The 122500-nt window shown below is 44.6% G+C and overlaps 8 protein-coding genes across 16 annotated transcripts in view; 2 read left to right on the forward strand and 6 right to left on the reverse strand.

Moving 5' to 3' along the window:
* The window catches only part of LOC134066373 (contactin-associated protein-like 2), a 42453-nt gene extending 29897 nt beyond the window's left edge, over positions 1–12556 (forward strand). The window contains exons 1-4 of one of the 2 annotated variants that reach the window (XM_062521696.1): positions 1528–1678; positions 10368–10601; positions 11790–11861; positions 12282–12556. In XM_062521696.1, the coding sequence (XP_062377680.1) occupies positions 10565–10601; positions 11790–11861; positions 12282–12481 (309 nt within the window). In that variant the 5' untranslated portion in view covers positions 1528–1678; positions 10368–10564 and the 3' untranslated portion in view covers positions 12482–12556. Of the gene's footprint in view, positions 1–1527; positions 1679–10367; positions 10602–11789; positions 11862–12281 lie in introns of those variants that run through there. The other variant, XM_062521697.1, reaches the window with a different exon arrangement.
* Positions 12557–20971: 8415 nt separating this feature from the next.
* cul1b (cullin 1b) lies at positions 20972–41523 on the forward strand. The gene is made up of 22 exons (XM_062522011.1): positions 20972–21130; positions 24555–24958; positions 28547–28724; positions 29298–29465; positions 29835–29885; positions 30067–30157; positions 30639–30802; positions 31474–31636; positions 32019–32149; positions 33225–33332; positions 33752–33858; positions 35866–35914; positions 36104–36235; positions 36617–36734; positions 37374–37450; positions 37585–37716; positions 38049–38141; positions 38558–38605; positions 38724–38806; positions 39545–39650; positions 40393–40506; positions 40747–41523. The coding sequence occupies exons 2-22, from the start codon at positions 24819–24821 to the stop codon at positions 40825–40827; spliced, it is 2334 nt and encodes a 777-aa protein (XP_062377995.1). The 5' UTR covers positions 20972–21130; positions 24555–24818; the 3' UTR covers positions 40828–41523.
* A 1-nt stretch (position 41524) lies between these two features.
* Positions 41525–58899, reverse strand: ezh2 (enhancer of zeste 2 polycomb repressive complex 2 subunit). Of its 7 annotated transcripts, XM_062522003.1 has the most exons (21): positions 58870–58888; positions 58557–58704; positions 56324–56501; positions 55649–55777; positions 54695–54814; positions 54436–54556; positions 53810–53992; positions 53575–53674; positions 53018–53187; positions 52723–52820; positions 51857–52094; positions 48163–48329; positions 46317–46408; positions 45857–45900; positions 45269–45394; positions 44730–44908; positions 44334–44429; positions 43594–43675; positions 43417–43497; positions 43244–43328; positions 41525–43119 (listed from the first exon to the last, which is right to left on the reverse strand). In XM_062522003.1, the coding sequence occupies exons 3-21, from the start codon at positions 56492–56494 to the stop codon at positions 43059–43061; spliced, it is 2343 nt and encodes a 780-aa protein (XP_062377987.1). In that variant the 5' UTR covers positions 56495–56501; positions 58557–58704; positions 58870–58888; the 3' UTR covers positions 41525–43058. The 7 variants fall into 7 exon arrangements, with proteins under 7 accessions (XP_062377987.1, XP_062377994.1, XP_062377993.1 ...); XM_062522010.1 differs by having other exon boundaries at positions 45857–45897; positions 53024–53187; positions 56378–56501; positions 58557–58899; XM_062522009.1 differs by having other exon boundaries at positions 53024–53187; positions 56378–56501; positions 58557–58899.
* Positions 58900–59959: 1060 nt separating this feature from the next.
* Positions 59960–65645, reverse strand: pdia4 (protein disulfide isomerase family A, member 4). Its single transcript, XM_062521315.1, has 11 exons — positions 65558–65645; positions 65343–65458; positions 64647–64818; positions 64347–64552; positions 64031–64169; positions 62473–62678; positions 62207–62365; positions 61883–62034; positions 61644–61800; positions 61219–61452; positions 59960–60551 (listed from the first exon to the last, which is right to left on the reverse strand). The coding sequence occupies exons 2-11, from the start codon at positions 65422–65424 to the stop codon at positions 60139–60141; spliced, it is 1920 nt and encodes a 639-aa protein (XP_062377299.1). The 5' UTR covers positions 65425–65458; positions 65558–65645; the 3' UTR covers positions 59960–60138.
* Positions 65646–66444: 799 nt separating this feature from the next.
* Positions 66445–88220, reverse strand: LOC134066490 (polycystin-1-like protein 1). Its single transcript, XM_062521850.1, has 39 exons — positions 88157–88220; positions 87589–87757; positions 87244–87483; positions 86965–87097; positions 86539–86745; positions 86063–86244; positions 85302–85505; positions 85052–85215; positions 84058–84504; positions 83370–83582; positions 82282–82458; positions 81764–81841; positions 81397–81539; positions 81110–81230; positions 80891–81014; positions 80596–80788; positions 79804–80025; positions 78479–78630; positions 78167–78267; positions 77761–77956; positions 77326–77409; positions 76919–77126; positions 76049–76155; positions 75336–75618; positions 74570–74674; positions 73416–73570; positions 73240–73327; positions 71669–71837; positions 71464–71488; positions 71243–71327; positions 70228–70346; positions 68848–69082; positions 68442–68546; positions 68198–68338; positions 67965–68099; positions 67391–67618; positions 67084–67254; positions 66812–66970; positions 66445–66585 (listed from the first exon to the last, which is right to left on the reverse strand). The coding sequence occupies exons 1-39, from the start codon at positions 88218–88220 to the stop codon at positions 66445–66447; spliced, it is 6273 nt and encodes a 2090-aa protein (XP_062377834.1).
* Positions 88221–91762: 3542 nt separating this feature from the next.
* On the reverse strand, positions 91763–100528 carry spag6 (sperm associated antigen 6). The gene is made up of 11 exons (XM_062521109.1): positions 100374–100528; positions 100037–100132; positions 99458–99624; positions 98341–98524; positions 97394–97599; positions 96936–97109; positions 96371–96523; positions 94715–94906; positions 93429–93545; positions 92523–92668; positions 91763–92260 (listed from the first exon to the last, which is right to left on the reverse strand). Exons 1-11 carry the CDS (start codon positions 100396–100398, stop codon positions 92197–92199), a joined length of 1524 nt encoding a protein of 507 aa, XP_062377093.1. The 5' UTR covers positions 100399–100528; the 3' UTR covers positions 91763–92196.
* A 2323-nt stretch (positions 100529–102851) lies between these two features.
* bmi1a (bmi1 polycomb ring finger oncogene 1a) lies at positions 102852–110047 on the reverse strand. Of its 2 annotated transcripts, none has more exons than XM_062521002.1 (10): positions 109694–110047; positions 106724–106859; positions 106531–106627; positions 106126–106181; positions 105905–105955; positions 105608–105713; positions 105327–105372; positions 104995–105093; positions 104715–104795; positions 102852–104239 (listed from the first exon to the last, which is right to left on the reverse strand). In XM_062521002.1, the coding sequence occupies exons 2-10, from the start codon at positions 106833–106835 to the stop codon at positions 103844–103846; spliced, it is 1044 nt and encodes a 347-aa protein (XP_062376986.1). In that variant the 5' UTR covers positions 106836–106859; positions 109694–110047; the 3' UTR covers positions 102852–103843. The 2 variants fall into 2 exon arrangements, with proteins under 2 accessions (XP_062376986.1, XP_062376985.1); XM_062521001.1 differs by having other exon boundaries at positions 106724–106863; positions 109694–110046.
* A 752-nt stretch (positions 110048–110799) lies between these two features.
* On the reverse strand, positions 110800–113848 carry commd3 (COMM domain containing 3). Its single transcript, XM_062521003.1, has 8 exons — positions 113679–113848; positions 112979–113090; positions 112813–112876; positions 112672–112706; positions 112193–112253; positions 112045–112101; positions 111881–111943; positions 110800–111056 (listed from the first exon to the last, which is right to left on the reverse strand). Exons 1-8 carry the CDS (start codon positions 113809–113811, stop codon positions 110997–110999), a joined length of 585 nt encoding a protein of 194 aa, XP_062376987.1. The 5' UTR covers positions 113812–113848; the 3' UTR covers positions 110800–110996.
* Between the last annotated feature and the right edge of the window lie 8652 nt (positions 113849–122500).

Raw genomic sequence — 122500 nt, forward strand, 5'->3', positions numbered from 1 at the left:
TTGTAGTTGTATGCAGTGGTGTTATGGGTAAAATGGTATTGTAGTTGTATGCAGTGGCATGGTGTTATGGGTAAAATGGTATTGTAGTTGTATGCAGTGGTGTTATGGGTAAAATGGTATTGTAGTTGTATGCAGTGGCATGGTGTTATGGGTAAAATGGTATTGTAGTTGTATGCAGTGGTGTTATGGGTAAAATGGTATTGTAGTTGTATGCAGTGGTGTTATGGGTAAGCGCTGGCTTGGCTCTGTGGGTGTGTGCACAGTTCACATGGTCCATCAGAGCGTTCCCTGCTATGCCAGGACATGCCCTCCTCATCCATCTTCTAACGGCCTCCTACTCAGCTGTCATCTCACCGCGCCAGCCTCGTTGGCACCTCATGGTGATGCCCTGACGTGTTTGGTCTTGTTGGGCGGCAACAGCTCAGGACGCTTTGTGTCTCTCATCTCAACGAGCTCCGTGTGGCCCAGACGCTGCAGCGCATCAGGTGGGGCAGGTCTGTGTCAGCGTGTGCAGACTGGGGAAGTCTATATATGGACAAGGAAATGGGTAGGAGAAGGGAGAAGAGTGTCTTAATATGGACGAGGAAATGGGTAGGGAGAAGGGAGAAGGCAGATGGAAATGTTTAAACTTGTATGTGTGCCACTGTGTGCTTTTTTAGTATGCAGACCTCGTGCCTCGTCTGTTTGCAGTGCAGTGCAGACCTCTTTGTGTCCTGACCATGAGGTGCTTATCAGTGGATACATTTGGGCAATCTCTGCTCTCTATCATACACACACTCACTCTCTCTCTCTCTCTCCCACACACACACACACACACACACACACAATGTCTCTCTCCCTCTCTCTCTCTCTCTCTCTCTCTCACACACACACACACACACACACACACACACACATTCTCTCTCGCTCACTCTCTGTCTATCTCTCTCTCTCTCTCTCTCTCTCTCACACACACACACACACACACACACATTCTCTCTCTCGCTCACTCTTTATCTATCTCTCTATCTGTCCCTGGCCCAATGATGTCATTCACTATGTGCTGGTGATTACAGCAGCTGTGTATCATAGCCCTGCCCTGGTCCCTGGTCCCTGGTCCTGTCCCCCTGCCCTGCTCTCCTCTCCTCTGCTCTGCTCTTGGTCCTCTTGCTCTGCTCTGCTCTGCTCTGCTCTGCTCTGCTCTTGGTCCTCTTGCTCTGCTCTGCTCTGGTGTGGTCTGGTGTGGTCTGGTGTGGTCTGACTGAGTGCCAGACGTGGCCCAGTGCAGCCGCTGACATCATCCCCCTGTAGAGCACACAGCTCCTGCTCACTGGCTCCTGATCCAGATCCACTCCAGACTCCAGGCTCCAGGCTCCAGGCTCCAGGCTCCAGGCTCCAGGCTCCGGGTCTTACCGAGAGCCGAGCAGGAAGAGGGGAGCAGGGCAGCGGCAGCGGCAGAGTGGGCTACATTCAGAACACACCCGCTACTGCTGCAGGACGGAGAGAGAGAGAGAAGAGAGAGAGAGAGAGAGAGAGAGAGAGAGAAGAGAGAGAAGAGAGAGAGAGAGAGAAGAGAGTGGGGGGTATAGCGCCGTTTGGGCTCACATCCACACAGAGAGGATTGAGGAGTGCAGAGAGAGGCAGAAGCACGTTGTCTATCAGGAGACTGGCCATCAGTGACAGCCAAACAGCAGAGCAGGTAACAATGTCCTTATGTGATGTAGCAATAACCATGCCCTTATGTGATAGGCATGTACTGATTTAAGACTGTTATTATAATATATATATATTCTAATAGATTATATTCATGCGTGGACTGGGGATTTCAGTGTGTGCTGCTGCAAGTGTCGTTATGGTGGTGTTGAAGGAATACTTTCACTTAAATCTCATCTTAAATTTCTATCATCAACACCTGCATCTGCAAGTCATCTCTGTATGCAAACACTCTGATCTGGTGTGTGAGGGCACAGGGGGCGTTGAGGTGTTTAGCTCTGGTGTGTGTGTGTGTGTGTGTGTGTGTGTGTGTGTGTGTGTGTGATGTGTTGTCTTTAGTTAGCTTGGCTGTCGGCAGGGTCGCCATTAAAGTCACTAATGTGCTGCAGGGAGGCTGTTCTGCTGTTCTGCTGTTCTGCTGTTGAGCTGCTGAGCTGTTGCACACTGGAGTGTTTATAGAGGGAAGCAGAGAAGCAGCTACTCCGCAATGCTTTGGCTGGGTGCTGTGCACATGTGAGAGTGAGAGCGTGTGTGTGTGTGTGTGTGTGTGTGTGTGTGTGTGTGTGTGTGTGTGTGTGTGTGTGTGTGTGTGTGTGTGTGTGTGTGTGTGTGTGTGTGTGTGTGTGTGTGTGTGTGTGTGTGTGTGTGTGTGTGTGTGTGTGGAGTCCATCTGCAGCGCTACAGCACAGAGGGAGAGGTAGCAGTGTTGTGAAGAGACAGAGACGTCTTCTCTCTCCGTCACCACCTCTTTCCAGCCCTTTTCATCTGTCACTACTACTCTTCCTCTCTCTCTCGGTCTCTCTCTCTCTCCCTCTTTCTCCTTTTCTCTCTCTCTCTCTCCCTCTCTCTCTCTCTCTCCCTCTCTCTCTCTCTCTCTCCCTCTCTCTCTCTCTCCACCTGGTGCTGTTGTCAGGCACTGGGGCTGTCTCACCGTACTGCATGCGCTTCTTTAGCAGGGCTTTCTCAGCTGCCACCGTATCAGCACATCAGCCCTTCCCCCCTGTTCTCACACACACACACACACACACACACACACACACACACACACACACACATATATATATATATACATGCATGAACCTGGCCATATGCACAGACAAGCACATGCTTGTACACAAGCAAGCAAATCCATTCTTTGCACATACACTTATTTGATTACACACAAGAACAAACACACATTGTTCTTACACAATATACAATACATACAAATACATTTCTCTCTCGCACATATGTAGACATTAGCATACTGTATTCATCTTTCTAGCTGTCTCTGCCTCTCAGACACATAAATGTACACACACACACACACACACACACACACAAATACACACACACTCTCACACCACAAATGAGGCAAAATATTAAAATATTCCCGCAGAGGCCCAACTGAATCTTTGTGAAATCTTAGGAGTGCAGATGTAGGACAGTGCTGCATTGTCCCACCCACATCGCTGAGAGGGGTGATCTTAATATCTCATCACCACCTCCCCTCCAGTCTAGAAAAGGCTCACACACACACACACATGCACACACACTCATCACCACCTCCCCTCCAGTCTGGAAAAGGGTCATTTCAATTCCTCATCACCACCTCCCCTCCAGTCTGGAAAAGGGTCATTTCAATTCCTCATCAGCACCTCCCCTCCAGTCTAGTGCCTCTTGCCTCTCCTCCTCTCCTTCTCTTCTGGAGCAGCATCCATTTGTTGCCATGGGAACCCGTTTGATCGCACCCATTCCCTGCTTTTCTCACCCCAGCAGTAAAGCACATCCCTCACCCCCACCCCCCCTCCCCACCTCCTCCTCTTTCCAATAATGGGTGTCCCCCAACGCACACGCGTGTTTACATTATTGAGCTTGAATTATTCATCCAGTTGTCCTTTGGGCCACATGTGGCGTGATAGAGCAAGTGGAAGTGGATTTGGTTGCTGTTTTTGCCACCTGGTTTCCTTGGTGGTTTAACTGTGTGCTATGTGCTAGCGTGTAGCAGGCGCTAGCGGCCATGTATGAGGGGGAAAGGAGCTGCTAGCGTTGTAATGGTGAGTGAGGATCCCTGTGTGATGTTTCTCATCTCCTCGCTTGAGCTGTTGCATTCTGGGTGCGTCTCTTACAAGGGTTACTGCCCCCCACCTCCCCCCATATGGAGCAGTGTTCACAGGTCAGATCACATTTAAAGCCCCCTGCTGCCTGTTTCTGCCTCCAATCTAATTACCCCCGTGTCCTAATGCCCCAGGGCTACTGAAAGCACCTCAGGCTCCTGGAACGATGAGCAAGCCTGAGACGGCTTTAAATGCAATCGTCACGAGTTCATCCGCAGATCACGCTGGGAGCTCCAGAGCGCCAGGCGTCCACTCAGAGAGCCCTGTGGCCGTCTGCCCTCACCAGAGCTGGACGTGGACACACAGAGCTGTGATTGCTGCTCGTGCCACACTGCCACAGCCAGCACACTGAGCCAGCAGTCTTTGTGCTGCTCTGGCAGAACGGGCGTCTGTCACGTCCCCTCCCTGACCATAACTTCCTGTGGAGCCCTGCCTGGTCTGCACCCATGTGGAGGGGAACAGGCTCTCCTCTCCTCTCCTCTCCTCTCCTCTCCTCTCTTCTCCTCTCCTCTCCTCTCCTCTCCTCTCCTCCTCTCCTCTCCTCTCCTCTCCTCTCCTCCCCTCCTCTGCTCTCCTCTCCTCTCCTCTCCTCTCCTCTCCTCTCCTCTCCTCTCCTCTCCTCTCCTCTCCTCTCCTCCTCTCTACTCTCCTCTCCTCTCGTCTCCTCTCCTCTCCTCTCCTCTCCTCTCCTCTCCTCCTCTCTACTCTCCTCTCCTCTCGTCTCCTCTCCTCTCCTCTCCTCTCCTCTCTACTCTCCTCTCCTCTCCTCTCCTCTCCTCTCCTCTCCACTCCTCTCCTCTCTTCTCCTCTCCTCTCCTCTCCTCTCCTCTCCTCTCCTCTCTCCTCTCCTCTCCTCTCCTCTCCTCTCCTCTCCTCTCCTCTCCTCCTCTCCCCTCCTCTCCTCTCCTCTCCTCTCCTCCACACTGCTTGCCGTGCCCAGAGTGTTTTGTATGTAGCGCATGTCGCCGCACTCGCGGGTAATTGTCCCTCGCAGACTCGTGAGCATCTGTCTGGCATATCGAGGCTCCATCGGGGGGAAAGGCAGTAATTTATGGGCGAGGTCCTGAATGCGCGCAGCATCCCCGGAGCAGTGCGTGGGGCTGGCGTTAATGCACAGTGATTTTAATCATAGCAGCCTAATGGAAAAGGGTGGGGTGGGGTGGGGTGGGGTGGGGTGGGGTGGTGGTCAAACACTGTGTGTGTGTGTGTGTGTGTGTTGAGATTGCCTTGATGCAGAGGGAACCTGAATAACAGCAGGCCCTGCGTACATTAGGCATAAGTTGAATCTACATGTTTATTTAGATGCACACTCTCTGTCCATGTCTGCCTCCTCCCTGGTTCTCTCTCTGTGTTTCCTCCTGTGCCAGATAGTGTCTGCGAGCCGTGTGCATTTGCACCACGCATATTAATTACAGTCCTCTTTGTGAACACACAAGGACATTAATATTTATCACGCGATTGATATCTAAATGGAATAATTAGCCCTTGGTGGCGATTGTCTTTGTAGCTCGGCGGAGCTGGAGAAGTAGGCTGCCTGTTCGTTTGATCTGCTCGCCAACAGAAGAAAATAGGCCAAACGCCCCTTTAAAAATACATCTGTTTCCCTCCTCTTGCTCCTGCAGCGCTGGGGAGAGGCAGAGTGGACACAGGCAGGGGAGAGGGAGAGTGGACACGGGCAGGATGTGAGAGGCTACTTGAGATGCTCTGAGACAGCAGAGGGGAGATGGAGTCAGCTCTCGCGCGCGGCCTATTTTGGCTTCCGTCCTGCGGGATATGTCCGCTTCACAACCCGGTCACCCCGCTGTGACCCGTCATCTGTGTTCCGACTCGCTCCCCTAGGGGGCGCTCACTCATTAGGCCGTGTGCTGGACTCAGGAGATTACTAGTGACTTGGTTGAGAGCGCACATACTGCGCAGACTGCCCTGATCCAGCCCTCTTATACACCTGAGATATGCTGAGATACCTGTAGGGTATATACTGTAGTATCTAAGTAGTTATGAGACCTATATAGATCTATAAAGTAGGTAGTTATGACAGCTATATATTTGTATAGAGTAGGTAGTTATGACAGCTATATATTTGTATAGAGTAGGTAGTTATGAGACCTATATAGATCTATAAAGTAGGTAGTTATGACAGCTATATATTTGTATAGAGTAGGTAGTTATGAGACCTATATAGATCTATAAAGTAGGTAGTTATGACAGCTATATATTTGTATAGAGTAGGTAGTTATGAGACCTATATAGATCTATAAAGTAGGTAGTTATGACAGCTATATATTTGTATAGAGTAGGTAGTTATGACAGCTATATATTCGTATAGAGTAGGTAGTTATGACAGCTATGTATTTGTATAGAGGAGGTAGTTATGAGGACTGAATAGATCTATAGAGGAGGTAGTTAGGAGGACTATATAGATCTATAGAGGAGGTAGTTAGGAGGACTATATAGATCTATAGAGGAGGTAGTTAGGAGGACTATATAGATCTATAGAGGAGGTAGTTAGGAGGACTATATAGATCTATAGAGGAGGTAGTTAGGAGGACTATATAGATCTATAGAGGAGGTAGTTAGGAGGACTGAATAGATCTATAGAGGAGGTAGTTATGAGGACTGAATAGATCTATAGAGGAGGTAGTTAGGAGGACTATATAGATCTATAGAGTAGGTAGTTAGGAGGACTATATAGATCTATAGAGTAGGTAATTAGGAGGACTATATAGATCTATAGAGTAGGTAGTTAGGAGGACTATATAGATCTATAGAGTAGGTAGTTATGACAGCTATATATTTGTATAGAGTAGGTAGTTATGAGACCTATATAGATCTATAAAGTAGGTAGTTATGACAGCTATATATTTGTATAGAGTAGGTAGTTATGAGACCTATATAGATCTATAAAGTAGGTAGTTATGACAGCTATATATTCGTATAGAGTAGGTAGTTATGACAGCTATGTATTTGTATAGAGGAGGTAGTTATGAGGACTGAATAGATCTATAGAGGAGGTAGTTAGGAGGACTATATAGATCTATAGAGGAGGTAGTTAGGAGGACTATATAGATCTATAGAGGAGGTAGTTAGGAGGACTATATAGATCTATAGAGTAGGTAGTTAGGAGGACTGAATAGATCTATAGAGGAGGTAGTTAGGAGGACTATATAGATCTATAGAGTAGGTAGTTAGGAGGACTATATAGATCTATAGAGGAGGTAGTTAGGAGGACTGAATAGATCTATAGAGGAGGTAGTTAGGAGGACTATATAGATCTATAGGTAGTTAGGAGGACTATATAGATCTATAGGTAGTTAGGAGGACTACTGTAAGTAGATCCCGTGTCCGAGTGGTTGGTTGGTGGTGGTAGCAGAGCTACAGAATAGAACTGTGTTGTGTGAGATTTGTGTGTGTTTTCTCTCCTCTCTGTGGACTACAGAGGAGCACTGAGTTCAGCTCTGAGTCACCATTACCTACTCTACTGCTGGGCCTGTGTGTCCCAGCAGCACTCCCACTGGTCATACATATGGACACTCCCACTGGCTCACTGGGGCAGCCGTGGTGTACTGGTTAGGGTTTCGGGCTTGTGACCGGAGGGTTGCCGGTTTGATCCCCGACCAGTCCACGGCTGAAGTGCCCTTGAGCAAGGCCCTTAACCCCTCACTGCTCCCCGAGCGCCGCTGGTTGGGCAGGCAGCTCGCTGCTCCGGGTTTATGTGTGATTCACCTCACTGTGTGTTCACTGTGTGCTGTGTGTGTTCACTAATTCGGTTAAATAGGGTTAAATGCAGAGAAACAAATTTCCCTCACGGGATCAAAAAAGTATATATTCTATTCTATTCTATTCTCATACATATGGACACACTCCCACTGGTCATACATATGGACACACTCCCACTGCTCATACATGTGCTGTGTGTTTACGGACACTCCCCTCTGAATATTCCCCACTGTGCAGCTTTAAAGGGCTGTGTGTTCAAATGGGGTGTTTGTTGAGGAGAACCAGACACAGAGGTCCTGCTATTCATTTCTCATCTGAATTGCTCATGTGATTTATGTATTAATGGACCTGGACGCCTGGTGCTCGTTAGACAGAGGTCATTTGTCTTCAGAGCCCCTGCCCACCACACCGCACCGCGTCCAGATGGAGTCGTGAGAGGAACAAGCGTTCTGAACAACAGACGAGGAAATTGTTTGGCGCTGCGCGGGTGGTCTGTGACTCTCCCACGACGCAGATGAATTTGAGCGATGACACTGAAAGGCCGAGGACAGAGAGAGGTCCCGTCAGACCACAACAAGGCAAACGGACGAGAGCAGCCATCAGACGCAGACATCCTGAGTGGGGGAAGGAAAGGAGAACAACTGCCATTTTGTGTCTCACTTTGAGAGAGGAAGAAAGGAGCCACTCACGGCACTTCAGCTCAACAGCCATCTCCCAGACTGCCCCTGTTGCCCCTGGTACTTCTGAGATACCTGATTGGCAGAGGGAATAGGAGAGGGAGCTGGACAGAGAGAGTGGGGGGGGGTGAGAGAAGGGAAGAGTTCCACAGAGAGATACACTGTGGCCTTGACGCACATTTCTCTACCAATCGAATCTGGGAGGCTGGAAATGCGTTTGCTGTGAGGCCCACGGCGGGTAGTCTGGTAGCCCGTCAGTGTCTGTCAGTCGTAATCACAGAGTGGGGCTGCAGGACAGGGCTGTGTCTGTCAGTCGTAATCACTTGAGTCTGTCAGTCGTAATCACAGAGTGGGGCTGCAGGACAGGGCTGTGTCTGTCAGTCGTAATCACTTGAGTCTGTCAGTCGTAATCACAGAGTGGGGCTGCAGGACAGGGCTGTGTCTGTCAGTCGTAATCACTTGAGTCTGTCAGTCGTAATCACAGAGTGGGGCTGCAGGACAGGGCTGTGTCTGTCAGTCGTAATCACAGAGTGGGGCTGCAGGACAGGGCTGTGTCTGTCAGTCGTAATCCCAGAGTGGGGCAGCAGGACAGGGCTGAGGGCCGTCCCCTGCTCAGTGGCCGTCACATGGAACTCGTCCCCTGGAGTCCAACATGTAAGACAAGCGGGCAATATCAAGGACAGCGGCTCAGTTTCAATAAGCAATAATAGCAGCAATGTCCTCTCCGTCTGGGGATAAGTGGTTGGGAATAAAAATAGGCCACTATCTGTGTCTGTGACACGTGTTATTGGTTCCAGTAATGCTCCAGTAAGTTGGAATAACATTCAGTAAACCAATATGGACGCTGCGGTGCTGGGGGGGTTATGGTGGGATTAATGTCTGCAGTGTTCTGTCTTCCTCCTCTTTCTGATGGGCTCTGTTCCGCTGTTGAGTACAGTTCCATCCATCACCTGCTACATGAATTATTCTTTAGTCGTTGAGCTCTCTAAAAATGCCAGTGGGCCAACCGGATTTTTATTCTTTTTTCATGCGTTTTATTCAGCTTGGATCCCTGGAGACCGTTCTTTCTTTCTTTGTTTTCTTTTTTTGTAGTTTTGTGCAATGCGGTTTGTTGTTGTTGCATTCTCTGTACACAAAGCTGTTTGTTTTTGAGAGTGAAGTGTTGGGTGTTGCCCCGCGGCGTCCAAGAGGGCATCTTCTCCTCCGTCTCCTCCGCCTCCTCCGTCTGCTCCGCCTGTGCGTGGAGCGCTGGAGCGAGAGCGCTGAGGAGCGCGTTTGATGCTGCCGCATCGGGCCGACTCCCCTGCAGCACACCGCACCACACCGCACCGCACCACACCGCACCACACCGCACCGCACCGCACCGCACCGCACCACACCGCACCGCACCGCACCACACCGCACCGCACCGCACCGCACCACACCGCACCGCACCACACCGCACTGTCTCAGCAGCGCAGCCTTTTGTGTTGCCGTCTGCTGGGACTGACTTGTGTTTCAGCTCCAACATCCCTTTGAAGCTGCGCTCTGATGTCAGGAGAGTTTACAGTGTGTGATGTGTGTGTGTGCGTGTGTAGTGTGTCTGTGTGTTTGGCGGGGGGGCATGTAAGGAGAGAAGAGGGGAGAGGGATAAAAAGGTATGTGTGATAAAAGGCAGGTGTAGTAAAAGGAAGGTGTGATAAAATGCTGATGAAGAGGATTTGATTTGATTCTATGGATGGCAGGTGTCCATTCGTAGGAGGTACTGTAGTATATTCCTGTCCCATTGTTCATCGCTACGTACATATGTATTTTTAGGTTTGCTCTATTTCAGAACTTTCCCATTTTGTATTTGTGCTGTTTATATAATGATGAACAATTGGGTCAGAATTCACATTAGATTTTGTTCCACTTTCAGTGAACAGAATCATAATATTTTATCAGATTCATCACCGTGGGCTTATTTTCACGCATGCAACTTTTGGTCGTCTGAGACTTACGCTAAGAAGATTTTGATGTGTTGATTTGCTGACTCTTAATCCTCTCCATTGTCTTTCTCTCTCCCTCTTTATCCCTCCCTCTCTCTCTCTCCCTCTCTCTTCTCTCCCTCCCTCTCTTTCTCTCTCCCTCTTTATCCCTCCCTCTCTCTCTCTTTCCCTCTCTCTCCTCTCCCGCTCTATCCCTCTCTCTCTCTCTCCCTCTGTAGAGACTGGTGATATCGACCCGGTCCTGATCCAGAAGTACAACACTCCAGGCTTCGTGGGCTGTCTGTCGCGAGTGCAGTTCAACGGCGTGGCTCCGCTGAAGGCAGCGCTGAGGTCTCGCACTCCTGCGTCCGCCGTCTCCCACTCGGGCAAGCTCGTCGAGTCCAACTGCGGCGCGTCTCCGCTCACCATCCCGCCGATGTCCGCCGCAACCGACCCCTGGCACGTGGACGGAGGTAAGAGCATCACGAGCGAAGGGCTTCACAAAAGTATCTATTATACTGTAGATAGAATGCTGCTGAGAATACAGCACTGTAGGTGTGACCTCAACAAGCCCTCGGCTTGGGAGATCAGAATTATTTACAGGCTATGACATACAGAAGTAGAGGTACTTAAAAATTCAATGTTATTCAGATGTTATAAGTAGATTTAGAATTCTAGAATATAAATTTGCTATACTTATGTCATAATTGTATTTTTTTTTTTTAAACGAAGATTCAGAAATGCAGAGACTGCTCATTACCAAACTAATATTTCCCTTGTGGGCAATAACACAAGCCACTAATTCCTGCTGAAACTGCGTCTGCAGTGGGAACCAGACCTGACTGTTGAGCAGGGCAGCTCCCTCACTGTGCAGCCTTTTAGCATTAGAGTTGGAACTGAGGAGCATTATCAATAGATGATCTACAGTCATTGGCTCAGAATTAGCTTCTTGCTCAAAATATAATACATTTACTAACTGTTGTAATTTATGCTTTGTCATGCTCTTTGTGCGGCTCCAGAACCAGTCAGCATGCGCACGCACGCACGTGTGTGTGTGTGTGTGTGTGTGTGTGTGTGTGTGTGTGTGTTTGTGTGTCACGTCACACTCATACTGGGGGACAAATGAGCTGTCAAAGAGATAAAACAAGAAAAGAAGATCTCAGCGTTTTCCCCTCTTTCCATGAACTGCAGCTTATGCCACTGCACTGTTAGTGACTGTTAGTGACGGATCACTGCATCACATCAGATTACTGGCAGCCAGCTGGTGTGTGTGTGTGTGCGTGCGTGTGTGTGTGTGCGTGCGTGTGTGCGTGCGTGCGTGTGTGCCTGCGTGCATAAAAAAATGTACTGCCGTAGCTTGAAGCTCCATGCATATTAAGGTGACAGAGTAGGAAGCACTAGACACACACACACACACACACACACACACACACACACACGTAGCTTGAGGCCCCGTATTGAAGTGACAGAGTAAGAGGTGCGACCCTGTCTGATCTCTAACAGTTATTATAGCCCACAACCCTGTCAGAATATGAATAAGGTACCTTCAGCCCCTTCACCATGATAGGGAGGCTCTCATTCCTCATCTGTTTAAAGACACATGTGTCTGTGATGATAAAACTGTTCAAGCCCTTCATGTCATTTGCAACATTTCTCAACAGGTCCTGGCTTCCCGTTTAACGAGGAGAGAGTCATCCCAGATGCAGTCAACAGAAACTCCGCAATAATCGGAGGTTAGTAAGCAAACAATGAACTATTAAAAATAAAACAGAAACTCAGCAATAATACAAGGATACAAGGATACAAGGAGGATACAAGGATTTGTATTTGTCACATGCATATGATTACTAATGTAAAGAATGCAGTGAAATTGTCAGTTCCTTCGCCTATTGTGCATATGGGGGGGGGGGGGGGGGTAGTAGGGAGGGGCAGGATACTGTAAGTGCAAATCAGAGGTTAGTAACAAAGGAAGAACTATAAAAAAAAGAATTTTAAAAAAATCTTTAAAATCTGCTACTAATTAATTTCATATATTAAATCTATGATGTTTTATCTTATACTGTATTATACAGTATTGTAGCATTTGTGTTGTGAATTGTGTTTGGGAACAGCTGCAAACATGTGATGATTTATACCCCATACACCTTGTGCAGGTATCATCGCCGTGGTGATATTCACCGTCCTCTGCACGCTGGTGTTCCTGATTCGCTACATGTTCCGCCACAAGGGGACCTACCACACCAATGAGGCGAAGGGGGCGGAGTCGTCCGAGTCTGCGGACGCCGCCATCATCGGAACCGAGCCTCCGTTTACAGAGACCATCGAGGAGAGCAAGAAGGAGTGGTTCATCTGAGAGAGCGCCTCCTACAGGCCTGCCTGCGCATAGCACCGCACAGCGCCACTGGTCCCGCATCGCTCTGAGTGTCCACACGAGACCACGGGGGAGGGAGGGGAGGGGGGGGGGGGTCTCACGCTCACCTGCTCAGAGATTCTGTACATAGTGACTGGCTTGTCTCCGATTTCTATTGTGTTTGGGAGTTGGGGGCATCTTTGAATATTTACTCTCTGGATCAATCATGCCACTTTTGTTCTGTACACTGATCGGCCAAATCCCGTCTTGCCGTGAGCGAGACCCATACGCGTGCTTTTGTTTATTTGTTTTGGTTCGTTTTCATCACCCATCCACTTTTACATGTCTCCTGTAAGCATCCAATGATTTGTTTTTATTTTTGAAAACTCAAGTCCTGGAAAGATAACGCCAAATTGCCAGTGCAACAGTCTTATTTTGGTTTATATTATATTAGGTACCGAGTGGATGTTTCCTTTTGCGAACTGACATTGAATTGTATTTCCACCATCATTTCAATCTGTGCTGAGAGGAACAAAACACCGGCATGCAGAGAACATCTCAGAGACCGTAGAGTGACGTGACGTCTCGTCTGCGTCTCGTCTGCTGCCCAGAGCAGGTCAGATGTTACACATGTCCCCACCATGCTGCTGCTTAGAGCAGGTCAGATGTTACACACGTCCCCACCATGCCACCTACACTTGCGTTGCCAAACACCCCAGTCTTACGTACTTCCCTTCTGTCCAACCTTAGATTGTGAAGCTCGTATGAGTTTTGAAAAACCCTGAACTTAATACATTCAGAATTGATCATGAACATGTACTGTATATGTTTGGCACTGAATGCAGCTTAAGGAGACTCTGAAATTGTCCAAAACATCAGAGTTTTATGGAGTAATAGTGTGTTAAATGGCTTAATCCATTGTGCCTTGCGGATTTAGCCACTTAGCCTTGTAGTTAAGCAGCATTACACTATACAGAAGTCAGAGCAAAGGGAGAATTTCATGAGTCTAAAGCAGTATAAGGACATTTTGGGTTGTTTTGGGGTTTTTTTAGTCAGTTGTGCTTCACGAGGCCCAGTACACTCATGGACATGGCTCCAACTAGATCTTAGTTCAGGTTTGAGGTTTTAGGAGTTTGTTTGTGTTAATCACATCGTCACATTATCATTTCTGGCATTATAACACGGTGATTTCATCTGATCATAGCAAATGTCATTTTTGTTTTCTCATTTCTGTGATCTCATTGTCACAGGGTTTTTTTGTGTGTATTATGGCAAATCCATGTGTTCTGTGAAAGAAACCCAGTAAGTTTTGTGTTCTCCTTCCCCAAGTGGTTGCAAACGAAACGCCACACGTAAACAAGAGCACCACACGTCAACAGGAGCCTGCTCAAGAGCCTGCTGTCTAGACGAGTGAGCACTCCACTCTCCTGGACGTCTTCACACGATTAACAGCCTGCTGTCTGGACAAGCACGCCATCCTCCTGGAGGTGTTTACACATTAGAAAGCCACTTCTGTGCCTGCAATGTGCAAAGTGTCACCAGGAGCATCAGACTGGCAGCAAAAAAAAAAAAAAAAAGACTTGAAAAAGTCACGATTGTCTGAAGCAAAGTAAGAATGTGTTACAATTTTATTGCATTTATTTGAATTATGAACAATTGTGTTTTAATCATGACTTTTTTAGTTTTGTTGTTGTTGATGTCAGAGGCATTTCTGAGAAGACGTTGGCTAAAGAAAAGCATCAGCATGGATTGAGTTTTAAGGTGAAGCATCGGGTGAGACTTCGAAATGGTGGAATGGATTGTGCAAAAGTAACAAACCTCACTGGCCTCGTGGCTTCTGTCTGAAAGGCAGAGTGGGTGAGAGCCCAGAATAAGAATGCGTCTCTTTTGCACAGTGATGACGTGTGTGGTGAGGTCTTGTGTGTTTAGTCCTGTGTATAAAAGGCTCGACTGGGGTTGACATGTGCCTCGCTTTAGTATTTGTATGCGTTTTCTTTTGTACTCTTCCTGATGGACACTGATGGTTGTCTTCTGACTCAATCATATTTATTCTCACAATATTCTCTACAAATCATCCCCAAAATTAATGAATAATAATCCACAAAAATAGCTGCACACAAACTTGAAGTGATTCTCAAAAGACCTTGATAGAGGTGCACCATGTGAAATATAGTCAACTTGCCAATGTGGAACTAGCTGTTACATTGATTTTTGCTGTAAGCAATCTCATTTGCTTAGATCAGTGGATCGTTCATAGGCTATGTTAAAGTGCTAAAAGTATCAGTATGATTTACCATTCATTGTCATGAAGGAATTTTGCTGTGGAGCTGAAGATTTTGGGGGGAATGTAGCAAATGTATTTGCATGTCACAACTAGCCATTCGGTTTTATCGGACATTCCACAATAAACTTTGTGATATCCTTGCCATCCCTCTACAACATGCCCTCACAATCACAAAACATAAGCATACTGTATACAGCTACAATGATATTGTTTTGTACAGTGATACTGTAGGTAAACCATGCGTTTTGTTTCACAATAAATATAATATATATATTTTTATGAAGATATTTTATAGATGACCTAGCCATTGTCTGTGTTCCATCTGTTTGTGATTCAGGAGTGTGTTGGATGTCGGCGAAGCTTTTTTTCCCCAGTTAGTACTGATGGATGCCGTATTACGTGTGTGTTTTGGTGGAGAAACATAACGCTTTGAGAACTGTGCTGTTGTAACATTTTCCTTTTTTTTAATTGCCCGGTTTTCTATTGATTGCTACTAGTATTATATTTTAGAAATCAAACTCTTTAAAAAGAGCACTTTCTGGGCCTTCATGTGACTGAGAACAAGCCCAGAGAGTCGGAGACAGTGTTCCCTTTTCACCTGCACTTCTAGAACGGAAAACATTTATTTGTTATGTTTGTTTGTCTGTCTGTTTGTTTATAATAGTTGTCATTCCATACCCCCAGAGCATATGAGTAATGGCCAGGTGACGTGAGAGTCTGCCGTCCCAATACGATCTTCAGTGCTACATAGTGATAAACTTCACATAAAGGTTTTATTGAATATACAGAATATAAAGCTTCTATTCTTTTTACATTTTACTCATACATTTTTATGATGAAATGTGGCACATTGCTCTCTTTGAGTTGAAGCAGCAGCATGGCCCGTTGTATGTGAATTGTATATAATGGTAATGTAAACAACTGTGGAATATCATATCTGTATTTATTATTGGGGATGTATTTTTTAAATATTTGCTATTATGACAAGTTGGGAAATAACAGTTGAACACTTTTTTATATTTAGTGCAATTCCGTTATTGACTGGCTATGTTTGAGTTTACCCTTCCATGATGTGAGGGACCTGATTTACGAAACAAGGGAATTTAATATGCGTATGTGCTTCTTTTTATGAGATGGGCTTAAAATGTACTTAAAATGAACCTGTCACTGACATTATATGACATTGTTTGTGAGCCACTCTGGGCTCAGATGTGAGGTCTAATAGATCAAAAGGAATCACTGTCTCCTGAGGTGAGATGCAAGGGTTGTGTCTGTATCATTCCACTTACAATTCCTTTTTGATAACATGTCATCTGTCAAGCCTTATTTGCAGTATGTTTTGTGATATGGTATAAAGTTACAACATTAAAGAGCCTTGCCATGATTTACTCTGTCTGCTATATTTATTTACTTGTTCATCAAACTTCAGTCAAATTCTTTTGTTTGTGTGTGTGTGTGTGTGTGTGTGTGTGTGTGTGTGTGTGTGTGCGTGCGTGCGTGCGTGCGTGCGTGCGTGCGTGCGTGCGTGCGTGCGTGCGTGCGTGCGTGCGTGCGTGCGTGTGTGTGTCTTCATCACTTTAGATGCAAAGCAGAAATGTGTCTGTAGACAACCACAGTTGGTTACACAGTTGATTAGTTCAGTTTTGCCTGTTGTCATATGCTGCCACCGTGTGCTACCAATTGGTACTGCATTTAGGGCTGCATCACCATGAATAGCTGAGCCAAGAGGTTGCGACCACACCTAGGGTCCACAGAAGCAACTGGAGGACCGAAATACGAATAATACTGATTCCGACAGTGATGCCTTTACAGACCACCAGTGGGCCACCTCTGGATGAAAACCCCTTACATCAATATATTCATATGGTTCTAATTTAAGCAGTTCTGCAGTTCACTTGCTCACCTTAGTGTAGTATGCAAGTGTTTTCATGCCTGGCATAAGGCACAGGACCTGCATGGGGCCTACTTGGATGTGGATGCCATTGGCCGTTATAGAATTATGCTTAAAGTTAGCATCTTTAACATGCTCACAAAAAGCTATAATGTATGCAATCATTAATGATAATGAGATCATTTATTTGTCATACCACTGCTCGAGCACAGGGCACAGAGTGCTTAATTTGACAATACCGCAATCTAACCTGCATGATTACACATGTGGGATGCAGACTGTTTTGGTCTAGCTTTGTTTAAATACATCTGAATTACTTCACCTCTCACAGAATCAAGAGAGCTCAACAACAGCTGTGCTTCCTTAGGCAACTGAACTGAAGAAGTCTCATGTGAGTATGTTGGTGCATTTCTACAAAGCCATCATAGAGAGGATCACCCCATTCATCACTGTCTGGTATGGGGTTCAGACAGTCACATCAAAAGGAAATGATGAGAGTTGTCACCAAAGCCTCTGAGTCTGACATAATTGGCCGTCACCTCCTGCTGGCCCTGCTCTGTGCTTTGAGTGCACCTTAAACCACGCTTCCAGAATAATCTAAGATTCCTCTCATCCAAACCATAATCTGTTCCAGCTTCTCCCTTCTGGAACACAATAGGCCTACAGGTCCATACAACTGAAACCACACATTAAAAAAAAAACAGCTTCTTCCCTTCATCAGTTAGGTTCCTGAACATTAAACTGATCTCAACTATCTATCTATCTATCTATCTATATATATATATATATATATATACAGTATATATACATATATATATATTAGACAGGTCATTTGCTCAACTTTTTGGGCCTAGTTTTCTGTCAAAGTTTTCTCAATGGATTCCTGGTCAGAACCCTTATTGAAACAGATTAAGACTTGGGGCATGTTAAATTTTGTCCAAAAATTCAAGATGGCCGCCGTATGGGCAATTCCATATCAGTTGGAACAGGTCCGACACCATGGTCCTCAGTTTTTCCTGATTTTTGGTCAAAATGTTCCTCCATGTCTCATTAGAGGAAAACCACAATTTTAGCTTGGTATCTTGTTTAGTTTCTGAGATATGGCTCTTCAAATGTGGATAGACGTGTCCTAAAAAAAGGCTGAAAATGCCTGTATTTAATGAGCACCACTTTTTTTTAAACCCCTCTCCTGTCTTAAGCCTACCATATCATTTTCTACAAATTTGAACACTGGGGCAGTACCCTGTTTAGTTGTCCAATATCACAAAGGAATTATAGTCCTTCCCACCATTGAAGACTTATTCATCGAAACAAACCCATATTTTTTTTAAAGCAATGCAAAACAAAAAACCTGTTTTTGTTCTCTTATGGTCATGAATGGATAGCACTCACATTTTTAAAACTTGACATATATATAGTCCATGAGTAAGAGAACATGTTGAAAAAAAATTGAGATGGTAAGTTTTCGTATTTCGAGGCTATGGGCCTTCAAAGATGGCCAAAATGGTGTTTTTTCCTAAAAATGCCAATTTCATTGCCTTTTTTCAAGGACAAGATGAAATGCAAATCCAACATTTCTTTTTTCTTGCAATAGTATGCCACTTTGTAGACCATGTGGATGTGGTAGATCCGACCGCTCCATTTTAATATCCCCTCAGTACATGTCTGAAGTTAGAAAAAATGAAAAAATGTCTTGGCTGAAGGAGGTGTTGGTTTGATTATGGGGTTTAACCCCATTTTTTATGTTTGAGGGATCAGATTGCCATCCTGTAAACAGGATACAAATGTTATATCCCATTTTTACTCTTTATTGATCCCTTAGAATATGTCCAAAAGTTGTCAAAAATGAAAAAGGTGACTAAATTGAGGGGCCAAGTGGATCAAGTCACACAAGGCTAAAAATGTAATATAAAACAGATGAGATACTGAGGGAGAACACTGTGAAATGTATAACCCCTGTTACGATGGCCTTTGAACCCACTGTGTCCCTAACTGAGGTTAAGGGCTAAAAACCACCAACCACCGATCCGGTGGTCTCCAACTTTTTCATATCTCTTGATAGAACATTTATAGAGACTTAAAACTCATATATGTTGTTCATCTCTTCAAAGTGTTTTTTTTTAGACCATCCATGACTTCCTGTGATAACTGGAAGTTGGTTTAAAACAGGAAGTAAACTTTAAAAAGGCTGTATCTCTGGGGGAAAAAAAAAAGCTGTTGAGGCCAAAATCATGGTTTGAGGGATTGTGTAGGAGTATGTTTCAGACCATTTGGAGTTGAGTGGTACCCACTTTGTATGACATAAAGAAATTGCCCTTAGGGTTTAACTTGACCAAAAAGTAGGCCTCAACAGCTTTTTTGTTTTTCCCCCCCCAGAGATACAGCCTTTTTAAAGTGTACTTCCTGTTTTAAACCAACTTCCGGTTATCACAGGAAGTCATGGATGGTCTCAAAAAGCCGCTTTGAAGAGATGAACAACATGTATGAGTTTCAAGTCTCAAATTTTCTATCAAGAGATATGAAAAAGTTGGAGACCACGGGATCGGTGGTTGGTGATTTTTAGCCCTTAACCTCAGTTAACACAGTGGGTTCAAAGGCCATCGTAACAGGGGTTATACATTTCACAGTGTTCTCCCTCAGTATCTCATCTGTCTTATATTACATGTTTAGCCTTGTGTGACTTGATCCACTTGGCCATTTTAAGCCCCTCAATTTAGTCGCCTTTTTCATTTTTGACAACTTTTGGACATATTCTAAGGGGTCAATAAAGAGTAAAAATGGGATATAACATTTTTATCCTGTTTATAGGATGGCATTCCGATCCCTCAAACAGAAAAAAATGGGTTTAAACCCCATATTGTCCTTCTAAGAGGTTCATAAAAATCGAACCAACACCTCCTTCAGCCAAGACATTTTTTCATTTTTTCTAACTTCAGACATGTACTGAGGGGATATTAAAATGGACAGGTCGGATCTACCACATTCACATGGTCTACAAAGTGGCATACTATTGCAGGAGAAAAGAACTGTTGGATTTGCATTTCATCTTGTCCTTGAAAAAAGGCAATGAAATTGGCATTTTTAGGAAAAAACACCATTTTGGCCATCTTTGAAGGCCCATAGCCTCGAACTACGAAAACTTACCATCTCAATTTTTTTTCAACATGTCCTCTTACTCATGGACTATATATATGTAAAGTTTTAAAAATGTGAGTGCTATCCATTCATGACCATAAGAGAACAAAAACAGTTTTTTTGTTTTGCATTGCTTTAAAAAAAATATGGGTTTGTTTCGATGAATAAGTCTTCAATGGTGGGAAGGACTATAATTCCTTTGTGATATTGGACAACTAAACAGGGTACTGCCCCAGTGTTCAAATTTGTAGAAAATAATATGGTAGGCTTAAGACAGGAGAGGGGTTTAAAAAAAAGTGGTGCTCATTAAATACAGGCATTTTCAGCCTTTTTTTAGGACACGTCTATCCACATTTGAAGAGCCATATCTCAGAAACTAAACAAGATACCAAGCTAAAATTTTGGTTTTCCTCCAATGAAACATGGAGGAACATTTTGACCAAAAATCAGGAAAAACTGAGGACCATGGTGTCTGACCTGTTCCAACTGATACGGAATTGCCCATACGGCGGCCATCTTGAATTTTTGGACAAAATTTAACATGCCCCAAGTCTTAATCTGTTTCAATAGGGGTGCTGACCAGGAATCCATTGAGAAAACTTTGACAGAAAACTAGGCCCAAAAAGTTGAGCAAATGACCTGTCTATATATATAGCTACATACTGTGTGTGTGTGTGTGTGTGTGTATATGTATATATATATATATATATATATATATATATATATATATATATATATATATATATGTCTGTCTGTCTGTCTATCTATCTAAATAGTTGCTTTCATATATGACCTATATGACAAGAAGTTCTGAGTGTAGGCTTAAACTGGATTGGACTCATTTGATAGGCTGGCTCTACCCAAGGTTGGGGCTATTTTGTTAGACACACAAAATAGGCAGCATAGATTTACGAGCAGCATAGATCATTTGACACAAACCTTTTAGTTGTGTTTATTATGATGATGATTATTATTATTTATTCATTATCATATCATTTTAGTGATATTGCAGGCCTTCAAAATTAGTAATAGAACTAAACTATTGCTAACATATTAAGTCTCTCTCTCTCTCTCTCTCTCTCTTTCTCTTTCTCTTTCTCTCTCTCGAATAAAATTCTAACTTACATGAAAGTTAGTTTAGGTGTCGGGCCTAGTAATAGCCTAATTCGCAGCACGGAAAGCGTGGGGACTCAGACCGGGGGCTTGTTTCCAGCAGGTGACGACAGAGGGGTTGTATGAGGAGTGTGATTCCCAAACTAAACAGAGAGGGAGAAGGCACTCTATCACTTGGATGTGTATGGTTTGAACTGCGTGAGCAGGCAAGACAAACAGATCAAGGATGGTAAGAGGACATTTTAAGATTGTTAGCTTATAACTACCCAAGTTGTTTACTTGTACATTCTTACATTATACACGTTTGCGTCAAAGGGTTAGCTTATCAAGCGTTTGATGGGAATAATCCTGACTCATTGAACAGGGGGCCATTTTGCATCAGTGAAGCAAGCTAGCATGAGAGCTAATTTACCTAGCTTGCTTACTACCTTAAATTTGGAAATACCGCTTATTCCCATCTCTTCTAATGTTTAGAAATTCGACCAAATGCTACCAATGCCTTTGTTTTGCCCCATGACTTGTTTATAAGACGTACGTTATAATTACGCGAGCTAGCTACGTAACTGGTGTTAGCTTATTAGCTAATGTTAGCCAACTTCGCTTTCTATCTCAAATCAGTTAGCTTAGCTAGCTAAGTAGCTAACAAGGTTAACTAGTTGATAGCTACGGTACGTTTTGGTCAGACAGATGTAGCCTACGCGAGCTGTGTTAAAATCAGATATCTGATAGGTTTAAACCTAAATGCCTGTTTGGTGACAATTGCTTGTTTTCATTTATCTGTGTGAAGGTACCTTTGTATAATAAAAAACCGGCTTGTTGTCAAAAGGAAAGTATTCCTACACCGTCAGGCCATAACACGGTCATTCAGCTAGGTATTTCTACGACAGCTAACGTTAGCATATTTAGCAAGAAATAACTAGGTTATCACATGAGGCTGTTTGGTTCTTCGGAATTGTAAACAAACAGTAGACACGATTTAACAGATTAAAATCTATATTGTGATTATGATTCTCAGGGCACATAACAGGGTCGCTAGCTCTGTTTCAGGCTCAGGAGAAGAGTTAGTTCACTACGCAGGTTGTACAGCCACATTAGCTAGTAGCCTTATGATTAATGGGGCAGGTTATGCAAAAATCCATCCCGTCAGTTGACCTGTGCTTGTCACCGCCAGCGCACAATACCGGTCATTTCTTTGTTTCGGATACTTATGTGTGACCTGGGCGGCTATTCATGGGGAATATTTGTTCAGGGGGCATCCGTTTTATGATGACCTGGTGACTACATGTATAGTTTTGGCCTAGATCTGGTAAGTGATATATGTCGACAGACTCTGTGACTTTTGTGTGAGGCAAAGTTTTTTTTCTCACACATTTTCTAAATGCCAATCATGCCCTAAACGTTGTGGAGGGTGAGATATCTTTAGTATCTAGATATTTCAGGCCCACATGGTACACTGATGCTCTGTTTTACCATACTGCATCCTCATGACACTCTTTGCATCGTGTTTTAATGTTCAGACGCAATGGTCAGGTAGACTTACAAGTTAGGTCATTACAACTGGAATGTAAACATTACATTAGGACCATGTTGAAAATGATATCCTTTGCACATTTGTTGAGGATTGCTGCTTTGTTTTGTTCGTGTCTTGTTTTTCTTTTTTTTGTTTGTGTTTTTTTGGCTCTCCTTCCTCTTTGACAGACCACCCTTAATCTTTTGTTGATAATGCCTTGATGTGTTTTGGATACCACTAGCAGAAAGCGAGGAGACAGATGGCTGAATTTGCAAAGCTCAGGATATAATAACGCGATTACCTTCACCTATTCTGAGGTCAAGGCTAGCCATGCTATGCATCTTATACAGCCATGTAAAATGCTACCAGAGCCCTAATTCCACAACATTTGATGAAAACCAGGCTCGTGAACTTACTACCCTACATCCTGTGGGTCTATCTGGACTATTAGGTCACAGAGTCTGGCCAAGACTACTTGATCTTAATCAGATTAAATCTAGACTACTTGCAATGAAATACAGGAAACTTTTCCGTATAGGATTTAAGCAGATGCAGACAATTCCATCAGTAAAAGAACATACGATTAGGAACCATCATCACTAGTATGATGGCCATCCACTTTAATAATAACACTTGTTTCCTTGAAAGGGAAACAAGCTCTGGCTATCTTTTGCACAGTAGCCTGCAGGAAGCCAGTGTTGATCTGGCTATGGCAAACTTCATAGGAATCCCCCCTATGAATGAATCCTGTAGCTTACATATGGGGACGGGGCCGACTGCATCAATGTACAGCTGGCTCCAAGCAGAGGTGAGAGACCTCAGGGATTAAACCTCCAGGTAAAAGGCTAAGGGCGAGATCCAGTCAGGCCCCATCTGCCTTACACACACACCCACACAAGCGCACACGCACGCACCCACACACACACACACACACACACACACACACACACACACACACACACACACACACACACACAAGCACACACCCATCCGACGCAGGCTACATCACCTGTGTTGAGATTAACAGTCAGCATCCTGTGGCTAAAGCTCCTGAGTAAACACTGCTGAGTTGCGTCACTCACGCGCGGCCTGGATGGGTGACCTGGTTGCTCAAGCTTTGTTTTTGTTTGTTTGTTTACTTGATTGTCAGTCTGTTTTCTGCAATGGTTGTTGTGGTGCAGTCATTGTTTGCCATTACAGTCTTTGTTTGCGTGGTGCCATAGGGATACATTTGGAAATCGTGTTTCGTTGTTAATTATTCAGTGACATTTAAATTAAGTCAAAGCAGTCCAACCAAATGTCAAGATGGAAAAGTAACTGTAAATATCCTGATGATTTTCACAGGCATACCGTCACTCCTTTACAGTTTGTCTTAAGTGGTAGTGGCCTGGTCCGGGCGGCTGTATGGCGTTCTATAAATAACAGTTGCAAAACCCAGTCCTGTGGGTCACGTGATCGTGTATCGGCTCCTGCCGCTCTCGCTCGCTCTATTTGAGACGCGGAGTCTCGTCACGGGCCAAAACAACACAGCAGCATGTACACAATGAAGGTCAAGGCTGCTGAGCCATCACTAGACTGCAGTTTAGGAGCCAGACACTGTGAATCTACATGGACATCTAAGCCAGTGGTTCTCAAAGTGGGGTCCGTGACCCATAGCCAAGGGGTCCGCGAAATAATTTGCTTGAAATTATAAAGTTAACATTTTAAAAAGATGATGCTCTTTTCACCCATAAAACAAGCAAATTGTGTCTATTTGGTCCTACTTGGACCTAACTTGGGATAGTGGACCCAACCACAACTTCAGAGAATACGAATGGTTAACTGTTACGGTTACAAGGGGGTCCTCGGAAAATGTTTTCCCCTAAAAGGGGTCCTTGGAACCAAAAACATTGAGAACCCCTGATCTAAGCCATGCGCTTCAGCTTCTTCTGCCCCCAAAGACAGCTGGAGAGACTGGTTGCTACTGGCCAGTGAGAGATGGTCTCATTGGTCAGTTAGCCATGCTTGGGTCATTAGGATTTGATCAATACCTTTTGTACCGTCTGTCCATGCTCAAATTATGCATGCATGCAGCAAGTATTGACCTTTTGCCTACTGTTTGTAGAAAAAAAAAGCTCAGTAATGTCTCTGCTGTGTCTTACAGATTACCTGGTGAATCCAGCATTGCTAACGTTCGCACTCGGAAGTCTTTCAGCTGCCTGAGCCTCTCATTGGACCGTGACTGGAAGAGCCGGGCAGGACAGTTTGATTCTCTTCAGAGGTTCCCTGGAAAACCTGATCCGGATGGGGGAGAGCACCTGAGACGCCGTCTTTGTCCCGAGGAACCGACAGCAGCGGGTGGAGAAGGAGAAGGAGAAGGAGGAAGAGGAAGAGGAAGAGGAGGAGGACGAGGACAGCGAGAGGAAGCATGACGTCCAACCGGGGCCAGAACCCCCACGGGCTGAAGCAGATCGGACTGGACCAGATCTGGGACGACCTGCGGGCCGGCATCCAGCAGGTGTACACCCGCCAGAGCATGGCCAAGTCGCGCTACATGGAACTCTACACGTATCCTAGCAGCGCACAGCGCACGGGCCCGAGAGAGAGAGAGAGAGAGAGAGAGAGAGAGAGAGAGAGAGAGAGAGAGAGAGAGAGAGAGAGAGAGAGAGAGAGAGAGAGAGAGAGAGAGAGAGAGAGAGAGAGAGAGAGAGAGAGAGAGAGAGAGAGAGAGAGAGAGAGAGAGAGAGAGAGAGAGAGAGAGAGAGAGAGAGAGAGAGAGAGAGAGAGAGAGAGAGAGAGAGAGAGAGAGAGAGAGAGAGAGAGAGAGAGAGAGAGAGAGAGAGAGAGAATGATGGGGTGGGGATTTGTCATCACATGTGTGTGTTTTGTTTGTATCATGTATCCATGTTTGTGCTGGTAAGCCGTGTTTGTATAATTTATCCATGTTTGTGCTGGTAGGTCCTGTTGTGGTGGAGAGTTTTGCCACAGCATGAGCAGTTTTGGATTCTACTACTAACACCAAATTCAGGGGATTTCTGGGTAGTGTATGCTTCTATGCAGAATCCTTTGCCCTCACTGCAGGGCATTCAGTGCAGTCACTGGGTGTTACAGCAGCGTTATAGAGAGAGCCCAGTTCTGCACACTCTGCAGTGTTATATAGAGAGCCCAGTTCTACAGGCTCTGCAGTGTTCTAAAGAGAGCCCACTTCTACAGGGACTGCAGTGTTCTAGAGAGAGACCCCTTCTACAGGGACTACAGTGTTCTAGAGAGAGACCCCTTCTACAGGGACTACAGTGTTCTAGAGAGAGCCCAGTTCTACAGGGACTGCAGTGTTCTAGACTAGAGAGAGCCCAGTTCTACAGGGACTGCAGTGTTCTAGACTAGAGAGAGCCCACTTCTACAGGGACTGCAGTGTTCTAGAGAGAGACCACTTCTACAGGGACTGCAGTGTTCTAGACTAGACAGAGACCACTTCTACAGGGACTGCAGTGTTCCCTCAGTGCAAGGTAAGCATCAGCACTCTGCCACCCACGCCTTGAGATGGGAAGAGCGAGGGAGAGGAGGATGGAGAAGAAAAGGACGAGGAAGGGAGGGAGAAGTGAAAGAGAGAGAGAGAGAGAGAGAGAGAGGGAGAGGGAGAGGGAGAGCTGATTCATTCAGACAGCAAAGGTTAGCTGTCAGACAGTTGTGACAGAAGGCCAAGCACCCGTCTCCATGCCTGTCTCTCCCCCAGTGCCCTTGTAGGGCTGTTGACGGCAGGGCCACGGCGTGGTCAGATGGCGCATCCCTGTCTAGCCTCTATTCAAACTCTGGCCCCTCATTTAAATGCCGGTGAGAGTTTAAAGTCTAACTAAAGCTAATTTGATAATGAGGCCAGATCTATATCCTAATTTAGTGCCATAGGTTGAAAAAACAAAGTATAATCATGCACATCCGCAAGTTTCATCGGGTGCAAGATCCAAAAGATAGAGCCCCCAATACAGTTCCTTTTTGTTATTTAGTAACGTTTCAGGCTTTACAGCCCTCCCTCAGGCTTATTAGACTCATTTATGCCGTGACTAAGATCCAGAGTGCAAACACTGCTTGGTCAGCTCAGTCCTCCTAGACTCATATGGACTAAAAGCTTTAGTTCACGTAGAGACACTTAGCTCGTTGAGTGACTTGGCACTTTCCCGGTCATTCAGAGCCTTGTGTATTTACTCACCCACATGGCTTACTACTGTGCAGGACGAGGTCATTACTGCAGGCCGTAGATACATTACATTACATTACATTACATTACATTACAGGCCATAGGGACTTACATGGTAAAGGTCAACATCATTTCTAAATGTTTGTAATTGTTTTCAAACGTTTTTATCATTTCCATAGTTGATAATATGTTGTTCAGCTGTCTAGGGTCAGTAAATGTGGGAACTTTAGTCAGAGAGTGAGGGCAGTTTTTGCACAGAGATATCTGTATGTGATGCAGTTCCCCTCTGCTCCAAAAGAGAGGTGTATCTATCATAGAGAGCCCCTCTCTTCTCCTCTCCTCTCCTCTCATCTCATATCCTCTCCAGCACTTCCCCTCTCTCCCACAGCGGCAGCACGGCGGCTAGGATTTCACCCACTCATCCCACCACAGACCCAGGGCGTAATTAAACACTTTTGGGGGTGAAGGGAGAGAGGGGGGAGAGAGAGATTCAGAGATATGACGAGAGAGAGAGAGATGGAGATCTAGAGGGTCTCGGGACAGTTGGTTCAGGCACGAGTTCAGCATTTGAGCTCAAAAATGAAACATTTTATCAGCGAGGGACATTTTTTCTGCTGATGCACCTTTCTTGTGGGCAACTCGGGCAGAGGGATGGAAACCTCATCTCCTCTGCTCTCAGCACGGTGGGCTAGATACAGCAGTGATACGGGACACCAGGAACAACAACTGCAAAGAGATTTTCCAGGAACTGTTGTGTTGTGCAAGTCAGAGAGGGTGATTTCACACCACAGTGACTTGCACATAAACAACAACACTATAGTTGAATTTAGCTCAACACTTGGTAAACACTCAGTCTAACATGAGTCCTGATGGTCCATCCACACGGATACACTACTATATTACAGTATACCTTGTTCCACACCTGTCCATGTAGGTCCTGTTGCTAGTTATAGTGTGAGGGCATAAGATGGCAGTGCGGAGGCTGAGGCAGCGGCCCGGTAGGTACAGTAGGCAGCTAGTGTGAGGAGATGAGATGGCAGTGCGGAGGCTGGGGCAGTAGGTACAGTAGGCAGCTAGTGTGAGGAGATGAGATGGCAGTGCGGAGGCTGGGGCAGTAGGTACAGTAGGCAGCACATTGGGAGGGCATAAGCGGAGGCTGGGGCAGTGGCTCAGTAGGTACAGTAGGCAGCACAGTATGAGGGCATAAGATGGCTCAGTAGGTACAGTAGGCAGCAGTATGAGGGCATAAGCGGAGGCTGGCGCAGTAGGTACAGTAGGCAGCAGTATGAGGGCATAAGCGGAGGCTGGCGCAGTAGGTACAGTAGGCAGCACATTGGGAGTGCATAAGCGGAGGCTGGCGCAGTAGGTACAGTAGGCAGCAGTGTGAGGGCATGAGATGGCGCAGTAGGTACAGTAGGTACAGTAGGCAGCACAGGAGTACGCGAGGAGGCACTCGGGCACTGCAGCTCTGGACGAGGGCCAGGCCTGGCAGCAGGCCAGCTCAGCATCTCACTCACTCGGACCCAGCCAGGCACAACTGCAACAATTCTGTTGTGTCACCGTCACAGGACGCTCACGCAAGCGCTGTGTGTGTGTGTGTGTCTGTGTGCCCTGTCCGTTTTTGGTTCTGTGGCGTACCTACTTTGCAGAGCCAGAGGAAGGGGTTTGATGTGGAGTGAATCGGGATAGAAGTGTTGAGCATGTCTCATAAACACGGAAATGCCCAGACTGGAGGAACTTTATCATTTACAGTCTCTTTGAGGTGGTTTGTCCTTTGAATCCTTGTATAGCAATTGTGTTCTATTTTTGTGATCCTTGTAAACTGATGTTTGGGGACATCTGGACGGCTACATTTTATTCCAAGTGTTTGTTTTGGTAGGCTGTCAGGTGGTGCTCCGTGTTCAAGCCCTTTTTGTCTTTTTTTGCCACCGTCATTCACCTTTTGCCTTAACCGCGCCCACCAGACATGTTTATAATTACTGTACAAGTGTCCACCAGTCCAACCAGGCCCGTGGCGCCGGCGTCCCGGCCTCCAAGCCCTCCAAGAAGACGCCGACGCCGGGGGGAGCCCAGTTCGTGGGCCTGGAGCTCTACAAGAGGCTGAAGGAGTTCCTGAAGAACTATCTGACCAACCTGCTCAAGGTGCTGCTCAGTGCTGTATATGAAACAGATCCACAGATCCAGTTCTCTCCACTGCAACCAATCCCCCCAATTCAATAACTCCCACCCCCCAAACTAGTATTTAATCTCTGCTTTCAGTTAAAAGGGAAATTATAGGACAAGTTTCCATGGATTAAGCCTATTGCTTGAAAAAGGCCTTTGATCTAGAACAAGGTTTAGTCCATGTATTGGATACTGGTCAGTCCTGTTTTGAAAATGTAAAAGTACTGTTGCTTAGCGGGCCATTGCATTAAAGATGGAGATCCTTGAGCTGCTCCCAAGTTGTCCCATGCCAAACACAGTCCCCTCTCTCCTCTTCTCTCTCTTCTCTCCTCCTCTCACCTCCCTTCCTCTTACCTCCCTCTCCTCTCCTCCTCTCTCCTCCTCTCTCCTCCCCTCCTCTCACCTCCCTCTCCTCTCCTCCTCTCCTCTCCTCTCACCCCTCTCCTCTCACCTCCCTCTCCTTTCCTCCTCTCCTCTCACCCCCCTCCTCTCTCCTCTCCTCCTCTCCTCCTCTCACCTCCTCCTCCTCCTCTCTCCTCCCCCCTCCCTCAGGATGGTGAGGACCTGATGGATGAGAGTGTGCTGAAGTTCTACACGCAGCAGTGGGAGGACTACCGCTTCTCCAGCAAGGTGCTCAACGGCATCTGTGCCTACCTCAACAGACACTGGGTGCGCCGCGAGTGTGACGAGGGACGCAAGGGCATCTACGAGATCTACTCGGTGAGTCGGACGCAAGCCCTGCACGATGCCCATGCTTTGCACCTCTGTGCTTTTGTTTTGGTCACTTCTATTCTTCATCTACTGTTGTTGAACTTCTTGGGTGAAATGATATGAATCTTGAATTTCCCCTTGGGGATCAATAAAGTATCTATCTATCTATCTATCTATCTATCTATATGGCCTGAAATGAGTGCTATGAAATCTGTTTGATGGAGCGACGGTGTGTTGTTCATGTGTGTAACTTGCCCGCCATTTAAATTCGGGTCCTGAATGCGTATATAAGGTGTTAATATGAGTGCTGTACATAGGAGATCCTGTCCTCCTGATCAGCCATGTTCTCATCTCCTCTCTATTCTTCTGTCTTTCTAGCTTGCGTTGGTGACATGGAGAGACTGTTTATTCAGACCCTTGAACAAGCAGGTAGGTGTTCGTCTTCAACAATATGCCTTTTATTGTATTATTCTGTTATGTCCCCTTATCACATGTGGGTATGGATTTCACCAGCACTGCTATGGGTGGAGTGCCAGAGTATTTGAATTCCACCTGTACTATAATGATTTGTGTACCAGTTTAAGAGCTTATTGTTGATTGTCATCCACAGGTGACCAACGCCGTGTTGAAGCTGATTGAGAAAGAGCGTAATGGCGAGACCATCAACACTCGACTCATCAGCGGAGTCGTCCAGTCTTACGGTATGTGTGTGTGTGTGTGTGTGTACAGGCTTTTTAGAGGCCTGCTGTGGTCTTGCTGTGTGTGTGTGTGTGTACAGGCTTTTTAGAGGCCTGCTGTGGTCTTGCTGTGTGTGTGTGTGTGTACAGGCTTTTCAGAGGCCTGCGGTCTTGCTGTGTGTGTGTGTGTGTACAGGCTTTTCAGAGGCCTGCTGTGGTCTTGCTGTGTGTGTGTGTGTGTGTGTGTACAGGCTTTTCAGAGGCCTGCTGTGGTCTTGCTGTGTGTGTGTGTGTGTGTGTGTGTACAGGCTTTTCAGAGGCCTGCTGTGGTCTTGCTGCGGCCGCATTGATTTGGGAGAGAGGGGGCACACACACAGGGCACTGAATGGGCCGTAATCGCTGTTGTTTCTGAGCAGGCGATGCCTCCTTCAGCAGCACAGAACCGTGGTGCTGGAATCTGTGCCAGTTGAGCTGTCCTGTAACAGTGTGCCTTGCTCTCTTGCAGTGGAGCTGGGGCTGAATGAAGACGACGCCTTTGCGAAGGGGCCCACATTATCCGTGTACAAAGAGTACTTTGAGAGCCAGTTCCTGGCAGACACAGAGCGCTTCTACACAAGGGAAAGCACAGAGTTCCTGCAACAAAACCCTGTCACCGAATACATGAAAAAGGTTAGTGTGATGCAGGCCGCGCAGGCCTAATGGCCCGGCCTTATCTGGGAGGCCCAGCCGCGCTGGTTTTGTGTGCGAGGGGAGGCTGTTGAATGTGATCCAGCTCCATTACATCAACCCTCATTTAACAAGAAATAGTGGACTGGGTCAAAGATGGCTAGTTTGTTTATATTTTGAGTTGGTTGATGGAAATGAATAGAGTTTGAATCACACAAACACAGCACTTCATTGTTGGTGCCTAAAGCATGACGTGACCCAACGCTGACCCACACGCCGCTTCTCTGAGTGCACTCCCTTTAACTGAGGAGACACATGACGACGTGTTCCTCAACATTACTGTATTGGGCCTGCACGCCAGTTACCTTAGTTACGCACAGTAACAGTAGTTCTGTAGTAACCATGACAGAATTGAAAGAATTATTTTACTGATATAATTAGTACCAGTATTGCAACATTTTCCGAATGTTGAATTGACGTGTGTGTGTGTGTGTGTGTGTGTGTGTGTGTGTGTGTGTGTGTGTGTGTGTGTGTGTGTGTGTGTGTGCGTGTGCGTGTGCGTGTGCGTGTGCGTGTGCGTGTGCGTGTGCGTGTGCGTGTGCGTGTGCGTGTGCGTGTGCGTGTGCGTGTGCGTGTGCGTGTGCGTGTGCGCGTGCGCGTGCGTGTGTGTGCAGGCTGAGACACGGCTGCTGGATGAGCAGCGGCGTGTGCAGGTGTACCTCCATGAGAGCACACAGGATGAACTGGCACGCAAATGTGAGCAGGTGCTCATTGAGAAACACCTGGAGATCTTCCACACGGAGTTCCAGAACCTTCTGGATGCCGACAAGAACGAAGGTGAGGAGGACAGTTCTCCACAGCACCTGTTTCATTGCGCTCGAGTTTTGAGGTTAAAGGAACATTTATGTGGGAGCCCTCAAAAAACTTTCACCGATGTTTTGGTTTCGCTAACCCATCGCTATGCCCCTCATAATCGAAATGTTCGTTGCTTTGTCTTTTTGTCTTTTAGATGTATACTGCCTGTATCTGAAGTAAATTGTGACTTCTTAATATTCAGCACTAACATGAACACATCCAAATTATTTTATTATTATTATTGTCAATAGGTATTACATTACAATTGTGGTCATGAGTCAGTGGTCAGTTATAGTTTTGTGACGCTTGCTCTGGGTGTCTGAAGAGGTTCACTTAGTGTTTCCTCCTGTTTGCCCTGCTTCAGATCTGGGGCGCATGTACAACCTTGTCTCTCGCATCACGGACGGCCTGGGAGAGCTGAAGAAGCTTCTGGAAACGCACATCCACAACCAGGGCCTCGCCGCCATCGAGAAGTGTGGGGACGCTGCCCTCAACGTGAGTAGCGGCCGTCCACGACGAGGCCTTTCAGCCTCCCAGTGTCTCCCACTGGACCCACTGTGATCCCTTTGCTGGTCGTACCTGACCATGGGTTTAAAAAATGATGTACTTTAGTTTCACTGTGGGAATTACCTCTTGAATGGTGGTCTCTTGGTCACATCATGTTGAAAACCCCTGATGGATGGCCAGATAGGCAGTTCTTATGTGGCCATTGGGGACTATGAGTTTGCCATTGTGCATGAAGCCAACAACAGGGCTCTACGTTAACCTTTCTTGCTCACAGCACAACAGGGCAAAATGCGTTCACTGAAGGTTATATGATATCGCTACACTTGTCTTGACCAGCATGGCTGGTGCATGTTCGACCTTTGACCCTGCAGTATAGCCAGTGCAGAAGTGCAGCCAAGTGAGCGCTGCAGGCCACCGGCGGCTCTGTTGTGCCGTGGAGACGGAATGTGATGGTAGCGCACGGCGACAACAGGAAGACGCCCAGATTAGCAGTCTCAGATCCAGCTGATGTAATTACACAGAGCACAGACAAGCACTGGCTCCTAGCAGCCCCAGAAGAAAGCCAGCCCTGGAATGAGCTTTAGTCATTCAGCCAGCCCTGGAATGAGCTTTAGTCATTCAGCCAGCCCTGGAATGAGCTTTAGTCATTCATCCAGCCTTAGAATTAACTTTAGTCATTCATTCAGTCTAGCTACATGGTACAGAATACTACAGTTTATAATCTCATCTGTAGATATTTCATTCATGTCTTTAATCTGGCTACATGGTACAGAATACTGCCGTTCATAATCTCATTTGTAGATGTTTCATTCATGTCTTTAATCTGGCTACATGGTACAGAATAGTACAGTTTATAATCTCATGTGTACATGTGAAGTTCAGTGTGCGACGCCTGTCATTATGTTCTATACCACACAAAAGCGGGCACGTTGTGTGTTGGTGTAACTAATCTCTTGGGACTTTCCTACAGTAGAGCTATACATTGTGGCAGGGCAGCTGCTCTATGGTGATGTGAAATGAGATCTGCGTGAGCTTAATCTGTCTTTTGTCCTTCGCCACACAGGATCCCAAAATGTATGTGCAAACAATATTGGACGTGCACAAGAAATACAACGCCCTGGTGATGTCAGCGTTTAACAACGACGCAGGCTTTGTGGCGGCACTGGACAAGGTAAGATGTGCACATGGCTGCCCTCTACGCCATAACCAGTTAGTCCAACTATATATATATCAGCATCAGTGCTGTAACCTCTTTCTGTCATTGCTGTCTCTCCTTCTATCTCTCTCTCTCCTTCTCTCCCTCTCTCCTCTCCCTCTCTACCTCTATCTCTCTCTCCTTCTTTCTCTCTCTTTCCTTCTCTCCCTCTCTACCTCCTTCTCCCTTTCTTTCTCTCTCCCTCTATCTCTCTCTCCCTCTATCTCTCCCTCCTCCCTCTCTACCTCCTTCTCCCTCTCTTCCTCTATCTCTCTCCCTCCTTCTCTCCCTCTCTTCCGGTGTCTCCCTCTCTCTCCCTCATGCTCTCCCTCTCTCTCCCTCTTCCTCTATCTTTCTCTCTCTGCCTCTTTCTCTCTCTCTCCCTCTATCTCTAGGCATGTGGGAGGTTCATTAATAACAACGCTGTTACCAGGATGGCTCAGTCCTCCAGTAAATCTCCAGAGCTGCTGGCCAGATACTGTGACTCTCTGCTCAAGAAGAGGTGGGTCCCCATTTCCTCATTAAAACAGCACTCTAAATATGGCCAGATACTGTGACTCCCTGCTCAAGAAGAGGTTGGTCTTCAGCACATTAAAACGGCACACAATGCTGCTCACTCTAAATATGGGCATGGGAAATGGGAAAAGTGGAGTGGCCAGGGAATATAGGATGCTAGCTACACTAGCTGTCCCAAATCCCACATTATCACCTCAGACTATTCTGAGGGAGCTGCTGTGTGAGTACTGTCATTCACTGCAGATGCAGCAAGAGAGGGCTGATGTGTCCAACGCCCCGCAATGCACCTGAACAAGAGCCTGATTAGCAGGTGTCACTCTTAGTACTCCATAGTCCAGAACTCCACCTCAAGTGCTCACTCCTCAGTTCAAATGCTGTTCTTGGTCTTCTTGAGCTCTCTCCTCAGTTAAAATGGTGCTCTTGGTCTTCAAAGCAGAGCGGCACTCGACACATTTATTCATGAATTGAGACAGTCCTTCAGTGGTGGAGTTTGATGTAATGTTTGTTTTGCAACGTTTCATAACTTCACAAAATGCCATTGTCTCTGTGAGACAATATAAGCTTATATAAGCATGATTGCAGTCTTCTCATAGTGAGTCGTAGTGCACGTGTTTGCACTGAGAACCAGACACACCACTCTCAAGATCCACGTGTGCACGTGGCCGAACCAAACCATCCTTCAAAGATCTGGAGCGGCCACCAGCGCCCGCTCTCTAGTTCTGAATGTACAGGCTGCTGTAAGGTCAGCAGCACACTGTCTTGGATGAGGGATGGAGGGGTCCCTGCTCTCCCCCCCCTGGGGGTCTTGGATGAGGGATGGAGGTGTCCCTGCTCTCCTCCCCTGGGGGGTCTTGGATGAGGGATGGAGGGGTCTCTCTTCTCCTCCCCTGGGGGGTCTTGGATGAGGGATGGAGGGGTCTCTCTTCTCCTCCCCCGGGGGGTCTTGGATGAGGGATGGAGGGGTCTCTCTTCTCCTCCCCCTGGGGGTCTTGGATGAGGGATGGAGGGGTCTCTCTTCTCCTCCCCCTGGGGGGCTTGGATGAGGGATGGAGGTGTCCCTGCTCTCCTCCCCTGGGGGGTCTTGGATGAGGGATGGAGGGGTCTCTCTTCTCCTCCCCCTGGGGGTCTTGGATGAGGGATGGAGGGGTCTCTCTTCTCCTCCCCCGGGGGGTCTTGGATGAGGGATGGAGGGGTCTCTCTTCTCCTCCCCCTGGGGGGTCTTGGATGAGGGATGGAGGGGTCTCTCTTCTCCTCCCCCGGGGGGTCTTGGATGAGGGATGGAGGGGTCTCTCTTCTCCTCCCCCTGGGGGTCTTGGATGAGGGATGGAGGGGTCTCTCTTCTCCTCCCCCTGGGGGTCTTCTATCCTGCTGTTGAATTAGAGAGCTGATGTAATGCATCTCTTTTTCCATATGGTAATCTGACCATCACAGGGGAGGCTGTGAGGGGACCCATAGAGTGCGTCCTTCCCAGGCCATGATTTGCGGCCGAGTCGTGGTAAACCCTGGCCAACCTCCAGATTGAGATTAAACTCTGACCTCGACCGAATCCCTCTCCGAGTGGCTGTTCTGTGTGGTCACTAAGCATTAAGGTCATGATGAGTTGTGGGCCAGCAGGGCTTTTGCTCAAGGGCCTCGCAAGCAGCTCTTAGGAGCTCCAGAGATCCAGTACATAGAGTAGAGCCCTGCCTTTAAGCCCAGTACATAGTCCCAGAGGAGGTAGGAGACCTTTAAGCCCAGTACATAGTCCCAGAGGAGGTAGGAGCCCTTTAAGCCCAGTACATAGTCCCAGAGGAGGTAGGAGCCATTTAAGCCCAGTACATAGTTAAACCCAGTACATAGTCCCAGAGGAGGTGGGAACGCTGCATTTCTCCACTAGTTGAATCCCCTAATGACGATATGAACAGATCAGGGAGCTGGAACTAGAGGAACTCAAAGCTGTTGTGGTAACAACAGGATGGATCATACTAACAGGAAATTATTTGTACTCCTGCAGCTCCAAGAATCCTGAAGAGGCTGAACTGGAGGACACACTGAACCAAGTGGTGAGTGAGGACTGTCCTGATTGATTGATTGATTGATTGATTGATTGACTGTCTTTATTTGGAGTTCTGTGACAGACATCATGTGGAGGTGTGTTTCACCTGCATATTCTTTCAGACTTCTCAGTCTGTTCACCCAGTCAGCCCTGTCAGTCATTCCCACTAACCAAGACTGGGCCCTTGTGCTCCCAGATGGTGGTGTTCAAGTACATCGAGGACAAAGATGTGTTCCAGAAGTTCTACGCCAAGATGCTGGCCAAGCGCCTCGTGCACCAGAACAGCGCCAGCGACGACGCCGAGGCCAGCATGATCTCCAAGCTCAAGGTGCGGCCCGCTCGGACACGACGCCGCTCTGGGAACCATAGACTATGGCATCTACTGTGACTTCCTTTAGTACTGAGAAATATGTGTCTGCTTGTTTTTTAATGATGCATCATTAAATTATACTGTCGGCTGTTGCCAGCTGACTGAATTAAATCCTGTCCTAGACAAACCGTTTATTTCAATGGATATTGTCATCAAATTTTTGTTATAGTCTTTGTAGGTGTTAATCTATGTACCAGGGAACCATAGTGTACCGCTGGATTGGCCTCTAATGCCATTGTTTGTGGATGTTTGTTTGTGTTTTTATTGATATTTTTATGATTATTGCGCTGTGCTGGATCTGGGATAGTGCTTTGACTTTGGCCTTTGGTCTGTTTACAGCAAGCGTGTGGCTTTGAGTACACCTCCAAGCTGCAGCGCATGTTCCAGGACATCGGGGTCAGCAAGGACCTCAATGAGCAGTTTAAGAAGCATCTGACAAACTCGGAGCCGCTAGACTGTGAGCACCTCGCAAACATCATCACAAACACAAAACAAAACACCTCCCTCCGGTCGTCTGTCTGGAGACATTTAATCACACCCTGTTTAGGACTGAAACGAGTCTCGAGGCGTCTTGCATGCTAGAAAATGTCAACCACTGGGAAAAAAAACACAAGCATTCCTACCATTTTGAAAATCCACAAACAGATATGGCAGCATATCGTAGCAGTTCCTCATTCCAGAACAGTTTTCCTTTTCCTAAGCTAAAAAGAAGAGTATCTCCTCCATCTTTTGAGTGACCCCTGGTCTGGATGATCATGTGACTCCCTCTTGTATTGCATACTCTCTATATTGCCAATGTCCATCCTACGAGAGTGATGCCATCAGCCAGAACCAAATTCCTTCTGTGTTATCCAGAGGTGGGAAAAGTCCTATCACATATCTGTGCCAAGTGCCTAAACCAGCTGACTCTAGTTATACTCCTCAGACAGGTAGAGCAGCTAACTGGTGAGATCAGCTGTGTTATGTGCACAGGTAGAACCAATACAAGGTTGGACTTTTACTCTCTGAAGCTGGACTTTTCCACATCTAGTGTTAACTGACTTGGCCAAATGAACCTGACCGTGTGATTGAACCTGAATCTGTTGTTGTGTTGCAGTGGACTTCAGCATCCAGGTGCTCAGCTCTGGCTCCTGGCCTTTCCAGCAGTCCTGCACTTTCGCTTTACCGTCCGAGGTGAGCTCGACCGCCAACTGACCACCACCCGTCCGTCACAGCGGTCATCGTGTACCCTGGCGTTACAGACGCGTCTCCGCTCTCTTCTGTGGTTTCATCTGTGCTGTTGTTTTTTTTTTTGCTCTCGCTTGTAGCTGGAACGAAGTTACCAAAGATTCACAGCCTTCTACGCCAGTAGACACAGCGGGCGCAAGTTGACGTGGCTCTACCACCTGTCGAAGGGAGAGCTCGTCACCAACTGCTTCAAGAACAGATACACCCTGCAGGTGAGCTCGCGCACTTCTCCGTCCTTGCAGACCACTTGGCAAACATGGCTTCTCTGAACAGCTCCATTTGAACAATTTATTGTAAACATACCGTGCCGCACTTCTGTACGTTTACAGAGAACTATCTCCTCAAACTCTTTGCTATAAGTTCTCTGCCAACGTTTGTGGGCACTCAAAAATACTCGCCGGTGTTGGCGAATTTGAATGCACCTCTGATGTGGCTACTTCCATAAGGGCCTGTGTGGTGTTTTTTGTGCTCGTTGGTGTTGGTAAATTTGAATGCACCTCTGATGTGGCTAGTCCTTTAACGCTACTCTCCTGTTCCTCCACAGGCCTCCACATTCCAAATGGCCCTCCTCCTGCAGTTCAACACCGAGGACACCTACACCGTCCAGCAGCTCACCGACAGCACACAGATCAAAACGGTCAGTTCCCCTCTAGCTCACCGACACAGACATTTACAGGCCAGAAAACATGTCAAGACGGACAGCGTTTTTGACCCATTGACATTTACCCATTTGGCCGATACTCCTATTCAAATGTACAGTAGAAGTGAGGAATACCAGTCAATCTTCAGTATAGCTGGAGACCAGGATACATATCCTCACTGTCGATATCTTTGTCTAATTTTCTTCCTAGTTGCTGTAAACAACAATTATCTACATAAAATATCAATAAGGTTTTAAATAATACAGTATAAGATATTAATACTGTAACTTTTGCCTGTGAACGTAAAGGTTATCATGTCTAGTCGTAATGCTAGTACTTGTTCTTTACCAATCCTGTAATCTAGTAAACAGTGACCCCGGAATCACAGCTGTTCTGTTCTTTTACCCCACAGGACATTTTGGTGCAAGTTTTGCAAATCCTCCTCAAGTCCAAATTGCTGGTGAGTCTATGGCATGGAGCTTGCAGTGTGGAGTTTGTCCACTAGAGGGTTTCTTGGATTCTATTTGGCTTTTCTGGCCTGTTTAACCCTGATGAAACAATTTGCTTTGCTTTCCCAGGTCCTAGAGGACGAGGGTGCCAACGTGGACGAGGTGGACTTCAAGCCTGACACTGTGATTAAACTGTTCCTGGGATACAAGAAGTAAGTCAAATGCTGTGCTTAAAGAGCAACTTGCAGGTTGGAAATTACTATGAAGCATAGTGTAGAGAAATCATGAAGGAACTAGATAACATATTGTGAGAAAATAATGAGAAAAATAACTTCCGCATTTTTAAACCACTAACTGGAAGTGAGGTGAGGTAACCGAGGGCAAACAGGTCAAGTGTAATGAATAGTGTAATGGATCCTGACACGGACTCCGATCATAAACAACAAAAACGCCTGATCACGGGGCACAGCCCTGCCATTATAAGACACCTAGGCCAGATAGAGGAAGGAATGACGGGCGGAGGAAAGAGGGGGAGTTTTGTTGAGGGACTCTGTGATAGATAGATAGATAGATAGATAGATAGATAGATACTTTATTGATCCCCAAGGGGAAATTCAAGATAACGGTGATAACGGTGGCTAACGCTGTGTCAAAGTGACGGCCATACAGGAGCTTTTTTTTTCTGGAGCTTTTTGTTTTTTTTTAGAGAAGAATTATTTAAGAGCCTGCTTAAAATGGGTACACTTTCTTCTGAATTACTGTCAGAAAGGTTTTGTAAAACGTTTGATTTTCAGGCAAGATGAAGTATAAATTCTTTTGAAATCAACCTGTAAATTGCTCTTTAAATGCTGTCCTGTCGATAATGCTACAACAAACCTTTTCCATTGTGTTATAACGTAGTTTGATAACTAATGAAACGCGAGTACTGAACGGCTAATCTTTGTCTGTAGCAAAAAGCTGCGCGTGAACATCAACGTGCCCATGAAGACCGAGCAGAAGCAGGAACAGGAGACCACTCACAAGAACATCGAGGAGGACCGCAAGCTCCTCATCCAGGTAGAGCGCTGCTCACACACACACACACACACACACACACACACACACACACACACACACCTCACACAAGAACATCGAGGAGGACCGCAAGCTCCTCATCCAGGTAGAGCACTGCGCACACACACACACACACACACACACACCTCACACAAGAACATAGAGGAGGACCGCAAGCTCCTCATCCAGGTAGAGCGCTACACACACACACACACACACACACACACACACACACTCTCTGACAACTCACAAGAACATTGAGGAGGGCCACAAGCTCCTCATCCAGTTAGATCACTGCTCCCACTCACATACTGATCAAGCTCCTCATCCAGGTAGAGCACACACACACTGCCGTGGCCTACTGGTTAGGGCTTCGAGCCCAACAGAGCAGCCTTGGAGAGCATTTCACAGGGCTTATCGAGCTGGCACCTACTTCATCGGGCCCACACCACCTCCAGAAGGCTCAACAGGTGTCTGGTGAATGAGTAGAATATGTACATTGGTCTGTTCTTGAATGTATTTGCCTGTGGGTGTTAAAAGGATACTGTGGGCCTTCTGTAGGCTATCTATTGTTTGTTTTCAACACGTTAGGTTGAAAAGCTTTCATTTCCTGCCTGTTCTTTTTGCCATAAATATCTAGGCTTAGACATTTCTGAGAAGTGCTTCCTCTTTCTGAAAGATATTGGAGTTTTCAGAGGTCTCCCATTTTCTATTTTGTGTGTGTGTGTGTGTGTGTGTGTGATAGGCTGCTATCGTCCGAATCATGAAGATGAGAAAGCTTCTGAAGCATCAGCAGCTGCTGGCGGAGGTGCTGAATCAACTGTCCTCACGCTTCAAGCCCCGTGTCCCCGTCATCAAAGTAAGCGCCCCTCACCCACCCTCACGTGCCTCCAACACTGTACAGGAAACTACTCTGAGAATCATTGATAGAAATCGGCCCTCTCTCCACACTGACAAGCTCGCAGTTACTAATATTGGTGTTAGGCTACTCTGAGACCCAGTGTTCTGCATCTGTTTTGAACACTTGTTCAAATTGTTCATTGATGATTCTGATGTTGCAGTACAGTAACGCATGCTTGTTTGTGAACCCCTCTCCCAGAAATGCATCGATATCTTGATCGAGAAGGAGTACCTGGAGCGCGTTGACGGAGAAAAGGACACCTACAGCTACTTGGCCTAAAGTTCTCTCGTTTTTCAGTTAAGTTTTCAAAGGAAAACAAATTATTCCTGGTGACTTTTTTTTTTTTTTGTTCGATGTTGCAAGGAATGTGTGCACAGGTGAGGGAGCTCTGATCTCTGGAGGATTTGCGTGTGGAAATCCTAACCGCTGCTGTTGATGTCCACAGAGCAGCAGCAAAGCTGGACCTCCCTTTAAGGTAAAGAGGTTTGGGGCCGGGGGTGAATCCTGCCAGCCTAACCCCCCTGCAGCCCTCTCCCCAACCCTCCCTCCCTCACCAACTGCTCAGGACTACCACACACACACCAGTCGCTCTTCTGTACATATGAACGTGGACCCGTGTAACCTCCCACACACACACACGCACCCCTCAAACACACACCTTTACAATCTGAAACCCGTGTGCTGGGTTGCATGCTACTGCCTATCAGTGAAAGGAAATTAAAAAGAAAAAAGTGAACTCAATTGGGAAGCGGCCGCCGTGTTCTAGAACTCTTCACGACCGTCGAGTTGGCCGCAGCCACCGCAGAAGAGGAGAAAAAAAAAACGTTGTGAATTGACAGTTTTTGCAGCACTTCTGAGTCTGATTTAGGCTGTTAGAAAACCGTAACCTGAATTTGTTAACTGCTCCAAGGAAACCCCATTTGTATAGTGTGGTTCATTTTTTATGTGTTAAATAATAAAGAAAAACTTTCTGTAGTTTCAGTTGTAATTCTGGTTTAATAATGATGTCAAAACATTTAAGACCGTCTCAACGTGGTCTCTTATTCCCAAACTGCTGACGTCAGCGGAACACATATGTCCATGGTTGTTACGAGTCACTTGTCACCAATAGTCCCTGTAAACATGTAAGAAATCAGCACCTTTAGATACTCAAGAGGCAGAAATAGGAGGAGTGGTCTCAAACCCTCGGGGGAGAAGGAAGAACTAGAGGAGAAATCAGTTTGTATCAATGTAAATACGTGTTTAAAAAGGGCTTAACCGCACATGGGATACCAATTTACATGAATAATTTAAAAACAATCCCGTTTGACTGCATCCCAGCTAACAAAGAAAAGGGGAAACAAAACAACCTTCACTATCTGGTTAAGTCGTCACAGCAAATTAGGAAAGCTTTCAATAAATTACAAAAATGTATAACTGGTGTACACAGTCCAATACAAATAAATACAGACATCTTCACTCCAGCTCAAAGGTCTTATGAACATGATTCAAGCCAGTATTATTGCTTGCAGCCAAATACATCCTTCCTTATACACTGATTAAGTGATTGCATTTTGTTTGCTTGTTTTTTCTTTTTTCTTTAAACAAACCCCATTCAGCTGCTTTTCAGCTCTCTAGTCGTCTAGCTGCACTGTTGCTTGGTTGACAGTTGACACAAAAAAATGCTGTTAAGATGAAGAGTTCCCTGATTTCTGGTCTATTTGAACCCTCTTTTGTTCATGCATCTAACAAAACTCAGTGTTGTGTTTCCAGTCAGAGGAGATGGATGACGATAAAACTAGACAGTGTTGTATAAGCGAGTGAAGGCACTGCAAAGGTTGACACTGTTCCGCCTCATGACCTTGCGTCTGTAGCGACCTTGTGTACGAGCACATCAGGAAATGCATGCCTCTGTGCTATGGGCTCTTGCAAGGTGGCATGCAAGAGTTTAAAAAGTGACTTTGGTTTCTTGTCTTTTCATTCTTTTTTTTTTTTTCCTTTTTTTTTTTAAAGAACAGAAACAAAAAAAAAACCTTAACTGTGTGGTGTTGAACTGTAAGTGCACAGTGGGTTTTTTTTACTTGAGAAAGCAACGCGTTGAGAACTGTAAAATTTGGTCCAAAGTAAAGAAAGGAAAGCAAAAATACAAAAAAAAAAAATAGGAATAGTCCATCAGTAGCGGTATGAAATGGTCACGATGAAAGAGTGTAGAAGATGGATTGTGAGGCCCAAAAGAAGCATCCTTTGGAACCCCATCTGCTGTAAACGCCAGAGTGAATGTTCAAGTTCTTATGGTACATGAATCCCAGAGAAGGCCTGTCCATAGGAGGAAAGCTCAGAGTGGAAAGACAAACGAAAGACAGAAAAAAGGGCTTTAAAAAAAAAACTCAACGATTCTGAAGACCCCGCTTCACCGTCCCTATTGCAAAAACAAAAGAAAAGCACCTCAGAAAACAGCTGGAAATGCATGTAGGTGGGCGAGAGTTCCTGAAAGGCTTAAGGCATTTTGTTTAAGAGGTAGGTAGATGGCTTCACAGAATTTCCGATTCGCGTTCAATGCCCACATACTTGAGGGCATCAGCTTGGCTATATCTGGAGAGGGGGGGAGGAAAGAGAGAGAGGGTTTCAATGCTTTAACATCATGAAAACACAAAAGAATCACAAAGCCCCTTCCTTTAGTTTGGGATAAACACATAACGTCACATGTTCCTCTTACCTGTAGTCAAAGAAAAGCTCTTCACCAGTTTGTATCGCTCTCTTGGCAAATATGCCAATTCTGTGATCCCCATTTACCATCATCACTGCAAAAGGGAAAAACATGTTACAACAGGATCATGCAGACTGTAATGTAAGACTGAAGGAGAAAAAAAACACAAGTGGACAACTTGCCTTTTGCATAGCAATTGGGGTTAACCGAATGATTTGCAAATCTAATCTTGTTTCCCTTCCTGGTAGCGTCCACAACAAAATCTAAGTAGAGAGAGCAGAAGAGGAACACAATGGTGAGAGTCCCACACAAGACGTCAGGTTGCGCCGTGTGTATCCGCGGCCGGAGGCGCTGCTCACCATTATTCAGATTGAACAGGAAGCTGCACATGTACTTGTCGTAGACTTTTCCTCGACGATCCGCCTCGTCTTGGGAGATGATCTGGACACACAGAACAGGTTACTAAGTGATAAGCACGCGGTCATACACATCCTATGGACCATTCCAACAGGTTACTACGTGATAAGCACGCGGTCATACACATCCTATGGACCATTCCTCCTTCTTTTTATTGGTATCCAGAGCATTATAGAAAAACGTTCACCATTTAAAAGACACCTTGCATTCTTCCCAACAACTGCACACTCAAAAGCAAGGCAGACCAATAACACAAGTCAGGGATCATGGATAAACAATCCAGACCATTCCAACTGCAGAGATAAACATGCATTCCTGGGGCATTTCCGGGGGCACAAACAGAACACAACACTGAGCTAATGGCAACTTGGGGACCGTTTATTTCTTCTTTTCTGAAGTTGACATTTTGTAGAGCATTATGCTAGTCCGATTCATCTTCATTTCAAAGAATCTGTGTTGGTTTTGAATGTTTCAACCGGAAATCCTCCAAGAACAGATTGAAATGGTCTATAATCCACCACACTGACCACACTAGGTTACTGGGCCATGAGCACACACACACACACACATATACACACACACACTATAACCTACCTCACTGATCAAGCACACCATCACACACACACACCCCATATAACCCACCACGCTGACCAAACGTGGCTGATAAAGGACAGTCACTCACCTCTCCACAGTACTCGGAGATGAACTCGTTCTTCTGCACGGGCTCCTTAATGAAGATGCCCCAGCCAGCCACATCAGACGGAGCCAACAGCAGGTGCTGCAGAGAGAACACGCCGCTTAACCCAGGACGCTTCTGATGGAGTGTGTGTGTGTGTGTGGACCCACCTTCTTGGCCCCTCTCGATGCTGTAGTGTGTGTGTGTGTGTGTGTGTGTGTGTGTGTGTGGACCCACCTTCTTGGCCCCTCTCTGGATGGTGTGTGTGTGTGTGTGTGTGTGGACCCACCTTCTTAGCCCCTCTGGATGCTGTAGTGTGTGTGTGTGTGTGTGTGTGTGTGTCCACCTTCTTGGCCCCTCTCTGGATGGTGTGTGTGTGTGTGTGTGTGTGTGTGGACCCACCTTCTTGGCCCCTCTCTGGATGCTGCAGTTCTTGCAGGACACGTTCTTGCTGTCCCAGTGCTCGGCGGCTCCGCAGGTGAGGCAGAGGTCGGGGTCACACTCCCGCACGGCCAGGTAGCACGGACACTGCTTGGTGTTGCACTGGGCCTTACAGCGGCACCCGGGGAAACGGTTCTGACCTACACACACGGACACGCACACACGGACACACACACACACACACACACACACACACACACACCTTTAGAGAAAACCACATTCCTAGCTCTCTACCACATCTCAAGACTGGAAATGGCAGTGAAGTCCCTTCTAAAAAGATGGCGTTCAGCCCGTCCACAGATGTAACAGATGTGTTCAAATTCTGACTAGAACCCGTTTGGATGGCTACTGTTGCTTCATCAGCTTTCATCAGCTTTCTGAGAGGAAGACAAGATATGACGAGCGACGTGGTCGTCGGTTGCCACCACGGACACCTCTACACCAAATCACATCCACACCACACTCACGCCACACTCACGCCACATGCATGCCACACTCACACTCGGAGCTGCACTGGCAGAATTTCTCGCAGAAGTTCTGTGCGGTGACGCAGGGGCAGGAGGCGTCGCAGGGCTGGCGGGGGTGGTCACATGGCTGGTAGTTGTACACGTGATTGGACGAGCCATCTGCGGAGGAGCGGACCAAACAAACAAACAAAGCACACTTAATACACAAACAACAAACATTTAATGCCACAATACTCCACAATGGAAATAAAACAATAACAAACATCACTCTATTTTGGGCTGAGAAGGGGCGTAAGTGACATTTCACCAACTTTACAGGAGAGCCAAAACAAATCTAACTGCTTCTATATGTTCAGTTAAAGACCTTTGGTTTTTGTTCAATAACTATATATTTATAAATATTTTTACTTCTATACTTTTGTCAGCTAAGAGAGCTCATCAAGAGCTTTCAGGTGATATATATAACTCAATTTTGACCAAAATGTCACTTACGCCCCTTTGGTTCTCAGCCCTCAAAATATGTATGCACCAATGTTAGTATGAATCTATATTAAAACCGTTTGAACGCGTTCAGACAGAGACCAAGTTTACAAAGCGCAAGTGATAATCATCCGGACTCACCTTTCTTCAGCTGGATCTTTCGACAGTGCGTGGCCCACAACCTACAGCAGGGACACAAACAAGAGTGGTGATTAAGAGCCAGCTAGCCTGTTTACATTGCTGACCCCTCCCCTCCACTACCCAGAAGGCCCCGTCCACTACACACACACACACACACACACACACACACACACACACACACACACTACCCTGTCCCTTCCACTACGCACACACACTACCCTGTCCACTCCACTTCACACACACACACACACACACACAGCCCTGTCCACTCCACTACACACACACACTACCCTGTCCACTCCACTTCACACACACACACACACACTACCCTGTCCACACACACACACACACACACTACCCTGTCCACTCCACTTCACACACACACACACACTACCCTGTCCACACACACACACACACACACACACACACACACACCCCTGTCTACTGTCCACTGCAGTACCTGTGCTTCCTCTTCTTCTTCCTGGGCGGGGTGTCCTCGTCCTCTGCAGGTGCCGGGATGATGCTCGACTCCTTCACACGGAACTCGTACACCTGCGACACACATGGACAACACCATGAGCACCCTCCACAGGTGATGCAATGCGCAGAAATAAGCGCGTAGCTGCCAGCCTGCACACACACACACACACACACACACACACACGCGGGCGCTCTGTCTGTCTCTCAGCCTCCACACGGCTGCACACACACACACACACACACACACACACACACACACACACGCGGGCGCTCTGTCTGTCTCTCAGCCTCCACACGGCTGCACACACACACGCGGCCGCTCAATAAGCGCGTAGCTGCCAGCCTCCACACACACACACACACACACGCGGCCGCTCTGTCTGTCTCTCAGCCCCGCTTTACGCACGGGTTGCATCATTTCTGCCCTACATTTCACCCTGGGTTTTTGACGACACTGATCAAAGTTCTCAGCGGTATCTTAAATTAATAACAAATACAGTAAATCTAATCTAAATACACTGAGCTACTGAAAGACACCAGGGCTATATTGTTTATTCTAATGGGATCTGGTTTTAAAATGTCAGAAATCCCCTCCATCATATCTTTTTATCCACTTTCATAAGGAAACACAGGGCATATGGGCTAATGTCAGGGCATATAGGCTAATGTCAGGGCATATGGGCATAGGCTAATGTCAGGGCATATGGGCTAATGTCAGGACATATGGGCATATGGGCTAATGTCAGGACATATGGGCATAGGCTAATGTCAGACCCTCAGTCTCTCATAGTATCTCCATAGGTCTCCTGAACATGATGGCTGACCTCTGATGACACCTTGAGCCTTGAAGCAGCTGCTCTCTTATGCGCACTGCTGATACGAGCAGGTTACCTAGTTTAGTAACGAATCAATCTCCACCTTATCGCTCCTAATGCACTGCTGATACGAGCAGGTTACTTAGTTTAGTAACGAATCAATCTCCACCTTATCGCTCCTAATGCACTGCTGATACGAGCAGGTTACTTAGTTTAGTAACGAATCAATCTCCACCTTATCGCTCCTAATGCACTGCTGATACGAGCAGGTTACCTAGTTTAGTAACGAATCAATCTCCACCTTATCGCTCCTAATGCACTGCTGATACGAGCAGGTTACTTAGTTTAGCAACGAATCAATCTCCACCTTATCGCTCCTAATGCACTGCTGATACGAGCAGGTTACTTAGTTTAGTAACGAATCAATCTCCACCTTATCGCTCCTAATGCACTGCTGATACGAGCAGGTTACCTAGTTTAGTAACGAATCAATCTCCACCTTATCGCTCCTAATGCACTGCTGATACGAGCAGGTTACTTAGTTTAGTAACGAATCAATCTCCACCTTATCGCTCCTAATGCACTGCTGATACGAGCAGGTTACCTAGTTTAGTAACGAATCAATCTCCACCTTGTCGTTTTTAATGCATTGCTGATACGAACAGGCTACCTAGTTTAACAACGGATTCTTTTTCTTTCAGCATCTACTGACATCTAAAAACCCACGTCCATTCATACAGACTAACACACGAAACTCACGACTATCTCATTGATATAACAACTTTAGTTAACAGTTTAGAAACGTGTTACTCATTGACACACCCTCCCCAGAGCAGCTGCATTTCTAAAACGCTATGAGTAGTGCCATGGTGGAGTCTGCTGCTCTATTCAGATCTCTCCCGTGTTCTTTAGTGGTGTGTGTGTGTGTGTGTGTGTGTGTGTGTGTGTGTGTGTGTGTGTGTGTGTGTGTGTGTAGCAGAGCAGGAGCGTGAGGTTGCGAGGTCAGCTCACCTGTCTGCAGGTCTTGGTGCCGATGAGGCGGGCGATGGCGCAGTAGTTGTCGTAGTAGGTGCCGATGAGAACCCTGAAGAGTGAAGCCTCGGCGCCGCTCCAGTCCACGTCCTCCGGCTCCGCACTCAGCTTCAGCTTCACCGGCGTCTGGCACCGCGAGTTCGCCTCTGGAGGGACAACACACGTCAACAACAACAGCAACAACAACAACAACAACAACAACAACAACAACAACAACAGGATAATACATCTCCAGTTCATCTCTGGGTGAACAACACACGTCAACACGACAACAGCAACAACAACAACAACAACAACAACATGATAATACATCTCCAGTTCATCTCTGGGTGAACAACACACGTCAACATGACAACAGCAAAAACAAGACAATACATCTCCAGTTCACATCTGGGGGAACAACACACATCAACAGCAGCAGCAACAACAACAACAACAACAAGATGATACAACTCCGATTTGCCTCGGGGGGGCATTCATTTTCCAGTGCAACAAGATGCGTAGACCTACACGACGGGCCAAATTTGAGCGACTCACTTCTGCCCAGGCATGAGTAGTGATAGCGGACGCTGGGAAGGCTTTAAATAGCCCTGGGAATATTTGGAAATGACCTTGGGAATATTTAGAGGTTATGAGAAGCGGGTCAGTTGTCAGGTTACCACCAGCCTCATCCTGGGGAGCCAATATTCCTCTGCTGGGAGAGGGAGCTAAATCAATAATCACTAGTCCAATATTCCTCTGCTGGGAGAGGGAGCTAAATCAATAATCACTAGTCCAATACTCCTAAATCAATAGTCACTAGTCCAATACTCCTCTACTGGGAGAAGGAGATAAATCAATAATCACTAGTCCAATACTCCTCTACTGGGAGAAGGAGATAAATCAATAATCACTAGTCCAATACTCCTCTACTGGGAGAAGGAGATAAATCAATAATCACTAGTCCAATACTCCTCTACTGGGAGAAGGAGCTAAATCAATAATCACTAGTCCAATACTCCTCTACTGGGAGAAGGAGATAAATCAATAATCACAAGTCCAATACTCCTCTACTGGGGGAAGGAGATAAATCAATAATCACTAGTCCAATACTCCTCTACTGGGGGAAGGAGCTAAATCAATAATCACTAGTCCAATACTCCTCTACTGGGGGAAGGAGCTAAATCAATAATCACTAGTCCAATACTCCTAAATCAATAATCACTAGTCCAATACTCCTCTACTGGGAGAAGGAGATAAATCAATAATCACTAGTCCAATACTCCTAAATCAATAGTCACTAGTCCAATATTCCTCTACTGGGAGAGGGAGCTTTTTGATAGTCACTAGTCCAATACTCCTCTACTGGGAGAAGGAGCTAAATCAATAATCACTAGTCCAATACTCCTCTGCTGGGAGAGGAAGCTAAATCAATAGTCACTAGTCCAATACTCCTAAATCAATAGTCACTACTAGTCCAATAATCAATAGTCACTAGTCCCCCTGCTGTGTGCAACCAAGCGCAGTAAACTCCCAACGGAGCTCGAAATGGTCTGATAACAACAGTCACATTTTGACACATCCAACTACAGCAGTCCTGTCAGTAGTGTAGACATCCAACTAGAGCAGTCCTGTCAGTAGTGTAGACATCCAACTAGAGCAGTCCTGTCAGTAGTCTCTCAGTAGATATCCAACTAGAGCAGCGTTTCTCAAACTGTGGGGCGCGCCCCACTAGTGGGGCGCAGAGACATGCCAGGTGGGGCGCGAGCTGACGTGAAAAACCGGAGATTTCTTTTTAAAGCCTGTGCCTTCCTTTATTGATAATGACGAGAATGCACCTCCATCTCACAAAACAAACACAAACAAGGTAATCTAGACTCTTGTAGGCCTATCATTGACCAGATGAAAATGTTAGTCTGTCCTGGAATCATAGTCCGAAAAAAATGATTGATGTCGGAATTTTAATTGCCGCGGAAACAAAAAAAACCCGTCTAAGTTCGAGACGAGCGCAGTAAAATTGAAGGATATCTTGGCTATCTGTCCGACGATCTGTCTGCCAAAAGTAGGCCCACTGCAGATGAACTATTCAACATTGATCTCAACAATTAGTCTACCTGGCAGAACATGACATCAAATGGGAAAACTGTGAGGGACTTTGCTCGGTTGGCGCACAGACGATAGCAGGTAAAAGAAATGCTATCGTCGTGATAAAGAGGGTAGCGCCTGATGCGCAACGGACGGACTGTTTCATTCAGGGAAGCGCTCATGTCAAGGCCTGACCTGAATAAGATTTTGAACGAGGTTGTGAGATTGGTGAACCTTCATTTATAACACAATGGTAGCATATTGTTGCCCCTTTTTCTTTATTTTTGGAAATCAGCTTTTTTTTTAAGCAAGGATGGACACCTTGTCAATAACTGACATTATTGGTCATTGATTTAGATTTTTATTTTCTCTATTTTTGAAGTGATAATCTGTCGTCAAATGTTATTTGTTAGGCCTATGTAGCCTATATTTAGCAACTGACATTATGTCAATACATTTTAAATTTTTGAGCTTGACCTACTACTTTTTTAGAGTGATGATGACAGGTGGGGCTCGAGAAAGCCCCCTTGATCAAAGTGGGGAATGAAAGAAAAAGTTTGAGAACCACTGAACTAGAGCAACCCTGTCAGTACTCAGTAGTCTCTCAGTAGATATCCAACTAAAGCAACCCTGTCAGTACTCAGTAGTCTCTCAGTAGATATCCAACTAAAGCAACCCTGTCAGTACTCAGTAGTCTCTCAGTAGATATCCAACTAAAGCAACCCTGTCAGTACTCAGTAGTCTCTCAGTAGATATCCAACTAGAGCAACCCTGTCAGTACTCGGTAGTCTCTCAGTAGATATCCAACTAAAGCAACCCTGTCAGTACTCAGTAGTCTCTCAGTAGATATCCAACTAGAGCAACCCTGTCAGTACTCGGTAGTCTCTCAGTAGATATCCAACTAAAGCAACCCTGTCAGTACTCGGTAGTCTCTCAGTAGATATCCAACTAAAGCAACCCTGTCAGTACTCAGTAGTCTCTCAGTAGATATCCAACTAGAGCAGTCCTGTCAGTATGGCCTCGGTAGTCTCTCAGTAGATATCCAACTAGAGCAACCCTGTCAGTACTCGGTAGCCTCTCAGTAGATGGCCAGGCCAGGAGGCCATTCATTCAGTCCATCTCATCAAACAAAGATATTGTGTGAACACTACTTAAAGTGAAGTGCAGTGAACTGCCTCAATTCCAACACATATTGTTTTTTGAACATATTTTTTTTCACATTACACACACACCAAAGGTTGACTTTGCCATCAAGGTATTAAAAACAACTTTTTGAAGAGCCCTTATTGAAATATTGACCAAACCTCAACAGAGAGACACGTCACAAGCACAGTGATGGTATTGTCTGGTGGGCCTACAGGAAGCCTCATCTCCTCCTAGAGTAGAGTAGTCAAGGGGTGCCTCTCATTTGGTCTTTTATACACCCTCCCTTCCTTCCTCTATCCTCGTCCTCACTGATCAAGATAAAGAATGATGGGGCAGCAACAATGGGGTAGTCTATCCAGTGTTAGTTATAGATCAGTGGGAACGCCCCTTGAGGACGGAGCATCGAGGATCGAGGAGAGCGTTTGAGGGGCACCCCTGGCACCTGGTCTCTCGCGCTGCCTACCTGAGGAGCTGGTGGTCTCGTCCTTCTTGTCATCGTCGTCTTTGTCGTTGGAGTCGGGTCCGTCGGGGCCGCCCTCGCGGTCGCTGTCCGTGTCCTTGGTGTCGGTGCTGACGGTGGGGGTGCTGGGCCGGCTGCTGCTGTTAGGCTGTCGCCCCCGGCGACGGCCAACCGGCCGCTTAGACGGCGTCTTGGCCCGCTCCGGCACGGGGCCAACAGGGTACTCGCGCACCACGCCATCCTGACGAGGGAGGACAGCACAGGTTAACACTAACAGGGTACTAGTGCACCACGCCATCCTGACGAGGGAGGACAGCACAGGTTAACATTAACAGGGTACTCGCGCACCACGCCATCCTGACGAGGGAGGACAGCACAGGTTAACATTAACAGGGTACTAGTGCACTACACCATCCTGACGAGGGAGGACAGCACAGGTTAACATTAAGAGCTACAATGTGCAATCGTTAGGTGTTAAGATTGAATAGAGCATTCATAACCACAGGTTGGTTAGTGTCTTGACCAACAAAAGCTAATAGCATGAGTCCTTTATATCTACAAAGAAGAGTTCCCTATGTTGTGACGTTATGCTATATTGATACAGTGGCGGAAAAATAACATACTCCACATTTTTAAATCACAATGAAGTGTCAGCGTGGCCAAAAGTGAAACTTTATTCAAAGCTACGCCGAAGTTGCCCGCTTTCTGCAGGACCTGTTACTCATCCTACAGTCAGAATTCAAGTTATGCTTTAAACATATTAGAGGTTGCTACACAAGAACTAAATGCTGGGCTACCTCTAAGCTAACCGTCTGAGCTTGAAATCTACTACATTCAAAAGAGGCATCGCAGGTGAGCAGCTTCTTTACCTGAACCAGGTACATGTAGCATTCCACCCCGCAGGGCTTGCTGTCCACCATATTCTCCATATTCTTGCGCTTGTACGTGTTTGGGGTGGCATGGAAAGCTGCGGGATCACGAAGCAAAAAGACACAAAGTCAAAACCCTCATCTTAAGCTTATCAATAAACACATAAAACAATCACACTATGAATGAACATCACACTATGGCAAACAACCATTGACTCATGGCTATGAACGTTTTAACACCAAACTAATATTTTTGACAATATGGGTAAGGAAATGGATGAGAAGGGTCACACACACTCACGGTGGAGGAAACAGTCGTATTTGAAGCAGCGGCGGCAGAAGAGCGTGTGGAAGGAGTGCAGGCTCTGCTCGCGCTGAACAGACTTGGCGTTCGGGCCGTCGATGTTGGGGGTGCACTCGGGCGGCAGAGCTCCAGGAAGCTGCTGTTCCGTCAGCTCTTTATACCTGCAGCACAGAGCAGAGCAGAGCACAGCAGAGGGGGGATGAGACGCCAACCACAACACACTTTCACTTCATACATACATACACAAACAAACAAACACACACACACACACACGCTCTGACAGAATCACCAACACTGCTTTTCTACAGACATGATTACAAAAGACTTTCTGGAAGGTCTGTGTTTGCATTTGTGATATTTATATTAATATTGTGTGTGTGTGTGTGTGTGTGTGTGTGTGTAGAACTTGCCCTCTGTGTTTGCATTTGTGATATTTATATTAATGTGTGTGTGTGTGTGTGGGGGGGGGGGGGGGGGGGGGTAGATCAGTGCAAAAGGAAGTGGTGATCAGCGGTCAGCAGCTGCGCAGAGGGCACAGCGACTCTTACTTCTCTTTCAGCTCCTCGGTGGAGCCTTTGTCGGGGAACATGGAGGAGATCGCCTCAAAAATCTTATCTGAGGGGAACTTCTTAGAGTCGTTGGCTCTACCTGTGACACAAACAACAAACAATTCAGCATGGCAGCATTTAAAAACAAACAAACAAAAAGCAATTGACCAAAGTCAAAGCCAGGGTGTGATGCAGTGCTGCTGAGATTTCCACAGGTCGGTCTAATCCAACTCACTCTCGGAGTTGCCCTGCTGGTCCTTGTGGGAGTCTTCGGTCTCATACTTTCCATCACAGTTCTCCACCTTCTCCAGCTTAAAGTCCTGCTGGTCATCTTCCTCATCGTCATCCTCATAGTCGCTGTACTGATTGAGTGCGCCGACCAGCTCAACAAAGATCTCGTCGTTTATGAAGCCACACTCTAAAAGAAAAAAAATCAAAGATCTCATTGTTTATGAAGTCACACTTTAAAAGAAGAGAAGCAAAGCTAATGTCCTAGGGCCATGGCAACGGGGCCCAGCCTGGTCTTAACTCAGCGTTCCGAAGAAGGCTGTGGTTGCCATACCAGACGACAAAGAATCTTTGCAACAGGCCAATTAATGCTTGCAGTCATTGTTCTATAGGCATTCACATGAATGCAAAGACCGGGCGGAGTTAACTCTAGGCATCAGTTGGTGCAACTGACATAAATTCAACTCAAGCTAACACTGGTCAGACCAACTTAGCAGTTAGGACCAGGCGAAGCAAAGGCCAGTTGGTGGAACCGGCCCCTGGCCTGTGAAATCAACCCATCTCACAATGGATATGCAAGCTAGACACAAATGAATAAAGCAAAGTAAACACGTTTAGTTAACCTACACGTACCTCTGTCTCCGTGAACTTTGCCATCATAGTTCTTTATGAGCTCTTCGATGAAGGTGCCGTCTTGGTCCAAGATTTCATCCCCCATGTAAGGGATGTTATGCAAAACCGTTTCATCCTCCACCTACAAGACCAGAGAGCATCATGCGTCATGTGTCTACACTAAACCCAATTGCCACTCTAAAGAGATGGTCCTAGTTCAGAAGCATGATTTGATGATCACAGCGGCATTAACGAACACGTGGCACTGCGGCAGCTTTACCATGAAGTTCTGCTGAAGGGGCGACCAGGAGTACATGACCGGCACGGAGGCGACGGCGTTCAGCGTCTTCAGAGGAATCACTTGCCTGGAGAACTCGGAAAAGCCGCTATCCACAGTGCACTGGCGGGTGAAGATAAATGACACTGATTTACTGTTATGGTACATCGGTGACATCACAACACAGCTCCCCCGAGGAGAGGGCAGAAGATGATATGTGGGCTGTCAAGAGGAGGAGGCAGAACGCAGGCCAACAGAGTCAACGTCAAGAGGAGGAGGCAGAACGCAGGCCAACAGAGTCAACGTCAAGCCACATTACGATTCATCAGTGATAAATGCAAGGGCTGCAAAGAGAACCACTGAGCAAGCACAGAGTCAATGCAGCCCCCCCCCCCCCCCCCCCCCATCACCTAATTGCACAGCCAAACTAGTGATCTAATCACAGCCAAACTAGTGATCTAATCACAGCCAAACTAGTGATCTAATCACAGCCAAACTAGTGATCTAATCACAGCCAAACTAGTGATCTAATCACAGCCAAACTAGTGATCTAATCACAGCCAAACTAGTGATCTAGTCACAGCCAAACTAGTGATCTAGTCACAGCCAAACTAGTGATCTAATCACAGCCAAACTAGTGATCTAATCACAGCCAAACTAGTGATCTAATCACAGCCAAACTAGTGATCTAATCACAGCCAAACTAGTGATCTAATCACAGCCAAACTAGTGATCTAGTCACAGCCAAACTAGTGATCTAATCACAGCTGGCTTCCAACATAGTTTTAGTGCAACATGGTGTTGTTCACTTTAGTCAGCTAGCTTTCCCACCCTCGTGAACTACAAGCTGAGTCATCACAGACAGCACACTAGAGACAAGCACTCTGAACAGTGAGGCAGGCGTGTGGACCATGTCGGGGGGGGGGGGGGGGGGTTTAATAAAACTGCAGTGCTGACCTCTCTTGTCCCCCGTAAGGAGCTTACGGACGTCATAATGTGCACAGGCTGGATCCGCCTCGTCTTCCACTCCTGGTTGAGGATGTCCGTACGCTCCATGATCTTCTGCCTGTTGGAATTGAACATGCTCTACAGAAGAGAAACAACATGCGCAGGTTAGAGCACATATTGGAATTGAACATGCTCTACACAACAACAACAACAACATGCACAGGTTAGAGCACATGTTGGAATTGAACATGCTCTACGCAAGAACAACAACATGCACATGTACTCATCGATAAGAGAGGGAGTAGACTGCTCTCTCTTACTCTTAGCCTTTGATACATACGATCAATACAGAATTCTCTAAAACGGTATGGAGGTGGAGCTGCAGCATCTGTATCGACTGCAGCATCTGTACCACATTTGGGTCCAAGTACTCACTAAAACCCAGGCTCAAGTCTCACCCATTTGGGTCTAAGTACTCACTAAAAACCCAGGCTCAAGTCTCACCCATTTGGGTCCAAGTACTCACTAAAAACCCAGGCTCAAGTCTCACCCATTTGGGTCTAAGTACTCACTAAAAACCCAGGCTCAAGTCTCACCCATTTGGGTCCAAGTACTCACTAAAAACCCAGGCTCAAGTCTCACCCATTTGGGCTCAAGTGTTTTAAACAGCTGATGTGCTCCTACCTTCTGCGGAGCTCGACAGAACACCTGAGCGATAGGTCGGTGTCTGGTACCCACCTTGATCTCGTCGGCCCTCCTGAAGCGCTTCAGCTGGCGCAGGCGCATGTACTCAGACTTCACCCGCTTCCGCCAGCACACGGGGCGCTTCTCAGATCTCTTCCCGGTCAAGCCCATCGCTACCCTGCGGCATCAGGACACGCAGGCGAGAGATCAGAGGTGGACAACTTTGGATTGGGTAACATGGATGACATTTATAAGCAACGGAAAGAAATGAGTGAAGTGTACTCTAAAGCTCATGCTAAAATAAACAGGAACAGCTACTCTACTGTAACCATTTTTTTTTGGGGGGGGGGGGGGGGGACAAGAGTGGCACTGGACTGAGGCTGTTGCTGGTTCAAAACTAACCAGTGAATGGCAACACTAGTGCACAGTCAGTCACCAGTGCAAAAGTGACTGGTTTTCTATAAAAATGTCAGGTTACTTGTACAATGCACATGCGTTTCATTTCCTGCTGTGTAGGAGGATGAAAGCCAACACACATCACAGTATCAGTGTCAGATCTGGAAACATCCCCAAGTTCCTTTGTCAACACTATTAAAATGATCGCCTATGTGATGCAAATCAACTGATAGACACTTCTTAGAACTGCTGAACCAAAATGTGTTAACAGCAAGCATGTGTGCTGGAAAAATCACAAGCAGACACCGAGGAACTTGGTACTGATGTAGCGCCCCTACTGTCAAACAAGGGACTTTTCCACAGTGCAAAGCTAGATAGCCTAGGCAGCATAACAATCAATACATAGCTACACCAAACGATCATGCACATCTCTGTAGTAGTGAGGTTATTTGAAAATAATTGTGATTCAACATTCACAGATTCAAGAGAGCGTCGCTGTAGAGAGCAAGCTTGCCTAAATAATTGCCTGGCTTGACAGTCAAACCGCTAGCCAGCGAGGTAGCTACACTGAACTCATTACCCTCTCGGAATGTTTTGTCCTAGTGATCAACGTTAGTAGTGGACGGATCCTTCAAAATGTAACGTGAAATTCGTTTGTTAAGCCTGAGCGAAACATCTCTAAACGAATTTTCAAATAAATTAAATTATTGTGTCTTACCAAAAAAAGGCATCAGCTGTAATGCAGCGTCTCTGAGCTCGATGAGGACCTGTTGTCTCGAATCTATCATTTTCTGACTACCGGTAGGCTACATTTTCAAGTTTTAAGAACAGATTTCGACTAATATCTGTCAACTAACCGACTACCTAAGGCTAGAACACACACGTTTCGGTAACTGAGTATCTGATGAGGATACAAGGTTAACGTTAGTGAAATTAATTGATCTACCAAGCCTGTTCTTTTTGTTCCATCGTTGAGGTTTATGTTGCTCGACAATGGCGTAACGTTAGCGTTAAAGAATTTATCTGGCCAAGTCACAAGCTAACCGATAATTGTAACGTTAACGCTGGCTTGCTCTTTGGATTTCCGGCAGAATAACTGACGTTAATCGTTGAAGTATCTAGTTAATTACAGACCCGCGAAGTAAGCCAGCCACTTTAGCTAACTAACTTAATAATAACAACCTAGGCTATCTGAAATGACAATTGAAGTGTCAATTTGGCTACCATACTGGCTAACGGAGCCTTCCTTTCTATCTTAACATTGACGTTACCATCTCTAGATAGTTCTAGTTAAGGAAAAAAAACTGTAAACTGGCAGATAAGTATGTAACATTAATCATGACAATTTCCATTCCACAATCACAACAATGAGTACTACTACAACCGGGTAGAATTGTGGCTAGTATTATCTTAGGAAATGGCTACTGTTACAGGAAGAATATATGGAGAATTCATGTTAGCGAGCTATCATATCGTACTAACTTCACGCTAACGTTAGCAAACGCTATCCATTTTAAAACCGCGTGACAATTCGGGGGTGTCAAGTCAACTGTCGCTAACTTTGTCTTCTGTCTGACAAAATCCAGCTAACGTCAGCATAAGTAACTTTCGTTACCCGCTTACCGACCAAGTTGAAGCCAAGCAATAACTGTGTCTTCTCAGTCAAACTGCCAGATTCATAGTACAAATGATAGCCCTCCCGGTATCTCAATTTGAAAGTGTTAGCAGAAGCTAAGTGCTATCCTGCTAACATCTCATTAAACACAATAACGCAAACCAACAGCTACGTTGAAACTGACAGTTGCAACAAAATACTGCATTTCCCGGGTTTTCTTACCTGCAGGCGGGGTCTACTCCACATTCAAAGAAATAACCTGAGATCTGTGTCTAAACCCGCCAGTTCGAGATTAGTGGCTAGCCGACAGAGCTAGCAAAAAGGGGGGTCGTTTCACCTCCGCGCGTCCGCGACAGCCAATACCGGCGAGCTTAACTCAATATACAAAACAAATGGTTATGTTTGTCCTGGAATCCGTGTCGTTAGTTATTCTACTGTTATAAAAATAGTAGTCGGTCAGACTGTACAGAATTGTTCATGTGCTCTCTGTGATTATGCTCAATATCAATATTTCCGTTTGAATAACTATTCCAACCTTCTATCGCCGTCTCTTTCACTCAGAATTCGCCGCCCACTTCGAACACTGCAGATTCATCGAGCGCCAAACATATTGTCCAATCATAACAAGTGATATTTTAGCGTCTCAATGCCGAGAGATCCGACTGGTCAGTCGATAACATGCCTTGAGCCAATCAGAGACGGTTCTGCTATGGGGGCCCCGGTGTGGGGGACATGTGGAGAACTTCTCTTTGTTCTTGAGGTAGAGCAGCGAACGGATTTTTGACCAAGACAAACGTCTGGCCAGTTTAATGTATAAATAATGCATTTTAGGATTACAGGTCCCTGTTATTAGTGGCAAGGAGGGTGCCATTCTTCGATGTTCGGTGTAAGACAAGATGAACATCGCTGCTATACATAATGCAGGACGACATTCAATAAGAGTAAATGCTGTGCGTAATTCTCAATCAGCATATGTAATTGCCATGGTGCAGCACTAGCAGAGATTTTCAATTAGATGTTATGCAGCGCCTTAATCTCTTTGCCCTCGATGTTTTCACTTCTCCTATGTATGCACCGAGGTCACTCGGTTTATTATGTCCCACCCACACGAGGACCATATCCACTGAAACTACAGTGACATCAGCATGTATAATCTATGGAGCATACTGCTTACTAATACAATTCACTTCCATCGAATGCTTCTGTGCTGTGTCTACAACTGTGCAGCGACAAGAAAACAATTCTTTAATTTCTAATGGCATGAGACAGACCTCTGGTAAATAGCAGAGACCATCTTGATCAGCATTTTACTTACAACAATAAAACATAATCAAATGAGTTTGATAATGAATAATATTATCAGATTAATTTGATTAATATGAATATTGACCAGGGAGGATCTGTTTGATTAAGTGCAGAGATATCAGAATATGGCATCTGGAAATTACATAAAATAAATAAATAAAACGTACATCGTATTACATTCTATAAACTACTATAATGACCCTCGATTACTAATTCTCCCTGGCTGTAACTGATCAAATGGTATGACCTTAGAATGTATGGCATTGGCTGGTGATACCCTGTTAGAATTTCAGATTTGAATACAGTTAAACGAGACTTCCTTCACATTTTAACATTTTATTTAAAAAGAACTTAGAAATTTTGTATACAGTGCGTGCTTCCGCAATGGAAAAAAGAACATGTCAGTAACAACTGTTACAACCGCATCAAATCACCACTTTTTTTTCTGGAAGTTAATTCATTGTCCCAGAAACTGCAGTTCATGGTCCTTCAAAAACCCTTAAAGTTCATCTTTTTGTGATAACTTTGTAGCATGCTCCTCTATAAATTTACTGAGCGCCTCCACATCTCGTTGGCCTCCTTCCAATTTGATAGGACTGTCCTTTTTGTTGCTGGGCGCAAAGTATATTGTTGGGAAGCCCTCCACTTTGAAGCTGTCGTGAGGCACATCATTGGCAGTAGTATCCATTTTAGCAATGACCAAGTTTTTCTCATTCTTGTACTTCTTGCCCAGAGCGATGTAGTCAGGCTCCATCTTCTTACAGTGTCCGCACCAAGGGGCATAGAATTCTATGAGGACGTCTTTCTTTTTGTCCATGACGATCTCGTCAAAGGTCTTGCCAACCACAACCTTGACTGGTCCCTTGTTACTTTTTGGAATGGGTTGCGATTTAACAATTGGTTTTAGCTTGCCTGCAAATATGGAGATAAGATACATACATCACCGACCACTCAGAAGTCAGAGATACAGTGGGGAGAATAAGTATTTGAACCCAAGCTAAAGTTGACTAAAAAAGAGGAATATAAAAATCATCTTTTGGGGCACCAAGATAGCCCCGAAGTGGCCCCAGTTAGCACCGCGCCAAGAGGTGTGAAAGAAATGATCCCTGGCACGGCCTGGCTAGCTCGGCTTTGGCCCGACGTTCTGAAAGGGGCTATGGAGCATCAACCAGGCTAATAGGCTAACTGAAAAAAACACCATGTCAATCTCTAGGTATGGTGAAGGGTATGTGGTGATGTGGGGCTATTTTAATTCCAAAGGCCAAGAGAACTTATCAGGATGTATAGTATCCTGGATCCATGAAATTGCTGGCCTTCCTGATCTTCCTGATTCTGTGTGAATTTAACATAGGGGTCAAACATTTATGTCCCCTGTATTTTAAGGAAGAACATTCATTTATGTACGATACAATTTTAAAAAGTCAACTTTAGCATGGGTTCAAATACTTCCCACTGTACAGTTGGCAAGAAATATACATGTTCAAATTTTAAACAAACATTTACTTTAACCCATTTCTATTTATATGTACGTATATATAAAAAAAATAAAAAATAAAAGCCACACACACTCACAACTTACCTTTTTTAAAGGCCATGACAAAATCTCTGAGCACGTCGGAATCCAACTCCTCAGGTTCCATTGCATACTTCTTTCCCCCATCTCCTAGAATAGCAGCGTTCACGTCCTCCCCGCTGTCACTCAGCCCCAGGCTCTTCAGCTCGTCTGCGTAGTCTTCCTCATCAGCGATGGCAAACGTGTACTCGGGGAAGTCCTTCGCCACCTCTAACACTTTACTCCTCCAGAACTGCGTGGCTGCACAAGACAGAATGGCAGAACAGCTGAATAAGTTGTCCAAATGTGGGTTATTTGAAACATTTCTTTCTAAAGCATCATGGGGTCAAGATGAGAAATGGGTTTAAGACTAAAGAGCCCTACTCTAGTCTGGAAACAATTCAAAAAGTACATTTCAATTTCAAAAAAGGAATAACAACTACAACACTTACCTTTTCTGTAGTCAAAGCTAAAATCTACACCATAATACACCACAACCAGTGGCCTCTTTGTGTAACGCTTGGCATCATTGCTCTGTTTTCGGTGACCAACTAAGGGCAACACGTTCTTCTTGAAGAAGTCTTGAATCTCTGATGAAGATGTAGAATCCTGCAAGAATATGTCACTATGAGACCAGTTTAAGCTACAGTGGAACAGCTGAAATGACACACATCAAGCATCGTAAATGCACCTTAATGGCAAGTGACTTGGACTCTGGCTCATGCTTGGAGCGGAACTTCTCCGGCTGCACAATGACCACCTGTCCAGATGAGGCCTTCAGAAACTTGGCCACGTCACTACTGAAAGTGTGCCTGAACTTGTAGTCATCTCTCAAGACATTGCCTTGAAAACAAACAAATAAACAATGTATTGATTATAGCTCATGGTTTATGTTATAACCCACGGCACTGATCAAGGGTTGGGGGGGGGGCGGGGGGGGGGTTGTCATTTAGAGTTAGTCATCAGTTAGATCTAGCAGAGGAAAAGTTACGATGGCGTAAGAGGTTATACGTACAAGCTTCCATGTATAGTTCAAGCGCAGAGTCTCCTTCACTTGAGAAAACACCTACAATGATCGCATCATCTCCATCTTTGACCAACTCTTGGACTTGTTTCACAGACTGAATTTGCTTCGATGGAGGACCTGCCTGGTCACTCATGTAGTCCACGATGCCTGAACAGACAGCACGCAAACCACAGATTATTCACCACGACACAATTCACAAACACCACAAGAAGCAAAACATGAGCAGTTAAAAGTAAACAGACAAAAATACCTACCCAAGTGCTCTCTTGGCCCATTGTATTCAAAAGGCTTGCCCTTTCTAAACATTTTCAAGGTTGGATAGCCAGACACATCATATTTAGTGGCCACTTCAGGCTCTTCGGTGGCATCAACCTTGGCCAGTAGAATTGGCGGCGTGCGAGAGCTGAGCTCCTTGGCGGCCTTCTCGTACTCTGGGGCCAGGCGTTTACAGTGGCCACACCTGGGGGACAGAGCAAACATGGGTCATGCTTACCTTTCTGCCGTGCTGATTACGGAACATAATGGCTCTGAGATTTAAGGACAGATGAAAGTTCCTTACTAGCATACATTTTATTTTGTGCTTCTTTTTGGCACTTGTACATGACTTGGCATGAGGCTGTACACCACCAATGTACACCAGCACTATGTAAACCAGCACTATGTACACCAGCACTATGCACACCAGATTCACACCACCACTATGCACACCAGCACTATGCACACCACCACCATGCACACTACCACTATGCACACTACCATTATCCACACTATGTACACCAGCACTATCCACATTATCCACACTATGTACACCAGCACTATTCACACTATGCACACCACCACTATGCACACTAGCACTATGCACACTATGTACACTATGCACACTATGTACACCAGCACTATGCACACTATGCACACCAGCACTATGCACACTATGTACACCACCACTATGCACACTATGTACACCAGCACTATGCACACTATGTACACCAGCACTATTCACACTATGCACACCACCACTATGCACACTAGCACTATCCACACTATGTACACTATGCACACTATGTACACCAGCACTATGCACACTATGTACACCAGCACTATGCACACTATGCACACCAGCACTATGCACACTATGTACACTATGTACACCAGCACTATCCACACTATGTACACCAGCACTATCCACACTATGTACACCAGCACTATCCACACTATGTACACCAGCACTATCCACACTATGTACACTATGTACACCAGCACTATCCACACTATGCACACTATGTACACCAGCACTATGCACACCAGCACTATGCACACTATGTACACCAGCACTATTCACACCACCACTATGTACACTACCACTATGCACACTATGTACACCACCACTATGCACACTATGAACAGCACAACACCACTATGCACCACTGTGCACACCAGCACTGTACACCACCGCTATGCACACCACCGCTGCACTGTAACAGACTCAGTCTTAATGAGCTCTTAGTGCAGCTCCAGGTTCCTTTGATTGCAAGTGTGCACATAGAGCACTTACTGCAAGAACGTTGCTAAAGGAAAACGTCATACAGCAGGTGACCAAATCCCGCTGCTCACCACGGGGCATAGAACTCACCACATGGCATAGAACTCACCACATGGCATAGAACTCACCACAGGGCATAGAACTCACCACATGGCATAGAACTCACCACAGGGCATAGAACCAAAGATCCTTAATTATTGACGCTCCGCTTTAACCCTCTCTGATAGAACTCACCACAGGGCATAGAACTCACCACGGGGCATAGAACTCACCACGGGGCATAGAACTCCACCAGGATGATGTCGGCCTCGTTGACCACGTCATCGAAGTTGTCCTTCGTAAGGACCAGCGTGGCCTCTGGTGGTGGCTTCCAGTCTGGCTGTGCGACTTCTCTCACCTTCGCCACAATGGCTGCGTTCAGAAATGAAAGAGATGTTACGATCAGGCACTGGCCATTACGAGTGGGTCATAAAGTTTAACAGCAAACTTTTAACAACACGTTGCATGCGTAGGTCGTCAACTGTTTGAATACGATCATAAACATTGACTGGGAAAGAAGTTCCTTACATATTGAAACAGATTACATACCTTCTTGTGCCCGAGCTCCATCATAGTCCACAGTTTCTCCCTTCTTCAAAATTTTGAAAGTGGGATACCCTGAAACTTCAAATCTGCTTCCGAGAGTGCTCTCCTTGGTGGCATCAACTTTTGCCACAGGAATAGGTGGGTCGTTTTCCTTCAGGGTCTGTGCAATTTTCTCATATTCAGAAACAAATTGCTTGCAGTGTCCACACCTGTCCACAAAAAAAGTATGGACATCTGGTGAATCTTATAATTAATGCATCGAGTAAGCTGACTGTTACTTTAGGCCAAGCAGTGCGATCTTACCATGGAGCATAAAACTCGACCAGAACAGTGTCTTTGTCCGCTATGAAAGTCTCAAAATTACTATCTGTGAGAATCAGCACTCCGTTTTCCTCCTTAACTTCCGTGCTGTCCTCATCATCGTCCTCGTCATCATCCCCATCATCGTCCTCCTCTCCAATGTCCTCTACTGAATCTGATGACACAAGATTAAAGTTATAACACTCATGACACTAACTAGATGAAACCGATCGTGCACGTAATGACTCCCGAGGAAGTCTGGTTTACCTTGTTCTCGTGACTGAACTAACGCAAAGTTACCAACTACTTCAGAGCTGCGTGCATAACGTTGAGCGACGCCTTGATGTCACAGACGTGAGTCAGAATGAACCAGACTATCACCAGTATTACTGCCAGTGTAACATTAACGTTAATCTTTGTGTTGGGAAATTGTGGGAAGTTTCTGCATGCTGCCAACAGCGGTGAGCAAATAATATTGTGCTATAATGGCTAATACTGCAGACCGCATATTTTCCTAGCCTGATGGTGCACTGCACGTACATGCTGTCAAGCAATGGCAGCAGCAACTAGCATGCTAAGGGAACACCCTTCTGTCTGAGGTAAACACCAGTTATTTCTGCAATGATTAGCATAGTTATCGGGTTAATTGACATAAACGGTAACGTTGACGTTATTGCTCTCCACACATTAGGCACTTACCAGCATCATCTTCACTTCGACTGACCGCCACAAAGTGTGCTATGCCCAGCAACACAATGAATAACAATGTGATCTTTTTCATCCTCAATGGGAGACGTTCTCATACAACAGTCAACCTATGGGCAGAGAAATCAGTCAATTGCACCTAACAAGAAGAATGATATTGTTCCCTGCGCTAACGTTACTAGCCAAGCAATATAATGAAGGTAAGTTACCTCAACCTCGACAACGTTTTTATGCCAAGTTAACTTGTCTGACTTGCCACCCTGTCATTGGCTTATTCCTTGACGTTCTATCCAATCGCACCTCGCCACTCAAGTCTGGGAATCAAATACGTTCAAAGCCTCAATTGGTTGGATCAGTGCCATCGCTCCGATCTGAGATTTCATTGGATGCACATGAACAGGACAAAGACGTGACAGGAAAAGGATGCAAGTTTATCGACGTATCCAGCCAACCTAACCCAAACTTATCAGGCAAATAAGTTTTTGCTTCCCCGCCAACCCTGTCACGACTGAGTAAACTAAAGAAACATTTCTTGTAAATGTCTCTTTTTTTTGGATTTGTTAAACGCACTGTGGAGTGCCTGAAAACATACATAAACCTTCCTAAACCCAGAGCCACTGTTACAAGCTTGCCAACATTCTAACTGGTGTCTTTTGGCAACAATGTGAAATATAGTTCATGCATATATTCTGGGTGACAAGCAAGAAGGGCACGTGTTTATCTGTCCAGTCCTGCATATTACCATGTACAATCAAAAAATATTAAAGATGAAAGCGAGAATAATTCTTGAGATAATTTTAAGCACATATTCGAAAAAGTGGCAAATTGATGCATAGTGTAACCTCAATAACACAAAAGCAATTAACACAGATTATAACATTATCTTTATCAGTCTAAAAATAAAACAAGACTTGTTGTTAACAAATTATTTATTAAGCATGAATTGTACAGTACTTGTAAAGTGTATTGATATTAGGCATGCATATAACAACAATGTGGGTCTAAGTTTTGGTAAAAACTCAAAAGATTTGTCCAAAGTGAGGTAGGCAATGCATGTGTCGTTGATCAAGGCTGCTGTAGACAAAGATGCTAAACATTATTTTGCAATGTCAGTCCATCTGTTGTACACGTCTCCGGTGAAAGCAATCTTTTGACCACTTTCGTATTTGTCCGACTGCTCGATTGGTGGCATCATGAAGTCCTCCGTGAGTGGGTGGTCCTGCAGTGAAGCCTTAACCTTTAAAAGGGTGTGTTTTGAACATTCTAACACAAGATTCCATTCCGCAACAATTCAACATTCTAAAATTCTATGTAGAATTCAATGAACCCAGACATTCTTTAGAATGTTAATTTTCCAACATTCCAAACACACATAGCAAGCAGGGTCAGTATGATCCATATAGACTAATGATGTGTTCTTCAACTCTAGATTGAAATGAATAAACACAAATCCGTATATTTACCTCTGATTCAAAGCTGCTGCTCTGCCCAGACAGCATAGACATGGGGCTCTGGGACACGGGGTCTTTACTGGGTAGTGTGTGGTGAAGGCTGTTGGAGAAAGCACTGAGCTTGAACAAAAGCTCATCCACAAGGTCTTCAAACTCCTCCAAACAAAAGCTCTGAGAACAACAAAAATTATTATTTGAAGAGAGTGTATTCTGCAATTTGAGCTATAATAATTTTATTTCCAATAAAAGTAAGCCCATTAAAAACGTACTTAATACTAACTTACATTTGCATTACTTCCAAAATGATGATCTTCTGTCCAGTTTGTTCTGCTTTTTCCAACCAGAGTGAACAATTTATTTTGTATGTAATGTCCAAGCTCAGGCATAGTAAGAAATTGTTTCTTCTTTATGGTTCTCTGTTTCATTTTTACAAGTGAGGTTACCATTCCCTTTAACTGTGGATATAAATACATATACAAACATGTATCAATTTGCTGTAAAGTTTAAAAGCTTGTGAGTTAAGTTTACATGAGCATAACTGATGTATCAGCTGTAACAAATATGGTCAGAATGAAGTCTGAATGAACATACCACAGCAGTCCATGCCAACTTGATAACACAAATCAAAGACCCAAGGAAGAGAAGGCTGTAGATGCAGCTGGAGCGCTTCAACTCAAACCATTTATTGAATCCTCTGGGTCCAATACTGTACGCCAGCACAGTTCTGGCGGATCTGAGCGGACTGCTGTAGGCGTGGGAGGAGCGGTGGAGAAGACAGCCCATGGAGGACAGGGCCATGGTGAGGATGGCTCCTGCCGTCTGAAACAGTATGTGTTGCCACATGGCATAGCAATTAAACGCCTTGAAGCGAATTAACCACAGAAATGTAATCATGCAGTCCAGTAGGCCATATACTGTTTATCTTTACTGATTTGTTTTCACTTTAATCATTCAACTAACTAATCATTTCAAGAGTGTGGTTCTGACACCATCAACACCATGGGCTCGGTATCCAGTCAGTCGCTGGCATCAAAATGTAAATGTAGCTATAAGATAGCAAAATGCTTTTATCATCCTCAGTTGTCATGAAATGGAGGTTTACTGTATATTGCACATGTCACAATGCATTCAATTCTCTTTTATTTCAACTGTGAGAGTGCTTTACCATTGGCCAGGTTAGGTTGGAGAGCACAGTCCTCAGTGCACGCAGAGGCAAACACATGGTTTCATTCATCCCCAGAATAAAAAGGCTTTTGAATGAGAAGAGAAAGGAAAGGACTCCGTGGAGGGATACGCTCAGCTGTAAACGAACACGACACAGAGAAGGACGTCATTGAGTACCATGATCATGTGCAAGGGCTCACAGTGCTGTGACTTCTGTCAATCTTATTCTCATACCTCCTCCCAAAATGTGACGTTTTCCAAATCCATGAACACTTTGAAGTCCTCCCTCAACATTTGGTCAATTTTTTCTGACTTCAGTGTGAAGTGATAAGCAAAACAAATATAGTAAAGAATGCTCATCAAAATGATGCCTCCCTGTAGAGGATGAGAACAGATAGATAAGAGAGTTTGTGGAAAAATAATAAGAACCAACAAATATGAAATATTCTATTATCCTATTTCAGAGAGCACCACTCACCTCAAGCCAATTTCTCAAGTCTAGACAGTAAGGGAGCAGTCCATTCTGACAGATGATCCATATTTGGAAAATCATTTGAGCCATCACAATGAAGAAGAAGAGTAACTGTTGACAAGAACATGCTACATTTAATAAATGAAAATATTCAACTTTTATAGTATTACACATGGTAGAAAATACACACTTGAAGTATACATTTTATATCTAATGTTTTACCTTACTATTTTATATGTGAACATTGTAAAACTCACAATGCGGCTGTATTCAGTGAAATATTGCAATTCAGTCTTTCAGGAAATTGTTCCAATGGAAATGGGTTAAAAAAAAAAGACAACTTTCCACCAAGTGAGCTGTGACCGTATATCAAACCCATTTGACCGGGCAGAGATAAGATAAGGGGCCTCACCTCAGCGGTCACGCTGGCACAGTCAAGGGCACCTGTGTCCAGCAGTAGCCTGGTGGACCGCACGCCAGCTCTGGGCTGTAGGACCCCAGCGAGGCCCCGCTCCGCCAGCAGAGTGACCGTGCTGAAGAGGCCGCTGGGGGGGTGGTACAGGACGAACTGAGCGGCCACTGCACACGTGCGCCCACCGAGCCAGTCGGAGGCTTTCAAACGAGTTAGAGTAGCGTGAGCTGCGGACCTAAACAGACCAGGGAGGGAGCAGTTAGGAAGGAAACTATGGAAAACTTTGGACACTGTTTGTTTTGTATTTTCTGACCGTGTTTGTCCCAGGCTCACAGCCCTCTGTGTGCTGCCATTACAGCCAGTCTTCCCAAACACGTTTGGACTGTTTGAAGTGAGGACAAACTCTCCCAACTTTGAATACATCTCCTGTAGGAAGAGAGATTTACTAATACTATTACTTTAAGATACTAATATTCAAATATATTCCCACCAATTTATAAACAATCTCTTGAACTAAAATGGCTCCGAAGCCACTAGTGGTAAACAAAGAGGCCATTATGAATAAATATGGTTAGCAAGCACTTTTCTACATATGAAATAACTTGCAGCAGGTTTGTACTGAGCGTTGGTCATGTCTAACAATTTACCTGACAGCGTGAGTTTCTCACTGTGTCCATTTTTTTTAGAATCAGTTCACCAATGAGGATATTCGCTTCCAACACAGTTTGCCACTGCAAAACAAATCAGTGGTAGAGATGGATCATCACTTTCAAAAACAGATCAGATGTCAGTGTGGTCATGGAGTAGATGTACTGTATGTTCTATTCTTAAGAAGCTTCAGACTTTACTCTGTTTTCTCTGGAGGAGCTGTTGCTCCTGGGGTCCTTATACAACTCTGGCAACATCACACCTGATGTCCAGTTCCACCAGTCCTGCTGGGTTCTTATACTTTGGAAATGTTTATAGGGACCTCTGAAATTCATCATGTACAACAAAGAAAACAATAATTGGTTTGCTTCTATGTGATCTGGACAACATACTTCAGTAAAATAAGCATTTTAAAATGGCCCTTGTACCTTCTGAGCTGTGTCTTGATGGCTTGAGTCAATCGATGCTTATTGTTGCATGATTTCCCATGTGCCACAAACAACAGCAGGACCAGCATGATTACGTAGAGTGACAGCTCACTGTGAATTCAGACACAGGACATTGCTAGAGTTAAGCAGCACTTCCACATACATTGCACACCCTTCATTTCAGCTGGTGAATACTGAAAGTAATGTCTTTCCCGTAAAGAACACCACTTGCTGTAAGTTTAATAATTGATATAATGAGATGTTGCTGCATTATTGATTGACTGAGATGAGGAGAAGCAGGGACCTGAGGAATCTGCGTATGAGAGTGCTTTTCCTCAGACGCTTGAGGGTGTGTCTCAGCTGATCTGGTGTCGGCGGACGCACGAGACGCAGGTAACGAACCCTCTGGCGAGCGCGTACCACCTTTCAGTCCAACAGACAACAGACAGCGGCATTATGAAGAGTAATTAACTTACCACAACAGACAACAGACAGCGGCATTATGAAGAGTAATTAACTTACCACAACAGACAACAGACAGCGGCATTATGAAGAGTACTATTAACTTACCACAACAGACAGCGACATTACGAAGAGTAATTAACTTACTACAACAGACAGCAGCATTATGAAGAGTAATTAACTTACTACAACAGACAGCAGCATTATGAAGAGTGCTATAACTTAGCACAACAGACAATGCATTATGAAGAGTATAGCTTACCTATAGCTACCATAATTTCCCAACTATTAGCTGTGGCTTATACCTTGATTTTGCAAACTTTCTTCAGCTATGAAGTTAATACATGGGGGCAATTAATATGGCATTAATATGGTTTTGCTTCTTTTAACTTGCATAATAACACTGTCCTGCGACTTATACACAATTACTGTACTGACTTTTTCAGCAAATATAAAAGCATTGCACTCAATGTCTGAATCAGCACTTTTATCACAGTGTGTACTGCTCAGAAATAGGAAGTGCGGTCATACCATGTCAAAGTAGGAGGATCTGGTCACAGAGCGGTTATGAAGACTGAGCACTGAGGATCTCCCGCTTCCTGTCCAGTATTTATGTGCTTCCACAATAGACTTGGTCTGACTTGAGACATTGAAGAAATCACTTCTGTTACGCCACCACAAAGACACAACAACAGCCACCACGAAGATCTGTATCACAAAGTGAAAAAAATCAGCAGACAGCAAAACACGGGAACAAACATTGAAGACATCAATGTTGAGAAGATTCTAGATTGATAACTAATAAAACATTTTGATAAAACGTTTTGTTTTTTCAGCGCTGCGCTGATTTGAAATACCAGTGCTGGGTAGATAACAAAGGCACCGGTGAGGAGAGAGAAGAGCAGAGAGTACGTCCACAGCAGACTCTTCATGGGGCTGAACCTGAGAGGAGAGAAGGAGCAACGCATTTCACCGAACACGCAACAAAACAACACACGTCTCAAAACACGTGCAAAAATCACACACCCATCTATTTTATATATATACTGTATATATATACATATAGAAAAGAACGCACTTGAGGCCAAGGATTCCTGTCAGTACTGCAGAGGTGACACAGAGACACAAGCACACGGACCAGGTCAGGTAATGACACCACGCCAGCAGAGGTTGCTCACAGCAACAGCCACGCCCTGCGGAGACCAAGCACACCAACAGCACGAATGAGCCACATCTGCACTCATCTGGACACGTCCCCTCAAACAAGATGAAGCACCTGCTACCTGAGGGGTACGAGGGGCTGCTCTGAAGGTTTCGCCGGCTGAAGTCTTTGAAGTTCTCATTTGGCATCTTGCTTCCATCAAAGCTTACTGCGATAGAATCAGGGGTTCCCGGCGCCCTCTTGTGGGGATCCACTGAAGCTGCAGCATCTCCAAGCCAGCCAGTGTTATGCTGGTGTGAGACACACAACTTTTAAAACCTTATTCGTTTGATTTTTCTTTTCTTTCATTTTTATCTCTGAAGTTGTTATGTCTAACCTCATATCTGTCACCCCAAGCCTCTTGAGCCAGTGACTGATACAAACCCTCATGGAAGGCATCTTGATACGCTGTGAAGACAGAAAAATGTTTCAAAACAATTTTTTTTCCCCCAAAATATCAACCACTATCAAAGAAAGATATTCAACATCTACCTTCAACAGTGCTTATATCTGACACTGAGCAATCTTTGAACAATCTCCTGGGTGATGTCTTCCTCTTGTGAGACTGTTGAAAAATCAAGAGCACCAACCGGTTCAGGCTCACACCTGGTGCATGTGCTGTTGACATGAAGAGTCATTGATGACTATGGCTGGGTATTAGAGCTGAACCATGTGGGGAAAATATCTAATTGCAACTGTGATTGGATTGTCGACATATTTTTGAAAGTCAAGCTTCAGTTCAACATTCCCTGTATAATATGTATAACGCATGCAATATTACTTCCCTATTGCTGCAATATTACTTGCTTATTGCCTATGATGCTTTTTAATGCTGGCAGATGTGGAAGCAGCAAAATAATCCGTTGTGAGCTGCACAATAAATCGGGGCCTTTGAAACTTTCTAATGGCAAGAGTTTACATTGATTTTTTTTAAATTAAAATCCGATTAATATTTCAGCCTTGGTCTCATTTCTTGGTAAGTTTGATTTCAGCAGACTCGTCGAGAGAGGGCGCTTGTGCTGTGAGTGTGTGAGACAGACGTGCAGTGTTGGTTTTGCTACACTTGGTTAGTGAGGTTCCCCCTTCAGCGCTGTCATCACATTTTACACTTAGAGCCAATCGAGATCATTAGCAGCTTTAGCCCGTTAGAGAGAAGGAAGTGGTTAAGTGATAAAAAAGAGACCGTCAAAACCTATTTTAGTCTTTTTTTTAATTATCGTATGAGTCTGAGTAGTGATGCAGTGTGTGAGTTTCACAACTGGTTTAGTCACAAATATTTCTACTGTGAAAAATAAAGTGTGAGCATTTGGGTGAAAGGCGAGCCAAGTTATTTTTTTTATTCTGCCCATACATTGAGGCACACTGACAGATTTAGCAAATTATCTGCTGAGAAAATAAATCAAAATAAATAAATAAAACCAATAAATTTGGTTAACAAGAAATTCTGATTTGTTAACCCAAAATGCTGACAAATGTTGATTTTTCAAAACAGGACCATATAATTTTATGAACATACATAGAGAGTATATTTTACATGTGACAATGTCACCAACTCATGAGTTAAGTAATTGGTGGACGGATGATTGACGTCCGTGGTGTGAACACTGACCTGTGGGAGACGGAACACTGACCTGTCGGAGACGGAACACTGACCTGTGCGAGGCGGAACACTGACCTGTCGGAGACGGAACACTGACCCGTGTGAGACGGAACACTGACCTGTGCGAGACGGAACACTGACCTGTCGGAGACGGAACACTGACCCGTGTGAGACGGAACACTGACCTGTGCGAGACGGAACACTGACCTGTCGGAGACGGAACACTGACCTGTCGGAGACGGAACACTGACCTGTGCGAGACGGAACACTGACCTGTGCGAGACGGAAGAGCAGCGAGATCAGAACCCCCGCCGGCAGCACGGCCAGCGCACTCCGCAGCCCCGTCGCCATGGAGACGTCCATCAGCCCCTGCTCTAAAGAGTTCTGCCCTCGCCAGCAGCAAATCAATGAGCAACACAAACAAATGCCTCAAAATCAATGGCAGAGGAAGAGAGGAAGAGAGAAAGACAGAAAGAAAACAAGAAAATGAGAGAAGGAAAGGAAGAGAGGAGGAACGAAGAAACAAAGAAAGCCAGAAAGAAAGATGGAAGGAAGGAAAAAATAAAGAAAGAAAGACAGAAAGAAATACAAAGAAAGAAAGAAAGAAAGAAAGAAAGAAAGAAGCATATATTCAAGAAAGCAGCTCACAACTTTTGTCTTTTTATTTAAACCCAATTTGAACACCACAGCCTGAAGTCACCAAAGTAAAGTACTGCAGTACTACAGTAATTCGAGCTGAGACATTGCTGTGTATGCAGATCTCTGAGAGAGGACGCTTACCCTTCTAATGTGCTGGGCAGTCTTTATGGGCGACTACGTGTAAACGTGCTCTGAGCTCTTTACAGGTGAGTCCATGTAAACGTGCCCTGAGCTCTTTATGGGCGACTACAGTCCATGTAAACGTGCTCTGAGCTCTTTACAGGTGAGTCCATGTAAACGTGCTCTGAGCTCTTTACAGGTGAGTCCATGTAAACGTGCTCTGAGCTCTTTATGGGCGACTACAGTACGTGTAAACGTGCTCTGAGCTCTTTACAGGTGAGTCCATGTAAACGTGCTCTGAGCTCTTTACAGGTGAGTCCATGTAAACGTGCTCTGAGCTCTTTATGGGCGACTACAGTACGTGTAAACGTGCTCTGAGCTCTTTACGGCTCTTGATGTAAACGTAAACATGATCTCACCGGCTCGTGCTGGGCAGTCTTTACGGGCGACTACGTGTAAACGTGCTCTGAGCTCTTTATGGGCGACTACAGTACGTGTACAGTACGTGTAAAAAGCTCTTTACGGCTCTTGATGTAAATGTAAAGATGATCTCACCGGCTCGTGCTGCTCGTGGATGAGTGCAGCGCACACACACATGCTGCCCAGGTGGAGCAGCACACACACGGCCAGCCGCTGCACACGCGTGGAGACGCCGCCAGGAGCACAGCACAACACGGAGAACCACGGGTGGAGGTCCTCCAGGCACTCCGTCAGCTTCATGTAGAGGAGCTGGCCAGCGCAGAGAGAGAGAGAGAGAGGGAGAGAGGGAGAGAGAGAGAGAGAGAGAGAGAGGGAGAGAGGGAGAGAGAGAGAGGGAGAGAGGGAGAGAGGGAGAGAGAGAGAGAGAGAGGGAGAGGGAGAGAGAGAGGGAGAGAGAGAGAGAGAGAGAGAGAGAGAGAGAGAGAGAGAGAGAGATCAGGTTTCACATCAGATTCATAAAGGAACGGACATTTTTGCTCATGGCACATTTCAAATGTCTCAAATTGATAGTTTGTGATAGCATTCAGTGATTTACTGTCTGTTGGGCAAAACAGGTTTTTTTATTTTTATTAAGGTTCATTAAAAAGAAAATTTTTTTTAGAACATTCTCAGACAAGTGTCAGACAAAACACAAAAAATGCATAAAAATATACAATTTAACATAAAATAGTTTAAGATCTGACTAGACTTACTGTAATTGCAAATTAACTGTAGAACATGACTGATACCATCAGTAAATATTGCATTTTTAACAATAAAATGTGCTATAAAACATATGTACATTTCTAAACATAAAATATTCTCCTTGTGTAGTGCAGTGCACTGCTCACCCCACACACTGCTTACAACAGATCCCTGTACAAAACCCCTGCATCGTCTAAACTACTACGCGGCGGTAACAAGTGCTCACCTTTCCGAACCCCAGTCCTTGTTTGCAGACGGTGAGTTTCCTCTCCACTCTCCCGTCCTGCTCGTCAACGGCCAGCCAGCACTCCCCGAGGAAGAGCCAGCTGCTCCCGCTCCCGCTCCCGCTCCCGCTCCCGCTCCCGCTCGGAAGCTCCCTCACCAGCACCCGGCTGCTCCCGCTCGGAAGCTCCCTCACCAGCACGCGGCTGACGTACCAGCTGGGGGACGGGCCAGCGCTGTCGTGCCAGAGCCGCAGCCTCCAGATGGGCCCCAGCCTCTCCGCCGCGCTGTTGGAGGGACGGAGGCGCACACACACACACACACACGCGCACGCACGCACGCCGTGAATAATAATCCCGCCGCCCGCCGCACAGAAATCATCTTTCTGATGTAAATGTGCTGGAGCCCCAACAGACCATGTGCAGATCCGGGGGACAGGCCGGGGGTAAATATTTGCTTGGTGTGTTTTTGTTCGTATAGAGAGGTGTTGTGCTGCGCTGAGGCGAGATGCCACCGAGCCCATCTGCACGCTAACGGAGAAAAAGCAGCTCACTCGAGCTCTCTGGCATCATCTACACTCCTTTTCTTTTCCATTCTATACGCACATTACTGATACCAACGACACCTTTTGGGCTTCTTGGCTCTTATACATCTCATCCATGAAAAGCTATTTTTAATTGTTCAGGAAAATGGAGGTTGAAATAATTGAATTGGTACCTCAGAATAAACGTGTCTTTGGAATTCCTTGCAAAAAGGGACCTCTCTGGGATGTAAAGCTCTTTGGTCTCGGACACTCCTTCCTCTCCATACAGCACAAGATAAACCTTTTAGACATTTAAAATATAACATTAACACAAACACATACACGAAGTCCTTTCTCACCCTTTTAGACATTTAAAATGTGACATTAACACACACACACACACACACACACACACACACACACAGTCCTTCCTCACCCTTTTAGACATTTAAAATGTAACATTAACACACACACACACACACATAGTCCTTTCTCACTCTTTTAGACATCTAAAATGTAACATTAACACATTAAAACACTTGAAATAAAAAACACTTTAACAAACAATGGCCAGAATTAGCCATGTTCCCATGTGCAGCCTGTTTAGCCTGGTTACATACAGTAAATGCTCTGGCACAGCTATAGTGGCCTAATAATAAAACACTTATTATACACAAATTCTGACCGTATACATAAACAGACAAGTGACAGAATGCAGCGATTAAAACTCCTCGTGGGCATTACCACCACCGCGAGCTAACACTGAGGCCATCAAATACAAATACCCAATTATACAAACAGGCTTATTTAAAAAGCCGTCGCCAACACATTTACAATTCTCCAAACAATGTCAGATGTGTGTAGGGAGAGTGATGGGGCCCGGCTGGCTCGCCACAGCCTCCTCCTCTCGGCGCTGCGTAACACACGCAGCAACATCTGGGCCGGCAGGCCTCCATTAGCATGTCCGTGGGGAGCGGCGCGGCGCACACACACACACACACACACACACACACACACACACACACACACACACACACACACACACACACACACACACACACTACCTTGGCTGTCATGCTGGCGCGCGAGCGCAGGCCTGTGTCCACGGTGACGGAGTACAGCTGGCGGCCGTGCGGCGAGACGTCTGGCAGGATGTGCGGCGAGTCGCTCCACTCACGACGGCCGTCGGCACGCTTGCACACCACGAGCACCACAGCGTACACGAGCAGGGACAACGCCATAACCCAGCTCGGAGTCAGGCTATTGGAGGGCCTGCAAAATGACATTACACAGTGTTTTATTATTATTAAAGTCAGTTAGTTAGTTAGACAGTTTCTAATTACATTGTTTTTAAGAAATAGAGTCAGTCAGTTGGACAATTGAGTTGCAAACAGTGCTTCAGAAATGCTGTTGTGCAGTATGTTCAAATTAATCATCATTTGTTCCCTTAATATGAATCAAGCAGGCTTACATGGCGAACGCAGCAGCATCACCAACATCAACGTGGCTCTGCACAGCTCGGTACGCCACTGTGAGTGGGGAGAGGTGGCGGCAACTGAAGAGAAGAGGGATTTATCAAATGTCACATCAAAATTAAAAATTAAATTAGTCAAATTGAATAGAAACAGCAGTGGAGCCCAGGCAGATTGTTATCACAGATGCAGTTCCTTCAAAGAGCCCGTGGGGACCACAAGGACCAGGCTACTGTGTAAGGGAGCAGTTGTCTCTCACAAATCTAAATTGTATCATGAGAATAAAATCTAGTTAACAATTTACCATTACTTAAAAAAAAAAAAAAATTCTTGTAAATGTTCATATTTCTAGAAACATCTACTCTAGAAAAGATCAATCTGTTTGAAAAGCACCAAATAAAAGACAATGGCCTGTGTTGGCCTCTGTGTTGTACCTGCAGCTGACTCTGAGACGGGATGACCCAGACTGGGCTGTGCAGAGTGTGTGGGTCCACTCGCTCCGTCCATCCCAGGAGAGGCAGCACACAGATTCAATCTGAAGGGTGTAGTTCACAGACGGAGCAACATACTTATTCCTGGATGTTTTTCCGTAGTCTGCGTTGAGGATGGAGACGTATCCAGTGGCACCACCTGAGACATTGAGAACAATCCAAATATGAACACACGCCAGAGCTCCTTAAACTGATTTGGGAAGCGCTCTGTCTGGACATTTGTAGCATTATTTGTGATGCATATGATCAGTGATTGGCTGATTGGCTAAACGGATCAAAAGGATGAATTTAAACCATATGATCAGTGATTGGCTGATTGGCTAAACGGATCAAAAGGATGAATGTAAACCGTGCAGATGAGATGAAGGGATGAACATGTGAACTGCGTCTCCGTCCCACGTGTGAATCTTCTTCACGCTGTACAGAACAGGAGTAGGCCTCTCTGACATCCTGATCAGGAAGCACATTCACACAACAACACACTCAGATATAACAAACAGGAGTAGGCCTCTCTGACATCCTGATCAGGAAGCACATTCACACAACAACACACTCAGATATAACAAACAGAAATAAACATATCTGTTATTACATTTCTAGATATCTAAATGTCTGTTGTCACGGTTACTCAAAACATATGAGCTGCAAAGACATGGGAGACCTGAAGAGGAGCATGATGGGAAACGTTTGATTGGCAGGACGTCTGAGCGCCACGGATACGTGGAGGGCCTGGTGCAGGAGGTCAGAGGTCGCGTTGAAGTGGTGCACGTTCACCTCCCCGCGCAACAGCGTGACCTCTGGGGCCCGCACAGCCTGCGCACGAGAGAACGCAAGAGTGAGATCGGAATTCATTTATTTTCATTCATCATTCCGAAACGCACGAGTGAGATCTGAATTCATTTATTTTCATTCATCATTCCGAAAGCATTTCACACTTCAAACATTTTTTAGTAAAGAATTTGTTGAGATAAACAAATCATTAATTATTCTGAATGATTCATGGATGGCTCAATAGAATGATTTCAGTGAAATCGGTGACATTTTCATAAATCATTTATCCTTTGCTCAAGGGCAATTACCTCATAACCCCAGGGTAAATACAAACATTAAATCCAGTTCATGATTTTGATCTCAAACACATTTATCATGAAACCTGAATATGAAGCCTTAACAGCAGTCACTGTAAGAATATAGATTAATAATGAAGTGGTAGCCTGATATCCTATCTATGCATTTTCATTTCTACTCTTCAAAACCCTGAATTGAATAACCATGCAGAGGAACGCTATGCATTGTGGGAAGGGGCCGCTTCCTCCTCTGCCCCTGCTATACTACAGCTTACAGGTGTATGGTCAAACGTATTAATACATTGAAAGAAGATGCATCCCATACATTGGTTGGCTTTCTCTGGAATTCAATAGACAATGGGAGGTCCAAGTGCTGTACTCTTATTTTCCTCCAGGTGGCGCAGTTGTACAGTCTCAAGTCAGCAATATCTCCAGTCAGCTTAAAGAAACAGCAGACCAAATCAAGCATTGCACTGGTGCATAAATTCTGTCAAAACCATTTGAGAATCTGACAACCTCACCTCCACCGGTGCTTTTCCCCAGTAATACGGATTCTGTTTAAAATGCCACAGTTGGGGAATTAAGCAGGAATCGGCTCCGTCCCTGAGAGCACTGATAAGAGTGTCCATTCCCGCAGGATGGTGGAATGTTGCCGGGCCGATACTGAAGCTGTGGGTGGGGAGTTGGTCATATCTCCAGGTTGTTATTTCAAAGAAGCTGGTCTTCTGGAAGCATTCAGAAGCTCTGCTTAACGTGATGTCCTTCTGTGGTTCAGAGAGATGATATTAGATATCGCAGGATGAAATATGAATGAAGCGTCTAGGTCACAATGTCTCTTGTAAAAAAATCTACAACAATTGTGAACAATGTATGGGGCACATTCATTTGTCAGAATTCTGAGCGAGTCTTCCTGTCTTACCAGAGACAGATCTGTGACTGTGTGAAGGATGTCGGAGGTGAGACCAATGCCTTGCTGGGAGAAGTGACGCAAGGCTGTCAGGGTGAGGGACAGCGCAGCAATTAATGCATTAATAATCCCCGTCTCCAGAGAATGGAAACCTCCAGACACACTCTCCTTTGGAAACAGGGCAGATATCTCCTGAATGTGCTCGATAACCAGCTTGGCACTGTCCAAAGTCACCTGGGACAAAAATATATTCACGTTAGATAACATGAACATTGGCATGTTGCACTTGGGAGTAATTGTGGGGATTGTCTTGTAAGGGACAAATAAATCAAGCAACCAGGCTACATATACTACTCACTTGACCAGTGACTTCCATGAGATCTCTCAAGATGTTAATGTTTTGGGTCAGTGATCTCTGCTGAACAAATTCACTTGTTACCTTCAATCATAACATAGAGAGAAGCAAGGTTCCTATTTACATGTACAGCACAGATCAGCCTTTCTATGATTGCAGAAACATACCAAACAGAAATATGCAAATATATACAGTAATTCAGAATTCTGGGGAAACATGGATCATTATTTACTCCCATTTGGAAAACAACTATTGCAATATTATACGATTTCTAGCATTTCTGTGGTAGTGCTATGATGGACACCTCTATAATATCCTTAATATCCTCTATAGTGTTCCTATAGAACAGTCTAGAAGGTCTATATGTGTAAATACCATAACACTTCTTTCCATAGCTGTTTTTCATAAAGGCTGTTTTGCAATTCAAATGTCATGCTGTGAGATCTCACCTCATCCCTCAGAGGCAGACTGCAAAGCGTCGTCACAAGTGCATTGTGGGTAGCCACAAGCAGCTCGTGCGAGGACGCTGGCTCCCGCCGCAGCCTGCCGAGCACCCCCGTCAGCAGGCGCACGGAGTTCTGGACGTCCCTGGCGCTGCCCGTCTGCGCGAGCACGGAGAGGTTCTGTGTGGCGTACGAGAGTCTGGGGGCACCAGAGGAGAGATGTCAGAGCTGTGTGCAGGGAGCAGCGATGCTATCAGCAGTGCGTATGAATGGAGTGATGAACGACGTGTGATTATCTTACAGGTCCCGCTCCGGGGTGTGAGGCAGGGCCGCGTTTCTGTGGAAACGGGGAAGAACCTTCACGCTAGCTGAGCATGCTCCAGTCGTCGCCCCGTATTTATTCTCTATCACAGTGGAGATGGTAACTGTAGGACACACACGGGAGGAGTGTTGTTTTGGGCCTGATATCACTCCATTCCCCAAATACTGTTAACCTGAAACATGATCCCCATCATAATACCTGTATAGGCATCTTCAGGACCTCCAGATGGCAGGTGAAAATAATGCTGGAAATCTCGTCCCTCATACAAAACAACTGCAGGGCTGTTGCCCACAGTATAGCTGTACTGATAGAGTAGGTCCTGTTGTGATACATCAAACAGATTTAAATTAGTACCACTAATGACATAGCATATAGAAAAGTAGCAACTAAATTTCCCTGTTGTCCAGTCCAGTTGTTTCAGCATTAAAAAGCCATTTCACCACTTGGCGTATCAAAATGGGACATGTTTCACCGTGGCACTGCACCTCTTTTCCAGACGCACAGAAGACGCTGAAGTGTGTGTGCAGCTCGAGTCCCTCGCTGGGTCGGACCAGACAGGCCGTTCCCTCAGGGGCGGCGTGCGTGGTGACGAGCAGCTGGGACTTCCCCACCGCCGTCTGCCGCTCGCCTGACAAGGCACGGAAAAACACGGAAAAACAAGGAAAAACAAGGAAAACTTTAGAAACAGCTCTCTGAATGTGCAGTCGAAACTACCGAGAATGATTAAAAAAAAACATAGGCTATATAATATGTCTCAATGATGGACAATCTGTCACAATGATGGACAATTTCTCCGTCACAAGCAAAACACTTAAATCTGATAGCTTGACTGGATTTTCCAACTGGTCTTACTTGCAGTCACCGTGAGCATGTAGAGGCTGTTGGGTCTCAGTGAGTAAGGTTTCAGCGTGATGACAGATGAAGAAATTCCTGACAGAAAAAAGAGAATGTACCCCTCTCAGAAACGTACCCCTCTTACAGACATACCTCAGGGACATTTTTTAACACACACAAGCACAATTTGTATAGCCACTGTATCCCTAACGAGTGTAATGAAGAATAATAGTTGTTCATTTACATGCACTTGTTCATTTAGCGCAAATAAATGTAAGTGAACAACCATTACTCTTCATTACATTGTTGTACTGCAATCATCTCACCACCTTGGAAGGAGAGATACAAACGCACACCAAAGACGAGGTGCAGGCAACTAGGTATAAAGCTTAGTTAGGGAGAGAGATGCCACACACTCCGAGTTTTAAGTAATGTTTTTTTTTAATTATTATTGACTTATTTACTTATTGACTTATTATTGACATAACTCTGAGTGTGCGGCACCTCTCTCTCTAACTAATCATCTCAGCACCTACCTGCTACAGAGTAAGACTCCAGCACTGCAGGATCAATGCGCTCTCTCTGCAGTTCCAGCAGAGTCTTCTCTGCTACGGCCAGAGCAGGGCGCTTGGAGTCCATCAGAAAGCTCTCCTCAGGAGGGTCGGGCTCAGGCAGGAGGTCTCTGCCTCCACTCTCCCAGCCCAAACCCACGCCTAAATCATAAAGGAGCAGATGACTGTCATGTTCAGGGACTCAAACAGCAACCTGTTAGGTTAAAGAATTAAAAAAAAAAAAAAAAAGGTAAATAAATAAAATAAAATAAATTAAAAAAAACCCTGATGATAATATTTATTGAATTTTAAAAATACAGTGGTCCTTCTCTAAGTATTCATGATACCTGTCGGTCTTCCTGCAGATGTTCCTGAGTCGCCCTCTTCGATCCCAGTGAAAGGGAAACCATAATCTGAAACACCAACATTTAGACTTGCCGTCAATCACATCACATAATTACTCTACATAATTACAGATAACACACAACCCGCAAGCAAAGCAATGTCAAATTGTTGCTCTCTGCTTTATATTGGCTTTATATTTACACCATATTTATGTTTTACATTCATTAGTGTCAAGCAAACCTTAAATAAAAAAATAAAATAAATCTAAAAGGACATCACCTGTGAGATAGAAATGAGCACTTGATGTTCCCTCTGCCTCAGAGTAGTCAGTGAGCCCGGTCCAGAATAGATCTTAAAGCCAAAACACATCTCATTTGCACTGATTATCTTTGTTTAAATTACACAGCTCTTTATAATTTTTAATCTACATTTAATTTAACCTAGAACAAGGGCCATGATTTCGTACACACTATATATGTCAGATAGGGGGCGCCTCTCAACATCTCTCCTCGATCCACGATGCTCGGTCCTCCATGCTCGTTCCCACTGATCTATAACTAACACTGGATAGACTATCCCATTGTTGCCGCCCCATCATTCTTTATGTAGATCAGTGAGGACGAGGGCCGAGGAAGGAAGGGAGGATGTATGAAAGACGAATGAGAGGCGCCCCTGGTGTACACTGCTGTAGGTGTGCAGATGACCCTAAGAGGTCTCTGTAGAGCTACCTGTCCCTCCGGACGCTCCGTCGCGCTCTCCGGTTAAAGGCAGATCAGAGATGTTCTCAGCTGGGGCACCACCACCTCCCTCCTCAAAGAGCACAGGGAACCCAGAGAGGTGCCCATCCGTCACAGGGAACCCAGAGAGATGCCCATCCGTCACAGGGAACCCAGAGAGATGCCCGTCAGTCTTGCCCACCAGCACTGCGTCTGAGGCATCGTCTGTGGGCATGGAAACATCAACAGCAGGTTCACTGACATGTTCAGCAAAGCTGCTGCAAAGTAATAGAAGACCAGGCTCAAGTTCGGTCACCATCTGTTGGGTTGAAATCCCGTTGGGTTGAAACGCTGGCATTTTGTAATTACATTTTAGGAGCTAATCCTGTGTGCGAACATTCTCTTTTATTTCACCGTATCGCACACCTTGTCCTGCACCTGGCCTAACCATGGGGGGATGTGCACACACACACTCTACCAAACTCAGAAAAAATGTGAACACAACCCTTTGTATGTCAAGCCATTTTAAATATCAACTTGAACACAGAATAGGAGTCATTTCCTCTCTGAACCTGGATTATATCCCTAAATCATGGGAATATATCAAACATCACTTCATAAAAAACCTCATCTCTCCTGCTGTTCTACTGTACGTTTATAGACTGCGCTGTGTTCCGTGCCTCGTCTCCTTGCGACTGACGGGCATTCCACACATCACCTAAATGTCGGGGCACTTCATCAGGCTGGTCAGCGGGCAGCGTCTGCGCTTCCTCACGCTCGCCTTCCGTCCTCCATCCGCCCCGGCTCGCCAGCTCCTCGCCCTCTTCATCACCAACCCAGCTCGCCAGCCCCTCGCCCTCTTCATCACCGCTGCCCCAGCTCGCCAATGCCTCGTCCTCTTCATCTCTGCCCCGGCTCGACAGCTCCTCACCTTCCTCATCACCGACCCAGCTCGCCAGCTCCTCACCTTCCTCATCACTGCCCCAGCTCGCCAGCGTCTCACCATCCTCCCCGCTGCCCCATGGGTAGGAAGGGGCAGGTGAGTGCCCATGTGTATGCTGCGGCTCCCTCCTGGCGGTGGGCACACGTGGACCCCCCCCGCTGCCAGTGGAATGGGACGGCGTGGCATCAGGGACTTCAGGGTACTCTTGCACGTTAACGGACTCGGGCAGAAAATCAGAGAGATCATCGAAGGTGGTCATTTGGGTGCTTTCAAATGATGGCACTGAGGAGGCTGGCATATGAAGTTGGTATTGCGATGATGATGCTTCATACAGCTGCAGGGGTTCTCTGATGTCATCTGGATTAGCATGCATTTGTGCAGGTGTTCCTTCATACAGCTGCAGGGGTTCTCTGATGTCATCTGGATTAGCATGGACTCTTGCAGGTGTTCCTTGATCCACAGACCTGCAGAATGGCACTAGGGAAATAACAATAGGATGTTCAACTCATAATACTTTTCATTTTGAAATCTACCAACTATTAGCCGCAGCTTATACATTGATTTTGCCAAATTTCTTTAGCTATGAGGTTAATGCACAGGGGCAGTTAATATAGTATTAATATGGCTTTGTTTCTTTTAACTTGCATAAAACACTGTCCTGCGGCTTATACACAATGCGGCTAATACACAGGAAATTGCTTTATCTGAAAGTCCAGCAGGCAAGCAGCAAGGGGGGCCGCCAGATTCTCACCTTCACTGACACCTCCATGGGTACCATTCACTATGTACAGCTCCCAAGAAAACACAACGTCCTCAGACACAAATGTCTCGTTCTCAAAGAACGCTTCAGCAGAAAACTGCTCATTCCAGTTCACCCCGTTCCTCTGGCAGAGAGCACAGTTAATCTGAAGCCTCCTGAGGGGACAAATAAACGGCTCTCGTAAAACACTGAAAGGATCCACGATATGGTGGCACAGATCTGACCTCCTGTCCTGTCCTACCTAATGGTGTTGGGCGCGATCGTCACAAACATGTCAGACGAGGACGAGCGGCGTCCACTCTGCACGGTCAGCGTGAACTGAAACTGGTCGAAGGCGGGGTTCAGATCCCGCGGTGAGAAGAGCAGCTGAGGGAGAGATGCGGGGACGTCCTCCAGGAAGCACCGGCCCTCTCTTCTGCTCAGCGGCCTGCAGCACCAGCCATAGCTGCGGAACAATAGCAACTCTTGAGCCGTGAGCACGTACTGTACGTCCCATGGCAACAAGATCAATATAAAATAATTTCAAAGAAAACAATAATAATATATATAGCAAGGTACCATGTGGATCCTTGAATTGACTATTTACAGTAAATATGTGTCAGATCATGAAGCTGGACTGTGCTGGTTTACAGTAAATATGTTTCAGATCATTGAGCTGGACTTTGCTGGTTTGCAAGTGATGGCAGCAATGTTGTTGTCAGTGTGCCTAGTGCCTACCATCTACTTTTACCTTAGTGGGGTCTGGGGGTTTGTCTGTGATGGCGGTGATGGGGCTACATGCTTTAGCTTAGTGGGGTCTGGGGGTTTGTCTGTGATGGCGGTGATGGGGCTACATGCTTTAGCTTAGTGGGGTCTGGGGGTTTGTCTGTGATGGCGGTGATGGGGCTACATGCTTTACCGTAGTGGGGTCTGGGGGTTTGTCTGTGATGGCGGTGATGGGGCTACATGCTTTAGCTTAGTGGGCTCTGGGGGTTTGTCTGTGATGGCGGTGATGTGCTTTACCTTAGTGGGATCTGGGGGAAATCAGGGTCATGTGATTGCTCTCCATTCAGGGTGATTAAGGCGTTGTCATGGCGACTGATGAAGAGGTTGGTGGCTCCCTGAATGACGCTAATCGGAGGGCTGGGCACCACCTCCACACTGACGGAGTAATTGCTGTACACCACCCGTCCCATTATCTGCACCTACACACAGCGGGGGAGCCAGGCCAGGTGAAGCAACACACACTTTTTATTCCACATTTTACACGTCAAGGTGTCTGCTGTAGTCTTAGCACAGAGTGGAAAATACTATTATTACAGCAACACACACACACACACACACACACACACACACACACACACACACACACACACACACACACACACACACACACACACACACACAACAATAACAACAATGATGGTGATGATGATAATAACAATAATATTTGTATAATCATTTTGAATAGCAGCAAATGTCTGTAGAAGTCTAGTTACCTTGGCTACAACTCTGTAAATGCCATAATGAAGGAAGAACGCTGGGAGCTCAATGTTTTGTTTGTGTGTCTCAACTGAAGCAAGCTGGATTTCGCTCCCTCTGGAGTCATAGGCCACCCATGAGTACTGCAGTCCCTGGGACACGTCACACTGGATCTCAGCGACCTCGTAGGTCACGGCCAGACTCACAGACTGATAGCGCTGCACCTGCATCGGGAGGAAACACATCCTGCTTGATTTCCTGTACACTGGGGCATGCCTTGTGTATGGTGACCAGGTCAAATATAAAGTTCATCATGTTTTTTGACTCAAACAGGTTATTGTTAAATTAAAAACGCTTCAGCTAGACATCTCCTACCTGTATCATCTTTTTGACTCAAACAGGTTATTGTTAAATGAAAAACGCTTCAGCTAGACATCTCCTACCTGTATTTTATTTGGGCCCATGTTCTTCACTGCCGGAGGAAGACATTGTTTACTGGTGACAAATATGTGGCCCTTCAGAGAGGCAGAGCTCACCAGGTTGTGCATCGTCACCTCAACCACAAACTCCCCTAGTCTGGAGAAGACCAAAGACAAATGCTATGGTGTGATTTGATTGTATCATGCCATACTTTGCCATACAGCATTATACGGAGTCCCATCACAGCATGTAGCATATCATATGGTGTTGTTATGGGACAAACAGTCTTGTTAAGAGCCCACCTGTCAAATACGTGCTGTTCAGCTCTCCTCCCATATTGTGTGGTCCCATCACCAAAGCTCCAAAGGTAAGAAACATCGCTCCCAGCACTGACTCCGCATGTGAAGTCCACCGTTGTATTTACGAGAACTGAGGACTGAAACTGAAGCTTGTTGGGTTTAATGGCCCTCTGGACAACCACAGCATACGCATCCGAAACTGTAGCAGTTTTCCCACTCAACACTCCAACCGAGATATTGTACCTGAGAATATGAAAACACAAATCGCTAGAAATCATAACACAAAAAACACACGAAGCACAACTAGAAAACACTGCACAGTGAAATATGTCGATTATTATAAGTAACCTTTTAGGAAGATGGAATTTTTTGGTGATGGATCTTGAGGTTGTTCGGACAGGTTGTCTGTTCCCAAAGTCCCATTGGAACTCCAGAGGGTTGGGCACCTCAGTCATGGCCAGGAAGGTGATTTCTGTGCCTGTGGCATAAGCCTGCTTCTCAGAGTACACCCGGACAGCTAAACCAAGAGGTTCGTTATATAATGAAAAGCAAAAACAGAACTTCCAGTAAGTCCTGGCAGAAGGAGACTGCAGACCATAACTGACATGTATGTCTTCATACACAGAAATCCCACATAGATGACATGAATGACAGTGCTGATGGCAGTGCACCTTGTGCTTTGGTGACACAAAATGTTGTACACCTGCTTTCAAAGAACATCAGCAGAGTAAAAACTTGTAATGAATAATTAATTACAAAAAATAACGTTTTGTTATCTACCATTATGTATGGGGTTCTGATCATTCTCAACAAAGACACGGAAATATTGGTCAATTGATTTTGCATAATGTTATTGGACACACTAGTAGCTTCATATTTGTAACAGTGAGAGTAGCCTAATGTGTAGCCTACTTACCCATTTTTGAGCCTTCTCCTGATGCGAACACAGCAACTATTCCGAACACGACCCAGAGAAGCATGTCGACTGCATGCGGAAGCTGTAGGCCACTCAGCCAAAGTCTAACAGCGGATCTGTGCTACTCTGTCTTTTGTCCTGTACATACAGTGAATGTTAATTTCGAACATAGGTGAGAAATAAGGTTAGGCCTGTGCATTCAATGCCAATGACTGCCATTGTCCCTATTTCCTTTGGAGCACAGAACCTAACAATAAGACAAATGAATGGTTTCAGACTTATTAAATCGCATACGACAGAAGAAATGTGGACATGTTTATACCCATTTAAATCAATTGGCTGATAATGAAATTAATATCAAACATGGTAAGTCCCTCGCAGTTTCGAGAAGGGTCAAAGATGAAGCCAATGTGCGAGGAGGTTTTTACAAGATCCACGATTTGCTGTTGGAAAACTGAGCAGAATGGATTCCCGCAACTCACTGCCTAGTGCTATGCGTTGACCTCTGCAGCGGCGGGCTTTTGACAACTGCTTGTCTGAATGGAAATGGTTGTTAAGGGTGGAAACGTTTATAAGAATAAAATATAGGCCTACTAATAATTACATGCTCAGGCCTATGACCTCTTTGGATGTTCTTAAAACTTAAATCACAATCAATGCCAATCAAACCCTGATGTTTTAAATAATGAATTTCGCACATCACTTTAGGTTTTATTTAGGAATAATTTCAGCATTCTGAAAATTGTAGGCTATACTAGCTGAATTAAATACTTGCGTTGTCCCAATAAGTCAACACTGCGTCCTGTCGCTAATGTTCATGAACAGGAGAGGTCAGAGTGGACTCTAAACTGCGTCTCTACTAGTGGAGATGGACTTGCAAAAACATGTTCTGCCTTTATCAACACCGTGACAGTCCCGGGCACTTTTTCACCACCAAAATGATTCCTGTCTCATGAACAAATTATCTTTTAACATCATCCAATCTGTTGGCTATTACGCTCTCAATCTATGAAAGAAATAGTGCTTAATTATCGCCTATTTTGCTTTATCTCAAATCTGAGGTTAACTTTGTAGAAATGGCCAATTACTTATTTGCACAATGTGTGGATGACGGCCCGGTGTTTATTTTCAGGAAGGCTATGTAACATTATTTTTATTAGACTTTTCATATAATTCAATTAATGATAATCTGTAGTCCATCTTTGTTCTTTACTTGTAGCCTATAGGTTTTATGGCTGGCTATGCGCGTGCGGCTTGACCCAAAGCTGCTGCATCTTGTTGGATGTTATTTTCTTTTCGGCTTCTTTGTGTGATCAGAATCTAAGATCCTCTAGGTTTCCTAAAATAAACTTCAGGAAGGAAATAGCTTATCTTATTAGTGTAAATTCGCCCTAATAATACGGTGATTAAATCTCAATAAATCTGTAATGGTTACGGGTAGATAAGAGGTGTGAAAGTGAACTGCTGCAAGTACCCTGCAAAAGCAGAAAACCGCTCAGGTGAAAATGGCAAGCCACAAACGAGCTGTCGACGGAAGCTAAATGACTGCTTGTCAAGGTTGTTTTAGTGTTTGATTTCTCTGTTAACTTCAAAGTCACCAATCAAAGAGACACCGTCAAGCTGTATGAGAAATGGAAGTTCTGGGCTGGGGGTCTGAACAGGGTGTTAGTGACCCAGTCAAGCGTAGCAAGTGCTGACCCAGCCAACGGGTGAATTCCAAAGGAGGAAGCTGGCGGCTCTGCCAAAAAGCACCCTGTGTTGAGGGCTGTCGAAAAGGGGTCGCTTCTGCATCTCACTGTGATGGATAACATGAGAAGTGGACTGACAATGGTGTGGGTCAGAGAAGCCCAAAGGCAAAGTGGTTGACAAAAGTACCAAAAACATCTCTTACTGAGTTACACTTAAATGTCTACTGCTGGAAAGAAATGCGTTGTTAGGTAAATGATTGAGTTATCGTCTTGGCCTTGCGTCAAGAAATTCTTAATTGTTTTAGCCAAACGCATACAATTGACGCAGACGGCGGCCAGGTGACTAAATATTCTGCGCCCCCTACTGCTAACCTCTGCCACGTTTTTACACCGGGAATGTGGATCATGGGTATGAATTAGCCTATTTTAACGAGATATTTATGAACTGAAGACTTAGCTTTAACAAGTCATTGGAAAATAATGGTTACGCATTCACCAGTTAAACAAACCTGCGGAGGCTGTATGAAAAAGCCTTTCAAACCCTCAAATTATGTCACTATGCCCTTTCTCTGGTTTATAGCAAAACAAGTCCTAATAGGCCTTTTTGTAGACAGAGAAATTGCATTTTCCAGCCGATATGTTTGTGATATTTTAAGAATTTGTGTTAGACACAGTAACTTTGCCTGCCAAGCGCAGCTTTCTTAATTCTCATAGCCTACTATGGGAAATTTATTTTCAACAGTAGGCTGAATTGAGACCAGTTGCGTGTTGCGCTGTCAATCAAAACACGAACCGGTAGGTCCATATAAGACACAGAAATCAAATGCATCAGCAGAGAGCTCTGTTTGTCGGGGGAGTGCAGCCGCCTACTCACGAGGGTTGGTGTAACTGATACAATTTTATACAGGGAAAGGGGAATATTGTTTGCACAGTATAATTGGCCTAATTTTTAAAGCTCGCTTTGGGTGTTTAACGACATGCTCCAATTTTACCAAAAATGTGATGGATTGTAGGCTACATCAGTCATTATTTCTGGGTTTACAGAACTCGGTATATAACCTAGCTGTACCTCTTATTATTTGACCTGTATGGCCTTACAATTCATCACGACATAAGTGAATCGGCTGAGGGGAAAACATACCATTTCTCTGTAATGCCTGGCACACACCATATGCTACTGATCTCAAAGATCTGTAGAAAATGCCTATGGCTACAGTTGGGGCACTAATCATTTCAAGATTTGAGAGCTGTTACGCATGGAATTGATTAGGCTATGAATCCGATGCCACCACTAATACACATTCCGACTCTGATCCTACCGGCCACCCCAAAGGTAGGCTACTGCCTTCAAAACGTGTCATACCTGCCAATAATATGGTGGCATGGTCTAATCGTCACCGGAAAACAAACGGTCATTTATGTCATTGTATTCTGTCACAGATAAAATATATAAAATATATATAAATATATACAGCATACTTTAGCCTAACAGACTTCTTTAAACTGACCACAGTTTGGTTAACATGTTTTCAGGCTGTGAGACTTTGGTCAGTAAGCTGTAGGGTTTTAATTTTGTACAGCCTAATTGTGAGCTGCGATTGCGTCAGTTTTAGAATTGGAGCCAAATTACGATTACAATCCATTTTATTTTCACTTCACCAATTAAAGGCATCGAAGTGTAGCCCGCACTAACCACAGACGGGTGGTCTAATAAAAAATGATAGAATTATGAGAGCAGCCAGGTTCGAAACAATAAACAGTTGAGTTTACCATATGCGGTACAGCTGTTTTTCCAGTACATTTGAGGAAAACCCCACCGGCAGGGGGCAGTAAGTAGGTAACCATCGCTGCTATAACATCAACACGCAAGGCCTTTCTGACGACAATCTCGGAAAAAAAACAATGCGGAGCCTGGGAACGCGTTTGAAAATTGGGATTAAGACCATTGAAATCTTTAATCAAAATCTTTCATTATTCATTATTCATAAAGTTCATTATAAAGTTGTTATTCCTTTTGGAGATGCAGTTAGTTTATTTCCTTCCAAATTCTCTTGGTAACTAACTCCTTTAAGCCAAACTGGTTTGACAGATTTTACTGAAATAACAATAGCAACATTTGTAAAAACATTGTAGCTGCTACTATGGTTTATGAACCTCTGTTTACCTTTTTTTTTACAGTATACAATGACATATGCAAAGAAACAACTACAGTTATAACACATTCAGGTGGGCAAAAACAGAAACTCATTACTAAAGGATGACATTTAATTTTCTCTAATGATTCACATAAGGCACTATTTTCCACGTAGATATTCGTCCTCTTTTGGGTAATGGAGTTGCCTTCTGATTATCCTATACTGGCTGATACTTCTCAATCCTCTCCAGCAGGGTCTCAGAATAACCTGGAGAATAGTACCTGTGGACACAATATGCCATTATATCACAATATGGACCAAGAGAGAACTGTAAGAGTTAACCATAGAAAGCATGCATATAAAAATCCATTAGATCCTGTGCGTGTACTGATTTGGCTACTGATAGTGAACTCCCGTTTTCCTGAATGCCCTTGTCAAAATGTATTTCATGGTCCATAACAGCAAGTTAATTTGCAGACTGCTGATTATTTCAGCGGGGCTTCCAATCTGTCATGCACAACAGATGAGCCCTCAAGCACACACCTGACGATCTCCTCTGGGTAGCAGTTGTTTATGGAGTTGATGTACTCCTGCAGGGTGGAGCCGGTGTCGGCTTTGATCTCCTGCACTTTCTTCAGCCCCCCGCTGGTCACAAACAGGCGCCTGGCCTTGCTGTCATGAGGGAGGACCTACGGAGAGCCCAACACACCGGTCAAGCCTACGGGACTGGACCCACAAGTGCAGAGCCCAACACCAATCTTTACCCAGTTCATTTTTTTTGCAATTCATATCAGACATTCCTAAATGTGGAAATTAAGTGAAATTAAGGTATGTAATTAGCCTGATTGAGTGTGATATTATTGATAGAGCTTTACGCTTAACAAAAGAAATTCTGAAGACATTGAATTCTGGGTTCAGAGTCTGGGCACTTTAGGCTCCGTATAAAGCAGACGTACTGTATTAGGTGTGATATGTGAGTAGATAAGTGTGAGGAGATAAGTGTGAGTCGATAAGTGTGAGTCGAAACTGCGGAGGGTAAAGTCGCCAGCCCTGACGTGGCATGGGTGGCACTGCCCTGCAGCGCGGCACACAGGTTACCTTGATGAACTGGCACACCACACACACACACACACACACACACACACACACACACACACACACACACACACACACACACACAGGTTACCTTGCTGAACTGGCATACCACACACACACACACACACACACACACACACACACACACACACCCACACACACACACACACACACACACACACACACACACACACACACACACACACAGGTTACCTTGCTGAACTGGCATACCACACACATACACACACACACACACACACACACACACACACACACACACACACACACACACACACACACACACACACACACACACACACACACACACACACACACACACACACACAGGGTTACCTTGCTGAACTGACACACCACGTGCTTCAGGATGTTGCTGGGCGCGTCGTACAGCAGAGGCTCCAGCGCTGGCAAATGGGTGCACTTCTGCAGGATGCTCTTCAGTGCTTTCTTCGCCTGTGTGTGTGTGTGTGTGTGTGTGTGTGGAGAGAAAGAGAGAGAGAGGGGGGAGGACGTGCAGCTGAAGAATTAGCTGGAGCCGTTTCTTTCTTTTCTTCTTCTCACAACCACAGTTTCAGTGCATGAGAATGAAAACACCTGATGTCATCACCTACCAGGGATGGAAATTAGCACCAGCCACCAGCCAAATGCTGGTAAAAGTGGCTGGTAGATTTCAGACACAAAGTCATATTTTAACATTGAGTGGCTGGTTGATTTCACCAGAAATCTGCTATTGGCTGATAGATTGTCACATTTTCAAATTTTAATTTCCACCCCTGTCACCTACACTGGGTTCTGTCAGCGTTCCCGTCACTGAAATGAGCTGCAAATATTCAGTCACTTTACTGTGTGTCTGTGATGAGAGGACTATCAGAGATGGAGCAAATGGTTTCGATTACGAAATGTGATTTTCAATTTGATATATCAAAGACTCTGATAGTTCACACCCCTTGTAATCAGTGCTGCTATAAAGCAGTAGACATCTTGATTGTTATCTTCTTGTGAACTACTTACATGACTACTCTCATTTGCAATAAAGGTCACTGAAATACAGCTTTTCAGCACAAACTAAATCGCTTTGAAGAGTGACAGGATTTCATCATGCAGAAATAAGCTGCTAAAAAAATTGATAAACAGAGAAGTATATCTCTTTTGCATAACACAACACCCTTCAGGGCTATTCCCTGGCATATTCAGTCAAATAAGATGTTTGCAGACCTTGCTGGTGAAGATATGCACCTATAATCACAAGCTAAAGCACCATTCACATACACGGCGCCTGGTGACAACAGACCATATGATGTTACAGTAATTTCCCGCATATAAGCCGCATTGTGTATAAGCCGCAGGGCAGTGCAAGTTAATGCAAATGAATAGAATCAAAACCATATTAATACCATATTATCTGTCCCTGTGTATTAACCTCATAGCTGAATAAAATGTGCAAAATCAATGTATAAGCCGCGGCTAATAGTAGGGAAATTAGGGTAATGTGATTCAGCAATCGCAGGTGAAAGAGCCAGTGCACACACACACGCAACACAGCACTTGAGCCAGTGCACACACACACGCAACACAGCACTTGAGTGTGTTTTGTTCTCTTGTTGCCATGTGGCCGCTGGTACCTTGACCTGCAGGTCCTCGGAGCTCTGGGCGTCCATGTAGAGCGCCAGCAGCTTGGGCAGCACGGTGGCGGCGGCGACGGCGCGGGCGTGCTCGGGGGTGTGGCGGCCGATCTGCCCCAGAGACCAGGCCGTGGCCGCCCGCACGTGGTCCTCAGACTCCTCCGACAGGCAGATGGCCAACTGGGGCACCCCCTGCCAGCAACACACACACACACACACACACACACACAGAGAAACACACATGTACACACACACACACACACACACAGAGAAACACACATGTACACACACACACACACACACACACACACACACACACACACACACACACACACACACACACACACACACACACACACACACACACACAGCACACACACACACACACACACACACACACACACACAGAAACACAGAAACACAAATGTACACACACACACACACACACACACACACACACACACACACACACACAGAGAGAAACACAGATGTACACACACACACAGAGAGAAACACAGATGTACACACACACACAGCACACACACACACACACACACACACACACACACACACACACAGAAACACACATATACACACACACAGCACACAGACACACAGACACAAACAAACAGACACACACACACACACACACAGAGTATGGAGAAGAGGGCAGGAAGAAAAGGGCAAACACACACGCAGTTCCCTTGCCACTCCGTTTGAAAAGAGCAGAGGAATGTGTTCTCTGTGGTGCTGCTTAGAGAGCCGATAAACTACAAATGCCACGGAGGAGCAACAGATACATCACAGGGCAAAAGAGAGCGTCAGAAGGCACAAAGATAGACACTAATAGACGCTAATTCCAATAAAACATTTTGGTTTATGTGATCACATTTTGAAATCTGAATAGTGGCAAGGCTGCCAAATTATCAGGTGTTTATTCATTCATTCATTCATTCATTAAAAAAAATAAATGTCTCCATACAATCTGCAACAGGGAAATCTAAGTTAAGACGGCTCTGCTAATACAAATGTTTCATAGGGGAAATAATCTGATCCAAACCTAAAAATATCTGTTAGTGCTTAGTGGTGTTCCTAATGGAAAACATTGGACTTGGGAACTGGACCATTTTAAACAACTACACCTCCCCTCAATTTTTACTGAATCAAAAAGATACTGGCCTCACCAAAGACTGTACTTCATATTTACATACAAAAACAATATTTCCAGGACGAACTAACACATGTTTGCAATTATTTGATTAGGTTGTGGGTCTTTTTTGGCTCAAAACTAGAAAGAGATGACCACAGACTTTGAATCAAATTACATTTAATGTGTAATTTCTGCATTTGTACAATCATGGAGGAGAGGAGCTTAAAATGTCTCCTTAAACTGAAAACAATACCGAATGCATATGAGTATTTAGCCAGATGTAAAAACTGCCTGTCATTGAGAGTAAACGAACAGAAGAGTTAACTATCTGTCGTGGGAAGCAGTAGACAAGGGGGATTTATAGGAGCTGAACCAAGTGTGTTTGTTAGCAAGGCTTAAATGGTTCATCACCATGGTGGGGATATTATTGCCTGGTGGTGTAAAAACAGCATGTGCCTGACAGTTGCATGGTAAGCAGCAGCCCTGTCAGGGTGGATTGGACTGACCTTGGACACGATGACAGCCATGGCGAGGTTCTCGGAGTGCGCCGCCACATAGCCCAGCATCATAATGCCCGGCAGACGCACGGCCCCCTTGCAATCCCCGAGGTAATCGATGACAGCTGCTATCCCGCCAGAGTTCACGATCAGCTGGGACAGCTGATTGGGAAACAACAGAACCCATGTGCACAACACACTCTCAGACAAGGACAGCAGAGACAGCACAGGCAGAAAGAGAGAGAGAGAACGAGAGAGAGAGAAAGAGGGAGAGAGAAAGAGGGAAAACAGAGCACAGCTAGACAGCCGCACTGTATGATGTGACGCATGAATGCTCGGCAAGGTTGTTCCTTTTTTTCGATTGCTGTGTGATAAATAACAGATACGGACGGTATTGTTTACAGCGCAAGAACAAAGCGAGCGCTTGTTTGTGTTACTGTAACTCACTCCTCTCACCAGGCGTGCTCACAGACAGCACTATGGGGAACTGCTCCAATTCTCTCCTGACTCTGTGAGCGGTGCTGTGCTCAGACATGTGTGTGAGTGTGTGTGTGGAGATGAGGGGGGGGGTTACCTCGGGAGTGTGCTTGGTGATCTCGCGCATCAGCGTGGTGACGTTCTTGCGCACGTACTCGTCGGGGTCGCGGAGGCAGGCCAGCACGGCGGGGAAGATCTCAGCCTCCACCACCAGCTCAGCCAGATCCACCGAGTGCTTGGACACCTGGCTCAGCGCCGAGAACACTTGTCTCTGTGGAGCAAGACAGCATGGAGGTCATCACAAAGGTCAAACCAATCAGGAGCACAGACACCAGAGTTTTGTAGGGCAGCACATATACTTGGAGCAGCAGTTCTGTGTTCGGGTAAGGAATGAACTGTACATGGTGGATTTGTTTCAGTAATTATTGTTAAGTACATTAGATCACGCGGGCATTTTAAAATCTCTGTATCACTGAACACATCTACACAATGCACTGAAACAAACAAATACACAAACCCAATTAGCCCACGACTAGACACCGGTCCCTCACTGACCTTGAGCTTGGCGTCGGGGTTCAGGATCATCTGCGCCAGGTGAGCGATGGCTCCTGTGTCCACCACGGTCTGGGCGAGCTCGGCCGAGTGCTTGGCGATGTCGCTGAGGGCCGAGGCGGCGATGCGCTTCAGGGCGATCTCAGGCTCCTGGATGCACAGCACCAGCAGAGGCACGGCCCCAGCGTCCACCACCGCCTGGGACAACTCTGATGGACACACAGGAATCTCCCCTGAATTCCCCCTTTTTTTTTTTTTTTTTATATTTATTTATTTAAGAGAGGGACAATGTACATTAATCAACATGTCCCAATTGAACATGTAAATGCACCAGATTTAGTCAAAGACTATTTTCCATCTGCAGTCCCTGGCAGGTTGATGTTTAAGAGAAGACAGATGAAGAAAAAGACATAAAATAGGTATACAGACATACTGTACAATCACAAGTAATACAAGCACTACATACTGACATAGCCAGAAAACAGACTAGGATGACAGATGTAGCAACATACCAGCCTTGGGGATCCTTGGGGATCAATAAAGGATCTATCTATCTATCTATCTATCTATCTATCTATCTATCTATCTATCTATCTATCTATCTATCTAGGACGGAGGAACACAGGCTTGGATAAAACGGTTCCGCTTCCACTTTAAAATGAACCATTTTGGCCATAATTTATCACACAAAAATAATGCACTACTAACTGGCAGCTGATAGCAAACTAACTAATAAGCATGCAAAATAAAAAAGGAGTATGGTGAATTAAAGAGTGTATAATTCAGCAAAATGGCTCGAGTGTTGGTAGCAGACATCGTCACAGCTGTGATTCAGACCTAAATGTTACGTAACATTAAAGGACTTTGAGGACATCAATCTAACTCACAACACAGAGCAGACTGCAGGTAAACTTCTTCAAGTCATGTGGCGGCGGTGTTGCTGTTCTTACCTGCGTTGTGCCGGGCGATGTAGCCCAGTGCCCAGGCTGCGGCCTCCTTGACCCCGGGGTCGAACTCCTCCAGGGAGATGACCAGAGCCTCCAGCGCCCCGCAGTCCACCACGGCCTGGGCCAGCTCCGGAGAGTGCCGCGCCACGGCGCGCAGCACGAACGCCGCCGCCTTCTTATAGAACCGCTGCGGACAAAGGGCCGAGGCACGAGAGAGGAGGAGGAGGAGGAGAGGGTCAGCTTCACACAGGGGCATACAGTATGCACACTAATGGAGGACGGCCATGGAAAAAAAGACTGTAGAAAGGCCAGTGTGCCAGAATTTGCCCTTCCAAATTGATGTAGGCATTGTGCCATTGGGGAGGATTTGCAAGAGTATGGGTAATTGGCAGTTGTAAAGTGAAAGAAAATAGCTAAACATGAAGTGGGGGATGGGCGCCGCGGGCACTATGAAGGGAGCAGGGAGAGGATAGAAGGAAAAGAGAAAGTGAGTGAGAGAGACAGAGAGGGGAAGAAATTCATTCATTGATCCCTCCCTCCCCCCAGTTCAAAACGTCAAAGCCATAGTTTTGACAAGAATGTCTGGTTAGTGGTGGAAAAGCTGAACACAGGGAAATAAGCTGCAACAGAACAAAAGTGTGTGAGTGACAAGCACCCCACTCCTGCTAAGGGGACTCCAAGTGGCTGGAGTGTGTGAGAGACAAAACTAGGACAGAGCTTCCTTCAACAGGGACAAGAGCCAAGATATACTGCATCTGTGAAGAAAAGTGACAGTTATTTCATCTTAACTGAGATCAGGGCTAAAGGTTCCCTTTAATAAAATCTCATCATTTTCATTAATTCATGTAATGGAGACTTTTTTTCCCCGCCAAAACATTATGACTAAATACCAATATGAGATTTCAATATCCAGTTTCAGCTAAAATTACACCTGCACCCATTTCACAAATATCGATACAATCAACTTTCCTTCTAAAGTAAAAGAACAGATTCTACTACATCCTGTAAGTAAGTACTCTGCTTCAGTTGACAAGATTTGACACTGAACAGCACAAAAGCACCTCAATGTACTGAAACTAAACACCGGCCCTGGCAGGTTTGAACTGAGAAAAAGCCTTACATTCTGCTCCGCCAAGGAGTACACAAGCTGAGGGAGAATATCTCCCTTCACGATTGCCTCAGCCAGGTCATCGTTGTAGTTGGCAAGCCTTCCAAGCGCGAGGGCTGCTGTCTGCTGAATAGTTGGGACCACATCCAACAGAAGAGGCCTCAAAAGGGACATTACACCTAAGCCAAGGAAAGTATGAACTTAGTATGGAGGGGAGAGGGCTAAAGTGCTGGGTCTACCTGAACATGAATTCAGTATCAGACCTTAGTACATGCTGTTCTGGTTTGTTTGCTTATAAAAACAAAATACATGGAGGTACTCTGAAAATAATCAACACCTTAATTGTTTTCTTTGGTATTTGTAAAGTACAAAAAAATGTGTGGCTAAAAACACTGATGCCTAAATGAAAATGATGGCTACATTACAATAACTGTAGCCTCACTGGTTGTAGATAACATAAATAGGTTAACAACGACAAACACAGTCTCCAAGAGCAGCCCCTATACTGAGGCAACCGCAAAAAATAGGCTATCATGCATCTGCTGTGGATACAAGCCAAGCTACTAGTCTGGGTGGCAAATTATCACTCACCTGCATTTTGTAAAGTTTCAATATTCTGTGGTCGTGTTGCAAGCTCCGCAACTGTCTGCACGAATTGGGTCCTCGACTTCTGGTACTGCTCAAATACTAAGGGGGATTTAATAGATGTAGGCTACTATGAGAAGTGTTAACGTTAACAACCTTCAACATCTATCCTGAGTCTGACCATTTAACATTAATTTATTCCAGAATTAGTTAGCTACCAGGCAACTTAATTTAAATATCAAAATATCAACCATCTAAAGTTAACGTTAGCATAAAGTTACTGCAACTGTATTGTAACATAAGGTTATATATTTCACAGTCTAGGAGTATTCACACAGCTTACCCTGTAAAACCTGCCGTTGACTCATATTCGCACAAACATTCGGCGATTAAATTAAATCTGTGATACGACGACGCAAGATGTATCAAAGTGCTTTTTTGAAAGGGCAGGTTAAAATATTCTATCCTAGATCTAGAAATCGGTGTTGTGGTGTTCAGTTTGTCTTCGGCGTTTTGGCGTTGCCTGGGTAACCAACCGGAAGTGTATTTGCCCTAACGCTACCATGTTAACCGCTGTGCTCTCACGACCACGGCTCCTCGTTTAGGCTACATCATGTAGGTAATTCGACTTAATCTAACGACCGAGGATCTCAAAAGACTAGGCTTTCCAGTTTTTGCAGGCGTTGAAGTTTAGCGTGATACAAACCGTCGTTGTCGTCCACTTTCGCTGAGGGAAGCCGGCAGCTGGGCAGCGGTCATTCCCGCTGTCAACTTCCCTCTGTCTTTCAAAGACAACGTTCTTTTACAACTAGGCTAAGTTAAGGAAAGATGCTTTATGGTGCCATCTCCGTGCTTGCTGATCAATGATTTGTTTACATAATTGTACAAATGTCTCGTCTCATCACTCGTATCCGATTGTTTCCCCTGATGGCATAGAGGTCGCATGTAACATTGTTGCATTCATTGACAGATTCCATCCGGACGAAAGTGATACATTTGTTTCACCTTTGTTGCAACAAGCAGACTGGGCGCTGCGTTTAGAATGCTTCATTAAGGTTTCGCACGTTGGAACTTGTAGAACATTTAAGCGTGTGGGCCATTTCTTGCATTGCATAGGTCACTGTCCCTGTCTCTAGATTAATGCAACAGTATATGTAAACGGTAATGCACAGATGATAGAAAATTAAGGAAAATAATCTGGGTCTAACTGTTCAGAAGTTACATGGTCTATATTTGCTTCATTGGCAAAACAAACTGAACTAAAACTAAACCATTGTGTCTGTTGACATAATTGAATTTGAAATATTTTACTAAGCCCAATCACAGTTTACTTTTAGCATAATAACATTTATTTAAGGTAAAGGTGGGTTAGGTAAAACAAGACCTCCACGGGCTGTGTGCGGACCAGAGATAAACGTGGGGGTTACCATTTAGTGGGTGCCAAAGTTCAACTACGTCTTTGTAAAACAATGTAGCCTGTAACAGATTTTTTTTTTTTTCATTAATTGTCTTAATTGCCCATTGCTGCAGATGACCTCTCTTGTTGTCTGGGAAAGATCCGTTTATGTTGATTTTTAAAATCAAATATAGCCTAAAGTTGAAATGATAAATGTTAAATGTTTTGCAAATAACGTTTGTTGGAGATAGCCTACTTCAGCTTGAAGTAACCGCCACCATCAGATCCAATTTTACGATCACAGATCAAATAGGCTGCAGTTATTCTAACGGACTGTCCGATATGGGCTATAGGACAGCCTGCACTAACGAGGGATGAACTCGTTCGAGCCCAAATCATTCTGCCCGAAATAGATTCAGATTGCAGCCACCGCCAGCTTAAGTGCTGGAGATTCATCTGAATGCAGGAATGAACCCGTACTCTGGACATTTAGCACATGCATTTGTCTATTCCAAAACTGTGTTGCAGCCCTGCTTATATTGAACACGTCCAATATCCATAAAAACTGTGGTAAACTGTGCTAGAGTTCACAATGTTCATGGTGCCTAGATAGGGATTTTGTTCATGCACCCCTGTGCCCATGAAGCTAAATTGTCCGATTGGGTTGCTCCCTTGTGAACAAAGCGTTTGCCACACTAAGTTAGGCGGAAATTAGCCGACATATGTGCGACATTAAAAAGAACTAAGTCTGTGAAATGTTAAATGATCGACATTAACAAGAGCATAAACACTGTTGTCTGCAGCCTACTGAGTGATTCGTTTGTCCGTGTGTGCCTCAGAGGCGTCAGGTAATTAGTAAAGTTATAACATCTAATAACGTAATCTGACTAACCTTTCCAGTTTGACAGTGTAGAAAATCCACAATTGTTTGGGCTTTATCTTCTTTAAGTGACTAACGTGAATGCTATTTCGAGTTTGACATTTAAACTCCTATTTTAAGGAGCAGCGGACAAAGAATACATGGCAACAATTAACTTTCCTCATGCATGCGCAGCAAACTCCTGTGTGCTATATTGCGTTTCTGGCAAGTGAAATCCCAAATATTGCAACGATGCTCATTCATCCTGTCTTCACTGCAAACACTTCGTCGGGTGATTCCGAAGTCAGTTTGAGTGGAAATGGTGGGATAGCAAGGGTAAAACACGGAGCTAACCAGGCTCGATCCCTGCATCAGTTGGATATAGAAACCAGCCTTCAGATTCGACTTTAAGCTTGTTTAATCATTTTGCCTATGGCACTTCAAGCGCTGTGCATTCTTTAAAGTTCAAAGTCTATCTTTCAGCTGCGCATTCTCAAGGACTAAGGAAAATTAATTGCCACCCATCATTGACAGGTGATTAATGACGAGAAAATAAGGAATCCGTATACGTAGTCAAAGCGTAAAATGTTTTATTTAGACGTTTTTATACTGTGCAACAGTCACAATACAACAGTTGTCCATACAATTGACTGATCCAAATAGGCTATGTTGAACACTGAAGACATCAAAACAGCCAGATGGAGGATGGGTCCCGAGCTTCATCGCGGCGTCCTCTGCTGCACACTTCTCACACTTTCAACATTAGATGTCAATGCTTATTAAATATGCATTTAACTATATACATGGTTGTAGAGGTTGACCTCTGAAACTGAACTTCTGTCTTTATATTTTACACATGAAATATGCCATCCTGCTGAAGAACAGACAGCAAATTATAGATAAGTGTAACCCTTTTCACAGTCCAAACTTCCAGACAGATAAGGACTCTTTTCAACATCTTTGAGGGCTAGGTCCCCAATCAGACCTTACTATTGTTAATGTAAAAACTTTGAGTATCAATGGCACTTTTAAAAATGCAGGCCAAATTAATCTGGAATGTTTAAATACGCAAACTAAATTCAAATGCAGCCTAATCTAAGTGTCTCATGCTTCTCATGAACAATGGAGTTTGAAATACACACTCAGTACAGGCAGACAACATTTTGATTTCAGCTTTAGGAAAAAAATCAAGACCAAAAAGTAAAAATATATAAAAAGGTTATTCTTCAGTCATTTATGTAAAGAGTTCTCATACTTTTTGTTATGAGTACAGCATTATTCCAACAATTTAAATGAACGCCTTTCATGGGCAAAGTCTTCAAGCCAACATTGAAATAAAAAAAAAAATTCCAGCAACATTCCAGATGAAATGTCTTGCACTCACTACATACAAATCAACATACAAGTCTTACATAGTCATATACAAATGACAACAACCAAAGAGTGAGAAGAACATCCACAATGGAACTGCACAGGCATGATGAAGGACAGGGGGGCTGGTGTTGGCAGGGCAGAGTTGGTGTGTGTTGGAGTGTGGGGGGGCAGTTCATGTATGAGGTCATCCTGATGACGTAGAGGAGCCGTTGAGGGAACCTTTCCGCACTTTGTTTCCAAAGGAATACTGTCGACTGGGAGCGCAGGCGAGGGAAGAGCCATTGATGCTGTTGGAGATGTGGGGGAACGGAGCATGCGCAGCCTGGGAGGAGGGGGCCGGGGTGCTGGACCCGGGGTTGGGGCTGGCGCTCGGGTGGGGGTTGGGGATGGCACTGGGGCACGGGCCGGGGCTGGGGAGGGGGGAGGACGTGGAGGGCACAGCTGCGGCCGGACTGCTAGCTTTGTCGCTGGCCGAGTCGCTCTCAGACCGACCGGCACTGTTGGGTCCGTCCTGGGGGTGACTGATCTTCATCTTCTTGCAGTTGGGTCGAACACGGTACTTTAACGGCAGGGGCCCGTTCTGGAGGACAGCGGAGAAATGGACAACACACCGTCTTGATTTATCAAAGTAAGTAACGACACAGTCTTGATTTATCAAAGTGAGTAACTACACAGTCTTGATATATCAAGGTAAGTAACGACACAGTCTTGATATATCAAGGTAAGTAATGACAGTCTTGATATATCAAGGTAAGTAACGACACAGTCTTGATATATTAAGGTAAGTAACGACACAGTCTTGATATATCAAGGTAAGTAACGACACAGTAGTAAATTCTCTACACGGGCTATTCATTCCAGAGTCGGAGAAGTCCTCCTTCTGTCCATAGTCAAACAATTCAATTTGTAATTCAGAATCAGTTGATTAAAAACAAAAAAAAAGGGAAAAAAATCAACTTCAAATTATACAAAGCACAGGGCAAATTGCCCTGTAAGTTGACTGAACATTACATTTTTGACTATAAATGCAGGCCATGAAAACCCCTCCCTCTTACCCTCCTCCATGTGTATATGTAGGCGATGTCCATTAGCGTGTAGTAATCTTTCAGTGGCTCATCTTCATACATCACTTCAACCTACAGGAGAGTACGGTACAACAAAAATCATTCAGAACGTAACTTTTATATTTAAAAATATATTTGTCTATGTAGTCACAGGGAAACAGTAGTTGCTTCAGATTCAATAAAGCAAAGATTAAAACAACTTATTTTAATGGCAAAAGTAGTTCTTTCAATAAATGTTTGCCCCATCTTCCCTGTTTGATAGATTGCTCACCTGAAAAGTACATGGTATGTCCATCTTGCTTCTGAGGAACTTCCTCAGATGCATAACTGTCATTGCAGCTGGACACTGCAAATACCTCTTATTATTCACCTGGTAAAGAAGACGTTCCATTCAATAACAATATTCAATACATTCCATTAACACTCAAAAAGCAACAATCATAGAAAGACACAAAGCTTCTCTGGATGAAAAATGCTGGGTCAAATGCAGTACTGCTACAGATTTATATAATATGAATAAAACAAATAATCATAGCAATTATTGTTCAGGGAAATGTATGATATTCAGATGTGGGCCAGTCATTAACACGTGTCTGTTGATACCTCTTCTTGGACTCCTCGATCCTCCACGCCGCTCGCTATTCTGGCCCTGCAACATCCACAGAGTTCAACATACACGTACAATTTACTGAGGCTGTACACCCATTTCTGCATGGACCATATATCCATGTTGTGTTTTAATCAGAAATGAAAGCCAAGGCACAAAAGGTGTCTAACACAATGCTGATATGAATTTCAATTGTAATTCTATTAACATGATGCAACACATGCAGGCAAATTGAAAACAACCCAACACACATAAGCGATGCACATGCACCACATACTTGGGATTGAAGAACTCAATGGAGAGACTGATGATCTCGTCATCTGTGATTATTCTCTTGTCTTCATCGGACACTTCTCCGCGGTCCTCGTTTGACCCGTTGGTAGCTTTTCAGAGAGGAAAGACATTTTGATTCTGTTTATAGAGGAAAGATAGCGACTTTCCCTACAACAAGCCATTTACACAACAGCAACAAATGTGTCTGTTGTAAAACTAAAAATAAAAAAACACTGTCTCAAAAAGGCTCTATATGTGCTTTTGCATAATCATTTTTGATGCATCTTTTTGTGGGATTTACCATCTACTGAAGGATGTGCAGCATAGAAATCTCTCCTCCTCTTCATCTCATCTGAAAAAGGAATATAGGATCAGTCTCTCTCTCTTTCACACACACACACACACACACACACACACACACACACACACACACACACACACACACACACACACACACACACACACACACACACACACACACACACTAGTGCTAGGAAAAAAAGACCTTGATGATCATCTTACTTTTGAAGAGTCCAGGCACCAACTTGTACACAATATCTTGCAGTGTTTTGTCAGACCTGAGCAAAAGCAAAATCCCTCTGAGTTATGGTTGCAAGGAATGTCATGTTTATAACCACGCTTGAGTAAGTCTGCTGAACCAACAAGCACAAACGGCAACTAGGACATTTCTAAAAGAGTTGATTTTTTAATCTCATAACTGAGGTGTACTCTACTATAGCAAAGTTAAGTGACCACAACACTGTTGTTCAAAGTAGCAAGACAGCGATGTGGTCACACAATGTATAATGGCCAACAGACAGAACCCCAACAGATTTACTCAGGCAAAAGAGAAATATGGAAAAGGAATGACTACAGCAGTTTGTTGGAGTTTAGATTCATTTGGATGTCAAAAAATACTTCACCTACCGAATATTCAGAAGAGGCTTTGTCTTATGAACCTGGACATCACATATTGGGCAGTACTTGCTGGTCTCCAGATAACGAACAATGCACATTTTACAGACTGTGTATAATTAAAACAAAAAGGTATCAGTTTTACCAAATGTTATACATTCTTGTAGCTGAAAGTGAACTATGGGATTGTCAATAGCTTACTTACATGAATGCAAGCATTCAATGATGGTTGTAGCATCTATGAAATATCCACCACAAAGCACACACATTAAATGAGGGTTGAGCTCAGTAATCTTGATTCTTGTGGTCCGATGCATATTTGCATAGCCTTACAAAACAGCCTACCTGAAAGAAAAAAATGGAAGATGCTGACCGAGCCGAGATATCCGTTTGAAATACAGTGATTTGAATACCATTGACAGTCAAAAGAAACACTTCAATGCAGCACACATACTTTGTCACAACCCATACTTGCCAAGAAGAGTGAAAAAAAGCACTTATTTTCTTTCATGGTTTTATATGGCCAAGCTACATTTCTTGTTAACCAGCCTTATCGCTATCCTGGTTAACCATTAGGTTAGGTGATGCCGCTATGGCTTATCATTCTTCGTTCAATACGGGCCTATGATATATCTAATGATTTACGCACTGATTGGGAGCGTAGTAGCACAGACCTTGCGCGCACGAAGATGCCGATGCAGTCAAGAGTGGCGGCAAGCCAACTCAGCGGTGAAAACAACGTTGAGCCACTGAAAGGTTGTGTAGGTCCGTGTGTGTGTGTGAGAGAGAGAGAGAGGGCTAGAACTACCTTAATTCCGTCGATAAAAAAGAGAAACACATGGAAATTCTTACCGTTTCTATAGCAACTTGGGTTGTACGGGTTGGCGGGATGCCAAGCTCGGTAAATTAAGCGCGCTCAAAAAAATAAGCAAAGACGCGAACAAATAGGAAACCTGAAATTGTTATTTGATCATGCGACAGCCTGACACCGCCTAGCAGAAAATTGAAGTGACGTATTGGATCTGTATTTGACAGAATGGACCAAATGGTTTAAAAAGCACACAATGTCTGCGGATTAATTGGCCAACGCCAACCCCAGCTCCTACTAGGCTATGTTCTCGCTCTTGGCTACTGCTGCTCAAAGCCTCGACTGGTATGAAACTCTGCTCTCAATACCATATATCAGACAGCTTAATTTTCATATGGGTCCGATTTGAGAGGTGGACGACACATCTCTGCTATAGACTTGCATCACAGCGTCAAATTGCGTAGACATCGTTCAAAGGTTGTCAGAGTCCAACAACTGGGATGTTGAGCAGGTGTTGCACAGCCTAATCATCCTCACATTAAGGCCAATATTATATATCCAGCATACAGATGCTTTAGACCTCCAATATATATATCCTACCACAGCTTACCTATATGCTATACGTCTTCCTTCGGTCAATCGCTTTCACGAATGTTTTGGCAGCTATGGCAGCCATGCTCGTCGTGAAACAATTAAATGTGACATGTCACTGCCACGAGAGAGACAGTTCGTAAGATATTCGAGAAGGATCTAAAAGCTTAAGACATGGTATGGGGTATAGAGTATCATCATTACGTGAAGCAGTGCACTTAGAGCCTTTGAGGCATTAACCAAATAATGTAGGCCATGGGGAACATATGGGCTACATTGCAGGATATAGAATACAATAGACCACTGCTTTGCCTGCCTTAACTGGTGAAGAGTCCCAATAGTTTTGATCAGTAGACTAGACTTTTTTTTTTAAAGCACAAGGATAGATTTCAAGTTTAAGTTTAACATCTGATTATGACTACGTGGGTGTTCACCGACTTCCACTACGCGCACGTAAATATGCCTGTTAACAGATGCAATCACGCATTCAGAAATGCACAACTAGTCTTGCTTTATATTGTTTTTTTGCCCATTACTTGTGGCCACGGTCTCAAAGCAGCAGGCATATGGCAAGTGGCAGCCATCAATCCTCTATCGCAGCTGGCCGCAGCACTTGAAACAAAGTTCTCCAAGAAAAGCAAATCGCCTATAAAGGCCCCTTTAATCGCATGCTTTCTCCACCACCAGGCTAATGAAAGCTTCATAATATACTAGTCTGCCATTTTACTGATCAGCCCTTACACGTGAAAAAAACAACAGACGGTAAATGAAATCCATAGCAGACACTTCAAGATTTACATGGTACGGCCTAACTAACCAACAGAAAGGAACTTGAGCTATTTACGCATGAACCACATAAGCTACCTTCAGCCCCCCCCGCCCCAAAACTCAACTGTCATTCACTTTGCTGGGTGCTTCCTCACTCTGGCAAGATATTGTAAATTTGCACAGAAATTGTTATGCTGTTGTCTTGCAAATGCGTATCTGGGCTAATAAATTCCAGAGATTATTTCAAACTGTAGTCTAAGGAAGATGAATCATGGCGTGCACGTATTTTAAGTAGCCTACATTGAAGAGCAACAGAATCCCAACAGAGGCTAAACATGATTATTTACTGTACCATAAAAATGTATATCTGTATGACGAGGAAGACTCCGTGCATCTTTGACATGCAGCCTGTGTTTGCCAGGATTGTGTTCATTTGTTATTATCAGTCATTTAAAAAGTTCAGCTTGTCTTGTTTGAAACGTCAAGATGTCTGTCTTGTCTATAGGGTCGGCAGGGGATGAACTTAAGTTAATAAAATACTCTGAAGTAAACATCTGTCAAAGACAATGACGTCCAACACTTCAGTACATCCTAAAGATCGTATTTCTATAAAATGGAGAAAATGTGCAGCACTTGATTGACCAGGATATCCCTTAGAAGGTTGGTGCCTAGAACATCTGACCAGTCTCGAGCATAATTTGCTGGAACCTTTAGGTTCCATCAATAACTTAAGTATGGAAACACACACCAAACTGCACATATCAAGAAAATATGAATGCATAGACGCAGAAGAACGTTTTTCTATTATCCATGTGCTTCAATCTTGGGGGATCCGTGAGAACAGAACAAATATTTCAAACGGTACTGATATGAACAATCTTAGGTGCGCGATCGCCAGAGCCTCGCATCCAGCACACGTAGCAGTCTAATGTACATAAAACGGCATAATCTGTAAATATAAGAACAGAAAATCTTCGTTGGTAAGAGAACATAACGAATAATACATACCAGTTAGCTGTGGTGCGGGTCGTGAAAACTGAAGGTGTTCAGACAATGAAAGTTAGAAGTCGATCAGCAGAAAATGAATGCGAGCCAAGCGGCCATCTTGAAAAGAGCTGCAGACGCTGTCAATTGCAATAAGGGTAAGCCAGACCGGAGCTCATTTTCGTAATGAAAAATCCTCTCTTCTCCCCCAGTCTGCACTTGGGGATAGTGGATGGTTTAGAGACGCGAATGATGATGTCCTTTCTTTGCCAGAATGAGCATGGAAGACTACGTTCCGTGAGAGCTTCGGTCTGAAATTGGCCGTTTGAAAAATGCTGCGCTGATGGCTCAGTGGAAACTGACACCGTCCCCAAAATGGCTTGTAGTTCGACCGCCCCGCGCGTCACGTGGTCTTTTCCTTAAGGGTGGCCTGGGAATAAGTGTCGGTGTAATTGTGAGTATGTGGATTCTTACCAATTATTTATCAACATTCATTTTACACTACACGCTTGAACAAAAATGACATACGAGTGATAGTTATGCGCTTTAAGTAACAATTACGCATCTACACATAGGTTATGTTTCTATACTACATGTATGAGGAGGACCCCCTCCGCCCCCCCCTTTGGAGAAGGCAAATACAGGTCGGACTCAAGCTTATGCCCAAATGTATGATACTTACATTAATTAGACTAATCAAGACTTGCTGAAGGCTAAAGCACTAGCCTATTACAGTAGCCAAAAACAGATGCTAATGAAATGCGCAAGCCGTGCCGTAGTAGGCTACGTCAGTGCACAGCTGAGCGCATGGTATCGACGGCTTTGCTCTTTGCCCTTTATGATCAAGACCTTTAACCACGAATACCAACATCGCTCTCTTACTGGTGGTATTTCAGTGAGAAGCCTTGCAAGACTCCCTGTGCAGTATGGCTTTGTATAGCCTATACGAACATTCAGTGTGCCGTTGGTAGCGACGTGCCATATTTGTAATATGCAAACACTGTCTATTGATCGGTAGTTTCAGTTAAATGAAAACTGTCCATGACAGCCTGCGGAGTTCAGTCGAGCACAAGAGCAGGCCTACTTGACTTAACATTTTGCTGACATAATGAGACAACTGAAGCTGGATGTTCAGAAAATGATTTAATAGCAAAATATGCAACGGATGGTTTAAAAACAAAGATTATTACAATTGATGAACGTAAATTGACCAAGACAATATTAATTCACCGGCGTGTCGGTCCTCTCTGGTGTGAAAACAGGAATGAGAAACATGGATCCTCTGAATCTTACATTTCTTTAGTCTTTCCCAGACAACATATTGAGCTTAGGACTGTGTCGCTTTCTCCAAACTTTTTGCAGCGTCCTTCATCTTCCCCACCATATCCTGAAATGACATTCAACAGTTGATGCAGGTAGCTTGGCAAACTCTTTATTGTTAGAGGCTCTAGACAGGTCTTGTTGCAGAACTACAGACAACTTTGGTCACATGTGACAGCGAGATATTGGCAGTGTGATGTTCAGTAACAAAATTGTCACGCAATGTGATCAGGGGTTAAGGCTTTCGCTACGTCCTATCGACCGTTAAGTCACCCGAGAGTTCATGTCAATAAATCGTTTCGTTTCGTTTAAACCATTCCTTAACAATAGGCCCACCACAACTGAAGTCCTCTCTACACAGGCGCCGCTACACACACACACACACACACACACACACACACACACACACACAGTACCACAGTGCATATCAGTTTGAATACACACACACACACACACACACACACACACACACAAATACACATTAACAAAAACATTGTCAGAAAAAAACCCAACCGGTTATATGAAAACTGAAGCATATCGACCAACTCATGGTGCAACTGACCAACAATGACGACTGGTTGCTTGGTTGACTTTTTGCCTATTCACAAATTATGTAGCCTAAACATAGTTGTACAGATCAATTAGGCCCATCAATAATTGGAAACACCTTTGCATTACGTTTTCTACTCGATTAACATTCCATTATGATAGCTATAGTGACGGTGCCAAGTTATAAGATATCTCTAGACAAAAAACTAGTCTATAGCCAAAACGATGATCATACATCAAGTCATGTCAGGAAAAAAAGTTGCTTTGCCTGAGAGTCATTTGGTTAAGAACACATTGATGTTATTTAGGAAGGGGGACATGTAATGTCAAACGAAGGCATACCTGAAGTTGTTCCATTGTACAATTAAAATTAACTTCTTTCGAGGATGTTCCACTATCACCATTCTAAAAAATAAAATAATAATAATAAAAAAACACCACTTAGTTAGGGACTGACTTTTGCGAATGAAAGTCTGTTTCTTGCCAGTGCTGTTAGGCCTACATACCTCCACATGAAAAGAGATCAAATAGGACGGTTGGTTGACCTTGTGGACATGACTGTTCTGAAATGCGGGACAGAATATTTTATTCATAAATTACCGTGCAAACAATTTCACTGACTATGGATCAGTTAAAGTCTCAAGTAGCTTATACCTTGATACAGTAGTCTAGTCGCCATAAGACATCTGTTACGTGAGGGGGACTTCCTCCGATACTGTAAAACAAGTACAAATGCAATTAACAACGGGAATTCGAAAAGTAAAACTTCTGGCAGAATAGAACAAAATCAAAAGTCTACACATCACTAACACATGCAGAAGTCCTCCGTCAAGTTTATGTGGAGAGAGAATGTAACTGGGTGCACTTAACTAGGATAAGACAGCATAGCCTACTTTTTAATAGACGTGTACATTATGCATTTTTCTTGATCTGATATGAAGTTTGTTGTTGAGCTGTGAAACGTAGAATTGCTACAACGCTATACTTGCCAAAATATATATTTAATGCCAAAACCAAGTTGACCTCAGGTCACTTGATAAAGAAGATTCTCACCCACAGATGTCGGCAAAATCACAGACCAGCACAGAAGTGAAATGACAGCTGTATGTCAAAGTGAAAACAATTCAACTTGCCTCTCCAAAAGGTTTTCCAGACTTCTTTTATGGCGCTGCAGGGATAAGAAAAACAAGTCAGAAAAATATTTTCCTACGAAGGAATTAGTAGAAAATGAGTCCACAACATAATTTATAGGCTACTCGAAAACAATCCGTCACCTGGTATGAACTGTAAAACACGTCTATCCTCTCAGCATCAAATGAAACGTCTTCCAGGCATGAGCTGAAGCAGCAAGACAAAACAGAACTTTCAACTGACGCTTCCCATTTAAGGTAAATATGTAGGCTTGGCCAATCTAAAAACAAGCAGTGACACAAAGCCTACCTTAATGTAGATTTGTCAGCATTTTGCTTCACACCTTCAAGTATGAAAGTTGTTGTGGCAATATGGCAATGCTTCAGTAAACTTTGATCGATATGTTTCAATTGTGGGTGATCTGCAGGGAGAAGCAAATTGACGCTTTTACGCATTTTCTTTTCACGCATCCATGTTTACATAACCTATTTTATTTAAAAAAAAAAAAAAAAAAATTAAGGTGGGTAGCCAAATCCAAACGAAGCCAGATGTGTGAGGGGTAAGGTGCCAGAGCCTATACTGTCTCTAGCTGCATCCAATAGCCTAGCCGCTGCGCGTTATGCTTGTTATGAACTCAGACATTTGGACATTACAAGCTTAATTAGGCATTCCTGTTGTGTTTTATTCAGTCTTACGCATAATTCCCCCGGTCAGTACACCCAATAAATAGGCATAGGTGTGAAACCCGAGGGTGCTAACACGTACCGTTAGCATTGATGCTAAAACATCGGAAAGCTAACATCGACTATGGTTCATGCAGCAGTCTTTGACGACGTAATATGTGTCTATTGCAACAATGTTCCCTTGCAGAGCATCTGGTGCCCGCAACATTGTAACAACAACAGACGCTGACTGAGATATTGACAGTAGCGTTTCACACCCCAACTCTCAATATGTCAAGTATGCACCGGAAGTTCCGAGACACAAATTGGTTTGTAACAACACTTACCCAGTCCACATTCAGACCGGGAGACCAAGCTCCCGAAGGCTACCTCTGTGAATGCGGTGAAGGTTTTCAGGTCAAAATGCACCGAATCTGCAAGATATTGCAGACCTCTTTGCACAGACTCAGACAACTCCATTTTGTACCCTTAAGTCGCAACAGCGAGTCACGTGATTTGATCAGCTGACTCCATGAATGGAATTTATTACATTTCTTCAGCTCACAGTCTTGCTCTCTCTGCAGTTGGGGTACCATCTGCCTCTAGAAGTGTTGTAGCCTTTGCGCACTACCCTCTGAACAGTGCCTCGCGTTTGCAATCTTTGCTAGATGAGATGTGGGTCTAAGTCATGTAGTGTTAAATTATATAGCCTAGTCTAACCTCGTAATAAAAGACGGGGGGAGTTCAGTTTTTGTGTTCGGCTGTCGTGAAATAGTCTGTGATAAGACTACAGTAGTTTACCATACCCGTATAATGAGCTCTTCGTTGGCGTCTTCCCCAGTATTTCGGGGGAGATCGTGTTGCTACACCAAGCTGTTAACATAGGATGTGGTATAGGCAAGGTGCCCTTGCTAATTCTATGTAAAGTTCACTATCATATATGCACCTTTGTAGTCTAGGTAAGGGATGTCAACCAAAACACTTCGAAAAGAGATCTTAAATCGCTTAGAGTCTATACGTAAATACTCTCATTTGATTTCGGCTGCGTAGCGACTGTACAAGTCCATACGACCTTAAAACCTTTTCTGGTCTCTCGAAGTGCCTATTCTGAGCTTTGACCCACGACAGATACATAAGAAACAACAGACTGACCCTTTTAACGCATCCCCTACAGTGTAGTCAATTTTGGGACAATGTATACCATCTTAACAACCTCTCATTTCCCATAGCTAAAATTACTAAACCTTACAGATTGGATGACCTGCGCTCCGTGGTTCCGATGCTGAGGACAAGTTCCGACATATAGGCTGCAGCGACTGCTGGGCTATATCATTTATCAAAACGATTAATAAATTGTCTTGTGAAATTGGGCCACTGTGCGTTTGATTAGTCAATATCTTAGTGTAAACAGCCTATGGAAAATGGTTTGACTGGTCTTCATAGTGATCGTTCATTATTAGGTTGTAGTCTACAGATTAACAGGGCGCAACCTTATTGATTTCATAGATATCAATTGAGCAACAGACTGTTGTCACGGCGAATAAAGAATTTGAATAGGCCTATTAATTTTCGACAATCCAATCGTTTAAACTTTGCTACATTGGACGTCCAAGGCAGCCATACACGAGACCGCACATAGGCTAAACATCTAAATTTGCCTGGATACCCGAAGAGTTTCTGTATGAAAGTTATTATCACTAGTCATCTGTTGCCTAACCTGTTTCCTTAAATTGGCTATACTCTCTTAAATTTACCCCATTTCTGTATTTCTTTGTTTCACTTCGCCTATCGCAGCGTCAGTTTTTGCCCTGTTGCAAGTTATAACCTAACATTCGGTCTTTGGGTCGGTTTTATGCGCTCATGTTCCCTACAGAAGCCTAGACGGTCGACCATAATTTATTGTGAGTTGTAAGATGTGTCATAATTTTCGGATAAAAGAAGCAAACTAAAAAGGGACAGAAAACGTTTGTATCACAAGGACAGATGACTGCAGATTTAACTGAACGTTCTTTAAACATGATTTATAGTCTCATTTTTAATTTCCGAATTAATAACTAGTTGCAATAGACCTTTTTCTTAGCCTACAATAACCCAAATTATTTGAAATTCGAAAGAAAATAGTGCATGAAATTATGTTTGCTTCATGTCTTAGCTGTTTTCTTTTGTTTTCTTTCCACGTGTAGGCTAGATGTTTGGACATAAATGTGTCAACGTCCTTTACATCAATTTAATGGGTTTTAATGTTAAATGCATTGGAGACTTGTATTTTGTTTTTAACATTTGTCGTGTCAAGGTCTCTAATAGGTGTAGTCTATGCAACATTTTCACCTTTTTCCGTCTATATAAGACTGAGTTTAGTTTCAGGTGTGATGTATTCTATAGGATTAGGCCTATATAGGCCTATCAGATATACAAGCATAATTCAAATTCTGCAAACCTTAATCTTAAATTGGATTAAAAACTGAACGTGTTAATGTAGGCGAGCGTAGACCTGGCAAGCAGACTCAGGACTGGCTTTGCATGCAGCCTCTGTTCGTCCCTTGTTAATAGCCTAAACTGTCCCTTTCAAAAACAACCTGGAAAAGATAATTGTATTGAAACATGTAGATTCATTCCTTTAATCTCGTTTCATTTTAAAACGTAAAGTCAGTAAGAATAAATAACATTTTAAACACCAGGCGTAGGCCCTTTTGAAGAGATGAGGCACGAAGCAAAAACGTGCCATTGCAGTGAAAGGCACACATATCTTAGCTGATGTGCACTTGCGTCAGATTGCTTCCAGTCTGTCGTCTTAATAAAACTATTTTGGTGATACTTATACGCACTGACTTGACTGTTAAATGTCTTCAAGTGTAGTAAACACAGCTTTTGTAAAACACTTCTCCAAAACAGCCTCCACCTTGACTACTCACTCTATATCTACAGGGGCTATAAGAAAATAAAGCAGAGGTTTTAATTAGCAGACTGTATTATTGTATTACTGTATTACTGTAGCCTACTGAATTAAAAAAAAAGATATAATAATAAAAATAATAAAAATAAACCTGCGGGTAATAGGCTATGACTGAGTTCACCCCGAAAAAGTTTAGTTTGGTGCTTTGCCACACATAGCCTGCATTTTTTTCCATCTACGTCTGATCTTTTAAAACCTTGCCTTGATATGGTTTTATCCCATGTGTTCCTTTCTACATTAAAACATATTAGTAGGCTATACCATAAACTTGTTAAGTTGAACCAAGCAAAGGAAGGAAAAGCAGTAACTTCCTCTTTAAATGTTATACACGAGTTTATAGCCTAGAAGTCTTAGGCTACCATATTTGTTTTCAGAGATGTCCTGTGATTAACCATGGAATATTCTCTTAATAGTGTGTGTGTGTGTGTGTGTGTGTGTGTGTGTGTGTGTGTGTGTGTGTGTGTGTGTGTGTGTGTGTGTGTGTGTGTGTGTGTGTGTGTGTGTGAGGGGAGAGACTGATGTCATTGGATGCATTTGCTGGCAAGATAAAATAGAAATAAGAGAGAGATGGATGTTGAGCAGCACAGGCCCGTATGTTGCTGTGGTGAGAGGTAGAATGCTTCTGTGATAATCAAATTGCCACATCATATTTATTTCGGTAATTGGGTAATGTCCCAAATATACATTTAAAAACCTTATCATACAAGAAATGCTTGCTCTTTCACCTGTTCATGTCAAAGAGTCCACAGTTCAAACAAGAAATGTTAAGACTTTTCTTTTGTGATTTTTGCCAAAACTCCTATCGGGGTTCATATAGCCTTTAACGACAAGGTGAGCCAACTTTTTGCCCATTTGGTGCTGAGATGCACTGCTGCCAGTTAGGTTGGAGTAATGTGATATGGACGAGAAAAAAGACCGAGAGGAAGAGAGAAATATAATGATATAGCACCAAAACAGTTGGTCGGCTAGACTCAGTGCTACACTACCGCCTAGGTGGAAGTCACCAAAATCCCCATAAGCCTAGCAAGTCCTTTTAAAGCAATAATGATGAGCAAATTTCGGAGGGGGGAGGGGGGAAACAATGTCAAATAAAACCTTGACAGAAATGACGATATTTTATGTTTTTACGCGTTGTCGTTTTAAAAAGTTTTGGACTATTGTTCTTTAAACTGCATGAAATGCTTTGTTTAATTGTAGCCTATTGCATATAGTTTGAATATCAGTGACCTCGGTGAAGTTACAGAGTGTTTCAAATCAAGGTCGTCTCGTCTGGCGCTCCGCTATTGCCAAGTAGGACTGGCGCAACCACCACTGCCTCAGCGAGCGTTGGGTGTGGGGCGCTGCGTTGGGAACAGATGAGAAAGCGTGTAGGCTACGTCTCCTTTAAGACTTGAGAAAGTCGAAAACATGTTCACTGGGGTAGAAAGGAAATCTAAAATCAACAGACAGGGCTGCAGTCGTAATCTTGGGGTATAGATGAGTTGTACCCGCTGTGTGTATGTTGAAAGGGTTAATGTTTACTCCCTATCCATACCATACCATACCGTTTAACCTTCATATAGCCTACCATGGTTTCATTTAAGAAACAGACCTTAGTTCTGCATGAGGGATACAGCCATTGCAAAAACGGTAGTGTAGTGGCCGATCTTTCAGAGCACCTTGAGACTGGGTCTAGTTGCTCTCGCACAACTGAACGAGCAGTCAGGTGACGCATGTGATGTGATAGGCTACAACGCAGCATCCGTAGCCTACTATCATACGACTATAGATGCATAGAAAAATATAGCATGACACCATGAATTACATTGATGTGATCAGGAATATTGCAACGATTTGTTAAATTACGGTAGCCTAGGCTATCGACTTCGTTATGTTTTTGGATTGACTATGGTCAGATTTTGATGGCTTTATCAAGCTTACCTAACTCTTTGCTGTTATGATCAGAGATACTCATACCCCCCTCCCCTCCCCGCGCACATACACATGCGCACATGGACTCACACGGAGGGGGGGGGGGGGGGGGTCGGGGGGTTGAGGGCACTTCACGCAACCTAAACTATTCCGACAGATCAGTTATTGTAGCCTAGAAAACACTGACTGTCATGAATTGAATTGAACTGAATTAAAAACAACACACGCCTTTTCACTTTCACCAGAACAGTGAATTTTCCTCGAGCCAACATCGTAAAAATATTTCAGCATTACTTTAATGATAGACCTATGTCTTATAAAATGGATTCACAATAAATCTGAATGCAACTGGAACGCAAGTCATTTAAATGTAGATTACGCTGTAACAGGGCGTCTATTCCCTCGTCTGATTTTATTTTGTCTTTCACAAAAAACGAGCAGATAGCGCATTAACGGCGCAACAGGAGGTAAGCTCTCCCGCTCCTCCTCTCTGATATTGGGAATTGTCGAGCCCCCTCTGTTTTATGGGCATCTTTGTTAGTTCATCCTAAGAGTGCTCAAGTTTATTTAAAGGTTGAAATCACCTCCCCGTGGCCCTGCCTGGCATGGGGAGCCAGCTATCTCTACCTCCGCCCCTTCATCAACGTAGAACTGTTTTATAGGGCCAAGCTGTTTATTTATCAATAAGCAAACAACTCCTTAGAAAGTGAACAACAAATAAATAACAGTTAAACACACCAGTCCTTGGTTTAGCCTAATATTAACATAACTGAAAGAAGTTGTGAGCAACAGTGCAATGAATGAAAATGCTGGTTTATGAAGATCTGTATTTTGACATTTAAGTCAAGGGGACTTAATTTGTTTTCCAGGCATTCATTTGCTTTCTAAGTTGGTCAAGGCGTATAATGGTTATGGTTATAATAATGATAACAATAATAATAATATTAATAATAAAAATAATAACAACAACAACAATACAATATATTATTATTATTATTATTATTAGTATTATTATTATTATTATTAGTTTAAAGTGGTATTAGCAAGCGTACATACATCGACCAAGTTCTGGTGACGACGTGTGTGAGTGTGTGTGCTTTACACAAAGACTGACTCTGCCCCCTATGGGAGCACATGGCAAATATGCTATCCCGTTAAAGCTATGGATATGTTGTATGTTTTCCGACCTAACATCAGTGTAGCAGCAAAATGTGTTCAAAATGTTCCTACCACTTTTTTTTATTATTATTATTATTTCGTTGTAAAGCCTATGGCCTTTAGGCCTATGTTTGAACCAGTGCATTGGTGGATTGATTTTTTAAGACACACATTGAGACTTCTTTAGACGTGATGAAATGACTATCTTTTGTCATTTAAAAAAAATGTGTAGGCTAGGTAACTATCATGCTCTCCTAACTATTTGGATTAGGCAGCGCAAAGACAACCAGGACTATTTTCAGCAGTGGTGTATGAGCCACGGAAGGTTTCTTTACATTTAGGAGATGATCCGAATTACGGGGCAGACCCTGAACCTGCTCTAAACCTACTATAGGCCCATGTGCTGCGGAGGCCTTTTGACCTCGGCGGAGGCTTGTGGTCTCCGAGTGCCTTAGTTGGGTCTATTTTATGTAGCCTATATAAAAACCGTATTTGCAGAAGGCCTTGAATAGAGGGGCAGAATTCACCCGCGGACATGCGACAGTAGGCCTACTAGGTCGATATCCTACACTTCTCCTGAAGGGAACTCCTCCTCGGTGTAAACCTAGGCCTAATGCTGCGTAAAGCAACGAGTTTACTTCCGGCTACATCCTACATTAGACTTCCACTGATTGGTAGGAATAACACCTCTTTCTCTCCACCTCTCACGGATGCACAGACCCAAGATCAGAAAATTAAATAAACTCGCAAATAAACTCTGGACGCTCTCTGAGAGGCTACTATTGTGTTGAGGGATGTTAGGCCTGTGCCTTGAAAGAGCAAGGGGTTTGACTTGTGCCTGTATGTTAATGTTCAAATCTACATTGTAGTGATGGGTGCAATGAGATTTTCGAATGTATTTATTTGTAGGCACATATTTAATATAAACGATTAGGCCATACGCTCGTTCAGTGTGGACGCGTTGGGGGCGGGGGCCGCGTGGCCCGCGTTCGTGGCCGCTTGAGGGCACTGCTGTGGCGGGAGTTGGCCTGGGAGCGGCGCGGGAAACAGCCTTTCATATAGATTAGGCTGGATTGAAAGAATTCAGGATACGGATTAAGAAGAGGGTCCACTGCTGCTGCATTTACTAGACTGCGATTATTTTCCTCTGTGATTGCGATTTAGGCGCGTATATTTACGCCCGTGAACAGTTCAGTAGGTATATATGCCCACGTTTAAGAGAGTTAGAGGTCTGCCCGACCAGAATCGCCAGTGTTTCCACTCGCCATGTAGCCCCTAATGTCAACATTTAGAATAATTTCACATATGGTGCAGTGTTTGCGCATGATGTAATTTAACAGGAAATGGTTTCATTTCAAGTTTATCCCGTGCTATTCATCGTCCATATGCTTGTTCAGTAGCCTAATTTTAAATAAAGATGCTTCAGTCGCTATGGGCTATTCAATCGCTCACTATATCAAACGCCTTTTTAAAAATAGATTAATCTGATGGATTCTACATGAGCAGAAAATCTTTTTAAAATTTTTCAAAATTACGTGTTATTAAAAGAAACCATTCTAAATAAGCGTGAAGTCACTGTTGTGCTTATTTAGACTTGCCTAGGCTACACCACCTGAATAATAACACTTGGACATCATACATTTGCCCTGACATTTAGGTCAATTAGTCTCTACATTCCTATTATTTTCAAATCGCACATGTGCTGTTATTGTCTTGCAAATGTAAGGTGCCTTCTGGTGGGCTTTGCGTGAGGCCTAAGCCTGCTCCTCGGTGTTTAGCTGTTGCCGATCACAAGGGATCCTCTACCGAGGTTTTCCCCTCCGACTAGTGGGGAATAGCAGGCTCTACTACCGCCCACGTCCCTAGCACCTCTCGCCGAAGAACCATCGATGTTTACACGCTAGTATCGACGGTTAAAATTTTGCCTTTTGCACAGTATTTTCTACATTTCATATTCTTGATCGACGCCACAGTCTTGTATTTCAAGAGCGAATTTTCAACGATCGCGAAGAATAAAAAGACTTCCTTTTCCCATGTGCGCCCATTGCAGTTGGTGTTCCAGCGCTCTAGACGAAATCTTGTGTGGGCATGTGAATCATTTCTTACTAACCGCTTGTTTCCTAATGATACATTTTCCCTAACTGCAAAAAGCACGCCGTGAATCTTGGATCATAGATCGGCTGACCATGCTCGTTAGTTTACACAGAGGAGAATACTACACCTAAATGGAAAAGGGCAAACGGAACGTTTCATCAGCCCATGCGAAATCGTATAGAAGCCATTTTGTTATCGCGCATAGTTCAACCGACTTGGTGAGCTTTGTAAATCAAAATTAACACAAATAGGCTAGCCATCATGCCTTTCATTTTCCTTAAAATGCTAAGATTTGGCAGATATTAATTTTGCAGAAAGATTGCGCTTATAACTTAAGCGTGATTGTAGCTTATTTATTTAAATGTCAATTTAGATGGATGGCTATTGTCTTTTATGGATATTTAGGCTACGATTTTAGGTGAAACTACGGTGTAATACTGTTTCCTAATTACTGAAAAATAGGGCAGCCTACTATAAGCCTTAAACAAGATATTTAACATTCTCACTATTCAAGATACATTAAATTGTGTTTATTGTTGTGTAGCCTTTGTGTGTGTGTGGGAGAGAGTGAGAGAGAGAGTGTGCGTGTGCGTGTGTGCATGTGTGTGTGTGTGTGTGTGTGGGGGGGGGGGGGGGGGGGTGTAGAGAGAGAGAGAGTGTGTGTGTGTGTGTGTGTGTTTGTGTGTGTTGTCCTGCCCGATTAAACATTTCTGCTTGAAAACAAAGGCCGATTCTCAGACGAAATCTCAGTCAAATCCATGTCATCTGTCCAAATGCTAAACTGTCAGTGAGGCACATAGATCTCCTTTCTAACTCAGTATCCACAGCAGCGCCATTCAGGTGTGGTTTTGTTTTACCTATATAAGAGTTGTATTATTTGTCTCTAATTTACAGGTTTTTGGCTGCAACACTTTTCACGGGCCACGAGCATCTGCAGACTGCCAAATGCAACATCAGTTGAGGATCAACAGAAGAGTTGCTGAGTCGTGTAGGCCTTGGCTGCGGCCCTTTGTGGCGGTGTGGACTGCCTAAGCTCCGGTGTCTGGCCGAGCT

Source organism: Sardina pilchardus, chromosome 19 (genome assembly GCF_963854185.1).
Source record: "Sardina pilchardus chromosome 19, fSarPil1.1, whole genome shotgun sequence".
In the NCBI taxonomy this organism is placed as follows: Eukaryota; Metazoa; Chordata; class Actinopteri; order Clupeiformes; family Clupeidae; genus Sardina; species Sardina pilchardus.

Bases quoted from the DNA above. Each gene is read 5' to 3' on its own strand.
- cul1b (XM_062522011.1), top strand. From the start codon at position 24,819: ATGACGTCCAACCGGGGCCAGAACCCCCACGGGCTGAAGCAGATCGGA. The intron at 33,333-33,751 runs GTAAGATGTGCA...CTCTATCTCTAG, and splicing joins TTGTGGCGGCACTGGACAAG to GCATGTGGGAGGTTCATTAA. The intron at 37,451-37,584 runs GTGAGCTCGACC...TCTCGCTTGTAG, and splicing joins CTTTCGCTTTACCGTCCGAG to CTGGAACGAAGTTACCAAAG.
- ezh2 (XM_062522003.1), bottom strand. From the start codon at position 56,494: ATGGGCTTGACCGGGAAGAGATCTGAGAAGCGCCCCGTGTGCTGGCGG. The intron at 52,095-52,722 runs GTAAAGAAGCTG...CTCCCTCGTCAG, and splicing joins GCTACATGTACCTGGTTCAG to GATGGCGTGGTGCGCGAGTA. The intron at 43,498-43,593 runs GTGAGCAGCGCC...CTCTCTACTTAG, and splicing joins CCTGTTCAATCTGAATAATG to ATTTTGTTGTGGACGCTACC.
- pdia4 (XM_062521315.1), bottom strand. From the start codon at position 65,424: ATGAAAAAGATCACATTGTTATTCATTGTGTTGCTGGGCATAGCACAC. The intron at 62,035-62,206 runs GTACGTATAACC...TTTGTTTTCAAG, and splicing joins TGAACTATACATGGAAGCTT to GCAATGTCTTGAGAGATGAC. The intron at 61,453-61,643 runs GTAAGTGTTGTA...TGTCTTGTGCAG, and splicing joins TAGCTTTGACTACAGAAAAG to CCACGCAGTTCTGGAGGAGT.
- LOC134066490 (XM_062521850.1), bottom strand. From the start codon at position 88,220: ATGCTTCTCTGGGTCGTGTTCGGAATAGTTGCTGTGTTCGCATCAGGA. The intron at 77,127-77,325 runs GTAAGCCTGCTT...GTCATTTTGCAG, and splicing joins GATGCTGCTGCGTTCGCCAT to GCCCTCCAATAGCCTGACTC. The intron at 71,328-71,463 runs GTGCGTTCTTTT...CTCTCCTCTCAG, and splicing joins ACAGGAATCCTTGGCCTCAA to GTTCAGCCCCATGAAGAGTC.
- spag6 (XM_062521109.1), bottom strand. From the start codon at position 100,398: ATGAGTCAACGGCAGGTTTTACAGG. The intron at 100,133-100,373 runs GTAAGCTGTGTG...AATCCCCCTTAG, and splicing joins TCAACGGCAGGTTTTACAGG to TATTTGAGCAGTACCAGAAG. The intron at 97,600-98,340 runs GTAAGAACAGCA...TGTGTCCATCAG, and splicing joins CATCGCCCGGCACAACGCAG to AGTTGTCCCAGGCGGTGGTG.
- bmi1a (XM_062521002.1), bottom strand. From the start codon at position 106,835: ATGCATCGGACCACAAGAATCAAGATTACTGAGCTCAACCCTCATTTA. The intron at 105,956-106,125 runs GTAAGATGATCA...TTCCTTTTTCAG, and splicing joins GGTGCCTGGACTCTTCAAAA to ATGAGATGAAGAGGAGGAGA. The intron at 104,240-104,714 runs GTAAGAGGGAGG...GCTGTCCTCCAG, and splicing joins ACATATACACATGGAGGAGG to AACGGGCCCCTGCCGTTAAA.
- commd3 (XM_062521003.1), bottom strand. From the start codon at position 113,811: ATGGAGTTGTCTGAGTCTGTGCAAAGAGGTCTGCAATATCTTGCAGAT. The intron at 112,877-112,978 runs GTAGGCTTTGTG...TTGCTGCTTCAG, and splicing joins GCTGACAAATCTACATTAAG to CTCATGCCTGGAAGACGTTT. The intron at 111,057-111,880 runs GTATGCCTTCGT...ATGTCATTTCAG, and splicing joins GTACAATGGAACAACTTCAG to GATATGGTGGGGAAGATGAA.